Here is a 144,179-nt window from a genome sequence, read left to right as displayed (position 1 = left end):
CAACAAGGGTAACCCGAATTACGGGACGCGCCAAGCTAGAGAGGAGGAGGAAGAGACGCAGCCCAAGCGCAAGCGTCATGCACTTTCATTGGCCCCTGCAAGGCTGGAAAAGGACAACGTGGCATTAACCTGGTCCCGTGAGGGGCATCTGAAAGACCTATGTGTTTTGGGTAAGAAGAAGACTTCAGGAAGGCCACGGTGTAGCCGAGACAAGACAAAGAAGGAGGAGGCCAAGAACTCTGAATTGACAACAACCACCACTGCCAGCCCTTCTTTGGAGAAGGGTAAAGGTAAAATTTAACATGTTCAGGTTGACAAGTCTGATCCTACTCATCCTAGAATCCATGGGAGGCTATTTGGTGGAATTGGTAAGCAATCGTACAACAATTGCGTTTTTAGGTGAAAGCTTGGTAATTCTTCGGATAGTGGTCTAGGGTCTTACCTTGTTAGCCTTTTATAATGTTAAATAAGTGAGCAAGTATTCTAAGAATTGATGTTATTTGCTAGGGATCTGCTTCTGGTTAGGCCGAAAAGGCAAAAGCAGCATCATGCTTCAGGAGCTTTTGCTCTGGTATATGTAATATCCTGGCACTGACCCATTAAAAAAAAAAAAAAAAGCCTTCTGTGTTCACTCCTCCAGTACTCGGAAGTTTTAGTATGGAATTGGCCAATACGACTTGAACCAAAAGAATAAGAAAGAACAAAATGTCCTTGAGAATTACTTAAGCTTGTCGCCTCTTAAAAATAAAAGCTTTGCACTGATTCAAATCAGAAATTGGAAGTGGTTGATAACAAAACCGTGCAGCAGCTCAGCTGTCTCACAGTTGTCCTCTAAAAATGATACTAGTCGTCTATCATTCCGAGTCTATTTGTTGAGCTCGTTGATCAATTTGGTCACAATGACAATCAGCCAAAGTCAATGCCTTAAAATAGGGCTCATGTACATTAGTATGCAGTATGCACTATATTGGACACTGAAAGAAGAATTGAGTATAGCTGACGGTAAAGGTTATGAAAATTTGGGATTTAGGATTCTGGGTTTATGACTGAGAAAGAACAAGTGGTTGTGGACTTTGAGTGGGTTTATTTCAAGTAAAGGATAGAGAAATAGTTGGATAGTAACAGCGAGTATTAAGGGGAATAATCAGTCCATTTTCCTAATTTAGTTGTGTAAGCTTAGACGGCATCAGAGTTTGAGTATTACGAGGAGTGCTATCACCGGGAGGAGTTTCTGAAATCTTGAATGATTTAAAAAGAATTACTGTCTGGCATGTAAAAGGCACATAAGCTCCCAAACAAAAGCCAACAAACACCAGATACATTTTTCTTCTTAAATAATGTTTAGCATCGTATATACTATAAAATCCGGCTGCTGCGGCATGATTAATTTGACCCAACTCCTCAAGTCTAAACAAAACCATATAGTTCATACTTCATAACGCCATCATCTTGCCCATGAAATCTAACCCCCCCCCCTCCTAGTTCTTTTCACCACCTTATCTTACATCAAAAGATTCACAACACATCACCATCAACTTAGCAAATCCCCAGCTTTGATCTCATCCATGATATTCACAACCCTTTGCAAGCAGTGGAAGTTACAGACTCCCCTCTGCAGATCCATATATGGAATGCCAAGCCCTTCAATCCCACGTTCTTCCTATCCCCAACTCTCCCACACTGGTATGCTCCCTCCAGCGGCTCGCTCTGTGTGTTCAGCTCCCATATCGAAAGCACTAACTTCTAAGCTCTCATGGGGGCAGAAGATACAAAGAGTTATCGGGAGGCTAGGAGTGATTCGGACTTGACACAAGAGAGTCTGAAGCACCACAACCGGATACAGGAGACTCTCGATCGTGAGCTTCAAAAGAGGGTAAAGGGAATTAGTCTTCATGAGGGCTTCAATTCCGAGATGGAGGCCAGATAGTCCATACTACATTCGAGGACTCACATATCCGACAGCTCTTGTAACTCCAAGTCCTGGACCAGGCGAAAGCCAACCATGGCTAAATGCATGGTTTGGAAGAACAAGAAAATACTAAGCATTGGCGATGCTTCCAATAGAATTCCACTAGCCTTGGCTTATCGCAATGGTTATTTGGATATGACTCGCTATCTATATAGTGTCATTCCAAGGGAAGATCTGATGCTGGAGACAGGCCCAAATGGCTCTATAATATTTCGCAATGTTTTAGTGATCAAAAATATGGTAAGTGTTTCAAATATAACAATTATAAGCAGGAATTTGAACTCTTTTTTTCCCATACAGGTCATAACTCTTCTTCTGTTTTTCACTCTGGTACAGATATTGCATGGGGCTTAATTCAGCGTTTCCCACGTTTGACCATTCCTAGAGACCACTATGGGGTAACACCTTTATATGCATTGTCTGGTGTGCCATCTGCATTCCCGAGCGGAATGCAGTTCAATTTCTGGCAACGATGGATCTATGAGTGTGAGTACCAGAGCTCTTCTCTCCATCTTGCTATCAAGTCGTAATTAATAGGGTAAATAGAGTCATGTCTTTTACTTTGAGCTTCTTGCATTGTTTCAATTATCAATGAATCGACACACAATTCTCTCATCAATCTCTCTCAATTTCATATCCTAAAACAACAATGTTTTATATATTTTCATTTGGGACTTTGAACCTCGATAAGCATTTTATTTATGAATGTTGGTAGGAAGAAATGAAGTGGCTAATGACTTTCTGGACACATGTCTCTTAATTTTGTATTTATGAAATGCAGGAGGTAGAAACTATTGTGCCACCCCAATATCTGGAAAGTACAAATCTGACAGATTACAAGAGACCACGCAATTTATTTTTCATGCACCATAGAAAGTTGGTGGCCAGAGGAGGGAGAAAAGTGGATGAAAGACACCGCAGGTTCTTATTCTGTTGTAGGTGCACTTATTGTAACCATAATTTTTGTTGCCGCTTTCACAGTTCCTGGAGGAAATAATGGAGTTACAGGCTTTCCCATATTCGTTGAAGACAAGTTATTTAGTCTATTTATAATGTCAGATGCTGTATCACTGTTTACTTCTACGACTTCATCGTTGTTGTTTTTGGAAATCCTTACATTATGGTATGCAGAAGAGGACTTCCTCGTATCCTTGCCAAGAAAGATTTTAATAGGCCTTATGGCACTGTTTCTGATCTCTATTGCAATTTGCAACCATGATGCTAGCATTTTGCGCTGCCCTTCTCGTTATGCTTCGAGGAAAACCGTGGACTGTGTTTCCAGTTATTTCTCTTGCTATTGTTCCAGTGAGCTTATTTGCTTACATGAAAGTTCCACTCTTTGTTGAGATTCTCAATAATACATATGGCTCAAGAGTATTCAATAGGAAAGTCCAACCCTGGTATGAAATTAAATGATGATGATGTGAGATGAACAGATGAACATGCATCACATCGCCTTTCGCTTCTAACATGTGTAGGATTTAAACCTTTTTTATCTGTCATTCTTATGTAAGGTCTTGTTATTATTCTTCTTATGACATGGATGGAGCAGCGTATATGCTGTCATTTTCTTCAACTTTTCCTTTAGGCACAGGATAGTTTCCTGCGCTTATATTAGCTGTGTGTTCCTATTGATTCTTGGTTTTCTTGATTGCCTTTGGTTTTTCCACTGCATTTTGGAGGCCACGTTGGACTCGGTATAATCTTTTAGTTTAGATTCTCGAGTTTATAAGCTATGCCTTGAGCTTGCCATGAGGCATCTCGACAGCCTAAGCTCATGATGCATCTTGAATTCTTGATAGCATATGATCTGGCCAGCCCCTCCCCATGAGCAAATCAACCCCTGAAGTTGATACCTGGCTCTGTTATATTTCAATTACAATGGTAGTATCAAGTGAATGCTTACTCTTGAACAGGAAGAACAGCAGATAACCTTGGCCCAGGAAATAACAACCCCAGCCGTTCCATATTAGCATCTTCATTTTACGCGGCATAGTATTGTAGAAAGTCCTAACAGGGCTGTTACAATAATTCAAAGAAAGATTAGTCCCAGCAGGGTTTTCATGAGAACCATGACAGTATTAATGTTTCTAACAGGAAGATTAAGAAAAACCAAAAAGAAAACAACTAGCTGGAATTGATGATAGTACACCTTAGATGGCACCAGGAGGAGTTTTTTGAAATCTTGAATGATTAAAAAAGCATTAGTATCTGGCGTGTACAAGGCACATAAGCTCCCAAACAAAAGCCAACAAACACCAGATAAAATTTTCTTCTTAAATAATGTTTAGCATCGTATATACTATAAAATCCGGCTGCTGCAGCATGATTAACTTGACACTCGACTCTTCAAGCAGTCTAACCAAAGCCTATAGTTCATAACGCCATCATCTTCTCCATGAAATCTAACGCCCCTCCTAGTTCTTTTCACCACCTTATCTTACATCAAAAGATGCACAACACATCACCATCAACTTACCGAATCCCCTTCCATGATATTCACGACCCTTTGCAAGCAGTAGAAGTTGCAGACTCCCCTCTGCAGATCCATATATGCAATGCCAAACCCTTCAATCCCACGTTCTTCTTCCAATCCCCTACTCTCCCACACTGATATGCTCCCTCCTGCGGCTCGCACTGTGTGTTCAGCTCCCATATCAAAAGCACTAACTTCGAAGCTCTCATGGGGGCAGAAGATACAGAGATTTATCGGGAGGAGGAGTGACTCGGACTTGACACAAGAGAGTCTGGAGCACCACAACCGGAGACAGGAGAGTTTTGATCGTGAGCTTCAGAAGAGGGTACAGGAAATTAGTCTTCATGAGGCCTTCAATGCCGAGCTTGAGACCAGATATAGTCCATACTACATTCGAGGACTCACATATCCGGCAGCTCTTGTACCTCCTAGTCCTGGACCAGGCGAAAGCGAACCATCTTCTGGTGCTACTTGGACCTCTATCTCAACTTTCTTGTTTAAAATGAGGGAGTGGAGCTCTTGCCGTGTCAGCTCTAAGAAAGGTCAGCTTTACAGCAAGAAGCTTAAGGCTCAAGCAACCTACACTGCAGTGAAATCTAGGCGTCCTCAACCAATAACACCTAATGAACTGTCAGTTAATTCAGAAACATCGAATATGGTTGTTACCGAAGACATCATCAGCACTGTTGAAAACAAAGAGAAGCCATTGAGGGAGAGAGTACTTGAAGCAGTAGCTACAGCTGCTACACCAACAAATACCGAAAGGGAGTACATATGGGCAGACAAGTACCAGCCCCAGTGCTTAGAAGATTTCATATGTAATAGAGACAAAGCAACTCAGCTACAGGTTTTGGTATGCATCAACACCCTTCTTGATCAATTGATCGATTCATCTTGTTTGTTTATTTATACTCCTAAAACTGGTCGGGATTCAGTCTAACAATATAGCATGCAGGTTACATATCATATGTTTTTTCTTGTTCTTTTTTGTCTGATTACATATGATATGGTAGATAAATACTTGATGATTGTACCACAGGCCAGAGGTGGAGGGTGTGGGCATTTCATATTCGAAGGACCTCCAGGCGTGGGGAAGAGAACTATGATCTGGGCTATGCTGAGAGAGGCTTTTGGACGTGACACTATACATGTATGTTATGACAGTTCTTTTGAAGATCAACTACATATATTCTGTTTGATAAATGAACAGTTTTTTGTTGATATCAGTTCTTCTGTTCCCTTTGAAATTATCAGGCTAGAGAGGAATCCAAGGCATTCGACTTGAAGGTAGTTCTCAAATTACTTTGGAATCATCTCATCCCATGCTCACTGACCACTTTTTTCCTCTTGTTAATTACAACAAATGAAATCAAACTTTTCAACATGTCATCAGTACTTGTACCCGAAAAAAAAAAACATATCAGTACTAAAGACAAATCATATGAACTGGTGTGTGTAGGCAGTAGGGCCCTTCTAGTGAGGAATTTCTTTTTTTGGTCTTTTCTAGGGCATTAGACCAACTTTTCGATCACATTTCGGCATCTCAACCGTTCAGTTTTTAGGTCCTAATGTGTGGATCACTTTTGAAAATTTTCAGCCAAATTGATTATCGTTAAGAATTCAAAATGATGATTTAAAATTATAAGTATGAAAGGTTCAAGTTTGACAGATGTGGTTCGTCCATTGATTTAATCTAGTTTGATACCTTAACGATCACTGAATTGGCTAAAAATTCTGATCTACACATTAGGACCTAAAAACTGAACGGTTGAAATACGGAAATGTGATCGAAAAGTTAGTCTAATACCATATCCCTAGAAAAGACCAAAAGAAGGGATCCTTTAGTGGAAGGGCCCTCTACACACACATAGATTCCACTAAGGGATCTCTTTTTTTGGCCATTTTAAGGGATACCTTGTGGACCCACTTTTCTATCATATTTCAGTATCTCGACCATTCAGTTTTTAGGTCATAATGTATAGAACACTTCTGCAAATTTTCATCCAAATTGGTGATCGTTAAGGTATCGAAGTATATTAAATCGATGGACAAACCAGATTTGTCTAATCTGAACTGTTCATGTTTATAATTGTAAATCATAGTTACAAATGTCTTACAATAATCAATTTGACTGAAAATTTATAAAAGTGATATACTTATATAGACCTAAGAATTGAACAGTCGAGATCCCAATATGTGATAGAAAAATAGGTCTTATAAGCGTTCCTTTAAAATAACCAAACAAAGAGATCTCTCAGTAGAACGGTCCTATATATCTATATACACACACACGCGCATAGAGAGAGATTAGGGGGGAAAAAAACACTACAAAAGCAGAAACAACTAGAGACACCGATTAATTATACATCATTTATCCTTGGCACAAAAAGTATACATGATTGTTCCTTAATCGGACTATGTCCAACAGACTAGGATAGGAACGTAGTAAGTAGGATACGAACATAACAACTGAGGAATATTTTGGATTCATATACTTGCTTGCGAATTACCGGATTCTCTTTTTCCTGCATGAAAAGGTGAAGAGAAGAATATCATTCTCTTTTTTCTTTTATTTTTTGGTCAAAGGAATATCATTCTCTTAGAACAAGTGAATCTATAAACCAAAATCAAAGTTAATTGCCGATTTACTTACTAAATTCTCTGAACCTCGTTTTCAATAGAACAGAACTCCAAATACAATATGACTTCACAAGCACTCAAAATCTTTCAAAACTTAATTTCAACTCTCAAAAATGTACCTTATAGCTAGTCTAGTGTGCCACAAAACTAGAGAGAAAATACCAAAAAGGGATCAAATTAATAATAACTAATTTGAACCAACTGTAGCTCACAACTATGACCAAGAATTGCGGTAGAAAGAATAGTGCTGGATCTTTGACATATGCAACCACATCACCATTCTTGCAAATTTCTGCGTGATTCCGTTTAAGTTAGACACATTAACAATTGCATGGAGGACTTACGAGCAATTCCACCATTAATAAGTCTATTTGAATACAAATTTACAATCTTCAAATCGTTCTTCTTAATAATGACAACTCTTCTTTCTTTTTTATATTCTTTTTTGAAATTGGCTAAAATCTCGTCTCCACACCAATTTGTATCCCCTAGTGATTATGATCTAGCATTCAACCCTCCATTTGAGCACCAGATTTACCTGAGCTAAGTGTACAACAAGCTGCAACCTCGTACTTTTTAGCCACAGTGTCATCATACATAACGTTCAATACACTGACCTTCTTTTCTGGAATAATTTTTATAGGGTGAAGTGGTAGGTAGTATTAATGTACAAGTGAAGCAATCCCCTCAACATGTTGAAGTAAATCTCTCTGAATTGAAAGGTTATGAGAAGCATGTGATTGTTGAACTCATGAAGGAAACACAGTACAACATACCTAACAAATCAGCTTTGCCGTGCAGCCTTGACAACTGCCGAGGTATATATTCGAATTAAATTTGGATCAATTGTACAAAGCACACAAATTAGTTTACCTATTAGGATGACAAAGTTTCATTTGTGTTTCTACAGCACTGATCTTATATGAGGCAGACAAGCTATCCACAGATGCCCTACTTTATATTAAGTGGCTATTAGAAAGGTATAAAGGGTGTAATAAGGTCTTCTTCTGCTGTTCTGATGTGGCAAAGCTTCAGGCCATCAAGACAATTTGTACTGTCGTTGAGCTTTTGCCGCCTTCAAAGAATGAGGTGGGGACTTGTACTAGTACTAATCCTAAGAATTGAAGTGTATACAAAATGGCAGAATCCAAGTTTCACTTTAAGTTCCTTTAAATAATAGTTTGATTCTATCATTCTAAGCATTTTCTCCACATGTTCAGATTGTTGAAGTTTTAAAATTTATAGCCAAACAAGAAGGCATAGATTTGCCACATCAACTGGCTGAAAGGTTCGCTGAAAATTCCAAAAACAGTCTCCGTCTGGCAATTCGTTCATTCGAGGCCACTTGGAAAAAGGGGTGAGAGAATTCTAATTATGTAAATTTTTACATACATATGCAACTTGATCTTTGAAGTTGTTTAGTTTTACTATATATCCCGTTATTACTCCTTATTTGTGATTTGATGTGCTCTTGAATGACGTATGTGCAGTTCTTATCCCTTTAAAGAAGATCAAGTAATTTTGACAGGATGGGAGGATGAAATTGCAGATATTGGAAAGAATATGATCGAAGAGCAAAGCCCAAAACAGTATGTTCATCTGAAATTTTGAAATTGTGTTTGTCTAATTTTAAGTGGAACTAAACCCTCTGACAAATTACTCCACAGACTAGGGAACTGGGGAAGTAGTAGTGGTGCAATGTGTGCCGATAAATTATATAGAACTTTCCTCTCATTAATATACATGTAGCTATCAGTTATGTGATGAATAGGGGATGAAGTTCTATAAAATTGCCACACATTAAAATTCTTCGTGTTGGATTCGGTCAAATAAACTATTTTAATTTCAAACAGGGATTCAATTTGTTAACAAGAAAACTGAAATGAAATCGATCCATGTCCCTTGACAGGCTATACATTATCCGTGGAAAGCTTCAAAATCTGATATTGCATGGTGTATCTCCTGAATTCATTTTCAAAGTAAGCTTTTATTTGGCTCTTCTGAGTAGCAGACTATAATGGAAGCAATAAATACCAATTTTTTCTTACCCAAAAAACACTGGTGACTACATTGTGCAGTCCCTAGTAGCAGAGCTGAAGAAGTATTTGGACGAGAACATGCAGGTTCAAGTTGAGAGCATGTATGATGAATACAGTGTATGAAAACCAAATTACTCCAAACTTTGTTTTGGTAAATTGTAATTTTTCCTTCTAAATGAATTATGCATGTCATGCTGATGATGTTATCAAATTCTGTTCTATACATCCAGAGGAATGACGAAACTATGTTTGAGAGTGACAAAGCACTGACACTTACTCGACATCAAGAAATGGGTAAAAGGCTCAATGATCCATCCAGGAAGAATATACAACGGTTCTTGAGGATTGAAGGTAAAACACCTGCACATGAGTCTGAGAAAATTAACATATATTCTGAAACTTCAAACACTGATGTGCTTTGGTCCATGTCAAATTCGTCATCGAGATATGAGTTGAGATGTGATACAGTCCTAACCCACATCTTGACTTGCATATCAATCTTATCTAAGTCAGAATCTTTTCTGCACGAATCGTCTTTGATGTTTCTGATCTTCTGGTTTAACACAAGTTTATTCTCATTTTCTGCAGAGTTTATAGCCAAATTTATGAGCTGCTACAAGGGTTGTACGAATACCAAGACTTATCATCATGATACTCCACCATAGGGAGAGACTTCTTGTTGGCCAGCTAGCCAACGACAACTCCCCATTGAACTATTATGTCTTAATACTTCCGTGGGGAGAATGCTCTCTTCTTTTTGTATACTATTTCTGCTGCTGAGAACTATCGGTTGTTTTGTTGCAAACTTGTGTGCTAATGGCTTGAACTACGTACATGAGTACTACTATGGAACTTAATAAGGTGAGGTACCATGAGTAAAATGTTTATCAGAACATTTCGACTGTAAAAATGGTGTCCTACTTTGCCCATGATGTAAAAAGAACGACAGGCAAACTTAATATTAAGCGATGTAAATTACCAAATACTGGACCTCTATATATTATTATGCATTTCTTGTTTTCAGAGGAAAGTCTGACACAACCGTGGAACTTGCAGCTCAAGGTAAACCATGAAGTCTAAATTTTCTTAACCAAGATATATCACTGGCAAAATTGGCCACTGAATGTGTGTTTGATACGATTCTTGTGTATATAAACACTAAATGGGACAGGTTTAACAGATATTCCGAGGTATCATAGTTTTTTTAGTAAGCCATTAGCAACAACAATTATGGGATCACCTCAATTTGAATGTATGAATAATAATTAATATTGAGAGGCAATATATCTCGACACAAGAAGGTCCATTTTCACAAACCTGAAAGCATTTTTTTGACGCTCTAGCTGCATCAGAAGCTTTAAATGTCTTTGTAGTTTGGAGGCCTTTGTATCAGTGTCCTCCTGCTCTTTCTGTTCTCTATCTTCTCTTTCTTGTTTTGCATGAAGCAAAATGCTATAGTCACAGCAAGTCAAAAAAAATATTATTCAAATACAAATTGCCAGCAGACTTGAGGCCATGAGAAATTATGAGATTTGAGAGATTTGGAGTGAGTAATAGAGACAGATGAGATAGTTGGGTGACTTGGGTGGGTAATTGAATCAAGTGAGGCACCGGATTGATCAATTTTTAGGGTTTGAGATTTTGGGTTTCGGACTGGGAAGGAAGTAGGGTTTGAAGGATTTCTTTTTCTTTTTTTTTTTGGTGGAAACAGAACTGACAATAGTTTTACTGATGAGAGTTAGAAGGGTACAAAGATCACTTATAATAATGGGTTGGGATCACTCCTGCTAGAAGTCTCTTAACGTTCCAATTTGATCAGTTCATGTGATTTTATTTCCAAAATAGAGCATAACAAACTTTCGTATACTATAGAGCCCAAACAAAATCAAAATTTGAATTGAATTCATATGCGATAACTGTACAGGGAATTGAGACAAATGATACAAAACTGCTGCATAACCTCTTGTACATTATTGAACTGCTAATCTCTGGAGATGGTCCAAGAAGACTTCAAAACTAACATCGTCTGTAAAGATAACATCCCCTCCCGGAAGGGGACCTTCATTGTTATAAGTAGCTGAAGGGTTCAACTTTGCCAAGAGAAAACGGGCCTGCGCAAGGACAAAACGGAAGTACGTGAGTTATAACAAACTCTACTTTCAAATGCATGTATGAGCTATAGTTATAATTATCACTTCAACAGCCCAGCATGGCAGCATCAAACTAGAAACCTATTACTATTAATCATCAAGTGATCACAAGTATTGCAAAATGAATAGATAGGTCTCTTATTGTCAATCCAAAAATCGAATTAATGTCAATTTATCAAGAATTACTGAAATCCCGCAAGATACATGGTCGAAAAAGATGATGCAATGCAATATAGTGGGACACTCGTTTATTACAAACGAGTGGCTATGCAGCAATGGCAAGTCTGCAAGTGAGATCTAACTTCCAGCATTAACTGACACCCAACCTAAGCATCGATTGTACAACAGAAGTATAGCTGTTCGTAGGCATCAAACAGACTGAGATAAGAGACAGCATCACGTTTACCTGTGAACCATGCTGATCACAAACCACTAGGCGAGGTACTGGAAATCTCTCCTTGATTATTGTATCTGAATCATCACGAGGAGCTTGTAACAACTGAGCAAATGCCTGCAAGCACAAATTTGTTTTAGCGGGGCTGGTATGTTTTTCAAGAATGAGGTTAACTAGTATCAACATTCTACTATAGCCAGAACTAAAACCAGCAAATTCTCGTCAATGGTCCTGACATAACTGATTTAAAAATAAATAAACAAAATAAAAAACTGAATTTTGCTCACATGCAAACCATCATGCCATAATTTAAGACAAGACCAGCAAAATATACTACCCTGCAAAATGAGACCTTATTTACAGGAGTATAGAAAGAAAGGATCACCAGGAATAGGATGCTAAAACAAAAATCCTAGAGCGAAAAGAAAACTTCAGTCTAAGAATGGGTATAGTCCAGTGCACATATACGTTGCTAATGAAAAACAAGTGACAGTAGGTCACATTTCACACATTTTGGTAGGCAGTGATGGGGTTTTGGTTTCTTTCACCCAGGTAAAACTAGAAGAGTGACAGATACTAGGATGCTGAAACAAAACTTAAAACTCTGGAGCGAAAAGAAAAATCAATTTAGTCCTGTGCACATGAAAGTTACTGATGAAAACATGTAACAAGTAGGCCACATTTATAAATTTTAATAGACAGTGATGGGGTTTTGTTTCTTTCACTCCAGAAAGCACCAAAGTATCGTTTTAGAATTTAAATGGTTATATGTCAAAGTTAAACATTGTTACAGAAACAAGTACAGGAATTTTCTTTTGGCAGGAAAATAATAAACCTGTCTATATACAGTTTTGTCTAGTATCTAAAGGCAGGGCCATGTCTAAAATCAGAGTAGATTCAGTACCAGCTGTAAACACATACTCTGTCAATTTTCTATCCAGCATATTTCTAATTCTTTGTATAAAAATAAGCGAACAAATGGTTCTGACGTGAAATAGAAAAGAAAATAAAGCATTTTTTTTAATTCTTCCGATAAAATTATTATAAAAAGATGGTTACGAAAGTTTCAAGACAAAAGAAAACAAAGCAAACGAGTCTTTCAGCTGCTGAATACATAGCATTCCACACATTGCAATAATTGTAAAGTCTATCCATCATTTAGACTTGCAACATATATCCAAGATAAAGAAATGCATTTGCTGTTCAGATCAAATTTACTTCAATGGGTTCACTGGAAAAAGATTACCTGATGTTCAGGCAAATCCTGATATCCTGCTTTTCGCCACTGAGCAATAGTTGAACCATGAAAAATGACAACAGTAAAGTAAGCGTCTAAAAGAAGAATCCTGTCAGCAGCAATGGCGGCAACATCAAGAAGTGCAGGTTCAGGGCCCGAATGAAATGAGTATGAAATCAATGAAGGCTGAATCATCACAACTGAATTGGTAACATTTTCCCTGTTCAAAATCATTCTGAAGTATGCTGTTTCGTCTGGGCTGTTGTTGAAAACCTATAAGAAATTTTATCCAACTTAAACCACAAGATCTATATACAAAAGGACAATAATAATAATAAGACATTTAGAAGACACCAAGACTCATGAAAGAGCTATATATATACCTGAACAAATTGAGAACGCCGTAAATGAAACATAAATTGAGGGAAAATTGAAAACCGCGGAGATAAGCTGAAAGAAGACGGGCTGTCCTTCTGGTAATCTCCAAACCGAGAACACATATGTATCAATGATTTATCCAACCATCTTATAGGATCAAATTCTGCCTGTATCACCAAGAACAACATTTCATGAAATGGCACAAGATCTGAACGTCATATTTGAGAAACTAAAATGTAAAATCTAAACTGCTGTAAATTCACTTTTTCATGGCAGCAACACAAATATTTTGACACATAAACAGATCTTTTGGTAATTTTAGCGGTATCACACACTAAATATGTACATGTTAATAATGTACTTCAGCACTATGCTTTTTTTTTTTGGCACTATTGCCTGTCTCTGTTCAGTTCCTTCGCCAGTCAACTTGTGTCTCATATGAGTTTGGAGAACTACTTCAAACAAGAGCTGTAATTTCTAGCATTAAAAATAGCTCGTTTCTCTGGTTGAAAAAATAAACAAAATAAAATCCTTTTGGCATGTTAACTTTGGCTTGAACAGTTCTAACCCTTGTTTCTGTCTCTGTGAGTAAGGGAATAGTACGGTAAGAAAATCAGTATCATCACCATCTCAAATCGAAATGTTTGGAACAAATACGGCTTGTATTCCAGAAATTTGTGTTCAAAGACCTGAGACTCTGGGTGTACAGAACCATGTAAAATATAGATTACCTCAGTTTCCATTTTGAAAGAAACTAGGCGTGCCATGACTACAGCAGCGGCTTCTTGATCAAATCCGGCAATCAAGTCCTGTAGTACAATACAGTAGCTTCAGATTTCCATTAAAAATCATAGAACCAATACTTGATAAAAGTAAAACTGAATCCACAAAGCAGGAATAGCTACAATGTAAACCCAGAATTCAATAAACTATAAACTAAAAAGCAAGAAACTATGACATCCAAATCAGATGTTTATCCAATGATTTAAACGAATGAGAGAGAGGGGCATGCTGTTTGAAGTATGACAGGGAGCAGAATGCCCATGCTCTACGGAATATGATTTTAGTTAAAAAGGAAAAGAAATATATATATATATATATATATATATTTATGTCATAATATATATACTGAAAACTATATCAGATATTTACCTTGCACTAATGTTATGGTTACAGATCCTTAACGCAAGCCCCTTTTTTTTTTTTCTTTTTAATAATACAGAAGCCCACTTCATAGGTAATAGTTTGTGTAATCAAATAAACAATGCATTACATATGGAGGACAGCAAGACTTGCCTGTATGCTTCCAGTTCCAGCAATCCATCTTCTTGAAAGGGTTGTAACACGAAGTCTCATCTGACCACTATTATGCTGATAACTGAAGCAAAATATTTTACAATAAGTAAAAATATTTCCTTCCTATCCTAGGCACAACAGGCTAATAATTAATTGAGAATTTGTGAGCTGGGAGTTCATACTATGTTAGAAACTGGAAGTAGAATTGATTGCTAGCTGGTTGAACAGTAGCATCTGGGATTTCCTTCTTAACAATTTCAAATATTAGACATAAAGATGTAGCTTTGTCAAGGCCACACATCTTCCACGCACTTGTACTACCCTGGCCAACGACTGTATCGGAGACTAAAGGACCTTTCTGCACATGGTGACAAATATGAAGGGAAAAAACTAGCGTTAACGAGAGATAACTGAAACGCTGTAGAGTATACCTTTTCAAGGGATGCACAAGGACCAATTATGCCCTGAACCTTAACGTCCTTTGAGCAGTTTATCTCAAATATGCCACTGCATAGAAGATCAAAAAGAAAAATGCTGGTCAAGATTTAGCACAAGTTTAACAAACAGAAACAAGAAAAATTAAGTTCCACAAAAGCAATCTATCCACAAGTCCAGTGGGAGTCCGGTGCAACACAAGACCTTTCAAGGAGCATCATATGGAAACTTACTAGTTTTCACCTCAAGGAGTATGTTATTACTAAAAGTACAGAATTGCTTTAAGACAGATAAAAGCAATAAATTCTGCTGTAAACAAAGGACGAAAGAAACTGAAATGTAAAGCAATTCGTATGATCCTACATTCATTAGTCTTACACTACGTCAACAACAGAGTCAACAGGGGACTCGAAGGTATCAAACATAATAGTATCTGTATCATCAGTCACTAACACATTAAAGACGATGCAAGTTATTAATGCCAAAGCATAATGCTAACTGAAGGGAAAATGTACATATGAAGGCCTATAACAAGCAGATAGCACCATATACAAATTTTAAGAAATGGTAAAACCACATTACTTGCAGTGCATAGGTAATTACATTTTTGTATTCATCTATAATTTCTTTTAAAGGCAAAGTAGGTTTTTTAAGAATATGCAGGTTTCAAGCATTTTCTCATGTGGAGCTCTTTTGTTTTAGCAGAACAGCCTTTACTGTAATTGTGTAGGAGTCTCCTTTTCTAACCTCCTCTGAGCGATGTGATCTTGTTGTATGAGTCGCCCTTTTTATTTTTTCTGAATAAAACTGACTCATCAAATAAGTTTCCAGAGAGAAGACTCAGTTCTTGATCATTGTAAAAAAGCAACAGGATGAACAGAGACAAATTCATAAGCCCAAAACAATTAAGTAAGGCTATTGGAATCCATGACAAAACTTGATAGAAAACAGAAGGAATTTTTTTTTACAAGATTGACACAGGAAAGCATACTTTGATGATAAACCAAGCTCATGATCACCCGCCTGGAAAACACGTATAAGTGAGTCTTTAAACACTGAATGCCCAAAACTCTCCGCAAGCACAACCAATCCTCCAGTTCTTTCAACTGCAATTTTAAGTTCAGCAATCCCCACCTGAAAGATAGGGAAAAAAAAAACAGCATGGAAAACAAACATAAGATAACTTTAACCCAACATAAAAAAATCATCAGTAGAATCCAAGCCACAAGATCAAGAAGCTACATAATATATTTACTCGCAGAATCACTACACTCCAATTCACAGCATCCTCCCCCACTATCCCAATCAACACAATACAATCCCCCCCCCACAGGAAAAAAAAAATTAGGTGGAACTAGTTTCCCTACTAAAATTACATATAATCAGTTACCAATTCTCATATTTCAAACAAATTTATTATCTACAAAATTAGATGTTCACACATTCCAAGTAGACTATAGGTCGGAGAAGTTGAAAGAGATCATTAGGTAAGGTAAAAAATTGTAATCTTGTTCACGAAAGTGGGGTAGTTTGAGATTGACAACGTGGATACAAAATAAATGGGTTGTGCAGAATCCGAGTTGGTGTGAGTAAGGGTCGAGTCAATGTCCTAGGAAAGATAATACACTGGGACCCATTTATGATCAGTACATGTTGTTAACCAGATAGAAGGTGTCAAAAATTGAGTCTATGGGTAGTTTTTAGTGTAACTATTCTTTTACTATGCAGTTAATAGGTCTAGGTTTCTCTCTCCCCATTCTCAACCCTTATCATGTGATTTAGAAAGCTTAAGTACCAACACCGCATAATGCACAGGTATGAACTATTGCACAGATATAGGAAAAATATGTGCGAAATTAGAGCCCTAATGATAGTCTGTCAAAAAATGATGTATTATGAACAAAAAGGGAGGCTCAAAGTATGGACCATCATTTCTCTACTGCTCTGTTTCTAAAAAAACTTTGGAACAATATTTTCATGCATATAGACAGCAACCCCCAAACGTGAACTTTATCCCCAAAACATTCCACTTCCTTCCCCTATAACTTAACAAAAAATAAAAAATAAAAATTCCTCTTAGGTGATACCATCCATATTAATGCATACAGACATCTGGATACAATTCAACAAAAAATTTTGACTTTCCAATCCAAAAGCTTAATTCTTCTAAATAGGCAAGAAGACCACAATTACAACTCCCAAAAAAGTGAGCAAGACAGGAAAAAAAAAAGTTTTAAACACCTTGGTCAAGCACAAAAGTAAGAAGAGTCAAGTACATGTCCTTGATGTAAAGAAGGGGACAGTTGACATTTTGTTACATAAGAAACAGAATTTTACTGATTAGAAGGATAATTTTCAAAGAAGTGGACAAGACATCCACTCAGAAGTACTCCAAGATACAGCAGCAAAAATACCAACAAAGAAGTAAGAATAACCAAGCACAAGAACAACATAATTAACAGATTGCATTCCAATATAAAAGAATAGCAATACAAGGAGCTATGCCATAAACTGAAAATGTTGAAGTTATAAACAGATGCCCAGAAGCATACACTATCCCAAAAGAAGTAAAACACTATCCCAAAATGCACCTTTCACACAACAAAGTCACTTAATTGGCTGGAATGTCCCAGCTCAAATTACATTGACTAAACACCCTTTTCCAAAAAAGCTAAAGCACTGGACAGTGCAAAAACAGATAACTCACACTCAGATTCTTTTTTGCACTGTATATACCATTGAGGGGAGAGACAAGCATAATTCACAAGTATTTACATTCACATGTGCAATAATCTAAACTAAACACCTGAACATTAGGAGGGGACTTAAGTCTTGCAAATTCTATATTAGGGAACTAACCATCAACTGTTTAGAGTAAGATTCGGAAGAAAATTCGCCCAAACCCTCCAACATCCACCTTCTCTACCTTGTCTATATGAGACCAGCACAATGTCCTTAATCTGAGAAGAGGCCAAAAGCTCCCTAACTTCCAGATCATTCAGATAACCCAAAATACTCAAATGAAGAATAGACCGCTAGTACACATCCGCAATGATAAATATTTATGAGACAACTATAATTTATATATACAAGAATATAAACCAAACAGCTATGTTCCCCACCCATCTTTCTACCCAGAACCTTTATTTTCTCAATTTTCCACCACAAATGGCAAGAGGCAGAAAATGAATTAATTCGTTGTAGGATAGCTCCACAGGCTTCGTTTAAACCCTGGATCAGAATGTTATCCATTGGCTTTAGCCCATATCTACTTCTAATGACAGCACACCAAAGGGACTCCTTTGTTTTTATTTCCTGCCCTGATAATCACTTCCTAAGAAGTCATTTCTCTTCTTCAAATTCCCCACTCCCTAACCAACTTCTCCTTTGTATGAGAAACCACCTCCCAATTTACTAAGTGATACTTTCTTCCTTCTTCTACGCCTCCCAAGTCCCAACAAAAAACTTGTGACTAATCTGTCTGACCTACTAGCTCCTCCACTTGGGAGTCGGAGAAGAGAGAGAGTAGGTATGCAAACTACTCAGAAAGACTATACTTGATATTGCTTTTATCAACATTGAAAGGAATCTCTTTACTATAGTATATAATACAAAAATGTATGCATACATACTCATATCGAAGGGAAGGGAACAGTACTTATGACAATCCAGAGTTCCTAAGCTATAAAAACCCCAGAATTGCACATCCATTACCACTATCTAATAATCAGCGTATCTCATAGTTTATAAACAATAAAAACAGTACAGACAAAGAAAAAGTTGTGCATTACCTGGTCAAGTGCGCAAGCAAAAAGATCAAGTACATGTCCTTGATGTACAAGCTGCTTTGAAAGTCCCTCGTAGAACTTCACGGCTTTATGAAAATAAAGGGCTGAATCTTTATCCAGGTCCTTATGAGAACGAATTGGTTCAGATAGGCTTTTTGACACAATCTACAAAAGACACACAATGACCAACTCAGTACCACTTCAATAACTGATAAAAGAGTAAACATTCAGGACAAAAGTTCAATAAAAACGGTTCTAATCTAATCATTAAAGAATGATATCATAAGAGAACCACCAACTGCAGAGAGTGGAGGGAGGGAAGGATGAATTGGGAAGAGTAGTTTGATAAGGTGAACTCACAGAGGGGCCTGAAAGCAAAAAAGAGCATGGAGCACTACATTTATTTTCCAATGTATGTGAGGCCTAAAGTTGTACCAAACACTTATTACCATAAATTCATTCATCAACTGTCTATTTTCCACCATTTCTAAGCAATTCATAACATCCCTTTTAATTTCCTTAATTACTTACCAAGACCAGTATAAGGAGTGCAATAACAAAACTATAAGGAAATCCTAACTCGACAAAAGAACTAATGCTTCTATATATAAATTCTCTTCCAATAACTCTAGTAATTTCATCTAGCAGGAAACACAGTAAACCATACATAACAACTAAAAGTCTCTACCTAATCTTATATGTACTATATTCGCGTTAAAGCAAGTATTGATTACTAACAGTGATATTGTTAGAAAAAAGCATTAGTATCAATCTATGTCTAAGTTTCTATAACAAGAAAAAAAGATAACAAGCAGTTAGGAATTCTTACAGCACCCTGGCCTTCGGTTGATGGTCCACCTATGAATGCCATAATTCTGGCTCCTGAACCAGGCACACAAGCTCCCAACAAGCTCGCCGCAACATTAAGCGCGGTGCTGGTGCACCTGGTGGCTCGCTGATCCGCCGGAACCTGCCAAGGATCTCTCTGCAACTCCTCCAACACCGAATTGAGCGCAAATTCACACTCAGATGCCGGCAATAGAAACCTGGCAATGCTCTCGGAGGACAACCCATCCCTGGGGCCGGCAATGACTCCGGTGGCCGGCTTCGGCTTTTTGAGAAAGAAACTCATCTGCTCAAGCAGCTGATCCTTGCTGACTTCCTTGGATCCTTTGAACACGTAGGTCTTGGGAATGGTGGAGAATCCTAATTCGTGGACGTGGACGAAGCTCCCGAAGGTGATGAGCCCTACGAGGGAGTGATCGGGCAACAAGCCCAGCGCCTGGGACAGAGCCGACTTGAGAAACGAGAGCTCCTCCTCGATCATGCAGGTGTCGACGACGAAGATGAAGACGGGCGGAGTCGTCGGCTTCTCGAGCGACGAGTCGTATTCGATGGTGGTGTATTGGGGGAAGAGCTCGGCGGGGAGGTTCTCGTCGGAAATGGAGGCGTAGTGGGGAGGGAAGTGGTTGCGGTTGAAGCAGAAAGGGCAGATCCAGATCTTGGCGGCGTAATCGACGGTGGAGAAGGGGTTGAGGACGGAGCGGCAGACGCGGCAGCGGAGAGGGGAGTAAGGGAGGACTGGCATGTTGGGGAAGGGCTTGATCGGAGTGTAGACGGCGGAGACGGGGACGACGCTGTTGGTGGACTCCTGCTTCGTGCCGGGGATTACGTTCCACGGCATCCGAACGCCGTCCTGGGATTCTAGGTCCACGAATTCACTCATCGTGAGCGAGAGAGAGAGAGAGGGAGGGCTCAGGGGAGGAGAAGACGAGAGTGGTGTCGCTTTTTGATTCTCCAATTCGGGTTTGTTCGAGTACACTTGCCAAACCGTTGGCCAAGGGTAAAACGGTCAAATGACTAGCAGGACTTGAATGAAACAAAACCAAGGACCGAAACATAACCTTAATGTGATCGATCATTCTGTCCACCTATAGTAAAAGTTCACTAGCAGCTTAACCACCATCAAAACGGGTCATCTGTCCATGCGTCAGCTCCGACCATGGAACATGGTCCCGTCTAGCCGCTGCTCGAGCTCCACCGCCCTTCATAATTGTATGTGACGGCGTATCAAATAGGATGATCAAAAACGGGTTGCAACCGAGATCTTCCTCCTCTGGCCACTGCGAGCTTCGCCACGACTTGGGTTATGTTCCTTTCTTCTTCTTTGCGGTTCTAACGTCACTAACCATGCAAGTGGCTTACTGGTTCTTGCCAAGTTGGGTGTGCTCCCCAACTTAGGTTCGGGAAGCTGTCAAAGCGGACCACAGCCATGCATATCGAATCGATCCCACAACGACGTATCGAAGAGGAGAAACCGAAACGAGTTGCAACCGGATTTTTCTTCTCCGGCCACCTCGAGTTCTACCACCACTTGAGTTGTGTTTCTCTCTTCCTTATGGTTCCAACATCACCAACCAGGCACAACAAACAGATCTATGGACGGAGAAAGCATAATTGAAACATTTTGGCCAAAAGCATATTTAGACTACATCCAATTATGAAAGTTATACACAAGGTAAAGACGAAGCCAAGATCACTGGAATCACCCATTTTGGTGGTGGTTAACCTGTTAGTAAATGTAATTCCGGGTTCATCAATATAAATTTCTCATTTCTCGTTCATAATTTCGATAATCTATATCAATTTAAATGGAGTTTTTCTATTGGAACCTCCAAATAGATTATCGAAATTATGAACGAGAAATGAGAAATTTATAAATTGGAAAATGAAAATAGATAAGGAAAATAATAAGAAATACAATCTAATATTATTGAATTAGAAAGTCTACATAAAATAAATATAATATTTTTTAGTATAATTATTGTCCTTAATAGTCATTTTATAGTAGGTTATATATGTCATTTAATAATTCATAATAGAGTGAGGTCAAGTGAGCAAATTTGGAGGTCCCAATAGAAACTCTCATTTAAATGATTGGAATGTAATTCCGCGCATTAACTAGAGTTCATAACACAAAAAAACTAGAGTTCACCAATAAAAAAAAAAAAACTGACTTCAACAAACACAAATCATTGCCTTTTTTAGATTTTTTAATAAGTAATTCTATAAAGTACTTAGCCATGTTGGTAATTGTTTGGTCATTTAAAATAATAAAACATTATAAACAAACACAGAGTGTTCGACAAAACTCACCACTAAGTAAATAGATAGTTAAGTTTTTTCGATCATATGATCTAAAATTTTCCAAGAACCATATATTAAATTGATTCTCAAACTCTATATTTTAAGTGAGAGTGTCAGCAAATTTTTAGATGGTTAATAACTTTATCTAAAACTAATTGTTGTGTGTGTGTCTTATACATTAAGCAAACAATTTATAGCATGATAGAAAGTGGCTACCAGTTGAGAATTGAGACCTGCTAAGATCGGCAGATCGCCGATAGTTTATCATTCTAGTGTCACACAGTCACGTACGTACACTCCCTTACATTTACTTATGCTGGTCGGTGCATATGATTGACTTTTTTCTTCTTCTTTTTTTCAAATAATCAAGACGATGAGGGAGTTCTCTTGGTAATTTGGGAATTGACTTCCTCCCAACAAGAATATTGTCCGTAATATTAGGTTCAGAACAGAAGGACTATGAGTTTCTAAAATTACTAGAGGCAACAAACGTTTGAACCTGGTATCAATTGTCCATTGAAACCTCTTTGTAGATCACATTGCACAATGTATGAATCTGAACTGATGACATACTTCAACTTCTTAACCTTCGAAATAACAGTTGGTAAACGATGGTTCAGGGTCTCCACTTATCTTCTATAATTCAAAATTTCCAAATAATAACCATCCACACCACCGTTACTTAATTATCAATACTGCTGCTAGAAGACTGTTGGTATATATAAGGCCTAGTCAACCATGAGCTCATCTCTGCCGATACCTTGGTTTGCAAGTTTTCCATAACAAGATGCATATCTTAACACACACACAGATATCCAACTCCATCCACTCCGCCCAGTCTTTGTAAGTAAATGAGAAAAATTTCACAAAAAGAAACAAAATGTCCTGATACGCCAAACCTCATTCCTTTATTTACTAATTTATTTTTGACATCTAATTAATCTTAGCTATTCTGTGAAAGAACCGATCAGTATTCTTCTCACCCTCTTCTAAACACTGCCTCCGCCTACCCTCCTCTTGCTCGGGTAATTTTTTCCAGCTCCCTTGACCACTTGCAGCCTGTTCTTTTACTTCAAAATTGGGTGAATCAAGTTCAAAGCTACTAACTTCATCTTTCAGAATTTGAATCTCTTTCTTAACTCAATTAAAACTTTGACCTCCTTAGTAAAAAATTGGCGCCTTCCTCAAAAAAAAAAAAAAAAAAAAATAAACAAATAAAATGCATCAAAGGCATCACACAGGAAAAAGAAGAACAAAACAAGTTATAACAAATGAAGAACTAGTCTTAGCTTTTACATTGATCACTTGCATTGTAAACTCTTGACAGTCTTCTCGATCGGACACATCAATTTGTATGGTGCAACTCATACTAGCAGACTTCTTCTTCTTCATGATCAACATCGACTCCACCTTTCCGCTCAATTTTGCTTCGCTGGTTAGCGTCAACGTCCCACCGTACTCAATTCACTGCCAAGAGTAGAGCTGCTCGGCAATGCGTTCGTGTTGAAACTCACATTGACGTTGAGCTTCTTTGTGGCAAGCATTCCGGCTTTGCTCTTGGGTACATTTACTGTCCCAACAATTGTGTGCCTTGGTTCAAGAAGGTTACGGTGCCTGCATCGAATTTGTAAGGACCCCAGTTGGTGTTCTTGACCCTGATTTGGGTATTAAAGTTTGTGTCGAAGAAGGCGTTGCAGCAGCATAGGTGAAGTCTGTGAGGGTGCTTTCACCGCGTCTCACCTTCGGGGTCAAGAAGTTGAGGCTAGTATGCTTTCTTAGACCAACCGCAGAGATACATAATTTGAACCACGAATTTGGGTTTCTCCTTAGCTCACAAATTGAACTCCAGGTAATTTCTGTCAAATTCAACACAACATTGATTTTTTATCTTTCAACTTTGTTCCCTGAATCACGCAATTGATGTTTGCAATCTAGTTGTTAGAATTATTCAGCTTTCACCTTCCCTCGAAAGTTGAAAGCAACAAGTAAGAACTGCCTGACCCGGAAAGAAAAAGAAACGGTGATCAGGAAGAGGTTCCTTTTCTGTGCCCCTTTCACCATTTTGTCTCCATTTTCTTTACATGCTTTGAATAAAGATAATTGCTTTAGACCAGATTGGGTTTTCTGTTGAGGAACTAATGATTTGTGTTTGCATATGTGGTCCTGATTAACCAAATTAGAGTTAAGGCAACAATTTTATGATATTTGTGTGATTGTGTTACTCTAAAGATTCAGTCTCAGGCTAGAAATGCTCAACGGTAGATTACAGCGGCTATGGCTGGCTGCTTCAAATTACATTTTGGCTTAAGGCCTAAAGCATTTTTAGTGGAGAAATAAGTGAATGGTGCACATCTTATGAATTACATATTAGCTCTATCTGTTTCTATATCTATCTCAAATTTTTTTAGTAAGAAATTTGTGAATTCGGAACAACTCACTCTGTCTGACTATTGGGTTAAAACATGTTGGATATGAGACTCCTTGATGCTATATGTTTTATGCATAACGTATTTGAATCATCTATATATGGGATGATGAATCTGATTGTCTATTGGGTCTCTTTAAATTATTCATTGTCTAATGGCACACATAACAAGTCTGCAGCAACATTACTGTTCAGCTTTCGAGTTCCTTGCTCAGCATACATCTTCTATACCTGCAAGCAGTGCTTCAAGGACTCATTGATATTTTGTTGCAATGAATTCTAATGGTTTCGATGTTCTAAGTTTTTCCTTTTAGCTCAGAATGGGAGTTTAGCCAAAATAAGTTTGATGGTTATCATGAATGATGAACCATGCTCGCAATACTTACTACTATCCAGGAAGATTCCTTCTGTGCCTCTATATATGGCTCCTTATCCAGATCCAAACTAATTTTTCAGACCTAGCCTGGTTGTCCTAAGTAGCTAATATGAGCAAATGTTCTCCGTGATTGAGCTCAAAGGACTAGACCAATTGATGTGGAATTGGCAAGACTTTTAGTACTTTTGAGGCGATTTTCTTTTTTGAATTGTTCCCCACAATGTCTTAACCACCAGCGTAAGCCCTCACTTAGTTACCATAATACTTAATTCAGTACTATGAGCAGTAATGATTAACTACTTCACCAAGTATACGAAATCATGCGTCATGTTAGTAATAGTTGTTACCCAGCCTTCTTCACTTTCGCATTTGTTATTGTCTCTTATACTTTGCCTTTTGGAGTTTTGCCCTTTTGGAAGTAAATAAGCTGAAGTCTATACCTCTTAAGAGTCAAAAGAAAACTACTGCCCATATAGATAAGAAAAAATTCCGCCCACAGACAATTCTTAATGACACACGATTTCTTTGTGCGCGATGCCTTATTTGATTATTATCAAGTAGCTATGCATTTTTTTAAATTGGTTTTGTTTTATTTGTAGTAGTAGACCCAGAATTGAAGGCAAGAAATACCACCACATTGTTTGGTGAATAATTTCTGTGACTAGAAAATGACAAAAATGTTACTTCACGGCGTCTAGAATTCTCAATGTTTGGTGTCATTTTGGTGCAGAATAGCACTTAATTGCTATGTTCAATGATGCTGAAAAGAAAAGGCTTGATAACTCCTGGAGTGGTTAGCTAAAAGCCTTCTGGAAGAGTCTGCAATGAACCAAACGTTTTGTAGACCAAAGGGGCCCCACTGACGTGGCCAATTATGATCCACAAAGAGTGCTGATTTTTTGTTGACTGGTAAGTCTCTGTTAATTGTAAGTTTTGTGCCGTGATGGTAAAATGAGGAGGGGTTTCTAGTATTTTCCCTGCGGAAATATCTCCGAACCCAGGTTCGTATTGAAGTCATTTGCCTCGCTAATCTGTCATTCGAGTTATCTCTTCCCCTTAACGGAAGCTGATTAAAAGCAGAGAGAGAGAGAGAGAGAGCAAACCAATCCCGGCACCAATCAGCCTAATTACCTCCGACTCTGGGTCTCTCATTCTTGTTATCCGGATGGTTTTGATTATTGTCATTCAGTTTGATTTTGGATGGTTTGGCAGCTGTGTTGGTAAGTCGATGACGGCAATTTGTAGGCGGCAATGGACACTTGGACCCCGAAAACCTCACCTCACCTCACCACCAGAGCACAATTTCGTCTATACAGGTTCGTTCCCATATTCTCTAAATTCCTTTCCTTTTTGGATGATTGTATTGAATCTGGAATTTGTAGCAGTAACTCAATATGTTGTCATCTTTATACTATCTCATTTGCTAGGATGGTCCGGAATCTCCAAAATCTCCAATAGCAAAATCTCCATCCCAGAACTCTCTTCGTAATGCTAGTCTCGTTGCCAAAAGGAAAATGTTTGCTGAGTCCCAGGTTGGAAGTTCCAGTTTCCATAAGCTTTTGGAGCCAAAGCCCACTCAGAGATCTGCAATTACTCCTTATAGAATTGTTCTTGGTAATATAAAAAGACAAGGTATGTTTATTTGCTTTGAATATGTCAAGCAAGTTGTTGTTAGCGGATACATAGCTAAGCTTGATTGGTTTATATTTTTGTGATGCTGGTTTGGGGTGGTACCACCCTTTTTCTGGAACAGCTTGTTTATTCTGACAATGTTTGCTTGTTTAGAAGATTGATTGAAAGGGAATGATTATACAGTCATTTGTTTTTGTTATGTTACTTATGCATGTGTTGTCACACCCCAAACCCGGGGGTGTGACTTAAGGGGTTCTCAAGTAAGAGAAATTTAGAAAAAGACCAAATTTGACACAATTGAAGTGTAACCTTAAGGCAGCAACAGTTCAGCCTAGGGGATTTTGAAAATGAACCGTTTGAACTCTTTCGTAACTATGATCTTGTGCTTTACACATTGATTGAGATTACTTGATATTCTCATCGAAGTATTGGTTTTGGGTTTTCAAATTCCGATACATACTTTTATTACTATAAGCTGACAAAGAGTTCTGGGTAATCATGTCTACTGCATTGGAACTAATAAGTTTGACAAAGAGTATAGTCCAGTAAAGACTTGACTTTAAAGTTTTAGAGTTCTGTGAAGCATCCCTGATGGTTATTCACTTTTATTTTCTTTGCTCCTCAGATATGTTTCCAAATGACACCAAACTTAATTAGTGAGAATGCTTGTCCGGTTGTCCTCTTTAAATTGAGATGGTTCTTGGAGACTCCTCCCTGTTCATTGCTTACATCAGATTTGTATCATCACTTTTCCATCCAAGAAAATTGGTATCAGAGCTCAAGTAGTAGATTTAATTAGGTAGTGTCTAAATGTGTTATATAGTCTAGTGACCATTGCAGCTTTTGTGCTTGGGTAATGAATTTAACTTTGTTGAGGGTCAGTTGCTAGATTCATGATTTCAGTTTGATTGAGTTAATTTATATGATTGTGTATCATCTGTTCAGATAGTGAAAGTGTTGCATAAAGACACCATTTGGCTTTTGAAATCTCTAGTTATATCTCAGCATAATTTTTGGTTATTATTTTGATTCATCCTTCAATATTGATTTCAGCTGAGCTGTGTTTTCTTTAAAATTGGACATTCCAACACTTTCTCCAAACAAGTTTCGTCCAAAACAAAATAAATTTGAACCCGTAGCTCCTTCCAAAAGAAAAGTCAGTCAGCTGGAATTTTGCAAAAACTGCCCTGCAGCATAACCCTCTTCGGTATTTCTGTTTCTCAACTTATTGGCCTCCAAATATTCTGAAATTTTGACATATTTCTTTTCTGTTGGTTAACAAAGGATCTGGAAAGTTTCGTCTTATTTCGATGTGTAGTGAATTTTCAGTGATTTTTCCAAATTTGGTCTGCATTTGGAAAAGTTCCAGCACTCTAAATGTCTCCTTTGATTTTCTGTTGAGATTTGAACTTCCACTTGAATTATTTAACCTCTGGTTTTTATGTATATTGAACCATATTTCCCAATGCTCGTTTCAAAACTGATTTCTTGTCATTTGGACTTACAATGAATTTTTTTGGTGGCCTTTGCTGCTGCAATATTTTTCTAAAACCTGGCAGTTCAGTCTATCTGCATCCTTCCTTCTCGAACTCCGATTTGCTTGCAAATTTAGGATGTCTTTCTTTACCATGGTTACTTTTAGTCTGGAAAGTTTCAAGTTCATTGCTGCAGAAATGAAGTTTTAGTAAATCTTCAAAGTTAAGTTGTTCATGCCTTAACTCTCCAGCCCACTTATGTCTCCCTTTCATTATAACTCTATTGAATCAGCTTTCAGTTCTTCATCTACAGTTTTCAAGTTCAGATAATGTATTTGTTGCTTGATTAACATATAGTTTCATTTGGTTTAATGTTACTTACATTTCTTTCTTCAAATCAAAGTCCATCCCGACGTACTTCATACTTTTAGGCTAAGATTGTATCGATCTTGGTCTTATTCACATTTGCTCTTACTTGAGAACCCCTTAACTCATACCCCAAGTTTGGGGTTGTGACATGTGTATGTTCTGTGGGTACAGCTTATGAAGACACGAAGACAATTGGAGCTTCTTCTAGAGGATCTTCCTTGCGATTTTAATCTATCGGAGTATTATGACACATCAGATGAACTTATAGTCTCTCTCTCTCTCTCTCTCTCTCTCTCTCTCTCTCTCTCTCTCTCTCTCTCTCTCTCTCTCTCTCTCTCTCTCTCTCTCTCTCTCTCTCTGTGCAGACACAAATGTGCCATATCTGCATGCATATAGACTTCTTATGTAATGTTGAATGACAAGTTGACAACCATCATTTTTTCGCAGCAATCATGTGGATCTGGGATCCTAGCTGATGGTCGGCTTGCTGATTTGATCCGAAGAGTTGCTACGTTTGGGATGGTATTAATGAAAGCTCGACTTGCGCCAGATGTGCTTTTATTTTATTATAGAAGAAGTTGCTACCCCAGGCTGAGCTTGGCTTCCTCAACATAGGAAGCCGCCCCTCAAGAAGAAAGAGCTCTGCTGGAATTGGACATCTTCGGGCAATTCCATGGGTGTTTGCATGGACTCAAACCAGATTTGTCTTCCAGCTTGGCTTGGAGTTAAACCCCTTGTTGATCTTTTTGAGAGCATCAAACACACCAGCCATAAAGATGTATGAGAAGGTGATATATCTTTAACTTACTTTTGATAGCTACTTCCAGATTTTCACTTATATAAGAAAGAAAACAAACGTGTGAAATCTGCTGCCATGCGTTCCCTTTTATGAACTGAATTTTAGCATATTTAGTTAGTACTTCCTAGATGGAATAGATGCTTAAACCAGGTTTTGACTTTTGCAGAGTCCCATATTGAATCTGTCATTCTTGCCAAGATTATAGGACCTATGCAGCCGTACTTCCTAATTCCAATCTCTACCTCATGTTTTACGTTCTTTTTTTACCAAGCTTTGTCGTTGTGACTAGGGAAATGTTTTGTTGGCAGGCCATCCCTTGGATGAGAAATTATAATGGTGTATGGGTGCTATATTTTTACATTTAGACTCATGAAGATCTATCAGTGATTGTCATCCTTTCCAAAGGTTTCTTTTAGGGGATGTTTCTGTGGAATCTGACAAAAGAAGAGAATTGTTTTCAACACTCTCAAGTTCGACAATGTGATGCTTAGAAGCACAAAATTGGTTCATAGCTCAAGTGGTGACTTAGAATGATTTATTGGGAAATTCTTTACATTCCTATAAAAGGCTTTTATTTCGAGCAGTAAAACATTACAAATTGTCATGATGTAATTTGGTCGGAATTTGCTTTCTCAAAATTTGCTTTTGGATTGGAGTAGTTTATCATACATCAGATGCATCCCAACATGGCTATTAATTCCAATCTTCATGATACTACATTTTCCCCTTCTGAAGTTCTGATGTAGATCGAGGGCAATTTTCAACAAGAGCAACAAAAGCAAGAAGAAATTATTGTATCAATTCCAAAACATGAATGCTTCAACTAATAACTAAATCACAATTAAACATTTCATCTATATTATTAGTTTATTACAAAAAAATAAAAAGAACTTGGTGCACATAAACATCAATGGACAGATGAGTTCACAGACCATAAAAGGAAAGATAACCCAAGCTCTTGGAAGATATAATTTTGTAATACACCTCAAAAACAAAAACAAGTTACCACATTACTAGGTACATAAGGATTTTGTGCGATCTAAAAATTCGTAACTGGAAATCGGTAACTTTGAGATTACCCATCTATTTATAGCGTATTTATAGGTACTTTGTAACAAACCCGATCCGCGGTCATTTTGACATCAGACAAAGTGGTCAACTTTTTATATACTTATACTTCCCTAAGGAGAGCTATACCAAGAGGAGATAAACTTCTAGAAAATTTTAAATTAGTTTATATAGCCCATATCCACAAGAGTGTGAGAGCTGACATATCGAAAAAATAAATTGCGAAGGACAGGTTATGAGCATATTAGTTTTATATGGTATTTAGAGTTTAAAGTTGACCTAATAGATTAAGACCCAAAAACGACAAAATAGCTGAAATTTTGACCATAATCATATCTTCTTATCATAATAACATCCAACGGCCAATTTTGATAAATTATGCTCCTCCACCAAGTTGCCCTTGGAATGTATAATTTGTCAATACACCTAATAAACAAGTAATACCACATTATTAGGCATATAAGGATTTTGTGCAATCTAAAAATTCGTAACTGGAAATCGGTAAATTTGAAATTACCCATCTATTTATAGCATAGAGAATGTAAAAAAATTAACCAGATCCGCCGTCATTTCGACATTTGACAAAGTGGTCAACTCTCTATATACTTGTACTTCCCTAAGGGGAGCTATATCAGGAGGAAATAAACTTCTAGAAATTTTTATATTAGTTTATATAGCCCATACCCACGAGAGTGAGAAAGCTGACATATCAAAAAAATAAATTGCGAAGGACAGGTTATGAGCGTATTCGTTTTATGTGGTATTTAGGATTTAGAGTTGACCCAGTAGATCAAGACTCAAACGATGATGAAAACAATTGAAATTTTGACCATAACCATATCTTCTTATCATGATAACATCCAACGGTCAATTTTGGTAAATTATATTTCCTCCACCATGTTGCTGTTGGAAGGTATAATTTTGTGATACACCTAATAAACAAGTTAGACCCCATTACTAGTCATATGAGAATTTTGGGAGATCCAAAAATCCGTAACTAAAAATCGATAAATTTGAGATTACCCATCTATTTACAGCGTATTAATAGGTACATCAAACAAAGCGGTCAACTCTTTATATACTTATATTTCCCTAAGGAAAGCTATACGAGGAGGAGATAAACTTGCAGAAGTTTTTACATTAGTTTATATAGCCCATATCCACGAGAGTGTGAGAGCTGACAGATCAAAAAATAAATTGCGAAGGACCGGCTATAAGCATATTAGTTTTATGTGGTATTTGGGGTTCAGAATTGACCCAGTAGATCGAGACGCCAATGACGACGAAAATAGCTGAAATTTTGACCATAACCATATCTTCTTATCATGATAACATCCAATGGCCAATTTTGATAAATTATATTTTCTCCACCATGTTGCTCTTGGAAGGTATAATTTTGTAATACATCTAAGAAACAAGTTGGACCACATTACTAGGCATATAAGGATTTTGTGCAATCTAAAAATTCATAACTAGAAATTGGTAAATTTGAAATTACCTATCTATTTATAATGTATTAATGGGTACTGTGTAAAAAAATTAACCCGATCCGCCGTCAATTCAACATCAAACAAAGAGGTCAACTCTTTATACACTTATACTTTCCTAAGGAGGGCTATACCAGGATGAGATAAACTTCTAGAAATTTTTACATTAGTTTATATCCCATACCCACGATAGTGTGAGAGCTGACAGATCGAAAAAATAAATTGTGAAGGACCGGTTATGAGCATATTAGTTTTATGTGGTATTTAAGGTTTAGAGTTGACCCAATAGATCGAGACCCAAACGACAATGAAAATAGCTGAAATTTTCACCATATCCATATCTTCTTATCATGATAACATCCAACGGCCAATTTTGATAAATTATATTTCCTCCACTATGTTGCTCTTGAAAGGTATAATTTTGGTAATACACCTAAGAAACAAGTTAGACCCCATTACTAGGCATATAAGAACTTTGTGCAATCTAAAAATTTGTAACTGAAAATTGGTAAATTTGAGATTACCCGTCTATTTATAGTGTATTAATAGGTACTGTGTAAAAAATTTAACCCGATCTGCCGTCATTTCGACATCAAACAAAACGGTAAACTCTTTTTACACTTATACTTCCCTAAGGGCAGCTATATCAGGAGGAGGTAAACTTTCAGAAATATTTACATTAGTTTATATAGCCCATACCCATGAGAGTGTCAGAGCTGACAGATCAAAAAAATAAATTGCGAAGGACTGGTTATGAGCATATTAGTTTTATGTGGTATTTAAGGTTTAGAGTTGACCCAATAGATCGAGATCCAAACGACAATGAAAATAGCTGAAATTTTCACCATATCCATATCTTCTTATCATGATAACATCCAACGGCCAATTTTGATAAATTATATTTCCTCCACTATGTTGCTCTTGAAAGGTATAATTTTGTAATACACCTAAGAAACAAGTTAGACCTCATTACTAGGCATATAAGAACTTTGTGCAATCTAAAAATTTGTAACTGAAAATTGGTAAATTTGAGATTACCCGTCTATTTATAGTGTATTAATAGGTACTGTGTAAAAAATTTAACCCGATCTGCCGTCATTTCGACATCAAACAAAACGGTAAACTCTTTTTACACTTATACTTCCCTAAGGGCAGCTATATCAGGAGGAGGTAAACTTTCAGAAATGTTTACATTAGTTTATATAGCCCATACCCATGAGAGTGTCAGAGCTGACAGATCAAAAAAATAAATTGCGAAGGACTGGTTATGAGCATATTAGTTTTATGTGGTATTTAAGGTTTAGAGTTGACCCAATAGATCGAGATCCAAACGACAATGAAAATAGCTGAAATTTTCACCATATCCATATCTTCTTATCATGATAACATCCAACGGCCAATTTTGATAAATTATATTTCCTCCACCATGTTGCTCTTGGAAGGCATCATTTTGTAACACACCTAAAAAACAAGTTAAGACCACATTACTAGGCATATAAGGATTTTGTGCAATCTAAAAATTCGTAACTAGAAATTGGTAAATTTGAGATTACACGTCTATTTATATTGTATTAATAGGTACTATGTAAAAGAACTAACCCGATCCGCCGTCAATTCGACATCAAACAAATATGTCAACTCTTTATATACTTATACTTCCCTAAAGAGAGCTATACCAGGACGAGAAAAATTTCTAGAAATTTTTACACTAGTTTATATATCCCATACCCACGACAGTGTGAGAGCTAACAGATCGAAAAAATAAATTGCAAATGACCAATTATGAGCATATTAGTTTTATGTGGTATTTAGGATTTAGAGTTGACCCAGTAGATCGAGACTTAAAGGATGACGAAAATAGCTAAAATTTTGACCATAACCATATCTTCTTATCATGATAACATCCAACGGTCGATTTTGATAAATTCTATTTCCTCCACCTTGTTGCTCATGGAATGTATACTTTTTGATATAACTAAAAAATATTTATATATTAGATTGCTTAAAAGGTTCGAGATTTATTATGTAATCTCGGTAATTATATTAGATGTTTGATTTTTTTTCTTCCAAATTAACCTTTCATCGTGTTGTCGCTTTTGAAAGTCCACATATTATAATGAACAAGTTATACAACACTAATAGGCAAATTGATTTTACTTTCTAAAAACCAAATCAAAATTGATAAATTTCTTTTTCGACCTTATAGATGTATACACTGAGTAGTTACACACGTCATGTGAAATTATTGGCATGGTTGTTGGTGATACGACATCTGTCAACCTAATAGTCATAAAACTAACTTTGGTTTGACGAAATGGATCGAAGTCAAAACATTGATGAAATTGGCTGATTTTCCTACAGAAAGCATAGTATATTGCTAGGGGTCATCATGGGCCGGGCTAGGGCCGGCCCTACCCTAAATTTTAGGGCTTAGGGTCGGGCCGGGCCTGGCCTAGTCAAAGTCAACAAAATTTAGGGCCGGGTAGGGTCGGGCCGGGGCTTAAATATGTTAACCTTTACCCGCCCGAAAAGCCCGATCCGTTAGGGCCGAAAGGGCCGGGTCGGGCCGACCCTCAAATAGGGCCAAATAGGGCCGAAATGGGCCAAAAAGGGCCTTATTTGTTTAACAAAAAAAAAACATTATTTTTTTTCTTCTCAAAATATGGCTTAATGGTATATATTCGTGATAAAAGACTCATTGTTTTTTATTGAACATATTTTATATTCATATAATACTTGTAACTTATAACATTTATTAATATTACTTAAGGTGGTTATATTCAATTAACTATCTATATAAATCTCCCAGTATTAATTGTTGTGTAACAAAGAAAATAGAAATTAAAGAAAACAAAACTTATGAAATCAATTACAAAGAAAGAGATAAATTGCATATTATAGAAAAAAGAGAAATGTAATTAAAAAATAGAAAAAATAAAAAAAAATTATGGCTTATTCGAGTGTGCCAAAAATTTCGAAATGGAAATTGATCAATCTGACAATGCTCATGGAGGGTAGCAAGCCTAATAAACTAGTTATACTACATTACAAGGCATATAAGGATTATGTGCGATCCAAAAATTTTGAAATGAAAATCGACTAATCTGAAAATTCTCATATGTTTATACAACATTGATAGGTATTGTGTAAAGAAATTAGGCCGACCTGCCGTGAATAAGGCGTCCAACATAGCGGTCAACGCTTTGCACAAGCAAACTTCCCTAAGGGGAGCGGCACCATGCGCGGACAAACGTTGCGGAATTTTGACATCCGTAAGTAGACCCCATACCCATGAGAGTGTGGGAGCTGAAAGATCGAAAAAAGTGAATTGCCAAGGACCAGTTAAGAGCATATTTGTTTTATGTTCTATTTAGGGTATTGAATTGACCAGGTAGATCGAGGTCCAACCGAAGGCGGAAATTGCTGAAATTTCTACCACTAACATATATTCATATGAAAACAACATCCAGCGGTTCATTTTAAAAAATTCCATTTCGTCCCCCATTTTGCTCATGGAGGGTAACAAGCCTAATAAACTAGTTATACTACATTACAAGGCATATAAGGATTATGTGCGATCCAAAAATTTTGAAATGAAAATCGACTAATCTGAAAATTCTCATATGTTTATACAACATTGATAGGTATTGTGTAAAGAAATTAGGCCGATCTGCCGTGAATAAGGCGTCCAACGTAGCGGTTAACGCTTTGCACAAGCAAACTTCCCTAAGGGGAGCGGCACCATGCGTGGACAAACGTTGCGGAATTTTGACATCCGTAAGTAGACCCCATACCTATGAGAGTGTGGGAGCTGAAAGATCGAAAAAAGTGAATTGCCAAGGACCAGTTAAGAGCATATTTGTTTTATGTTCTATTTAGGGTATTGAGTTGACCAGGTAGATCGAGGTCCAACCGAAGGCGGAAATTGCTGAAATTTCTACCACTAAAATATATTCATATGAAAACAACATCCAGCGGTTCATTTTAAAAAATTCCATTTCGTCCCCCATTTTGCTCATGGAGGGTAACAAGCCTAATAAACTTGTTATACTACATTACAAGGCATATAAGGATTATGTGCGATCCAAAAATTTTGAAATGAAAATCGACCAATCTGAAAATTCTCATATGTTTATACAACATTGATAGGTATTGTGTAAAGAAATTAGGCCGATCTGCTGTGAATAAGGCGTCCAACGTAGCGGTCAACGCTTTGCACAAGCAAACTTCCCTAAGGGGAGCGGCACCATGCGCGGACAAACGTTGCGGAATTTTGACATCCGTAAGTAGACCCCCTACCCATGAGAGTGTGGGAGCTGAAAGATAGAAAAAAGTGAATTGCCAAGGACCGGTTAAGAGCATATTTGTTTTATGTTCTATTTAGGGTATTAAGTTGACCGGGTAGATCGAGGTCCAACCGAAGGCGGAAATTGCTGAAATTTCTACCACTAACATATATTCATATGAAAACAACATCCAGGGGTTTATTTTAAAAAATTCCATTTCGTCCCCCATTTTGCTCATGGAGGGTAACCTCAATCATTTAAATGCAATGTATAAGTTATACAACTTTAGGAGGCAAATTGGTATAGACCAACATATTTGTAATTAAATTTGAAATTTTTATCTTATATCTACGCACATCCATTGATGAAATATTTAAAAATGTGATGTAAAAAAATTAGCACATTTTGCGGTTGTCACGCCATCTGTCAACCAAGAAAACATACAAGTGAATATGGTTGACCAATCCGATCGGGTTCGAAACTATGGTGAAATTGACTAAATTTTTAATCACATGCATAATTTATTGTAATAATCACATCCAACGGTTGATTTTCTCATTTTCTTTGAATTGATAGAGGTTGCTCTTTGGAGTGTATGATTTATAAATATAGATTTATAAAAAAAATTAGTGTCCATTCTCTTTGGAGTGTATGATATAAAAATTAGATTTACATAAATTAATTGGGTTCAAATGTTCAATCTAATACACATTCTCCAAAATAACATATTTCTTATTTCTTTTTATGTAAATATGTAATATAGAAAAATAATAAAAATAAAATATAAATTTTAGGGCCGGGCCGGGCTAGGCTTGGCCCTTTCGGGCTCAATCGGGCCGGGCAGTAGGGTAGGGCCGGGTTTCATTTGCATGACCCTTACCCTACCCTATTTGAGAAAGGGTCGGGCCGGCCCGCCCTAATGGAAGGGCCGGGCCGGGCGTGCTTGGAGCCCAAGGGCCATATGATGAGGCCTATATATTGCACTCATCTCTTCTAGTGGTCGGTTTCTTCGTATCCATATGTCTTGATAGGGTTTCCCTTTGAGAAACCTAATATATATAGAATATAGGTATTGTTTTATAAATTTAATTACAGCTGACCAAGTGGATTGAAGTCGAAGCTATGATTAAATTGGCTGAATTTGTTACCACATCCATAAAACAATGTGATCCACTCATCCAACGGTCGGTTTTTCCAAATTAAGTTTTCATCCCGTTGTCACTTTTGAGAGTCCACATATTCTTATATGTAATGAACACGTTATACAATACTAGTAGGTAAGTAGGCACATTGATATTACTTTTTAGTAACCAAATTGATAAATTTCATTTTTGACATTTTAGATGTATCAACCGAGTAATTACACATGTCGTTTGAAACTATTGGCATGGTTGTTGGCGAATATGACATCAGTTAACGTAATAGTTACAAAATTTAATAATAAGTCTCGGTTATCCTTATAGGAATCTAATGTATAATTATAGTACTATTAAATTATGATAGAGGCATAGAGCGAATTGATGGAAGTCGATATGAAAACAAAATTAACTGAATTTTTTACAGTAGACATAAAATATTACAATTATTTCATCCAATGATCCGTGATTGGTAATTAACTAATTACGTTAATTGCCGACCCAAAACCAATGTATAATCAAAATCACATACAGTGACAAACTGACAAGCATATAACTCTTAAAGTCTTGATGCTAGTGTTAAAAAAAAAAAAAATTACTTGCTTAGAGCAAGTCCACCAGAGGTCATAGTCATAGTCATAGTCAAGAAAAATCTGATGTGGTGACCTTGCTCTCAATTTCCCTACTTGCACCGTTGGTTTTTTAACCGGGCAAAACCCACCCCTTCTTGACTACAGCCAAGAAAATAGTCATACCCATGACATTTTCCTTGCCCAGCCAAGGCTTGTGCTAGCTCGACCCACACCCAAACGTGGGTGACAGGAGGAGGAGAGAGAAGAGGTCAGGCGACCTCGGGGGCAGCAGCAGCAGACACTGAAGCAGCAACAGCAAGCATACCCGCCTGGGGTTGCTTCGATCTCCACCTGGGGGCAACGTCTGGGCGGGCTGAGGCGACGAAGCGGCCGGATGAGGTGAGGCGACCTCGGGGGGGGGCCGGGTCCTTGGCCGGAGGACGGAGAAAAATCCGGGTCGGGTCGGACCTTCGTCTGGTGCAGCTGCGAGAGAGAGAACTGGAGGGGGGGAAATGAAAAGCTGAAAATTTAAGATCCTTTTAAACAAAATAGAATTTTTTTTTTTTGCTATTTATGGAAAATTTTCAGATTTCAAAAATTCATAATAAATTCATACGAACTCCGAATATTGCGTTCCACGTATGCACGAGATTGTATCAACGATCTCTATAACTTTCATGAAGGAAGTTTTCCCAAATTATGTATGTGTAAAAAGTCGATTTTCGAGACCCCCTAAAATTATATAATAATGAACAGTGTTGACCGGGCAAGAAAAACAACGGGTGTAAACCCATGTCCAGTGGCAGTGAATAGTAACTTGACTGGTCAAATTCTTGACTTTTCGACTTTGCCTTTTCTTGACTACGGGTGCACTTGCTCTAACGAATTGGAAAAGGCATTCAAATTTAACATTTCAACATCCCGCGTTCAGCAGCTTGTGCAATTTCACTTCCCTCTTAATTTTGGACCTCCCTCCAAGTCCCCCATTTTAGCTTAGCTATCAGTTTCATTTCTTTTCTCTTCCCATCACCACAGTCCTCCACTTACTTGCCGATCTCCATCAGCCATGGCATATCGCTTTTATAATTTGGTCTGGGTTATCATTTCATCGCACTCCAATACTCTCCGCCCACTGCCTTTGCTGCAGTGCTGCACCACCACATCTTCCAAAACCAGTGCACAATCGCCACCCTCTTCAAAACCACCCACAGTCTAAGCAAAGCAAATTCGCTCAGCACGAATGGGTAATCATTCTCTCCATTTCAATTTGTAGGTAATGGGTAAAACCCAAATTGGGATCTCTTTCTGAGTTTGATTTTGGGGTTTCTTTTAGATCTGAGGATGAACACGCACCAACTTTTCAAGACGCGAGCTTTAATTTTTAAGCAAATCTAGTTGATGCTGATTTGCCTTTTGAGAATTGCTTAGCTTGGAATGTGGTTTGAGGTTATTGGTTCAGCTAGACCTTGGGGTATGATTTTGATGTGCTATGGTTTGACCGAAAGTGTTGTTGATTGTTAGTTTTGTGTCTAGAATTATAGAGGTTGTATGTGTTTGGAATTTTGAGAATTGCATATCATTGACTGTCTTGAAATGTTCTCTTCTGCCTGCAGTGATTACGGGGTGAAAGCTTTGATCGATTTTGAGTCCTTGATCTTACTCTGAAGAAGAAGAAGAATCGCCCAGACACTGAGAAGGTTTTGAGGTTAGTCACAGTCCAAGTCTGAGGCATATATATATTTTTTTTCCTTTGCTGCCTTTTGTGGATGCATTCTTCTAAAGCAAGCATCAGTTCGTTGTGAATTGGATCCTTCTGCTGTAAATTCAAGATCTTTAAATACCTAATTCGGATTTGGAAAGTGCTTGAGAATGCAAGACTGGACCTATCTATGTTTTCTTACGAGTTACGACTATATTCTAGGTGACTGGTTTGAGGAAGAAGCTATCTTCACTGTTGTGACTGCAGGTGCTAAATAAGACAACTGGTACTTTCAGCAAATCTCCCTCCTGTTTCTTCAATACTGCTTCTAAGGTTGCTTTGGAGTGTTAATCTTTCTTGGTGTTTTGATCGGTATTCCTTTTTGCCCAAATTTGCTTATTATGTCTGAAAATGGTTGTGGCTATTGATGTTAAGGTTTGTAATTTCTTGCAGAAAGTTACAAACCCATGTTTAGTTTTTGACTTTGGAATTAGTTTGTATAGTATTTCCACTTTGAATATTGTTTTGACTGTGAATATTAACCGATAGCGCATTGTGATCATGGTCTAATTGCTTTAGTTGTAAAAAACTTTGTCTTTGACAAGTGACAACTGATTTATGCAAAATAATTGAAATAAAACTGAATTGATTGATATATGCGCATTTTCTTGTTATCGTTGATATAGATGGACACATTCTCATTATCAACATGCTCTTTTCATACAGGTATCATCCTCATTAATATACGAACGGAACCACTTGTGATCTTACAAAACAGCTTCGAGATACTGAAATATGAAGCTATGAACTTTATTTAGTTTTCATTTTTCTGTTCCCATCCCTCTTCTCCTTACTCTATATGCATTTTGCAGGTGAGATTTGTATGCTCAGAGCTGAGAGCTATGATTAGTTCAATTACATAGATATCCACCTGCAAGTATGCAGTTGCAATTAAATGCCCCACACTTTGCAAGCATCCGTAAGCCTCTATCTCTTTTCCCTCTGTCTCCCTATTTAGTGAATCTAATGGCTACTTTCAACCAACAGATTATTCCAGTCAGAGAGACCGGTATGGCAGACCATTAATTGTAATGTACTTCCCAAGGATTACAAGGAAACCCAAGTTGAGGATGAAGAATCTAAAATTAAGCAGATAGTTATGGTCATAGACAGTGAATCTCATTCCAATGATGAATCTGAGAAATAACATTTTATAAATTCAGAAAATTTTGTGAATGCTAATGATAGGCAACCTCATGTAATCTTGTATTCTTTTGCACCTTTCACAAGTCATTGACTGTCCTCTAACATTGTTGCCCTTATATTTCGAGATGGATATCACATCCTGAATTGATACTAGTAAATCAGAATGTTTATACCATGTTTATACCGCATTTACTTAAAAGCAGCAAATATGCTTTTTTATAATTCCAGAAATGGTGAAAGGCGGGTTAGATAAACTACATGGCACCAATATTAGTCTTGGAACGGTCGGGAAAATGCCGGATCAAAGACATTGATCATCTGGAACACCATCACCATAACTAGATCCTTGACCTATTGTTATTATACATGTACATGCATGGTTGTTAAAGTCGCAATTCTTATTGGCAGAGTGATATTCACTTTGTTCCCGCTGAATTCAGTAGAGCTAAGTACTCACTTATGACTTCACCTTGTCTAGTAACTTCAATATCATAGTCAGTGAAAGCATCTCCTTGTGCTAGTTCTTCAGCAAGTTGGCTTTCCATTTCTGAATCACGCTCTGATGCATTACTAGACGTTGAAGGACCTCCAACTTGACCATTTTGATTATCAAGCATTGACGCAAGAGAATTTGCAATGTCAATTGCAACATCAGATTGACTATTGTTGTTAGCATTGACTGCAGGAATTGCCTCAGATTGGTTAGCTGCATCTGTGGTGTTTGGTGCCTGTCCCGAGAGCAGTGGACAGATTGCTTGGTCCATTGTCCCTCCACCCTGCAAAGCTAAGACTGCTGAACACAAAGTTGTAAACATCAGAGTGAGCACGATTTGGCCTCACAAACATAAACCAAGTATAATAACATCTGTTTTATGTACCTAATGATCTGTCAAAGGCCATGCGTACAAAAGCTTCAACTGAAGCATCTACTGCTTGGCACTGTAGTTTACTTTTCCTCGATTCAAGGTGTTGCTGCAAGTAAATAAATTTGATAGTGTTCATTCTCTAAATAAACTTCAAATAGTGTTCAAACAAAAATGTTCAAGTCACCTGTATGGAAGAATTGGTCTGTGGATTTGTCAAATCGAATGCCTTCTCCACTGTCATTTCCTCATAGTGCTTCAGCAGCAAGCTCCAAACCTGCAAAGTCAAGAAACTCTTAGGATGACTAACGACTATACAGGGCTGATGGAAACATCTTGATTGCTCATCCTCGGTGCCCTTTTTGTATCTCGTTCTCTGAAGCCCATAATCATCACAAGAGAAAGAGATTCATCCAGCACCTGAAGCTGGAATCCACAACCAAAAATACATGCTAATTGGATTTTGTTGAAACTAATGGTTTCACTCAGAAAAGTGGGAGACATAGAATACCAGCAAAATGTGCTTGATAAATTCTGTGGAAACTTGAAAAAGGAAATCCATCTTTTTTTTTTAAACAAAATTTGTGCACTTTGCATTTGTACGAAGAGAAGACTTGACTGTAAATTGAAGTACATTTTATAAGTTTGGACCTCCATAATCCTATCTACGAGAGGCAAACATTCAGTGCATGACATGGCCCTTCTCCTTTCCAATTACCTGGGTGAACAACTCTTGTACAGAAGTCAACACCTTCATTGACTTATCAACCTGACCACGGTGATACGCCGCCACCCCTTCCAGCAGCTCCAGTATCAAATATCTATAATGAGAATCAACAAAGTAAGTAGACCTGCGTAGTGTAGACAAACATTCAGATATGTAGTAGAAGTAGTCACAGTGCACGCTCTGGATAACGACCTGCCTGAAGGAGTCTAACACGAGAAGAGTCCTTTCCATGAGCTCGTTCAAGACCTTCTCTGGCTTTCTCAAGGCGAATTCTTGCCACTGAGAGCCAGTTGATGTCTCTAAGCATGAAATAACACCAAACCATATCGATTTGCAGTATAGAAGGATTATCGACCAGCTAAAAGCAAACAAAACATGGCGAATGTTATACACTCATATTGAAACCAATCTAACAAAGTGAAAGGCAGATTGATATAGTTTAACTGTCAAAGTTACACAGCCACATGTACTTCATAGTAACACAATGTCTACAATAAAGTAACTCACTCACCTTAATAACCGATGGATCGCAGAGAGAAAGCCTCCTACAAGAATGAAAAAAAGGAAGAAAATACAAACCACAGAGTTTAGGAGACATAAGCTACTGTAACAAGCATGGACAAGCCAAGTAACTTGCAAATTTCATATGAACGAAACTATCGTTGCAAAAAGGCACCAGTAACAAACCTCCTCCATGCTGAGCACTTCCATTGCATCTTTGTAATTTTGTGCTTTAATCAGTTGCTTTGCATTGGTATGTAACATCAGGCTCATCATGATTGCCCTGTCAAACAACATTTCAAATCTTACTTCAAACTCAAAATGGAATTGCATCCCCTTAATTTCTCATAGAAGGATCTAACTTGAGAACAGAAATTACTGAACCCTGATTAAATCATACCGCTGATCAGTCTCCGATCCCATTTGTACTTTCTTCCCACTCTGATTTTCAAGTACTATGTTGAAATCTTCAATTGGCAATGAACCATCAGCATGTCTCTTCGACAGCGCAGTTGGAGCAGCCCTATAAATTTAATAGATACACAGCCTGGTCATAACCAACACACAGACATATACTAAAATGAAACATACTAAACAAAACACACAGGTATGAAAGATAACTTTTCTTCTGAAACTTTTTTAAAGCTCATAGATAACTATAAGTTGTAGATAAAACTCACACTTTTCTGACTACCAAAAACACTATTAAACCCAGAATAGAGTGTTCATCAGATAAACAGCCACCAGAATCATACAAAAACACACTCATATGCAATGAAACTGATTCTACCACCAAGCCAACTAACATAACCAAAGTTTTCATAAAGCTAAATTCTTTCATCAAAATCAAACAAACGCATGAATAACACAACCAAATTTGAACAACTTAATCAAATCCATGGCATAAACTATTATATTCGATATGAAAATTGTAGAATCTAACACGACACGGCGTTATATCAAAATAACCCAGAATCTCAATTCAAGGAACTTGTAATGTAACACTTAACATCGAGACTAACCCAGAATCTCATCATTAAGCATAATGTCTATACTATTTTCATAATTAATCGAATGCAGATTCCCATATCAGAAATCAAACCACTCCATGCTCAATCCCAAAATCGGCAGATGCAATTTCTTATTCCCTTCAATTTCACATTTCCTCCATATACTAAACGACTAACAACAACCAAAAAAAAAAAAAAAAGACTAACAACAACAAATCGGAGCAGAGATAGTCACAAAACCTGAGTCTACTCCTTCCTTCCGGCAGCCAATACTTACAAGGATTTGCCTTATTTCGCCCTATTTCGATAATCTGAAACTCGGTTTTCAAAATACAGTGGGCTTTCTTTGCAGGTCGCAATCTTCTCGGTAAAATGAGGTATCCTTTGCAGATTGGCATTTTGTAGAGATGAAGGACGACGGCTCTTGGAATCTTATCTCCTCCTCGATGCAGCTGCCTCTCCCCTTCTCCCCTAAAAGCCCCTGCGGTAACTTCATACTTTACAGTTTCATCAAACTTGTCCTATGTGAGTTGACTTGGTCAGTCTAACAGAAAAGCAGACGGCATCTGTTGGTCTACAAATGTGTTGGTTCATTGCAGCCTACTCCTATAACTCTTTAATCAGATAATTTTGTCTTTATTTTATACATTACAGCTTCAGATTTGTGTAACTACTATGTCAAATTCATTTACAGACAACTCTGATAAAAGCCAACATCAAGAAACATGGGAATCAGTATGGCTTTTATGGCTGCATTGAAAAGGTACGAGATGATTTTGACCATGCCGCCTTTGGAGCTGAGTTGGTTCTCACTGGCCCTACAAAAGGGGAGCAGGAACTGTTAAGAAGCCTTTATGACTTTTTGAATCCTCTCCAAATGCCCTTATGCTCCAACAATTCTCAAATCATGCCAATACTCAGTTACCAGATTATACAAATTTGCTTGTGGTGCTTTCTTTGTTTAATTATTAGAAGCTGCTTGAATGCCACCCTACATGACAGTGATGAATCCTACCAAAAGTGTGAAAGTAAAATTGATGGTTTTGATTTTTGAATATATTTTTCTTTTTGATTCATTTATGAGACATAAACATAAGGACACAGATGTTCTATATTTTTCAAAGATGGAAGAGTTTCTTTTGTAAACTAAGAAAGAGTTTTGATATACCTTCTAGACCCCATTTGCCCAATTAATGTATTCTTGGGTTATGATTCATTTAGGATTATTGGGATAATTGACTTGAATGAAAATTCTCATTTGACTTATTGAATATTTCCTATCTGTTGTCTGTTTTAAACAAATTAAACTCTGAGATTCCTTAAACTCCATGTGGTAATGTTAGAGATGGAAGATGTGAATTTGTCAAATGTCATTTACTGAAGCAAAGAGGAAAGTGGTTCAAAATGTTTGCAAATCCTAATGAAACTGCATATGACAATTACAATCACAGTGAAACCTGCTAGGCATTTATATGCAGATAAGAAACCCGCCAAGAAGATCAACATCGAGGTGAGTTTAAATACTGATGCATTGCCAAGCAGTTCAACTCTTAGAATTGAATTAAGCGGTGGGGTGTTGACGCTGACAAGCAAAGCAAAATTGAAAGGTGGAGTTGATGTTGATCATGAAGAAGAAGAAGAAGTCCGCTAGTATGAGTTGCACCATACAAATTGATGTGTCTGGGAAGAATGTCAAGAGTTTAAAATGCAAGTGATAGATGTATCAGACCAGCTAGTTGTTGATTTGTTATTTTTGATTTTTTTCGTTCTTTATTTTTCTTTGTGAAGCTTGGATTTGTTGTAGAGCTTTATCTATGATGCTAAATATTCATATCTATTTGTTAGTTTGATCCTCTCCTTGCATTTGAGCTCCTATCATATCAAGCAAAAGATAAGAAAATTAAGAAAGAGCAAAACCAACATAAGAGGCAGCTGAGAAATGAAATAGTTGGATATAGGACTTAGGAAGAGAGCTAGAACTTGTAATCTCATAGTTTTGAATGTTCCATCTTGCTCTTACTATTCAAAAATCCAACAGTAACGTTAAGAGAAGAATCAATGAACGGAAATACATATACAGAGGAAAATCATTGGTACATATTACTATGGAAATACCTCCATAAGTTTCTAGAAGTACAGCTGAGGATGCAACCAAGGTTGGCGGTTGAGATCATATGACATGAGGAAGCCTGCAATCCATAAATGTGAAAGGGGAAACGAGGGAGATAATGTTCAAGAATCAATAACATATGAGCATAAGAATGTGGTATTCCAAATTTTCCACAGCACATGAATAAGCACATATACCATTTACTCTCAACAGAATGCATGTTTAGGCAATTGCAGATTTTGCCATGTGATCTCTATAGCTATGTCATTTAGATTCTCATATAAAATGATATTAATTGGTCAAAGCATGGTTAGCTAGTCCCAATATTAAGTGATAACAGATTTCCTATGTTTGGTTCAGGACACTAGTTATAAATAAGTGGCAATCTGCATATATTAACAAGGGTGCTTCTATTCAAACCCTATACTGTTCTCACTTATCCTAAAAATGATTTAGTTTTGGTTGAGATCTCCTTCCTATTGTAGTATAATCACTATACTGTATGATGACAGCACTAAATAATAGATTGACATTAATTGTCACTTTATGTGACAGGCAATTCTTAATAGACTCGTTGTCTCCAACATATTACTAAGCATAACCTTCAATCATGTCAAAAGAGAAGCCAATTTCTTGGCAGATGCAATTGCATATTCAGGGCATAACTCAAGTGCTCAAAGCTGGATGTATATTCTCTTCCTATATCTGCTTTTAGGCTGTGGTTGTATTAGAGGAACAAAGTTGTAATTTATATTACTTAATAAAAAAAACACATTATTTAGCATCTGTTTAATTTATATATTTGAAAAGAGTATCAATATCTTTCTCTGTTAATTAATGATCAGTTTTATCAAAATCTTGACCTAATTATTGGAAAGATGATCAACTAAATTATGTTGTAGCCATACTGTTCTTTATTTAAGGCTGGAATTCTTTCTGTTAGAGAAATCAAGCATATGTTTCCATGTTAATTAAAGAAAAGAAAGTAAACAAACATGATGCAGAATAAATTGATCAAAAAATACTCATAAGGTCACACAGACAAAAGAGCAATAAATCAAGGGACGATCTCTCATATCATTACACTGTAAGGTGATGTTTGTTTTGTGGGATTGGATAGGATTGGATTGTCTTATATAATAAAACAAGACTTGACCCATGTTTGGCAACAACATGGACTCTTTTAAATGAGATTATGGAGTCCCAAAATCTCCAAAACACCTTCTACCACAATCCCACCAAAAACCATGGGATTGTGGAAGCCTCTCTCACTTGTTCAACTCTTCCCTTCAGTTTGTCATTCTCTCAACATTCTCACCAAAACTTGCAATTCAACCCCACCCCCTGGGTGTGTCGTCTCCCAAGTTCCCATATTTCCAAGACTGAAGCGAGGTTAGCGTCTGGGTTTTTGATTCGCCATGGGAGTTTTCACCTTCGTCGTCAAGAACTCAGGAGGAGAATGGAGCGATAAGCAATACGAGGGCGACCTTGAGGCCTGTGCTCCTTCTTCCTACGCGCTCCAGAGGATGCTCGTCCAGGCCGCCCTCTCTGCTAACAGCTCTGGTGGCTTCCAGAGCTCCTACTCTCCCGTCACTCCTTCCTCTGCAGTCTTCCAGGTGAATTCATTTCGTATTACCTTCTCTCTCACATAATGATAATCAACTTCAACATGCTTCATGCGACCATGAAAGATTGGATTAGATGCAACAGCAATAGAACTGAGGTTATCACACCAAATACGTGGCAGGGTAAGAAGCATAGTCCATTAATCTCTCCAAGACTCCTGAACAACGTAGAGATATTGGAGTCTCCTAGATAGAATGTGTATCTTGTGATATATATGAGTTTATCTCTATTGATTGTTGATAACTCTTTTAGATTCACTCTGTAATTATCTAGTTTGTTAGACAAGAGTCCTCTCTCGTGTATATGTTTATCTTCTGCTGTACAGATCTCTATATATAGAGCCATGTGACTTCATTATCAAATATACTGAAATCATTCTGGCTCCATTGTCTTTTATGGTATCTGAGCCCTAAAGTCTAATCGACAAACATATATATATATATATATATATATATATATATATATATTTTTTTTTTTTTTTTTCTCTGATCCTGTTCGAGTTCGATGGGTCTCACAACTGGTGCTTCGTCCTCTTCATCATCCACTGCTGCTCAGAATGTCTCCAGCATGCTGTCTATCAAGCTGGACCGTTCAAACTATCCTTTGTGGATTGCTCAGATGGTCCCAACACTGAAGAGTCGCAACCTTATGGGGTTTGTGGATGGCTCTTGCTCCTGCCCTTCGTCTTTCTTGAAGGACAAGGAAGACAAGCTCACCGATACTGTCAATCCTGAATATGACGCTTGGATCCAACAAGACCAACTCATCCTCAGTTGGATTAATATTTCGCTGACTCCGGCCGTACTGTCAACGGTTGCTCACTCAACGTCAGCTCGTGCTACATGGGTGGCCTTAGAGAAGCGCTATGCTTCTTCCTCGCAAAACCGCATTCTTCAATTGCGTGGTGAATTGCTGAAAACACTGTGGGGAGATCTCTCAATTTCTGATTACCTTGATAAGTTGAATTCTATTGCTGATAGTCTTGCCTTAGCTGGTAGTCCAATTGATGATAATGATCTTGTCTCTATTGTAATGAATAATGTTGGCCCTGCCTTTGAGATGACTGTCAGCTCTGCTCAGGCACGTGATACTCCCATTTCGTATGAAGCCTTGGAGGCTTTATTATTGAGTGCTGAACGTCGCATGGCAACTCAATCTCTTTCTGCTGCTGTTGATACCGGTACCACTGCCTTCCTTGCTTCTCGACCTCGTGGATCTTTCCGGGGTCGTGGATTTCCTAGCAATGGTCGTGGCAGCCGTGGTTGGTCTCCTGCTAATGGACGTGGACGTTCATCATTTTCCCCTCGTGGAGGCTCTTCTAGTGGTTCTTCCTCAGTGCAACCAAGTCATGCCTCCTCTACTGAGTCCTTCTTCAATACTGGTAACCGAGTACACTGTCAAATCTGTGAGCGTGCTGGTCATACTGCTCTTGACTGCTTTAACCGAATGAACTTGTCTTATGAGGGAAGGGTTCCCACCAAGCGCCTTACTGCAATGGCTGCATCATCTTCTACTCGTTCTGGTGATACTACATGGCTGATGGACACTGGAGCCAATGCTCATGTCACCTCTGATGCTCACAACCTCACCAACCCTCGTGAGTATAATGGCGCTGACAACGTCAATGGAATTGGCCATGGTTCAGGTTTGGATATTTTTCATATTGGGTCTACTGCACTAACTCATAAACACTCATCCTTCACTTTACCTAATGTTCTTCATTGTCCCTCTACCTCTACCAATCTTATCTCTGTGTATCAATTTGCCAAAGACAATAATTGTTTCTTTGTGTTTTTCCCTAATTTCTTTCTTATCCAGGATCTCAGGACACGGAAGATCCTTTTCCGCGGCAGGAGTGAAAATGGCTTGTACCCGCTTCACTTAATTCCATCTCATGCATCATCTAAGGGTCTTTTTGCATTTTTTGGCGCTCGTACGTGTGCTCAAGTCTGGCACTTTCGGCTTGGCCATCCAGCAGCTCCTGTTTTGTCTCGTCTAGTGTCAAATAAATCCTTGCGTTTGCAAGGCCATTTAGAAAACTCATTTTGTCATTCATGTCCTCTAGGAAAAAGTTCTCGGCTTCCTTTTAAATTATCAGAGTCTGTCTCTAATGTACCTTTGGCACTTGTGCATTCGGATGTATGGTGTTCTCCCAATTCTTCTGTACAAGGGTTCAAATATTATATAATATTTATCGATGATTTCTCCCGTTATTCATGGCTATTCCCTATGAAATTCAAGCATGAGGCTTTTTCTATGTTTGTTAAATTCCAGAAACATGTTGAGAATTTGTTTTCGACCAAAATCAAAGTCTTGCAATGTGATGAAGGTGGTGAGTATAAAAGTCATGCTTTTCGTGATTATTTGGAAACTAATGGTATCTTCCAACGTTTTTCTTGTCCCAAAACACCACAACAAAATGGTTTGGCAGAGAGGAAACATCGTCATATCTCTGAAACTGGTTTAACTATGCTAGCTCATGCACATATGCCTCTGTCTCACTGGGTTGATGCATTTAATACTGCTATTTTTCTCATTAATCGTCTGCCTTCACGTACTTTGGGTCATGCATCTCCATATGAAAAGTTGTTTCAACGTATTCCTGATTATGACTATCTCCGTGTGTTTGGTTGCACCTGCTTCCCTTTCTTGCGTCCTTTTAACCAAAACAAAATGCAATTTAAGTCCAAAAGTTGTGTGTTTCTAGGATATTCTCTTGATCATCAAGGGTATCGTTGTTTAGATCTTCCTTCTGGTCGTGTTTATGTGTCAAGACATGTGGTTTTCGATGAACATACTTTTCCATTCCAACAGGCCATGCTCACTTCTCCTGCACCTGGATCGTCCTCCCCTACAGATCATCCCACTGTCCTCTCATCTCCATCACCTATATCACCACCTTTGCAGCCTTTATCTCCACCACCTATATCACCATCCCCGTTGCCCTCATCCTCTCCACCACTTACATCTCCTACCTTGTCCTCTCTTCCCTCTGTGCAGTCCTCCAATGTGGAGGTATCTCTTCCTCCATCTGGTCAAGGTACGTTACCATCTACTGAGGATATTCGTATCATTACTCATTCACAACATGGGATTTTCAAACCTAATCCAAAATATGCTATGCATAGCAGTTCACAGACTCACACTCTTGAACCTAGTTCCTATAAACAGGCTGCACAACATCCAGAGTGGCAAGCAGCGATGGCATCTGAATTTCATGCCTTGATTTCTTCTGGTACATGGGTGCTCGTTCCTCCTTCTCCAGCAATGAACATATTGCCCAACAAGTGGGTTTTTCGTGTGAAGCGTCGTGCAGATGGTAGTATTGAGCGCTTCAAAGCTCGTCTAGTTGCAAATGGCTTCCATCAACAAGAAGGTTTTGATTATTCTGAAACCTTTAGTCCCGTCATAAAACACACGACTATCCGAGTTGTTCTTGCTTTAGCTGTCCATCATCAATGGACAATTCGTCAACTCGATGTGCAGAATGCTTTTTTGCATGGTTATTTATCTGAGGATGTCTACATGAAGCAGCCAACAGGTTTTATTGATCCTACACTTCCTAATCATGTTTGCAAATTACAACGTTCTTTGTATGGTCTTAAACAAGCACCCCGTGCTTGGTTTAAACGTTTTTCGGATTACTTGGAGGAGCTTGGTTTTGCTGAGTCACACGTTGATTATTCTCTCTTCATTCTTGATCGAGATGGTGTGTTTTTGGTGTTACTAATATATGTGGATGATATCCTAGTTACTGGAAATAGCTCTACTCACATCATGCAGCTTATTAAAACATTGGGACAATTGTTTTCCATGAAGGACCTTGGCTCCCTTAACTTCTTCTTGGGCATTGAAGCTGCAACTAGTGACGTTGGTCTTCACTTGACACAAAAGAAATACACCATTGATCTGTTGGCCAAACTACAAATGGAAAATGTTAGGCCTGTTGCTTCTCCTATGGCAAGTGGTAAGCGAATAAGCTTACATGATGGTGTCCCATTATCTGATCCTTCAACATATCGCAGTGTGGTTGGAGCCTTGCAATACTTAACCATCACTCGTCCTGACATCTCCTTTGCTGTCAATCAAGTGTGTCAGTTCATGCATCGACCTACTACTGTCCATTGGATAGCTGTCAAGCGAATTTTACGCTACTTGAAGTATAGCTTTGATCATGGTCTTGTCTATCGTCGTGGGTCATTGCGCTAAGTAGCTTACTCTGATGCGGATTATGCCGGCGATCCGGACAATCGTTATTCAACTGGTGGTTATGGCATTTTTCTCTGTCCCAATTTGATTTCATGGAGTTCCAAGAAGCAAAAGACTATCTCTCGCTCTAGCACTGAAGCCGAGTACAGGCAGCTTGCTTATACAGCTGCTGAACTCTCATGGTTGAGGTCTTTGTTTCGTGATCTTAAAGTTTTTCTTACCCTGCCACGTATTTGGTGTGATAACCTCAGTTCTATTGCTGTTGCATCTAATCCAATCTTTCATGGTCGCATGAAGCATGTTGAAGTTGATTATCATTATGTGAGAGAGAAGGTAATACGAAATGAATTAGATATTCGTTATGTATGCACAGATGATCAGCTTGCTGATATCTTTACAAAAGGCCTGCCCATGCCGCGCTTTGCTACCTTGACGTCCAAGCTGACAGTTCGCAGATGCCCTCTCAGCTTGAGGGGGGATGATAAGCATAGTCCATTAATCTCTCCAAGACTCCTGAACAACGTAGAGATATTGGAGTCTCCTAGATAGAATGTGTATCTTGTGATATATATGAGTTTATCTCTGTTGATTGTTGATAACTCTTTTAGATTCACTCTGTAATTATCTAGTTTGTTAGACAAGAGTCCTCTCTCATGTATATGTTTATCTTCTGCTGTACAGATCTCTATATATAGAGCCATGTAACTTCATTATCAAATATACTGAAATCATTCTGGCTCCATTGTCTTTTAATTATTGGTGGTGGAGGAGGTCTGGCAACCGGTGGGAAGTCCGGCGGCGTCTGGCAAAGGCACCATAAGAAGGAGGTGCAAGGATGATGGATTTCGATTGCATGCTTTAGTCCAGGCAACACCAAACATGGGTCAGATTTTAGAGCAGCATATCCCAGGTTATAAGAGTCCAGGACAGTTATAGAAATTAAGAAGGGGCATCACAGTCCTGGGAAACAAACATCCCGTAAGTTTTTAACTATCTTGTGGACAAATCAAATTCTATGGTGCAGTCCATGTTGGCAGACTTCTTCTTCTTCATTATGAGCATCAATTCAACCTTTCCGGTCAGTTTAGCTTGGCTGGTCAGAGTAAGGATCCCATTGTTTAATTCAGTCTCAATCATTGGAATTGTTTGGCGATCCACTGGAATTCAAACTCAGCACGACATTTATCCTTTTGGGTAGAACGCATTCCTATTTTGCTCTTAGGAACAAGTACTTGCCCCACAGCCACACCTTGGTTACAGGAATGTTACAATTCCTGCATCAAATTTGTATGGACCCCAATATGTGTTCTTCACCTTGATTTGGGTTCTGAAACTTATATCAAATAAATGAAGGTGCTGCAGGGACAGAGTTAAAGCTTTGGATCTTGATTTCCCCCAATCTCACCTTGGGGGCCTTGACTTTCATCACAGTAGGACCAAAAACGGTCATGACTATGATTTGAAAAACAATGAAGATACCAATGTTCATAAACAATTTGATTCTCTTTTGGCATTTAAGCTCATCTTTGGATACCAGAGATTCTCTATCACTTCTTGTGTAACCATTTGTTGGGGCCAAAGGATAAGCCTGACATGGTGACACTCTAAGTGCAAACCAAAATATACTCAACTCGACTCGATCTTATTGGTTTTAAATCAAAATACAGTCTCAAGGGGAGACCAATGATAATTTGATTGATGCATTAGGTTTCCTATTTGAATCACATCATTTTCACGCTTCAACATAAGCAACTAAGTAAACAAAACAAAAAAAAGGCAATCGAACCTGGATACTGTGACGCCCCGAATCAGGTGAAGGTAAGATTTTGTAGCTAACGCCCAATCCGAGGGGTCAATGATAGAAAAGTAGAACAATAGCCAATACATTTTCAGAAAATCGTCAAAAAAAAAAATTTGAAATAACATAAAAACTTTACAAAGAGAAATAACGCTCTCCGATCTATATCTATCTACTCTGCTGGCACTGCTGCATTCAACTTTCGTAAACGTAAGAAATGTCGTCTCGCTGAGTCCTCTTCAAAAACGTGTTGAACTTTGTGAACAAATTAAAATTATGTAGGGCCGAACTTGTTCATTCGATACTCATGTCCAAAAGTAATTATTTTCTCCTTGTCGATTACTCTGGACATCCAATACTGAATACTCTCCGGACAACTCAGATTAACTCTCCGATCATCCAACCTTCTCCTTGTTCAATATTTCCAATTTCATTCGATCATAATCAAATAACCAATTCAATTTGTTCTTTGGACCATTTCAAACCGCGAACTCAAACCCCAAAACTCCAAACTTAATCAACAATTGATTTCAGACATATCAAGAATCTAAAGTCATGCTCCAAATCCAAAATTGAGGCCAGAACTGGGCAAGAACAACTCAGCACCGCCGCTGTAAAACACCGACCACGGCGGTTCAGTAATCTCAAATTACCAATTTCTTCAATCTTTACCAAAAATGAAAATCAAGGACACAATCATGTACAGCTCGATGAAGGGATGTTTCTGATACCTTTCCCGCCGCCGCCGCCGGCTTGAATCGCCGGGAAACACCGCCGGAGCCCCAAAACAACCAAATCTTAAAACATGAACCGAATATGAAAATCAATTGCACTGACATTTAGAGCTCACTGAGTAGATAAATTTCGATACCTCACTTACCATCAACGTGACCGAAGTGGCCGGAAAATGCTCCGAAACCGGCGAACCTTCTCTTCTTCGATTCTATGTCGCCGAACGTCATTTAACAAAACCACAAGTACAGGGAGGACGGCGACCTCGAGAGGAAGCTCTGTCCACCGGTGCGGACGACGGAAAAAAGGCGGGGTCTCAGACGTGGTATGCGGGTCGGCGAAGGCTCGATCTCGGCTTCGATCTGATGCGGTGCATCTATATATAGACTCATCTTCAACGGTTCAGATCTCCTGCCATTTGAAATCGACGCTCCAGATCACGCCGACTCAAAAATATATTATTTAAATTCTTGGATAATACCGACTTCCAAAAATCATTAAAAATAGTTCGGGTGTATCGAAAAATACTCCGAAAATTCCTACGAACTCGTAACGACGTCTAGTTTAATCTACAGGCTCAAAAGATAATTTTTGACAAACCAAAAGTTGGAATAATTTTCAAAATCTATAAATAGTTTTAAACTAATAGAAATTCAACTAAAAATAGCTCGAAAATTAATTTCCTTTCAAAAATAGGAAACTGAAATTCTGAGATCTCACAAATACTGCTAGGGCTAAGTATTAAGGCACTTCCCACTACGCCAATATAATCCAATACACAATTATCAAATAGATAAACTAGACTGCCAAAATCGACAAGAGATCGGTTGCCAGAGACGGCCGCCTCAGGTTGGACTCCTTAGGACTTGGTTTCCAACTTAATTGTAATAGGGCGTAGATTTGGTGGTAGCCAACATAATATACTAAACCTAGATTAGGTTGTCACTAAGGACCAAAATTACGCATTATGTAACTCAATTTACACGAATTAATGATTTTTATCTCTTCTTATATATACTTGATACTTAAAGTTCGAGACCCTTATATGTACTTTGATTTATTAAGGTTATGTGCTTGAAAAACAGAGGACATCTGCCTGTTATGAATTGCCGATTTCAACAGGGATGAAAGCACCAAACAGCTTATAAGATCAAAAATGATATATGCAAGTTGGCAATCCAGCTAGCTAACTAGGAAGTATAAATTATATTAGAGCAACTCCAACAGCTTCCCTATAATTTCTGTATAATAGGGAAGCAAAAGTTAAAGCTTTAAGGCATCTCCAACAGGCTAGTTAAATTCAAATTTTAGTTATATATAATTATTTTTAAAGCAAAATTCAACTCCAACAGACTAGCTATAACTAAGTTAAATTTAATTTTAGCTAAATTGGCTAGCTATATTTAGCTAGAGAATCATACATAACTAAAGCAAAATTTATATTTCTCTCTCCTCTTTTGTCCACATGTCAGTTTATGATTTGATAAAATATAGTATATTATTTATAAATAGCTACTACTAATGGAGCAACATTGTTAAATCAATACCTATATCTCATAATTTTAGCTAAATTTAACTAAAAAATAATTTCTACTATTGGAGATGCTCTTAGCATATTTTTCTTCTCCAACTCCAACTGATTCCCTATTTTACAGCAATCTCTAAAATCTCCATATTCTTTCTTAAAATTTTAGAGATTGCTGTAAATATAGGGAATTTGGTTTTCTCTTTCCTCACTTTCCCTAAAATAGGGAAAGTTATAGGGAAACTGTTGTAGCAAAATATGCTCTTTTTCCCCTAAAGTGGAGAAAAATCAAAATATGGGGAAGCTATTGGAGTTGCTCTTATAGAGTATATAATGTATTTGTTCTGTCTACAAAAGAGCTTTGTTATATAATAAAACTATTTAGAAGACATTAGGGGAGAGAAAAAAAAAAAGGTCTTCCCATAACATCGTCAAGCCATCCATTAACAAGACCAAGGCTTTCAGTTGTAATATATATTGCACATGTGTTAGGACAAGCCCACCTAAGATCCCATAATCCTTTTGTAATAGCCCATTAGGCCCAGCAGCTTAGCTTAGCAATACAAGCTGGGAATGACGTCTTGGTGGTCCTATACCAAACGTCCCTTTCTTCTTTTGTCCTGATGGGAATGCCATCTATATCTGTATTCAAACTGCCACGAGCTGGCGAGGAATTAATGATGATGAATCTTTAAAACTTCATTTTACCTTTCTTCATCTCTCTGCACCTAACATCTGGTATCAGAGCATGGCTCCGATGAGGGCCTTGCAAACTTCCACCCCCTCCTCCATCCCCACCTCCTCTGCCCATGTCCCACCTCCACCCCCATCTCCACGCCCAACCCATCTACCATCTTCTTCAGGCCAAACTAATTAACCTACTCCACTAGACAGGGAGGAGTTCCACCAATCCTTGGATCTTCTTCAAGATGAACTACATCTTTCCATTGATTCCATCAACCAAAACCACGCTAACTTTCAAAATCACATCACCGCCCAACTCGCTGCCTTCCAGAGCACGGTGATCCACGCTCTCACTCAACAACGACAACCAATCTGCTCAACTCCACCCACATCCTCGCAACCACCAGTGCCTCCGCTTTCCCAACTCTCCCCTATTACCTTTGGCTCCATATCCTCCCCGGCTCCTACCACAATGAGCATAGGCTTGCCCATCCCAACCACACCATTCACAACACACATAACCTCCCTTTCCGGCTCATCACCTCACACTCCACCACCATACTCCTCTACCCCTCCCCAATATTCGACCCTTACTTCCCTTCTTACACATACACTTTCCCCTTTCACATCAGTTCCACCTTCCTCCCGGACATTGCCGGACTTCACCATTCCACACTTCGTTACTACTTCCTTTCCCCGCCAACACCACCACCAATATGATACCCCGTTTTTTCGCCCACCCAAAGTCGACCTACCTCGGTTCAATGGAGATGATGCCCTCGGCTGGTTCATAATGGCTGAGCGCTATCTTCGTGCCCAGAACATTCCTCCGACAGCCCACATCGCCACGGTAGCCTCTCACTTCTGACCAGATGCGTGTATGTGGATGAACGTGTTTGAACAGAGGAATCCTACCACCACTTGGGACCGCTTTGCCTTAGCCTTCCTTGAGTATTTTGGTGCCGGCAATGACGTGGATTTCCAAACCGCCCTTTCCCACTTGCAACAGACCTCGACGGTGGACCACTTCATCATCAATTTCACAAAATTGCCTTGCCGAACACCCTGTTGGTCGGATTCCCAGCTTCTTCGGATCTTTCTAGGCGGTCTCAAACCCGAGATTCAGCATGACATCATCGCAATAGAACCTCGAACTCTGCCCTCGGCCCAAAGATTGGTACGTCATTATGAACTGAAGCTGAACCACATCAGAGCTTCTCGGGCAACCCGCCCCTCTTCTTGGCAGTACTCTGCCAAACCTTCTCCCTACTACCACATACCTTCTGTAGCCACTACCAGCCAAACCAATACAGCCACAGCTCCACTCCAACACACTCCCTCAAACAACCCAAGGCCTAGAGCAGAAGGTCCCTCAAGGAAGTGGGCTCCGAGTGATTACAGAGAGCATAGAGCCCAAGGTCTATGCTTCAGCTGTGATGAACCATGGTCAAAAGCACATGTCTGTAAGAAATCTGTGATGGCCATTCTAGAAGCATACAATTCCTCGGACAATGACTTGATACACATTTACGCAAGCCTACGTATCATTGTCAAGATAGGGAAATATTATGCCTAAAGTTTATCGTACCACGGGGATTAGTGGCTAACTCACAATCTTTAGGTAATCGGAAATAAAGACACTTAGCAAACAAAGAAAAGAAAAAGAAAAAAAAATGCTAATCTAACGCGCCAAGCCTTAGCAATGCTCGGCTTTGATTTTCACCAAAGCCTAATCAAAACTAAGAGCCTAGTGGTGGATATGCACAAATGAGTGGAAGAGTTTAATGTTTGGGGGTTGATTCTAACTTAACAAATAATAATGAAATGTAAAGCAATAAAAATAAAAATGAAATGTAAACAATACAAATGAGAATGCTGGGTGTTAAGGAGGTTCCTTCACCCAAATCTCATGTGTCGGAAGCTAATCTAATATAGATGCAAATTTCCTACTTTGGCAGTAGTCGTATCCAAGGTGGTTCAAGGCTCAAGGACCAAAATTTCCTTTCATAGTATTCCTACTCAGGTTCAAGGGTCGTAGGAACTCACTTGGTATAAATTAGAGCCGGTTCAAGGGTCACTAACTCACATCAAGAGGCATAGAGATCGAGGAATTAGACTACTAAACGACCCGCCCGCGCAATCATGCAACGGGTGTAAATCACCATGCTTATAACCCCTCGAATACGAAATTGAAGGTTTCTAACTTAGGAATTAGAGGGGGTCAAGCCTCTAACTCCGTCCTAGACATGCTCAAAATACACACCCTAGAGTTGACTAGGCTCCTAGACATGCATTTTAACCCAACAAAAATAAATATAACTCATAAGCATCCATCATATGAAAATTGCATTATTACATTAAATTAAACATCTTTTACACAAGATTTGAGTTAGGGCACACAACCCTAACCCCCAACAAAAAAATTACTCACAACCCATAATCATAGACATCAAAATTACAAAATTCAAATACAAAAGAGAAGAGAAGTGTAGGAGAAAACAAGGATAGTCACAAATAGCTAAAAAGCTAGCATGACTAGCCTTGAATTACAACTCCCACAAAATACCTAAATATTGAATCTTGTAGAGGTTGAGCCCCTTGATGGATCCTTAAAGTTTTGTGTGAGTAGTCCTTCAAATTCTCAAAATAAAATAGAAAGAAAAGAGGAAAAATGAAAAATGGTGGAGAAGGATGGGGGAAGAGGATGAGAGAGCAGCCCAAAGGGCTGCCCTGTTTCTTGGTGCGGCGCTGCTGTAGGTTATCTCTGATATGGATGAACAGTGGTCTATATATATATATCTACATATGGGGTAGAATGGGTGGCCGTCCTTGATAGAGAAGAGAATGTGTGAATTTAATGGTTGAGATTCACTCTCGGTGTGTGGCTGCCAGCAAAAGAAGAAGAGAAAATGGAGGCTCCCTCGTGCCGCGTGCTTGAGAAAAGGAAAGGTGCAGCAATGCTTAATTAATAGAGCAACACGTTGCAGCTTTCATTCTTCTTCTTTTAATTTTTTATTTTCTTTTCTATTTCCTCATTCTTTCTCTCTCTATATATAATATATATATATAAGTCATATATATATATATATATATATATATATATAAGTCTTCTCCGCGATTTCAAAATATTTTCACACCCACCATCAAGGGAGTAGTCAGATTTCACTTCACTCACTGACATTGACCTTGGTTGATTGGAGCCACTATTTCGTTTTTTTTCTCGGAAACTCCAATTTGCTCCAATGTTGGATCATTTTCTCCTGATTTCCGCAACTCCGCTTATTTCCTACACAATAAATAAAAATTGGATTAATTACATTATAATTGACTCAAGGATTAGCTTATTTCTAGTGTTTTAGATACAATAAATGCATGTAATCAGACGACCAACCTATTAAGGCACCACAGACCGAGGACCAGCTTTCCGATAGCGACCAACCACTTCCCCTACACGCCATCACAAAAACCTCCGTCAGTGAGATGATGCGTTTCAAAGGATCAATCAATGGTCACATCATCGACGTCTTTGTCGATTGAGGTTCTGCGAGAAACTTCTTGAATCCAACAGTAGCGACGAACTTGGGCCTCACCACAAGCCTCTCCCCATCACTTCGATTCACTGCCGCAACCGGAGAGGTGGTCGCAACCTCCACACAAGCAATCGATGTGACCATAACCATCCAGGGGTACCAATTTCAATCTTCGCCGCTGCTTCTTCAGGTTTTGAGTTGTGATCTTCTCCTGGGCGCAGAGTGGTTAAACACCTTGGGTTTTGTCGGGTGGCACTTTCTTGAGAAGGTGATGGTGTTTATGGCTAATGGTTGGTGCCAAGTTTTGCAGGGAATTATTCCAAGGCAGCACAACCCGACCCCAATGCGTTGCTCGCTCTGATTGCTCCAGAACAAAGGGATTCCGGTTCCTATATGGCTGGCCCAAAAGTCATCCAGACAGAGGCCTACCCTCCGGAGATCCAGGGCCTGTTGACCGAGTTTACCAGTCTGTTTGAACCACCCACGGGCCTGCCACCATGTCGGCCCATTGATCATAAAAATTCCACTACTTCCATCATCAGGCCCAGTTAATGTTCGCCCGTATCGGTACCCACACTCCCAGAAAACCGAATTAGAGGCCCAAGTCAACTAAATGCTTACAAATGGGCTCATCCACCCTAGCCAAAGCCTGTTCTCATCCCTGGTGCTTTTGGTTCGAAAAAAAGAAGGCTCTTGGCAGTTTTGTGTGGACTATCGTAACCTCAATGTCGTCACTATTCTTTTATGGTGCGCCATCAATGTTTGGTTCTGTTATCGCGTCCTTCAATGCTGTCGTCATCCTTAATGGTTTTTGTTCCCCCGGTCTCCTCTTAACAAAAAGAAGGAATTGAAGTGTCAAACCAGATGAAAGGAGTCCAGATAAACTGGATGAAGGTGAAATCCTAAAAAGGACGGAAGAGACAGGCACCTGAAGGTATAAAGTCATTTGTTGCATCGCCCTGTCTGATAGTGAGAAAACCCCCACTTCAAAAAAAGCTCCGAAGAGCTTATGAACCAAACAAAACAGAACAGAGGGAGATAAAGATGATGGAAACCGTTGAATCGGAGAAGATTGAAATTGAAAACAGAGAGACTGAAACAAGGTTGGAACAGAGACGAACTCCAAACAAAACCATCGAAATAGGTAGACATGGAGAAACAGAAAGAAAGAAAACCGAAAGGGAAAATAGAAACAACAAAAAAATCGAAAGAAAATCTAGATCTATGAGCCTCCCAACCAGAGGCGGATGCTTATAGAGGCGGGTGTGGCCCATGCCCCCCCACCCCCTTCCCCCAATTTTTTTTTTATTAAACCATAAATTTTTAAACCTTTCAGCTAGGATTCAAATTTGCTCACCACATTTATTTTGTGGTGATATCACCACCCTATTAAAACTTGCCACATCATATAAAATTAATTTAATACTTAAAATATAATATTTTAATAAACATCACGATTAACTATAATTATGTTTAATAACACATGACAGTTTTATATTGGGTGGTACCAAAGTATTGGTGATGAGCAAATTTGAATCTCTGTCCCATGCAACCTTTATACTTCATTGCTTTTCATAATTTATTATTATTTTTTCATATTTTATTATTATAAGTAATTAAATAGTCATTAGAAAGCAAAAGGGAGTCACCCTATTTAAATAATTTTTGCACTTCTAAAATTGAGAGAGAAATTGCTAAGAGCTTCAATTCTGATTCTATACTTGATGACTTTAGTTCTATGAAAGAGTGTAGAGTACTATTTAAATAATTTTTGCACTTCTAAAATTGGTTGTATTGTGATTTTATGGAGGGCGGGGGTGTTTCTTTTCGAGAGGCAAGAGATATATGAAGAAATCTAAAAACTTCATCCCAACTGTCATTATACTATCATTTCTTAAACCAAACAAAACAAAACCATTTCTGCTCTGCACCATAGTCCATAGTAGATGATCGACCATGGTTGTTACATGGTTATGGAGCTCATACATGGCACTAATTAAGAACCAAAAGTCAAGAGTTATTTTGAACTATAGAATGCATGTTGCCCTGAGAAAAAAAGGGATTTTTTTTACATTATTACTTTGGGTCATTTTTGGTCAATATGGAGAAAAAACAGGAGTGTTTCTCGGTTTTCAGAATATAAATAGACATTGTTATATAAGACGTGGAAGACCGCTGTAACGACCATTTCAAGAAAGGTCCCTACGACTTTAGAACACCGACGACGGTTGTGGCTTCCTTGTGAAGCAATTGGTGGGTGGGCCTCTCTTGGTTTCATCACAGCACAGGAACCAGGTTAATTTCTAGAATTTTGTTGGATTCAGAAATGATTTCATGTTTCTGTTTCTCTTGTGTATAATCCATATATAAATCATATATAGATATATGCATGTAGTTTTTGATTTGTATTGACAATCTAAAGATGTAGAGAAATTAAGAGAACTATGGTTCAATTGCCCCGGGAAATAATGAAGCATGCTAATAAAAAGAGAACAAATTAATGTGAACAGACAGACTTTTCTCCATGATTTGTAATCTTTTTGATTCGGAAGAAGATGTAGGTTCTGTTTCTGAATAGCCTAGCTGTGTGTCTATTATACATGTACATAAGGGTTCTTAAAATATTGGGGATAGAATGAATGATAATATTGACAGGGAAAAAAGGAAGAATGAATAACAATGAGATTAAATTCCCCGAACCTCATCAATCTAATTCCTGGTAGCTGGAATTTCATTCTATTTTATTTTTTATTATTTGTAGATTAATTTTTCATTTTGTTTGTGTTTGTGTTATGCAGTTATGAATCGAATAGTTTCACTTCTTCTCTACCCATTTTAGACAATAAACATGAGACAATGATTGACAGAAAATTGGACATATGAGAGCTACTACTGCCCACGTTTTATAAAACTTAAAACTATAGAGCTAATCGATACCTTTGTCTTTTCGGTACTAACTATAAAATATGAAGTTAAGAATACTAATTAGTAAACTGCTTATTAGTAAAAATAATTTAAATAAATGATATTTGATGTCCCATACAAAGTATACAAATCTATTTGATTGATAAAATAAAAAAAATAAAAAAATATTTACAAATCTAAACATGACATGGAGACGTGACTTCACCAGTACCATGTTTGACTTGGAGCTCAAGCCATAGAGGCTTATTGCCCTAAAAAAAATAAAAATAAAAATAAAATACAAACAAACAAACATCTCATTTCCCACGTCCAAAAGTGTTCTATGCATGTAAAACCGAAACAGATAATGCAAAGAAAGATGTCAACTTTATGAGAAAAATTCCTTCTTTTATGCATTTTCCTATTTAAGGTCCAAACACCGCACCCACACTTTTATTTTGGAGGAGACAAACCATGAAATCACACATGGTATGATGGTAGATAACACATTGTTGGGTAGCGATCGATTGGAATAAGATAGACAAAGCTCTGATTTGCGTCTGCTATATATATAAACTTTTCTCCACTGATTTGTGAAACAGGGGAGGAGATTCACAGTAGAAGAAGAGAATGGCTGGTGGAGGCGAAGGTGTGACGCTAGAGTTCACTCCAACATGGGTGGTCGCACTAGTATGCTTCATCATAGTCAGCATCTCTCTTTTGGCAGAGAGAGGCCTTCACTCTGCTGGGAAGTACTTCAAGAAGAAGAACCAGAATCCGCTGTATGAGGCATTGCTGAAAGTGAAGGAGGAGCTCATGTTGTTGGGCTTTATCTCTCTGCTACTGACTGTGTCCCAGAAAACCATCACCAAAATGTGCGTCAAAGAGTCATTATATAAGTCGTGGCAGCCATGCAGACCAGATCCGGGTCCCCATAATAGGCCCAAAAACAGTACCCATTTTGAGCTAGAAAGTATTTCTGGGAATTTAAGGAGGCTTCTGGCTGCTGGGGGTGAGGCTCAAGAGGGGTACTGTGCCCAAAAGGTAATGCCACATAGCCTATTTGCCATTTTGTTTTTTTTTTTTACCAAATATTTCCCAAAAATCTTCTGATGTTGATGTGCTGAGGTTTTTGTTATAAACAATGTCAATGGGTGTCAAGGAAAAATTTCATTTTACCTCCCTGATTTCTTAGACCCTAAATTATTTGTGCCCCTACATTTTTAATTTCATCACTTGTGCCCCTGTACTTACCAATTTCAATCAATCTTGTCTAACTCTTGACTTTCTTGCCACCTATTGTGTGATGCATTTCGAAATTGTAGTCACTACAATATAATTTTACACGCCACATTAGTGAATCATCATTATATATGAGAGCCCGTTAGATCCACATTTTTAATTTACAATATACTCGACAAAATAGCTAATGATTGGACACAATTGATTAAATTGGAGAGCACATGGGTATATATGATGAAATTAAAAATGCATGACCACAACTGATTTAACGTATAAAAATTAGGGAGATAAAATGAAATTAGCTCTAATGTCAATTGACCCGTTCTGCGTTTTGTGTTTATCACTAATTTTCAATTGAGAAATATGAATTTGATGTTGATGCGCGCTGCGGGTTATGCTCAAAGACCTTATCGTTTTGGGTTTTGCGTTTATGATGATGAAAGATAATTAAATGGAAGCCTAAAATTAATGCCTTTGTTTTGGAGAATCAAGATTCTTGATGTTGTCCATGACTATAGATGTGGTCAAGAATTAGATTTTAGAAGTCATTGGATCCTTTTTCTTGTTCGAGAATCTCTTCCCTTCTTCCACTCCCTTCCGAAGAATCCCCAGGACCAATTCAGTCACGTTTAATGGGCCATGATCGACTAGCCAAATTGAGAAACAGAATTCTCATACTTAACTTTCCAGAATCAATAGTAGACACTAGACAGAACATGATTATCTAATGAATCATTTATTTGGTGTTTAGGAATAGAATTCGTTGCTAATGTTTCACTTTAATGCTAGCTTAAGTGATATATTAAGATAGTAACGTGCTCTGCTTCTTCTTCTTTTCCCTCCACAGGGTAAGGTACCATTGTTATCAGTTCAAGCTTTCCATCATCTGCATATCTTTATATTTGTCCTAGCCATCGCTCATGTGACCTTCTCTGCTATGACTATTTGTTTCGGTGGGCTAAAGGTGAGCATTAGACTATTAGAGCATCTAATATTCTTTTTTAGTGTGATTTTTGTTGTTTGTCAATGTTAGTTTAATGCCTTCTTTATCAAAATTTAGATACGCCAATGGAAACAGTGGGAGGAGTTGGTTGCAAAAGAGATTGATGATACAGAATCTGGTATGGATTCTTGTAGTATCTTTTTTTATTATTAAGCATGGATTCCACAGCGTGCATAAGCAATTTCATGAGAATTGTGTTGGTGCAGCTAAACCAAAGGTCACCCATGTTCAAGACCATGATTTTGTCAAAGATCATTATTTGGGTATTGGTAAAAATTATCGAATCAAGGGTTGGATAGTAAGTTACTCTACTATTTCTTAAAATCTATCTGTATTGTTAACTAAAGAAGCTTGCCATAATATAATTTCTTCTGAAATTACTGCATCTCATTTTCATTAACGAGGTCTTGTTTTGAGATTACCTATGTATGGATGGATATTTTATGATAATTTAGAAGCAAGAAAAAACCCAGAGGACTTTACTAATGAAGTTAACCAAATTCTTTAGATTTTTTTTTTTTTTTTTTCAAGTTCAATGAACCATTGTACTAATTCTTTTGTTTTCTTTCTGCATATGCTCAGCATTCTTTTAAAAACCAATTTTATGGATCTGTGACCAAATCAGATTATTTGACTTTGCGTCTAGGCTTCATCTCGGTAAGATTTCTAAAAAGAAGATGCCTCCTTTGCATTTGGTTATTACTCAATTGTCTCTTAAAAAGATTTTCTATTTGTTGACATAAAATTCCTACTCAGACTCATTGCAAGGAAAATCCCAAGTTTGATTTTCACGATTACATGGTGCGTGCGCTTGAAAATGATTTCAAAAAAGTTGTCGGTATCAGGCAAGTCATGCATCTCTGATTTGCAAAGAAGTTTCCTCCGGCTTCAATATACTCATTAGGCTGATTCTCATAAACTTCAATGCTCTTACTAATCTGTTTTAATAATGTTAATGATTCTTTTCCTTCACCACATGATTACGTTGGCTGCAGTTGGTATCTATGGTTATTCGTAGTCATCTTTCTGCTGATCAATGTTGATGGTATGATTCTTGTTTATATAAAAATTGATCTCAAATGATACTTTTCTTTATTTTCTTTTGGCAATTTAAGGTTAGAGTGTTTCTATCGAGACTTCTAAATCTGCTCACTTTATCTCACTCTATTATGAATTATTAAATATCATATATAACCTACTATAAAATGACTATGAAGGACAATAATTATATAAAAAAGATTATTATTTTTATTTTCTCTAGACTTTCCAATTCAATAAGATCAGATTGCATTCTTTATTATTCTCTTTCTCTATTTTCATTTTCTAATTTCACTACTTATTAAAGCACGCGCGCGCGCGCGCACACACACACAAATATATATATATATATATATATATATATATATATATATAATAAGCATTAAAACTATGATTAAGATCTTGTGACATAAAAATACATGATATACATGTTAACGCATATTGGTGAGGGACAACAGAATAAATCCTATTATGACCTAAACCTAAGTTTATTCATTATATTTGAAAAAAAAAACTAAAAACTTAAAAAAAAAAAAAAAAGTAAAAAAATATTTAAATAAATAACCATGAGGTGCAGAAAATAGAGAAAAAATTGATTAATCTCCATTTCTTTTTTCTTTACACAACTAAAAAAGAGAAAAAAATATATATTTTTTAAAACCACATAATAGTTCATATTATTTTCTTGTTGATTTTTTTTTCATTGGATAAGAAATTTATGTTGTCTGATTAAAGAATTGACATATAATTAAGATTCATAGAGTAATTAAATTATTAAAATTACTAAGTTTTTTTATTTTAGAGATAATAGTTTGTTTGCAAATTATATGAGTGAAGTTATTTAAGGAACTTTAGTGATGTTTAGTGAGCAAATTTAGTATTTGAAGCTAGTGGGAAATTTATTTTTTCATGCTCATGAAAAAGGCCAAAGAACCAATTTCGTTTCCTCAAACCAAACGGGCCTAAGAGATTATAATTTAAACTTTTGAGATGTATAATTAGAAGAGAGTTTCTATTAGGACCTCCAAATCTACTCAATTGACCTCATTTTATTATGAATTATTAAATGACATATATAACCTACTATAAAATGACTATTAAGGACAATAATTATACCAAAAAAATATTACATTTATTTTATGTAGACTTTCCAATTCAATAATATTAGATTGTATTCCTTATTATTTTCCTTATCTATTTTCATTTTCCAATTTCATACATACTCATTAAAGCATTCATATATATTTAATAAGAATTAAAAATATGATTAAGATCATGTGACATAAAAATGTATGATATATATGTTGAACGCATATTGGTGAGGGAAAACAAAATAAATCCTCTTATGATTTATGACATAATCTAAGTCAATCCATTATATTTGTAAAAAAAAAAAAAAAAATTAATTAATCATGTGGTACAAAAAATACAGAAAAAAATAGACATTAAAAAAACAAATTTTTTTTTTTTTTAGAATAAAAACAAATGATTTCTTCATTTTTTTTTTTTTGCATAGCTAAAGTAGGAAAAAAAAAACATAATAGTTCGTGGCATTTTCTTATTGATTAGACATTAATTTTTGAAACTCATGTTTGATTAAGAAATGTATATTTAGTTAAGATTTATAGAGTGATTAAATCATTGAAATGACTAAATTTTTTATTTTAAAGATAATAATTTGTTTGCAAATTATATGAGTGAGATTATTTGAGGAAGTTTAGTGAGGTTTAGTGAGTAAATTTAGTATTTGAAAATTTGATAAGAGGTGTAAAAAGCATAGAGGTCAAGTGAGTAAATTTGGAGGTTCCAATAGAAAAACTCTAATTAGAAACCAACAAAAAAGTAACTTAAACTGAAAACACAACGTGTACAGTTCTAATCTCACGATTGTGATTACATCAAATAATGGTCCCAGTGTCTTATTGAAGAAAACAATGATTTCATTAGTCTAGAATTCTATATTATTGATTTTTCCATAAGAATTTTCACTTTTTTTGTCATCTCAAGTTAAATGTTGAGGATATAAATCTTACATGGAAAAATGAAAACATTGCTTATGAGTTTTTAAATATTTGAGTTACTTCATCCATGTCAATTGGTTTTTGATGTGAATACTAGATTACTTTAATGATATCAGAGCGAGTAATCTCACGTGTGAGTGTCTCGCAGCCATACGAGCTTCATATCACCCAACATAAGTTGTCCATGTATATGACTTGAAAATTTGCTACATGTGTAGAGGCTTGTTGAGAATATGAATCCCACTTGGGAAAATGATGATCTTTCCTGTAACTTTATAAGGATTTGAGCCGCTCCAATCATTGCCAATTAATTCTGAATGTGAAGTTCAGATTACTTTATCATTAAAGATTGTATCTTTACCAAAAAAAAATAAAGTCAAAGGGTTAATTTTAATATCTTAAACAATGAAATCTGCTTGAGATCAATATTCTTAGATATGAGATGAGAAACTTTAAAATGACATTCAGAATCATGCTATATCTTCCTTATAAAGTAGTGGATCTATATAGAATATATTTATAATCTCTTTTCATATGCATGCCTAGATCAATATAATACTCCTTATCATATTATTGCAGAAATTTTTGTCATATAATTAGAGTTCTCTTTTACATTTTCGCCCAGTTTTACTGTTAAGGGATAAATTGTTTCGCTCACAATTATAATGATCATTATCCAATAATGAAGTTGTTTCTATCCTGTGCAGGTTTGCATGCATACTTCTGGCTAGCGTTCATCCCTTTCTTTGTGAGTACTCTAGCTCTTAGTTGGCATGATCCATTTTGTTCATATATGCATTTTATTGCATTTAATATGTAACTCTTTATCTCTTATGCTTGCAATCGGCTTTTCATTTCACAGTCAACATCATACTTAATTAAGTGATGAGTCGTTTTAGAATTTGAGCTAATATCTCTGATCGAATTTCATTTAAACGTGTAACCATCATATTTGACAATATGGTACGTAAATGATAAGTCCTCTTTACATTGAGCAAACTATCATAACTGATGTGGTAAATTGTTGCTTAGAACTTAAAATACGGACTCTAGAGCATAAGGTATGCAAAATATCTTATTCGATCAGTCTTAATTTTATTATATATTGAATACCGAGAGCTTAACCTGATTTTACATATGCAAAATTGTATAAGAGTTAAGCAAGTTTCCATGATCGAATCTTCGAGGAAAGAACGAGTTGTTCGAGGTCTTTGGGGCTTGCCCCTTGCATTCTCACTAGTCAACAGAGTCTCACATATTACACAACCTCATTTTTTCTTCATTATCTTGACAACGGGTTTACCAGCTTCCTTGTTAAATGCAATTGATATCAATCATTGTTAAATGAAAATATGAAAGGAAAGCCTCGATCTATTACCTTCAACTATGTATATAGAAGTCTTTTATCTTTATGGACAAAGAAATTAAAATGATGCTTCGAAATTGAACTTCATTGGTTTTCTGGATAGTTCGTCAATTTGCCAGTCTCTTCCATTTGCTTTGTTAGCCAAATAGCAGATGGCCTATTTTAAACGTAATGCAGGAAATTATAAATTTTAATCATTGCATGTTCTCTAGTCTAGTTCTGATGATGTTTAGAAGATTCGGTTAATTTTAGTGGAAGCAGGAAGAGTGAATGAGTACTAGATGGAACATTTATCTGTATCTTGGTCAGAATGTTAAAAGCTGGTAATCAGGCTTCATCATCTTGAAGTAATTAAGAGTCTAAGTTCAAGTACTCATTTTACAAGAATTAAGCCATATTAAAGTATACAAAAGCTGGTAATTAATCAGGCTTCATCATTTTGAACTAAGAGTCTAATAAGTTCAAGTACTCATCTTACAATCAAGGATTATGCCATCTTAATGTATATATAAATTTACTATTCTGCTTAATTATTTATATCTTATTAACCCATTTTGTGTTTTGTCTACGTACGATCATTTGCTTCTACAGCTTCTACTTGCTGTAGGAGCTAAGCTACAACATATAATCACCCAGTTGGCTCAAGAAGTTGCTGAGAAACATATAGCAGTAGAAGGGGATCTAATAGTTCAACCATCAGACGAACATTTTTGGTTTAGTCGACCCAGACTTGTTATCTCCTTGCTCCATTTCATTCTTTTCCAAAATGCTTTCGAGATGGCATTTTTCATTTGGATATGGGTATGCTGTCATTTCACCCACTACACAATTGCTTTCCAAAATGGTTGCTTAGATGACTTTTTTTTTAATCTGCTTATTTTCTTTTGCAGCTTACATATGGTTTTGACTCTTGCATAATGGGGAGAATCCGATACATTGTCCCCAGGATTGTTATAGGGTAAGAGAAAATGACTTTTTTCTTGTTCATTCCAAGTTTTATGTCTAATTCCTCTCCATTTCATGTTCTTTTGCATTAGGTTGTTCATTCAGATCCTCTGTAGTTACAGCACTTTACCACTGTATGCCATTGTCACACAGGTGTGTTGAGTTTAAGACTACAAATTTACCCTCGATCTTTTTCCTTTCTAGGTTGTTAGCAAGAATTTCCATGATTGAGCAACTTGAATAGTAATTATAATAATAAAACAAATATCCTTCAGAGCCTATAACATTAAAGATAATCTTTTACAAAATCTTCAAATTCAGTCAAAATTTAATGGTAATGGAAAATACACCTCTTTACTCGAAGGGTTTTCAATCACCAAATCTGCCATTTCCCTTTTTCAAAGAATGCTTAATACGGTTCTCCTTTTTCTTTTTTTTAAATTTGCTGATTTTAGCTCTTTCTGTGTAATGCAATGACTTAATGAAGATGGGATCCAATTTCAAGCAAGCAATATTCAATAACTCAAACAGCGGAGTGAAGGAACGCAAGTCTTAACGACAATTGGGAAGATCAACTGGGAAAAAGTTGAATTTTGTTCACAGTGCTAGGGATGTCTTCTTCTGAAATACATATGTATTTAGTAGAGTGAAATATAGCAGTAGTTGTCACCTTGAAAATTCTACATGGAGTTGGCACGAAGAACAGGTCGGTCATTTTCACGTCTTTCGGGCCCAAAATGTAGAATTATATATATATATATATATATATATATATATATGTGTGTGTGTGTTCAAGGATCAAGTATTTGCTATGCTCTATAATGCAAGTGTAATTCCCTTATATGTAGATTAATTGAGAGTTCAATCCTTCAGTGCATGAATGCTTACACAACACACTCCCATGTAATTTTCATTCGTTCGGGTTATCAGGTATATTAATTATCTGGGAAAGACGCTGCCAAATTTTTCCATAAATAACAATAAGGCCTGAGAAGTGGGGTGATTGCCTTTTTCCATATTATTATAGTTGTTGTATATACCTCTCCTAGCATGGCTAAATTGCTACATCACCAAGCATAAATGATATATTCTTAGTGGGCTCACGAGTCATATTGAGATTCGACCACGACATGCATCCCGTAGCTCGACAACTGAGCTACCTCATGTGTTTTTCCGCCTTTTTCATGAATGATCATACTTATGCTATATGTTTCCATAGCAAATAAGGATATACAATATGACATTGAATATATGTGTTTCCATAGCAGATAAGGATCCAATGTCATGTATATCCTTATCTGCTATGATCACATATAGCACGTGTATGATCACTCACCTCGTGCCACCTCGAATCCCTCTTCATACGTTGATGTGTCATAGGCTTAGTTTGGGATTGCTATGCTGTGAGAGAAAGCACTTCCGAACTTGCTGTGAGAGGAAGCACTTTCGAACTTGATGTGAGAGGAAGCAGCTGAGGTGTTTGGTAAACTGTTTTTAAAAGTGCTGTGAGAACGAAAAGCAATTTGTAGGTGTTTGGTAAGTTGCAAGGCAAAAGTGCTTTGGCCAGGTATAATTACCAAAATGGGCATACATGCTAAAATATGCTACTAAAATACATAATTTTGTTTTTTGATTATGTAACTATATCAAATAAAAAAATTTCTCATGTATTATTCTTGTACCCTTGGTTGGACCGAATAAAAGATTTACTTTAAACTCTTCAATATGCATATTATGTTTTACTATTACACAAAATAAAAGATTATAAGTTATTATTTGTGTAATTCTGGGAAGAAAAAAAATTAGGGGGGTGTATTCAATCTAAATTTTAAATGATTATGTCTGACTTCTTATAATCCGTGGATTCTCATGAATTCTACAGAATCCACGGATTATTTTAACACCATATGGATTTATACAGATTCTAATCTATTGTGTTAGTAAGATTTGTTTGGATTTTGATAAGTTCATACACTGAATATTTTCTTTTATGCCTTGAATCAAAATCAACTTTCGCACCACATTGGTGATTGGATATATCGTGCCTCTCTTAGAATTTGCTTTCCTACCTAGCCTTGAAGATCCAATTATTTTTTTTTACATTCCTAATTTCCCTTTCATAAAGCAAAGGACTTTACTTTCAGTTCAATCGATAAATTAAGCAGTCAATTTCTTCACCCACTTACCATGTGAACAACTATTGTAGGTTCCACAAGTAACTATATGAAATTTTACTACAACAACATACATACATTGATATATTACTTTGATATAAGAAATCAAATCCTTGTACTAATATTGGCAGCACACAAAAGTAAAGTTCCATATGAAGAAAAAGAAAAACACAGCCGAAGCATACATCAGTTGGAACACAATGATCATATAGCATTAGCTGATGCTTAAAGGGAGCTCAAATGATACTCGACGATAATAGGTTAATTTGAATGATACTAATAGCCATGGTAATTGTCACAATGCCAGTTTACAGGTCCTATTCAATTTCATTGTCTAGTATACAATGAAATGTAACAGCTAAGACAACTTCATCAACACCATATATTACTAGTTCAATAATACATCCCGCTTCCTCATTAATCAAAAGGTCTGTTTCACTTAAATGCTTCTCGAACTTGCAATCTATGGGAATCCTTAGCTGTCATAAACTCTTAGTGGACTTCTGAAACTACGACTGTTAGTCAGCGTCACCTAAAGAGTTTTTAAATGGTTTTGAATGCTGATGCAGAACTCCATCTTGATGGTGAAAAATAACTCGAACCTTGATGATCGTACATTAACATAAACACCTCAGCATCATATCCATCAGAGAGCAGGCAGAGAATCCAGTCCTGGATATCTTTGCTTATTTCAAAAGGGAAAAAAATAATAAAAATACAAACCAAGTAGAATATGATGATCAAAAGTCAGAAAATGCTGTAAATCTTCAAGGTAGAATTGTCGATCATATTTATTGTATCTGGGAAACTTCCCAGAACTCAATATAATCATACCATGTCAAGCTTCCTAGATGTAAAATGATTAGATTAAGAAATAAGAGTGCATGATTGAATTAAGAGTAAACGCACAAAGGTGGCAAAAGTGGATAACTTTAGCTTTTCAAGGATAGTGACCAGGTTTTTAGTTCATAGATATATGCAGTATGATGTATGACCACAGCTCGTGAAGAGGAAATGCTTGAATATTCTTGCATATGTACTAACTAGTTCCATAACCTCAGGTTCACCTTTAAAAATTTCTTTATGCAGGCTCACCTTTCTCTCAAAAGCCAAGACCAACTGATAACAACACACAACCAAGCACTCACTCAGTATATGTAACTATTCTACATGAAAAGACAAAGTTCTATAGGCCAGTCTTGTCTCTTGAGGGGTCAATGATCCCAATAGGCAATGGGCATTATCATCAATTCAATAGGCACCATACTCTCTTCCCATACATATAAATTATAACCAATAAATGAACAATGACTCCCTATATGCTTCTTGGAGCAACCAACAAGATTGAAAGGGAAAAAGAAAAAAAGAACAGATACAGATAACTTGAATCACAAATATGATACCATTATGCAAATAAGCAATTAAAATAGAAAGTCTCACACGCCTGGTAACATAAATTGAATACAGAAGTAAAACTGTTCTGAAATAGGGGTAAAAAAACATGATACAAGGAACTGAGATAGAAAGTTGCACTTGGTAGACATCTCCATAGGGGCCAAACATATTGTTCTTTATTTTTCATATAGGTGGGTAAAAAATCCCAGCCCCACAAATATATTGTTTCTTCCTAACATAGAAATCATATATGTATACTAGCACAAATCGGTCAGTAGCAAATTGAAACTGATGAACACCCACTATTTCAGTCACCCCCTCCCATATAAACCTAAACTTCATCACTCAAAATATTTAACAGACTAGTCGAAGAAACAGACCTTATTCTAATCAAATTACCATCCCACTAAAACCAGTTATCATTTACCAAGAGAAAAATACAGTTCTATAGACCAGTCTTGTATCTCGAGGGGTGAATGATCCCAAATTGGCAATACGCAATGCCGGAAGTTGCCATTTGTCACCTTACTCTTTTCCTTTGTGTATAAACCATAACCAATACAAACAATAGTAGACTCACTAATCACTAGCATAAAAATAAAAAATCAAAATGGTGAAATCCTATTCAAACTGTCACGAATAGAAAGCATCTTGAAAACCACCAAAACGTTATAGAAGTTGTATACCTCCTCGTCTACTCATATTTGGAGCTAAGTAATAGATTCAAGGTATGTATAATCACCTCCTCGACTCCTCAAAGAACTTTTTCCATCCCTCAACTAAGTCAAACCAAAATCTACCTACCACTGGATTCCTTTTTTAATTGAAACTTTCAAACCACAATTCCAAACATGAGAATACAGCAGCCTCAAAAACAATTGAAAAAGGGCAAATGACGAATACAAACAAATGGCATGGCTTCATTCCAAGCATGAACACATCGTCCCGCTTCAACACCTAGCTGTCATTTAATTATGAGGTTCACATACTTCTAGTTAACATATGAACTGAGTTTCTAAAGCTGAAACCATGTGAACTGAGTTTCTAAGACAGGTACACAAATAATGGGGATGGCTGCAGACTTGCATTATTTAACGTAGGAAGATTTTCAATCAGAACGTTAACTAATGTGATATCATGACATACACACATGGCAAACAAGAAATAGAAAAGTATCTTCCCCACCGTTTTTTAAGAAACCCAGAAAGCTTCAACTGTCAAAGCTTCACATCCCAATAGCCATTATTCATAGTTAAGTAAACCAAATCAAACCCACCTGATAATTCAGGTAGAATCAACAATAAGAATAACAGAGTTCATCCACCAAAATTAAATTTCTCCTCATTCCAATCTCTATCTTAAGCAGGACAATTATACTTCACAAAAATTAAAACTTTCAGCTTTGTATCCCAAATTAAGCAAGACACGAGCTTCAATCTATCTTAAAAGCACAAACCAAACTCACAGAAGAATACTAATTACATGGGTACGAATAAAAAAAAGACTGAATTTGAAAGAGTAAGGTAAAGAGAGCAAGATTGAACCTTTTAGTGACAGCAGAGAGAGAAGGAGGAGAAGTTTGATGATCGAGGATCGAATTATCCAATGTTAAGATGTACAAGAATTCTCCTACATAACAATTCAATGAAATCTGATCAATTTCTCGAAATAAAAAGTAAAGAGAAGCAGTCAAGCAAACTTTAGGTTCTGGAAATCTGACTGAGTGAAGCTCACATACCTTACTCCTTTTTGTGCAGCTATGGAGGAATCAGAGGAATTGGGTTCCGTTTGATAGATTATCTTCAGAGAAGAAGCATAACCCAGAAGACCCAAATTGTAGCGAGAATCCACGAATTGAAGAAGAGGAAGGAGGAGATGTGGAATAATAATGATAATGACGGCAAAGAGATGGAACCCACGAATTGAAGGAGGAGAGGCCGGCGAGAATCCACGAATTGAAGAAGAGGAAGGAGGAGATGTGGAATGATAATGATAATGACGGCAAAGAGATGGAGAAAAGATAGGGTTCTGTTGTTTCGATGTAATTATCAGAAAAGGAGTAGGACAGAATTGGCAGGAAGTCTAAATTTCATTAAACTCTGCACTGTTGCTCCTCCGTGTTTTCCCAAAGCAGCTTCTCAAAGCTACAAATTGTGGCTTCCCAAATTCGGCTTTACAGAGAAGCCATTTCAACCAAAAGCAGCTTTCAGATATTTTACCAAACACCATGCTCTTGGTCCAAAAGTAGAAGCAGCCCCAGAAGCACCCTAGGAAGCAATGCCAAACTAAGCCCAAATCATACATATATAATTAACTACATACTCACAAAAAAATATGACATTAGCTTACAACTTGCTTACATTTGCTAAATCACCAAAATTGATTCTTTAAAGTTTCATGACTATACCATGTCTTTTTTTTTTTTGAATCCCCACCCCACTCCCACCCTTGATGGGCCTTGAACTCCTGACCTCTCAGATGAGAAACTAAAGCCTTACCATCCCACCAAACACACACACCCTGACTATACCATGTCTATATTTACTGGCCACATGCGCCATCATACTTGGTTAATTGGCACACAAGCATGCAATTATTTGAACTTCTGTTGTCAAAATTGTCACATAATTTTGAGGTGCCATTGAAACCTCATCCTTATTACCATGCATTTTTGGGTGTGTGTATATATATATATATATGTATGTATGTATGTATGTATATATATAGATTTTATCTAGAGCGGAGCTCCGTTTTGAAATTAACGTGTGAAGTTCGAGTTTTGTGTCACTTTTCTGTAGCATATCCACATCTCAACCATTCAGTTTTTAGGTACTATTGTATATATCATCTCTGTAAATTTTCAGCCAAAATGATGATCGTTAAGGCTTTGATAACTACCTTAAAGGTAGTACGGTTCAGGTTGACAGATTCAGTCCGTCCATTAGTTTAAGCGAGTTAGATACCTTAATGATCATCAATTTGACTGAAAATTTGTAGAGATGATCTATACACTAGTACCTAAAAACTGAACGGTCGAGATGTGGATATGGGACCGAAAAGTGACCCAAAACTCGAACTTCACACCTTAATTTCAAAGCGGAGCTCCGCTTTGGATAAAATATATATATATATATATATATATATATATATATATACAAAAATGTTCTGAAGAGGACGTCCGCACTTTAGCAACAGTACGGACGTCGCCGCTGCAGCTCGGCTCAGGGTTCGACGGAGCGGCGGGGCTTGGCCGACTGACAGCAAGGACCAGACGGAGCGATCTGCAGTTAGTGGAGTCGCCGACGACGGGGTTGCAGCTCGCTGCAGAAAACCTGCAGTTGCAAGTCGGGTTGCTGCCCAGAACCTGCAACCCCGACCTCCTCCGACCTCGAACGCTACCTAGAACCGTCTGGGATGCCTCCGGCCTCCCTCCTGCAAGCCCCGCGCCACCGTCGCCGCCTGGAACGCCTCAGCTGAAGTGCGGACGTCCTCTTCAGAACCGGACTCTATATATATATATATTTTTTTTTCTTTTTTCTTTTTGAATAAAGGGTTGGTGCAGCTGTCCTCAATCCTTGATTAATGAAACTGCGGAATACAAGGGGTGGACATTGAGCCTAAATCCCTTATTACAATAAGCAACTAGAGTATGTCCCGAGATAATATTAGGAATCTCTACAAAATACATGTATTGTAACAAGCACCAACTAGCAAAGAGTGCTCTACTGGCTACTCTATTTGCTTTAACATGGCAGTGACATAACTGAAAGATATCTCGATCGAAGGGTGTGGCTGACTGGTGGATGTGGGTTGGGATAGGAGAGGGGAGGGGAGGGGATTTTGCAGGTTCAAAGCGGCGTCAGATGGTTATCAGCTATCGGGGGCAGGATCCAAAGATGTTATAAAACCATCAAAATATATCTTGGATACATGAATACGTCATCATCAATCACTTCGCGCGTTTGCAAACAACAACATGGTTCATTCTTTTAGTGATATATATACCAATATCTTTGATGTGAAAAAGAAGAAAAGTAATTAGTAATTACCATATAGATATGTCTCCGAATTAATTAGCAATTAATTCCACAATAAATCAAAAAATTATAGTAAAAGAATGTATTAAATAAAAAGTTATGCTACATAGCTGACCTGATTTTTTTTTTTTTGAAAAGTTTTTCTTGTTTATTTATTTAATGAAGAGGGACATAGATGGAAGTTTGATAAAAAAATGAGACAAAAAAATATAAAATATGTGCATTGTGTAATTGAGGGGATGTATTTAAAATTTCTCTAGGATATTTCATGATTAAAGAAATTTTAAATACTTTGAGTTGTGTATTTACTAAAATATAAAAATGAGAAATTGAATAGGTGGTATATTGAGTAGAGTGTATTTAAAACTTCTCACCTTCCACCCATTATTCTTTATGATAGTAAGATTTGAACATATCACCTCTACGTTCTTAGTTAGGCTAACTGACTATGCACCATAGCTCATCGGGGCAGTCCGTATCAAACTTGAAACCTCTATTGATATGTGGATAGAAAAAAAAAAAAAAAATAGGGAATACCAAAACCAAATGCTACTAAATTTCGAATGGATGCTTTGTCATTTTGGGTCGAACAAAAAAATTTGGGTCATGGGTTTGCCCGATCAAACCAATTCATAATTCTCTAACATGCTCAGATGCTCTCATCTATTCCGGGTCATCGGGTCAACCCATGACCCGCCCACACCAAACAACAACCTTTTTCTTCTAGTCTCACACCATTCCTGAGTTCAGAGTCAGTCGGAAAACCCCATTAAACCCTAGTCCTACAATGACGCTCCACTCCATAGTAATCCAGAAGCTTCTGAGCACCAACGCTCATTTGGGCCGCCGCGTCGCGGCCCACCACTTCAAGCAGTTCACCTTCGGCCACCGCAACGGCATGGCCGTCATCGACTCCGACCGGACCCTCATCTGCCTCCGCAACGCCGCCCAATTCATCGCCGCCATGGCCGAGAACAAGGCCCGCTTCATGTTCGTCAACACCAACTCCCTCTGGGACGAAATCGTCGAACAAATGACCAAGAAGATCGGCTGCTACTCTCCCTCCATGAACACTCTCTGGCGCACCGGCGGCTTCCTCACCAATAGTCACAGCCCTAAGAAGTTCAGGTCTCGCCGGAAGAAGATCGTCTTCGGACCGACTCAGCCGCCGGACTGCCTCGTGGTTTTCGACTCCGAGAGGAAGTCGTCGGTGATTCTAGAGGCGCATAGGTTGCAGATTCCGATTGTCTCGCTTGTGGACTCGGACATGCCTATTGAGTACTACAACAAGATCACGTATCCGATTCCGTGTAATTCGTCGGTGCAATTTGTGTACCTGTTCTGCAATTTGATCACCAAGACGTTCTTGCTTCAGCAGAAGAAGAGCGGCGCCGTTTCGGCCGAAATTGAGACTAGGTGTGTAGGTGTTTTTGGTGCGCACCAGGTGTTTGATGTTTTGATTGAGTGAGATTGATGTGTGTGTTTGTTGCAGTGAGCGAGTGGGGGTTATAGAGGAGGCTAAGAGCGCAAAGAAGGATGAGTTGCTTGTGGTTCCTTACGAATTCTTGCACATTTCTACTGGTAATAGTAATTTAGTAATGTTTTTGTTGTTGCCTTAATTCAATCAATGTAGAAGTAATCACATTTTGAAGGAAACTTGTTTTGGTGGTTTTGTGTGAGAGTTCAGATGTTGAGAAAATTGAGGAGATGCTGGACAAGCTTGTTGTGATCAAGTTCAATGGAGGTTTGGGTACAAGTATGGGATTCGGTGGCCCCAAGTATGAACTTGATACTCAATTACCAGCTGTTATTACATAGTGCATTCATGGCTTAGATTGATTCATTTTGTGTAGTACAAGTAGTTTCTTGTGTTTTGATTCCTTTGCTTTGGTTTGCATCATATTTACTGTATTTCTATGTATGTATAATGCAGGTCAGCAATGGAAATTTTTGATGGGTTGACATCTCTTGACTTAATTGTTAATCAAATTGAGGTTAGTGCTTACTTTTTACCTCCCTCTCTGTATTGTTTTTTGTAGTTTGTATCATTCTATGTGAGATTCTAATTTACTATTACTATTTCTTGCAGTCTCTCAATTCTAAGTATCACTGCAGTGTTCCTTTGGTCCTTGTGAACACAGATAGTACACATGAAGATACGCTGAAGGTGAATTGATTCCCATTTTTCTATCAAGTACGTACGTTTGAATATTATCCTTTTCCACTCATAGCTACTTGCATATTCTAGGTTTTGGAGAAATATTCCAATTCGGACATTGATATTCAGTCTATTAAACAGGTTTGCAATCCGTGCACAGGTTTGCTTATGTTTTGTTATTGAAAGCTTGGATTAGGACTTACTTGTGAATATATGTTCTCATTTTTATAGACCCAACATCCACAGCTCAAGTCACAGGGAGGACAGAGTGGTGAGGATGAACTGTATGTCATCATTCCTATCGGTATTTCTTGCATTAGTGAACTTTTAACTTATGAACGGGGAACCTTTGTGATATTGAAAGCAGACATGAAACATATTACAATTTGTCAAGTACTGTTACTAGTCTCTAGTGCTTTGCAGTGTCTAGTCCTGGTATGAGGATATAATATTTTTCTTTCCTTCTGCTTTCTTGCCATCTTCGTCCTGACTGCTATATAAACATCCAGCAAGATGGTCAACCATTTTTTCTTTTTGTTTTATATGGAGTTTGAAAATTGTAAAATAGCTACCAGAACCTAGTTTTAAAGTTTAAAGTCTAACTTCGTAGTAGTTCTGGTCCTTCAAGAGGGGTTAGGATCTATTCATTGAAAGATTCATGACCTTTGCGTGCTTTAGGCTGCTCTTAATTAGGGTTTAGTGGGAATTTTGGGTTCCGAGGAACCTAAATGACCTGGAAGTTGAGGAGCCCTCGGCATTGTTATCTTAATTGAGTGTAGTGTTGGTCTCATCAGATAAAAGAAGGTAGTTTTTAAGTCTACGGGAATTTTTCTAGTAAATCGTGTTCAAATTTGATGGACAACCCCTCTTACACAGTTTTTTCCCTATTCTGTAAACTGAACGCCAAACTACCTCCTAAGGTGTGGATGTTAGCACGGGAATATTAATACCCTTGGTATTGTGCAGACGAAAAGCCCTTTCCTTTGCCTTTCTCCTGACTGTCTGATGTGCAAAACTGGACCTCATAGTGGGAATCACCCAATTTGACATTGTCCAATTGCTTTAGCGCTTTTGGCATATGTTGTTTCAGAGGCCTTTTTCGAGTCGAGTATTTTGAGCAAAAAAACACAAATTTTTTGGTGAGAAAGTTTTGGGAAGATGATCTACAATGGCTATCTTTTGGGTTATTGAATGGAAAGAAACAGAAAGATTGTTGAAAATGTCAGGGAGGAGGAGCTCAATATTTTGTGGGACAGAGTTCGATGCTGGGTGTCCTTATCAGCATCAGTTTATTTGGATTCCAGGGACTGGTCTTTTTCTACCATTGTCTCAAATTGGAGCGTTGTAGTTTAGTGTATTTATTTTGGTTTGATCGTTGTTGGCTTTTCTCTGCTGTTCTCTTGGTTCAGTGGAATTCTTATCCACTGTTGTGTACATCCTCTTGCTTATTTATAAATTTCAGTTTCCTCTAAATTTAGAAATACTTAGCTTTCTCTATGTTTGAGCTAAAATGCTGCATCCTACACTGGGTTTTCCAAGGCTGAAATTTTAAAGGGAGTAAATTTGATTTCTATTGATTGGAAGATAATTGAAATGTTTTCCAGAAATGCTACATGTAAACACCATTCAGAGCATCTCGCTTGTTGGTTCTGCACAATCACAGATGCACTTCCTTTTTTAATTATTTAACTCTCTTCATCAGTTAACACAAGTTTTATGCATATGTGAAGGTATCCCTCTGGCCACGGAGCAGTATTGCTTTCGCTTGTGAAAAATGGAACCCTTGATGCCCTATTATCAAAGGTATATATCTTAATGCACCTCTGAGCATTGCATATTTGTTTCTTGTTTTTTGTTTGTTTGTTTGTTTTTTTTTTTTTTAATCGTTGTAAACTTGACTGAACTTCATTAGCTATCCTTTTCAGGGGAAGGAGTATGTCCTTGTGGTTGACTCAGATAATGTGGCTGCTAAAATTGACCCAAGTATCCTTGCCATAGTTTTCTTTGATTTTCTCTGATGATCAGTTCAATTATTGCTTTGATGTTTGATAGCGCCCAGTTCCTCTATCTTTGTGCACCTTAAGTGGATGTTCAGAAATTTTAGACCATCTGGTTGAAAATAAGATAGACTACTGTATGGAGGTAAACAAGATGATCTTTATATCATACCTCTCTCTCTCTCTCTCTCTAAATATATATATATATATATATATATCATCATTTGTTTTCTAGTCTGTAAATATTGTAAGTATTTCTTTTTCCCTCCTTCAGGTCACACCTACCTCCTCATATGATTCAGATTTGATTGGTTCACGCCTACAGAAGTTTGAGGTATGAAGTATTATTATATATGGCTCTGTATTACCGTAGATCTCCTTTCTGCCCAGTCCTTTCGATAGGTGGCTGGATTGTCAACAGTAGTATTCTTGTAACCAGCTAAGTCTTTTGGTTTATTTTCATATAGATTTAGCTTAGATGATACTGTTTGCAAATGTTATAGACTGAACATGGCATTATTCAAATATCCGTATTTTCACTGGTCCTATTAAATTCTGAGACTGTGAGTAGGTTGGAAGAGATCGGATCAACTTTATTTGTAAGCTTTGAAATGAAGTGTTATGCTTCTCTTTTATCTATCCCATGTTTGGAAGTTGTGCCATATTAGTCAACTTGGGTTCAAGATTAAGCAATGACAACCATTATAATGCAACTGCATATTATATGCAAAGGATTGAGCCTATGACAAAGCCTTTAGACTGACTGATGAGATTGAAGCAAAGTAACTGCTTAACTGTTTGAGTTGAAAATAACTGTTAGGAATCTTCCATTTGTGTATGATTATCCTCTGTCCGGTAGAGCTTGGAAATAATTTTGCAACATAATGTGGCCAACAAGAGCTTCAACTATGTATAGGTGCTGAACAAAATGTGTCTAGACCAAACAATTGTTGTCAATAATCTAAATACGTTCAGAACTGAAATGCTCTATTTAGTCATTAGTAATTACGTAATATCATATTACATAGTCATATATGTACATTTTCCTGTTCTCTATGAGTTAAAACAATAGTTGATTAACATTATTTGCCATACTATGATGCAGCTTGCAGAAATAGCCCAGAATTCCGTCAAAGATGTAAGTTACAGTTTGTTTCTTTCATTTGCTTCCACTTGTTTTGGTTCATTTTTGTTCATATCTCGCCTTTGTTATACACCATACTGATAATTATCCATGGTATATTTTAATGATTCACTTGAATGTGCTTTTATATTTCTCATTAACTGATTCCTCTCTTTCCTTGATGTCATGTTTGCTGATACATTCAAGTAGACGGGGAAATTCAAACTTGTCGATATTGGCAGCTTGTAAGTGAAAGATTGACTGTTGTACAAAGCTTCTCAATCACAATAGTATGTATAACTTAACCTTTGTGCTACACTAAACAGGTGGTTGAATGTTAGAGCCATTAAAAGGCTTTTGGATACAGATGAACTAAAGATTGAAGATTTCTCTGTTTCGAAGGTACCAGACTATATCAACTTTACAGAACTGCTTATGAATGACAGGTAATTAATGAAAGTACTGTTTTCTTTACAGGAAACAGAGTCTGATCAAGTTCTTCTGCAAGAAACAGCAGTTGGTTCAGCAATACGGGTATTTTATCACATCATAATAAATACTTCTCATGCCTTTGTCACTAACTATTGTTGCAAGGTTTTCATATTATATTTCTCCATGGCTGTACCAGTTCTTCAATAATGCTGTTGGTGTCAACGTTCCTAATTCTCAATTTCTTTCAATGAAAAAAACATCAGATCTACTTCTGCTAAAGGTATTTATCTACCCTTTAATTTTTGTTTTGACTTTGAAAAATTGATGCCCTTGAACCTTGATTTGATTGCTACTGTTTGATCTCATTAATGTATTTCCACAGTCAAATCTCTATATGTATGATGAAGGGGTTGTAGTTCGGAATATAGCTAGAACCAACCCGGCAAATCCTGTGATCGAATTAGGGCCGGAATTTGAAAAGGTAGAGATTTCTTTGATTACATTTGCCATCATTTTATATGTTGGAATTTGTATTCTTTATACTTTTGTTTGTTTTATCTACTTCCAGGTAAGTGGCCTTCTAAGTCGCTTTAAGTCCATGCCCGACATTATTGACCTGGACAGCTTGAAGGTCACTGGTGATGTTTGGTTTGGAGCTGGTATAACTCTCAAGGTATTGTTAATCTCTCCCAATTGACTCATTGTGTTCCCAACTTATGCTTCAACCTTTTTTTTCTTTTTTCTTTGTCCGCACTGTCATATTCCGGATGTTATTTCTGAGCATTGCTGAGTTTAATTTTTTGCCCCTTTGATCTTATGATATGTCACCAAAGTTCCCTTAATTGGCAAACATATTGCTTCTTCTGGTTCATGATTTTGAACCAAAGAAGGAATTGAGGAATAACACGTGGGGCATGCTTCTTTTTTTGTTTTTGTTTTTGTTTTGAGTGTTCATGCGCTCACTTTAAATATGTTCATGATAACCACATTATTAGTGCAGAGTGCAGTGTAAACACATGCATGCATCCATGTATTTCAGTCATTCATTGGTTGCTACATACAATATGATATGCTGGAGCAAGACATTGCCATCAACTTTCCTTTTGGTTTTCTTTTCGTTTCTTCAACATTTATTTATTTATTTTCATTTGATTGATTTTCTTCTTTAGGGGAGAGTAACAATTCATGCAGAACCTGGGATGAAATTGGAAATTCCCGATGGAGTAGTAATAGAGAATGAGGTAAGAGCCACCCATACTGATTTGCTTTCTTTGTTTATATGGATGATTGTACTTATCAGCCTAAATGTTCTGTGCGCTTTGTTTCCCAGGATATTAAGGATCCTTCAGATTTTTGACCATGATATTAAGTAGCTTGGAGAAAGTTACACAAAATCACTGGAGAACTAACCAGTGTAGCATCTTCCTCTAGAGCCATTGTAGTAGCTATAGGGCTTTGACACAGCTACAGCTGCCATTAACAGTTTTCCATTTACGGTGCATTTTTTGCGTTGCGAGAGAGGGAGGGAGAGATGGAGAGGAGCTGCTTGGAGACCCTATTTTTATACAGAGGATCAGTGGCTCAAGACCAAATAAGCATGTTGTGTTTTGTTCTTTGACGATCAATCTAAGTACCAATTGATTCTTTGGTTGTAATTTAATTTTGATCATGATGTGCCACAAAGAGCATGGCCTCAGTTATGAAAACACTATGGGGAATTCACTTGCTTTGCTGGGTCGATATATGAATTTTTCCTTTAGCCACCACACCAAAATTGTAATCCATATTTTTGGCAGTTGAATGAAGAGCAGCCTTCACTTCAAGATTTTCAGAATTATTTCAAATGTTTTTTTCTGTTTTGTTTTTTCAATAATAATAAAATGGTTCACGGCAACAATAGGCTTTGATTGCTAGGAGCTCGGTATCATAAACACTGATTTGGAGGAGGTGGTCTTGATCAACATTCAGGTATGTGAACAGAAAATTGGTTCTCTTTCGTTTGGTCTAAAATAATTTGAGTTGATGGAAATAGTACCCACAACTATTTCCATGTTGCATCAAGTCAAATCCGAGTGCTAGCTAGCTGATTAAATAATCTGAGTCGGTCTTTACAATGTCCGGAAAGAGCGTCATGTATTTGAATATGTGAATTTTGGAAGAACATAGGTGGAATATTAGAAGCTGGAATCAAATTGTTCCGGAAGAACTATTATCAGTTTCTTTCTTAGCACTGAAATGATGGACCATACATTGTATCCCGTTGTTCATGGCGTAGGCACGCACACAGTAGCTTAATGAGATTTGAGTTTATGGAAATAGTTGCAATTAAACTTGTTTTGCTACTTCTCTTTTACATATTAACAGAGATTGCCTGCAAAAGTGGTGCTCAGCTGATAGGTTGCCTAGAAATGGAAAGAGAAGTTCTTATTGACTTCAAGAATGGTCTCAAAGATCCTGAAAACCGGCTGTCTTCATTGGAAGGAAGCAACTGCTGCCGATGGTGGGGGATAAGTTGTGATAATACAACTGGAGCTGTTATCGCAGCTGATCTCCATAACCCACACCCACTTCATCCATTTGAAGATTCTGCTTCCTCTGGCAGGTACGGATTTTGGAACTTACTGGTGAAATTAGACCTTCACTGGAACTGCTCAAGACTTGAGCTTCAATACATTCAATGGCATTTCAATTCCCGATTAATTTGGATCCTTGAAGAATTTTCACTATCTGAATCTATCGAATGCTGAATTCAGTGGTACAATTCCACAAAGTCTAGGAATATGTCAATATGAATGGAGTTGACCCTTCAACAGTAGATTCAAACTGGATTGAGAGGCTCAATAAACTATCATCCTTCAATGAATTGCATCTATCTGACAGTCAGTTATCTGGTTTTATTCCATCTTTCACTATGGTCAATTTTACTACTTGCTGTAATAGAGCTTGATTGTAACAGCTTCCATTCAGAAATACATAATTGGCTTGTCAACACCAGCAATGTTGTTACAGTCAGTATTAGCCAGTGGGGTTTGTATAAAAGAATTTTACTTGGTTTTGGAGAACTACCAGGTTTGAAGTTCTTAAATCTTTCTCAGAATGATAGCCTCACAGGAAGTTGCTCTCAACTTTTCGGACAGAGATGGCCAAAGTTAGAAGTCGACATTGATCTAGCTTGAAATAAACTACATGGTAATTAAACTTCCTGTTTCCAGTGGGAACGTCAAAACTCTCACTTATTTTGATCTGTTTGCCAATAATGTTGAGGGTGGGATTCCAGGTTCCATACTTTGCAATCTGAATTGAACTGGTTTCGCCTATCCGGTACCTTACAGGAACTTTACCGGAAGTTCCGCTGACAGAGAATTGCACTTCTACGAGTCCACTGAGCGCCTAAACTGCAGTCCTTGCAGTTCGCAAATCGCAACCAATCAGTTGGTTGGCAAATTGCGACAATGGTTAAGTCAGCTTGACAATCTTGGTAAACTAAATCTGTCCGGTAACTCGTTTATCGTCCCATCCCCACCTCATCAGGATCATTATCAAATATATACGAGCTGAGTCTTGGATATAAGAAACTAAATAGGATTTTCCCAGGTAGTTTAGGGAAACTCTCTGAGTTAGATAATAAAGCCTCCGTGACTTTTTGTTCTCGTACTGGTCTGATTACGGTGTCTAATGAGAGGTTCCATACATAAAGTTGAGATATAAGGAGACAAACAAAAACCTCTATTGAGAGAAAAATAACCTTTAGAAAAACCATCAACAATAATAAAAAAAAGTAGTAGACATAATGCATTCCATAACTCAATCCACCCAAAGTTGGGAGAAGTAGGATATTGATTGTTTGACCAAGTAAATAAATTTCCTGTGAAATGAAATCAAACGCGTTTAGGGTGCGTTTGGATGAGAAAATTATAAAATCTGTAGGAATTTATAAATGATGGAATCTTTAACTCCATCAATCAAAATTCTATCAATTACAATTTCTATTGTTTGGTTTTATCTATTTAGGATTTGAAATGTATAATAAATTAAGAAAGTTTAAAACAAATAAAAAAATAAATAGAAAAAAGTCTTGTTTTGGAAATAAAAATTGAATACTGCAAATGAATTCGTAAATGACACCTATTTTGGTGGAACAATCCCGTTCACCTGGTCAGCTACTAACCAGGGATGATTTGCTCACTTACCGTCCGATTGAAATCGGACGGTTGATAGATCTCATCCCCCCAAATTCAGATACTTGTCAACGGTAAGTGAGCAAATCATCCTTGATCAGTAGCTGACCAGGTGAACTGGTGTATTTGGCGGACAATCCCGTTCACCTGGTCAGCTACTGACCAGGGATGATTTGCTCTCTTACGGTCCGATTGAAAGACGGTTGACAGATCTCATCCCCCAAATAATGAATTCTTTCTTCTTTTTTTTCCATAGAGAAATTTAAAATTTTCAATCTAATAATGCCAAACGAGAGAATTGGTTATTAGGAATTATGAAATCCTCACTTTCAATTAAATTCCATCATTTTTTGTCTCATCCAAACACACTCTTAGTTCAGATAATAAGTTCAATCAGAACTAAAACAAAGGAACCAAAACAATTGGAATACCAATCATGAAATTATGGTGAGCAAGAAAGAAAGGAGGCTCAATTGTTGTAAAAAGAAACACTCATTAGCAAGTTGATCAGGATTATATTTATACTATTATGAATCAACATAAATATAGAATCAATAGTCCTTGACTTATTCGTTCAGCAGCCCCACCAATAGAGATAGAATCTTACCTGAGAGCAAAGAACCTGAATATGAGACACAAAATTGAAATACAACGCCAGTATCTTCATTCGATTCATTGTCAGATTCTGATACCAAATAGAATTGTTAAAATATTTAACCATAGTAAACACTCTGATAAAATGAGATCCTTGAATTCCTAAAATTCAAATTTATGAAACACTCTAGTCTGAAAGTAAGCTAGATGGTGGGGAAAGTCTATTTCTTATAACATCATCCTTCATTATCAAGGAGATAGTCCGCAACTGCTTCTACTGAACCAACATCTTTAGAGGCATCGGCTATATGAGCTGCTATTGCAGCTTTGTATAGTGCCATATTGAATTTCTGCAATAAGATCAGAGCCCTTTCTCTTTTCTTGGCAGCTACTGTCACACATCTTTCAGCCGTTTCTTTCACCTTAATTATTTCTACGTACATATATAAACAAATCGTTCAATTATTTCTACATATTCACAACTCTAAGAAGTAACCAGATTGCAATACCAACTTTGTTAATAATTGGAAACATAATTCATACAAGTATTGACTCCGAGTCACGGGGTTACTACAAACACGGAGGCCCAAAACAAACCAAGCTTCCGAATGTTTTAGAGGGAATTTCTAATCAAATAATTTTGTATTTATGTAAATCTAAAGATGTGCACAAAGGATGATGGAAAGGGCATTCTCAACATCGGTGCAGGTCACGTTCTCACTGTTTCATGCACTCCTCATGTTAGGTTAGATTAATCAAGTATTACTAATCTTGAAATATGATCACATTTCCAATAGAGAATAGGTTTGAATATATACTGTCAACATAAAATCTTATCATCAGGCCTGAAAATTTTTGACAGGTACTCCTCCGCCATCATGTACTGGCCACTGGTAACATAATCCTCAAACAATATCAGGTTGAAGAAGATTGGAGAATCTTTATCCGACGTTGAAAGACATGCATAAACTAAAATTATTAAACAGCCTCCTTACAAAATTCTAATTATGATCAACGAAAAATGAAAGAAACCAAGAAAATAATACTCACTTATTGAGGAATTTGAACTCTTCATCTCATTGGCTCAACAACCTAACGAACAGACCAATCAATACTTTAGAGGCATTGGCTATATGAGCTGCTATTGTAGCTTTGTACAGTGCCATATTGAATTTTTGCAATAAGATCAGAGCCCTTTCTCTTTTCTTGGCAGCCACTGTCACACATCTTTCTGCCATTTCTTTCCCTTAATTATTTCTACGTAAATATATAAACAAATCATTCCATTATTTCTACATATTCACAACTCTAAGAAGAAACCAGATTGCAATACTAACTTTGTTAATAATTGGGAACACGAATTCATACAAGTACTGACTTCGAGTCATAGGGTTACTACAAACATAGAGGCCCTTCCGAATGTTTTAGAGGTCATTTCTTATCAAAGAATTTTGTATTTACGTAAATCTAAAGATGACTTTATAAATGTTGCTAAACAAGAAAAAGAAAACGGTGTGTTGCCTACAAGAGATTCAAGGGAAGGCAAGTTAATAGAGTTTATTGAACATCACATGAGTCCACAAAGCTAAGCCTTCCCAAACTTAAAGCAAAAACGAGAGGAGACAATGAACAACAAAGCTTCAGGTGAGCATATTAGCATAATTTTAACTTTCAGCATATATGATTAATAGATGCTAAATTATTTTGAAGGCGAAAAGGAATTTAAAGCATGCACCATACAGACAATGTCATGCAACAACTGACGGATATTTACCACATCATTGCACCCCTGAGATTGAGATTTTATTGCATCAACCAAGGAGAGTAAGGGAATGTGTACGTTGAATGCTGGAAAGCTGCAATTCACCAAGTATCCGGTCCCTTTGATCGTCAATTGCACCAAGGATGATGGAAAGGGCATTCTCAACATCGGTGTAGGTCATGTTCGCACTGTTTCATACACTCCTCATGTTAGCTTAGATTAATCAAGTACTGCTAATCTTGAAATATCATCACATTTCAAGCAGAGAGTAGGTTTGAACATATACTGTGAGGAGAAAATCTTATCACTAGGCCTGAAATTTTTTGACTGGTACTCCTTTGCCATCATCCACTGGCCACTGGTAACATAATCCTCAAATAATATCAGGTTGAAGAAGATGGGAGAATCTTTATCCATCCTTGAATTGAAACACATGCATAAACCAAAATTATCAAACACCTACTCACAAAATTCTAATTATGATCAAAGAGAAAGGAAAGAATCCAAGAAAATAATACTTATTCAGAAATGTGACTTGTCGTTTCCTTGGCCCAACAAGCTAACCAAGTGATGAATCAACACTTTAGAGGCATCAGCTATATGAACTGCTATTGTCGCTTTGTACAGTGCCATATATTGGATTTCTACAATAAGATATGAGCCCTTTCTCTTTTTTTTGCAGCTGCTGGAGAAAAAAAAAAAGGATTGAACTTAAAATCTTTTTTGGAGATATCCATTTCCCTGGAGAGATGGATAAGGTGGCGTTCGGTAACGTTTTCAAGTCATCTTTGAAAATGGCTTGAAAATGCGTTCGTTGGTCTGTTTTCAAAAATACAGAAAATAATTTTTGAAAATAATTTTTTATTTTACTCGTCAAAACAAGAAAACGACAAATAGACGTTTTCACCTTTTCATTCTCATATTTTAGAAAACACAGAGATATATTTTTCAAAACAAAGAAAAAAAAGAACGTGCTCTTTTCTTCCATATTCTCAGGTCTCTCTCTCATCTCTAGTCGCCATCTTCTCTCGTTTCTGAAAATTGTTTTCGGAATAAGCTATCAGACACATTTTCGGATCTCAAAAATCCAATCTTGTTTTCTCTTTTTTATTTTCAAAATTGGTTTTTGAAAAATCATTTTTAAAAACGTTACCAGACAAGCCCTAAGATATTCCGACACAATGGTGTCTTGCTTTGTTCAATATAAGCATAAACGGATGTTTGAAAGAATAAAAATCTTTCTATTTATAACTTCTAACTCTTTAAATTTTTTTTTTTTAAGTCCGACCATGAGGTCTACTATATCTTTTGTTTCATTTCTTCTGGAACAATCACAAACACTTTTTTTTATTATGGATCTACTACCAAAAATTCAATGCCTAATCTTAGCATTCAATGTTTATTCCTAAATAATCTCATTTTTCAATTATTCAATCATTTCATTTTGCTAGTTCAATGTTAGTTAGATTAGTCAACATTTATATGCTTCGATGCAACAACAAGATGTTATTTGTAATAAGTAGTTTTATTGGTTGGTTAATTGGTCACATTTTATTCATAAAATGGGTTGGATTGGTATTAGGCTTCACACATCTCTCAGCCTTTTCTTTTGCCTCAATTATTTCTACGTACATGGGGTAGTATTGCTATCAAGCTTGACATCAGCAAGGCTTTTGACACATTAGATTGGGGTTTTTTGTGACGTCCCGAACCCGAATTCACCGGTTTACTAGTCATTTGGACGGTAAACAACTTTTACTTTCACTTTTACTGTCGTTTCAATGCTTTTAGGGGGCCCTAAAAGTTGACTTTTTGTTCGGGTCAAAATTTGAGAAAATTTCCTTCATGAAAATTGTAGAGGACGTTAAACCGAGCGCGTGTATATGTGGTACGTAAAAATCGGAGTTCGTATGCAAAAGTTATAAGCGAAATGGTAAAGTTACTGTTTATGGTAAGTTTCTATAAATAGGACGAGTTACTGTGGTAAGTTTCCATTTTCGGAAACTTACCGAGCCCTCTCCTTTCTCTCTCCCCGACTCTCTCTTCCTCTCCGACCTCGTCACCTTCTTCCGGCCATAACTCCTCCATCCGGCGACGGATTTTGACGTGTAAGATGTCGTTGGAAAGCTCTCTTCCTTCTCTTGATTTCTGAGTTCGTTTCGTAGCTTAATATGAACTGTGGAAGGTGCAGTAACGAGAAGAAGATGACGGTCACTGTAGCATTTTTGAGGCAGCGTCGATATTTTCCGATTCCGGCAGTCTCCGGCCACCAAATTGGCGTCGAAGGTTCGGTTTTCGACATAGATCATTTCCCCTAAGGTCTTTCATTTCAATTTGCAGTGTAGAGGTCGAATTAACAATTTCAATTTCTAGGGTTCTTGGAGTTTTCGGGAAAAATTTCACGTGCCTAATTGGAGCTCTTCCAGGTAAAATTGGAACTTGTTGTAGTTGAGAAAGAGGTTGGGTTTGTTGAGTAGATGGTGCTGCCAAATTTTGGTGGCCATCTGAGGTGGTTGCCGCCGGCGCGTGGGGCCCACGCGCTGCCACTGTTGGTGGCGCGTGGAGGCGTGTTGGGCTGTGTTTTAATTCCAGTTTTTAGCCCATTAAATCCTATAAATATTGTAGAGCTTGTATATGAAATTTGGTGAATTTTGGAGAAGCTTGGATTTAATTATGAATTTTTGAAGTTTAGGGTTTCGATTATCGAATTACGAGAATCCGGCCGTCGGATATCTCTCGGTTCTGCCTTGGAACCTTTAAATTAACGAAATGGTATTAGTGGTATAATTTGGGTTGCATCCGAGGAGAAGTGGAGATGTAATTATGAGGATTTGATTTTGAGAATCGTATTTAATTGTTGAATAGTTATTCACGGAAAATAATTGTATACAGGGTGACGTACCGAGCTATTGCTCGACGAAGGAACTCGTATGCATGGTCGCCTAAACAGTATTGTGAGTGGACATTTGTTTTTAAATTAATTCCGCATGCAGTATTATTATTATTTTCTTCCAATTGAGATTTAATTATGTTTTGAATATTTGAGATTTAGTTTATCGAGATTTATTTATGGATTACGAGATTAGTATTGAAATTCCTTCCCGAGGGCTTTTAGTAGATTTTTGAGATAGTCATTCATGAGTTATTGAGTTAGGAAATGATTTTCGGGAAGTGACTGATTCGGAAAAATATTATGAGAATTATTGTTTTCGAATATCAGTTTTTATGAAGATATACGAGTGCGAGGGATTTAGCAAATATTTGAGCATGATTGATTTATCGAGATTTATTGGGTTTTGAATTCCGCACTTATCAGACTTGGGTTAGATGGAACTTTCTTTCCGAAAGCAATTATTGAATTATAGAGTATGTGATTATGCTTTCGAGGATTTATTGAGATATCGAGGATTGAGTTAGTGAGTTATTACTGAGTTATGCTTTCGGTGAATTATTATTGATTTATTGAGGTAATATCGAGTTTCTTTCCGAAAGCAAGTGATTGAAAGAGGTTATGTTCAGTTCTTGAGGAGGCTATTCAGTTTATTAAGGAGGCCAGTTTTGGCGCATGCGTATCTTACCTAGTTGGCAGTCCCTTCTAGGTAATAGTCTGGTTGGCAGTCCCTTCCAGACTACAGCTCGGTTGGCAGTCCCATCCAATGCGTCACCTGGTTGGCAGTCCCTTCCAGATGACATGAGGTAGCTAGTCGGCAGTCCCGTCTACTACCTGTGGTTAGTCGGCAGTCCCGTCTACTACATGTGGCTAGTTGGCAGTCCCATCTATCCACCGCCTCCTATCCCGGTTGGCAGTCCCTTCCGATGCGTCATCTGGGTGGCAGTCCCTCCTAGATGGCATGAGATGACTAGACAGCAGTCCTTTCTAGTCATCAAACGAGCCTCATGAAAATGATGTTTTTATAAGGATTGAGGATGAGATTTTAAGAGGTTTCAAGATGTTCTTGTTACGTGATTGAGATTTCAGTAAAGAGGATGATTAAGAGTGTTTTCAAGATTGTTACTGCATGCGAGGTTTTAGAGAATAACTTGGGAAAGCATTAAGTTTTACTTATTCATTTGAAATTACTTATTTTTCGTCCACTCACTCTAACGGATTTTAAATGTTTTCCCCTGGGCCCTTCGGTTTTAAATGCCCAGTTTGTAGGCCAGTTTAGCTTGAGGTCGAGCGTACTTGGGGTTGAGGCATAGCTGTCATAGTTTCTGCATTATAAAAGCATCGGTCATTTATCTTGCTTTCTATTCTCTTGTTCGCCTGTATATTAGATTGCTCTGATAACCTATGAGATTAATATTCTTAAGTTTCAGAATTGTTTGGTGATATGAGAGATGTTGTGATATAGGGAGCAGGGTGGCTCCAGGAGAATAAGGATGGATGATTTAGAAGTGTAATTGTTTTTCTACAGGTTTTGGGTTGTCCATTTTTAGGGGAAGTTCTGTCAAATTTTTGGTAGAATTTCTTCTAAGGTGGGCCCCGCAGGGCCTCTTCGAATTTCAGGGTGAAATCCGGGGCGGGTCCTGTCATTTTTTTACTGCGAGTTCTTCAAGCTTTTGGTTTTGCTCCGATCTTTATTACATGGATTCATAATATTCTTCAGTCTGCTTGGTTGTCAGTTCTAATAAATGGTACCTCATGTGGTTTCTTCCAATGCTCAAGGGGAGTTAGACAAGGGGATCCACTTTCACCGCTTCTATTTTGTCTAGCAGAGGAGGTTTTAAGTCGAGGTTTATCTACGTTGGTCTCAAAGGGTAAAATTTCCCCCATTGCTGCTCCAAGAAAGGTAAATCCTCCTTCTCATGTTCTTTTTGCTGATGATGTAATGGTATTTATGCAAACAACCCCCGTGGTCTTCGTGCTATTATGAAATTCTTGGATGAATATGCAATTAATTCTGGTCAGGTGGTGAACAAGAATAAATCATCAGTATTTTTGGGCAAATATGCCCAGCGGCAGAAAGTTTTCATCCAACATGTTTTGGGTATTAGGGAAGGTTCATTTCCCTTCACTTATCTCGGTGTCCCTATCTTTAAAGGGTGTCCGAAACCTTCCTACTTTAGAACCATTGCAGACAAAGTAAGATGTAAGCTCTCCACTTGGAAGGGTAAGCAACTCTCACAGGTTGCCAGACTTCAATTAATCTTTTCTGTTATTCACAGTCAGCTCTTACATAGCTTCCAAGTATATGCTTGGCCTCGGTCTCCTCTTTTGAAGGTGCAGCAATGGACACGAAATTTTTTTTGGGCTGGTGATCCTCTAAAGAAAGGCTTAGCACTTATTGCTTGGGATACAGTCTATCTTCCGCTTGAGCAAGGAGTTTTGGGTTTAAAGAATTTATTTCATTTCAACCGTGCGTTGCTTCTAAAGATTTGTTGGAGCACAGTCAATAGCTCTTCACCTTCAGCAGCCTTCCTGAGAGAGCGTTTCTTTTCTCATGACTTGCTCTCTATACAGTATTATCAAAGATCCTCAGTGTGGCCTGGTCTTAAAAAATTATGGGGCTCATTCTATGCTAATCTGCAGTGGTTGGTGGGAGATGGTAGCAAAATCTCTTTTTGTTCAGATAATTGGTTGGGTGCTCCAATTTCTTCCATTCATCAGATCACTCCAGTGGTGCAGTCCCTTATGCCAGCCAGGGTTAGGGATTTTATTAAGAATAAGCAATGGGCAATTCCTCCTACTTTTTCTTTCTTCTTTCCAGATATTGCTTCACAAATTTCTAAGGTGGTGTTGCCTCTGGAAAGCGTAGGGGACCAAGTCATTTGGCCATCAAACGCAGCTGGAGTTTTTACAATAAAGGATGCTTTCATGTTTCTCTCGCCTCCTAGGCCATCAGTAAACTGGTGCAACTTGATTTGGAATAAGGCTTTGCAGCCCCGCAAAAGCTTGGTGACTTGGAAGGTCTTAAACAAGAGGATTTTAACTGATGATTTATTAGTAAGAAGGGGAATCTCTCTTTGTTCTCAGTGCTCTATTTGCCGAAGACAAGGTGAGTCTCTAAATCACCTTTTCTTTGAGTGCTATTGTAATACCCCGAAAAATCCAAATTAAATTCCGTGGATTTTTATAATTGATTTCTCGGTATTAGGAGCGAGTACGAAGCTTGGAGAAGTTGTGGAAATAGTTCGAACGATTTTATTTTCGAAAACGAACGTTATTTAGGGGGGTCTCAAAAAGTGACTTTTTTTGCGTACCGAATTTGAGAAAATTTCCTTCATGAAAGTTGTAGAGCTCGTCGATACGATCGCGTGCATATGTGGAACGCAATATTCGGAGTTCGTATGAATAAGTTATGAATATTTGAAAATTGGAATTTTTCTATAAATAGGTGGAAAATCAGATTTTTTCGGAAGGACGAAAGTTTCTCAAAATTGCATTTTGGTCCCCCAAACTCTCCGTTCTCTCTCCTCTCCCACGCGGCCGAACCGCTCGACCCGACCCGGCCGAACGACGGCCCTCCGGCCTCCTCCGGCCCCGGACTCGGCCTTCCCCGAGTTCGCCGTCGCACGCCTGGCCTCCCTCAGGTGTCATCGTGCCCCGCCGCTGCTCCCAGACGTGGATCGAAGCCACCACAGCCGTGCGAAACCCGACCCGGACGGAAAACGACTTTTCCGGCGATGCACGGGCCGATCGTTCCCATTTTCGTGATCTCCTCCTCATGCTGATCATCCCCATGTAAGTCTTTCATCACGATTTTGTGTATAGAACGCTAGATCAAGGTTTGACTTTTTCGACGTCCCTGATTTAATCTAGGATCTGATCAGACGCACCAGATTGATCCAAACTTCAAAGCTTGATCTAGGACGATCTAGGCCGAACCAGACTTAGCTCCAGGTATGAAAGTTCATCAGCCCTTCATTTTGAAGAAGTTTATAGTTGACAACTTTTGCATCGGAGGTGGTTGACCTCCGTGTTGACCGCCGCGTTGACCGCCGTCTGACCTCCGCTTGTGGCGGCGAGTCGGACCTTTTTTTTGAGTTTTCATTATCTGGACGATGATCTACGCATCCATACGAGCGTTTTGATATATTACAAGGTTATTTTTGAAAAAGTTGATAAATAGTGGATTTACGTTTTGACGGTACTATTTAACGTTTTTACGTTTTATCTTCGGTTTACGATCTGTGAAGATCAGACCATCGGTTTTACTTCAAATTTTAATATGTTGATCGTATGACTGTCCCGGTGACTTTGTGAGGTCACGGGCGAAGATCCGACCGTTGGATCTTCTTATAATTGTGAAATAGTGATTCGGAAGGCGATTCGTGAGAATCCGACCGTCGGATTTTCATGAAATTTTGTGGAGATGTTTATAAGGACGATTCAGGAAGATCCGACCGTTGGATCTTCGTGATAATTTTGGAGGATGATCCTAAGGGCGATCCGTGAGGATCCGACCGTTGGATCATCATATAATTTCGATCCGACCGTTGGATCACCTTTATTTTTGAATCCGACCGTTGGATCGTCTTTATTTTAGAATCCGACCGTTGGATTGTCGTTTAAGGTTATTTCGTGTTTCGTTTACTAAGCAAAGACCATACTTGATTAGGTACTTGACGGTTTGAGTTGACGAGCGTTCGGAATATTGATATATTCGACTTTTTAGAAGACGCAGCTGGATTAGAGGTGAGTAAACCTCACATGGTTCATATTACGAACCGAATAAATTTAATTACCTTATTTTTTTGTGGTAATTGTGTGAAAATATTTATGGAATAAATATTTGTTTTAAATCATACGGACTTGATCAACTACGGTCCATAGGTAAGTAAAATGATTTTATTATACAAATGAATTTCACGGTTTTTATACTTGAACTATAGTTGGTATTAGTAGTCATTCCTGAGCGGATGATTACGTATATATATATTTACTTGAAATATATATGTTGATTGGCGTGTGATTAGCATGATGAAATGATTGAGAATTGATTGGATATTATTCAAGCTATTAATCTCCCATTTAATTGTTGAATAATGAAATGTTGATCATGTGATGTGAAAGCTATTTTATATGGCCAATTGTGAATATGTGGAAATTATTTTAAGAAGTAAAGATTTGTCTTGAAATAATATGTCTCTTATGTGGGTGTACATATGCATAATTACAATCTAAAATTTATAAAGATTGTATGATGTGAATTTGATTATGTCTAAAAAATATAATTATGAAGCCGGGTGATTACAACAACCCCGTGCTTAAGTGAATTACTGGTAAATGTGCTTCGTGGTTATGCTTCGTGGTTGTGCTTCGTGGTTATGCTTCGTGGGGGTGCTGCGTGGTTGTTAAGCTTCGTGGTTGTACTTCGTGGTTGTGCTTCGTGGTTATGCTTCGTGGGGGTGCTGCGTGGTTGTTAAGCTGTGGGCTTTAGTCCCTTCAGATAGTGCACTATTATACTCTTAGGAAGTGTGCTTACTTTGAGTATACATACCTTAGTTGTGTCTTTGGTATGCTGCGGCTTACCCGTACTTTGGGAATAGTACGTCGGTCCCTAGTACGTGGATTTATGATTTGATACCAGTCAACCTGGTTTTCCCGTGTTTTGGTATTATGGACCCTAACACGTGGATTTATGATCTGATACCAGTTAATCTGAAAATTCACTAAAAAGACTTATGTTATGTTGATCAAATATCTATCCATGATATATTTGAAATATGTGAAGGTGTTATGTGAAATTGATCAAATATCTATCCATGATATATTTGAAATATGTGAAGGTGTTATGTGAAATTGATCAAATATCTATCCATGATATATTTGAAATATGTGAAATTGATCAAATATCTATCCATGATATATTTTGAATATGTGAGGGTGTTGGTAAAAAGAAAATCAAGCATGCATTGCTTTAATGTTATTTCACATATTAATGATGCAATATTTGCTGATTGAGTTTTAAAAGAGAGTATCGAAAAATACCTACTTTTATGTTTATATGATTTTTGGAGTTATCTTGTGAGTGTGTTGATTGTTTACTTGAGTTATAATAATTGTAATTAAATAAATCAACAGTTCTTTCTTGTTTACTCACGAGCTTTGCAAAAAGCTTACCGGGTTTGGTGTTGTTGCAATCCCGGTACACTATTCAAATTGTGTAGCGGGTAATCTCACAGGTCAGGAGAATCAGGGCAGTGATCGTGCGGTTTAGAGTATTAGTGTTAGATTTACAGCATTTGTTTTGTGAGGAGAATTATACTCATTTGAGCTTACAATTTGATTTGATGAGAGTGTGCTGTAATAAGTAGCTTGAGGATTTGGTTTATGTAATATTAAGAGGTGTAAGGTGTGGTTGTTTCTGAGAAAAAAATTCAGAACGTTATTTGTATTGTTATTAGTCATGTTCCGGATTTGAATCCTTATTTCAAAATTCGGGGTGTGACAGCTATTTAATCCAGGATTTCTGGAGTTGGCTTGCTTCTTTCTTCAGTGAGAGGATTCTGCCAGGTACTTCCCTTGTTGATCTTCTCTCTCTAGACTTTCTAAATGGGATGGCTAGCTCTTCAAAAATTCTATGGAGTTTTGCTTTCTGTAATGCTGTCTGGTGCATATGGACAGAAAGAAACAAAATCAGGTTTCATGAGACTACTTTTAATTTAGCAAGGTTCCAGCATTGGTTTCTAATTTCTTTGCGAGAGTCTGCCTCCATTCACTTTCTGCCATGCTCTAATTCTTTGAGAATGCAAGGTTTATTTGCTGTTCTAGGGCTTTCTTCTTTGACTGTAAAGGCTCCAAAATATATTCCAGTACAATGGACTCCCCCCCCAGCTCATTGGTTGAAGGTTAATACAGATGGTTCTTTTCGTGACAATAGAACCGCTGGATCTGGGGGATATTTCGAGATAATGAGGGTCAGTTTCGAGGTGCTTTTGCTAAAAATGTGGAGGCTCTTAGTGCAATTGATGCGGAAGTGTTAGCAGTTATTGAGGCTTTGAGGATAGCTTGGGTTAAGCGTTGGACCCACGTCTGGCTTGAAACAGACTCTATGCTTGTGGTTCAGTATTTCAAGAATCCAAAGTTGGTTCCATGGAGACTTCGGATTGCGTGGTCTAACTGTTTGTTTTTCACCCATACGATTCATTTTAGAGTTTCTCACACTTTTCGAGAGGGGAACGCTGTAGCTGATGCTCTTGCTAATCATGGGGCGCTCAATGCTGGTTATAGATGGTGGGATGATCTTCCTTCTTTTATTGTTGGTCATTATGGGCGCGATCAGTCTTCTATGTTTTATTATAGGTTTTGTTGATGGTTTCTTTTGTATTTGTACTTTTGTTTTTTCATTTGTTTTTTCTTCCTTTGCCTGTTTATGGCAAGAGGGTTTGCCTCTTCCTTGTTTATTTCAGTTTGGGTTTTGGTTTGGTCCCCCCAACTGTTTTTGTATTTGCTTCTTTTCATCTAATAAAAATAGGGGGATGGGGGGTGGGTTCCCAGAGTGTGGCAGACCCTTCTCCTTAGGGATTGAGGGTGGGACTTGTTCCCTACATTGTCTGCCTCCGAGAAACTAATACTTATTTGGAAAAAAAAAAAATTATTTCTACGTACACATATAAATAAATTATTCAATTATTTCTTCATATTCACAGCTCTAAGTAGAAACCAGATTGCAATACCAACTTTGTTAGTAATTGGGAGCACAAATTCATACAAGTACTGACTTCGAGTCACAGAGTTACTACAAACACATAGGCTCAAAACAAATCAAGCTTCCGAATGTTTTAGAGGTAATTTCTTAACAAAGAATTTTGTATTTATGTAAATCTAAAGATGACTTTATAAATGTTGCAAAACAAGAAAAAGAACATGGTGTGTTGCCTACAAGAGATTCAAGGGAAGGCAAGTTAATAGAGTTTATTGAACATCACATGAGTCCACAAAGCTAAGCCTTTCCCAACCTACAACAAAAACGAGAGGAAACAATGAACAACAAGGCTGCAGGCAAGCATATAAGCATAATTTTAAAGTTTAGCATATATGATCAATCGGTGCTGAATTAATTTGAAGCCGAAAAGGAATTTAAAGCATGTACCCTCAATGGCGGAGCTAGGATTTTAGATTGGGGTGGGCTAAATTTTTTTTTAAAAAAGTTCACTAATCTTTTTTTTTTTAAGTTTTACAAGTAACTTGTTAAACTACATCATAAATTGAACACATATCAAATAATCATATAGCTAATTGATAAGATAAAAATTCGACAACAAAAGTCTAAGACAAAAGAACATATACTCAAATTGTACACTGCGCTCTTGACTAGAAGCGAAATCTTTAATTATTGAATTTGTATCATAATTCTCGGCCAACTCTTTTTCAATGTGGACAATCATGTTACCTGCCAAAAAGTCATTCTCCATCTTATTGCACAATGTTATTTTGATATGTTTCATAATTGAAAATGCTCTCTCTATAGTTGTTGTAGAAACCAGCAAAGTCAAAACACAATTGATCAACTGATCAATCATTTCATATCTCTGTGATTTTTTTGTTTCAAAAAATTCTCAACATAACTCAGAAAGAGTAGTATTTGCACATCATGATGAGGTACATCAGACTCATAAATAATCAACTTGCTTCTCAAAAGAAAAAGCATATATTTGTCCAAAAAAAATAAAAAATAAACCACATATGGGCTAAGTTTAAAAAATTTGGGTTGGGCTGATTTTTAATATTTAATTTGTTAAACTAAAATTAAGCTACAAATTAATATTTTGTTTCAAAATTTGGGGTAGGCTGTAGCCCACCGGAGCCTGTATGTAGCTACGCCTTTATGTACCCTACAAAGAATGTCATGCAAAAACTAACAAAGCTTTACCACATCATTCACCCATGAGATTGAGATTTTACTGAATCAATTACTAAGGAGAGTAAGGTAATGGGTACGTGGAATGCTGAACAACTACAATCCCCAAGTATCCGGTCCCTTTTAATGTCAATTCCATAAAAGATGATGGAAAGGGCATTCTCAATATCAGTGTAGGTCATGTTCTCGCTGTTTCATGCACTCCTCATGTTAGGTCAGATTAATCAAGCATTATTAATCTTGAAATATAATCACATTTCAAACAGAGAATATGTTTGAACATATACCGACAAGTACGCAGACAAGAAAAAATCTTATCACCAGCCTTGAAATTTTTTGGCAGGTACTCCTACGCTATCATCCACTGGCCACTGGTAACATAATCCTAAAAAATATCAGGTTGAAGAAGGCGGGCAAATCTCACTACAAGAAATTTGATCTCTTGCAACGGGTTTACATGCAAAGAGCCAAAATTCCTTGTATTTGGTGTGAGTATGCAAAGAATATTACAGTTCCTTGTATTTGTTTGAGATAATATACAAGGAATAGCGAACTTCTTTGCATTTGGGCTCCAGATATTTTAGAACCAAAATATTCCTTGCAAATATTTCAAAATCATTGCATTGATCTGGGCGGGAGAGTCTGGCGCTAAAATGAAAAAACTTAATACAAGGAATTGTATAATTCCTTGTTTTGTGTACATTAATACTGCTAGGATTTGATATTATTCCTTGTATGTAATAAAAAAAAAGGAACCAAGTCCTTACTTCCTTTGCCGATATCAAATAGAAAAATAAACATATGGAAGCTTCTCTCACATATCCCAAAGACCAATTCTGAAAGCTCTCGATAATCTCTCAAATTTTGTCGACGAACTCTTACGAGTACCGCCGTTGCTCCTTGTTCCTATCGATTTTTCTATTCGTGTTTGGCTTTAGAAGAAGACATTTCTTCATCTTTCTCGTCCTTGATGTCATTCACATGATGATAGCTGCATTCAGGTTCTTGTTCTCTCTCTACTTGAAGATTTAATATTTGATAATTATGTTCTTGCGAATTGATGTATGGGCTTTCTATTTTTTTGCTTTGGGTTCTCTCTTAACAAGTCAATTTGGGATTTTTATGATTCTCTGTTGATTGGTGGTGATGAGAATGTTTTCAATTTGTTTTGTATAAAGAGTTTAGGAAAGGTTTTTAGTTTGGCTAAACATTAGCCTGACTATGTCAATTTAGCTTTCAATTGCAAATATAAAAAATTGATCATTTGATAGTGTAAAGAATGCAAATTGCTAAAGACCTTGATATAGTCCATACCTTTTTGCAGACTCAGAGCTCTATTACAAAGAACTTTGTGAAAACCAAGTGAGAAAATGAGGGAAAGTAAGAAAAATTAGATAAGCTTTGTTTGGTTGGAGAGGAGGATTAAGGTAGAGTGTTGGGCTTTCATGGTCTGATGACTTTACCAGAAGAGGGAGTTGCAAAACGAAAATGGCTTAATTTATAAGAAGTGTTCATGGGGATTCTGAGATTGATGAAGTTTTCAAGATTAGGTGAAAGATTCCCAACCAAATATGTGATTCTTTTCCTTTTTTTTTCCCCCTTTTTTGGAAGACATGCAGCGGGATGTCTAATCTATGCTATCATTCTTACACTGTTGGCTTTTTATGAAGAATCTAGGTACTCCAAATGAGGATATGTGGCCTGGAATGAGTAATATGCCTAATTTTAAATCTTCCTTTCCTAAGCAGCCTTCTAAGGACTTGGCAACTCTAGTTCCAAATCTTGAATCAGTTGGTGTTGATCTTCCTTTTAAAGATATGCATGCAGTGGTGACATTTTCTAAGTGTTTGTAATTGGCAATACATGTCCTATGAGAAACAATTTTTCCTCGAGGAATGTAAAAAAAAGAAAAAAGGAAGTATATTATATCGATAGAGGAAGGGGATATACACTAAATGGATTGTCTTTTTCCTAATGGTTTGGGTACAAATTAGGGGTGTGCAAAACATGGTATAAACTGGTCAAACCGGCTAAAACCGACCGATAAATATGGTTTGGTTAAGGTTTTTGTAACTTTAAAAATTGAAAATCGGTTCAATATCGAACCAAACCATTTATTAATTGGGTTGGTTTGGTTTCTCTTTAACTTAAACCACGAAACCCGAACCGACCGGTATGTTTGAAACATAAGAGAAAAGTTTTATATATATATATATATATATACCCATAATAAATATATATTCATTTGTCCGGTTTGTTCTAAGTAAGTTCTAAATCTCCAGTTATAACTTTATTCTCAAATGATATACTATCATATTGAATTCAAGGCTCAAAGGCCTAAAACTTTAGTATATAAATGCTACAATTTTTTTTATCCTTTCATATCACATCTCTGATATCTCAATCTCTCATTTTTTGACCTTTAATACTATCATATTAAGCTAGTATTGATGGCTAAGTCGTTAAATAAGTGAATCACTTTGAATCTAATTTATGTTTTAGTTTTGGACTATATGTTTTGGATTTTAATTATTGAACTTTAAATTTAGATAATTTAACACAATTTCAATTCTTGAGATTGAATTTTTACTATGAATTTTTTATAAATAGCATGTTAATATTATATAGGTAAAAACCCCCTAACTGACCAAACCAAACCATCTTTAATTGGATTAGATTGGGTCGGATTGAGCTTTTTTTTTTTGATGGCTTGTTTTTCAAAATGCCTAAACCGCTTACTTTGACATAGAGATGGTTTAGAGTCAAAACCGATCCAACTCAATCCGTGTGCAGCCCTAGTACAAATGTTGTATGGATTTTTTTTTAACTGATATGGTTATGGTTTTGTCTGAGTTTCACATATTGATTTCTCTCTGAAGGTGGTTGTGTTGTTGATCTATATGTAGGTTGATACTTGTGTTGCTGGTGGGGGAAAAGTGCTAATTCCTTCATTTGCTTTGGGTAGAGCTCAGGTATTTCAATCAAGATAATTTTGATTACTTTAACTTCAGTTATCTGTATCTCAGCCAATTTCATCATGTCTTAGTTAAAGAAGTGTAAAGAAGTATGCAGTACCTATGATCTATGTTTGTGTTTCCTCAGGTTCCTTTTGACTGCTTCTACTACTTCGAATTGGACAGCAAGGTTCTAGCAACCTCATTATTGACCAGCAACCTCATTATTGATCCTGATTTGCTTTGCTATAAAAGGTATTTCCTTCTTTAAAGAAAAAAAAAATTGTCTATCATCAGTACTTAAATTTCATCTTTATAATAAGCATTATTGTCTCACTACTAGGAAAGACGAAAGGATTATTACTCTGTTTTAATAGTGTCACTTATACTTATTGTGTCAAAATTTAACTATTTGGTCTTACAAATATTATTGCAGTACAAGGAACCCATTAAGGTCATTACAATGCTCCTCAAACGATTTGTGTGAAGTAGTTAAGTTGAGCTTGTGCAGTCTTCAAAGAAACTAAGGAAAAGGTTTGATTTCACTACCTACGTTTTTCAAGCATCGATTTCAATATTTCATGATATGAATTATTTATCTATCAACATTTATACATGTTCAAAAGTGTCGGCATATCTTTAGTTCATTATGATCTTGATATATATTTTTAAGTACTTTGTTTGCTTTCCTCGATTACTTTTGAAGAGTAGTGGCCCATTATATACATATATGCATATGCATGATATATGTGTATATTTAAGTACTTGTTTACTTGAATTCTTTATGGAAGAGTTGTAAAGTTAGGATATAATATAATAATGATTGTAAACCAAGTAATACTGAATTAACAATTCTTAGTATGAATGAAAAATAGAGGTAATTGAAATATTGCAGATGGCTCAAGGGAGAGGGAAGCGGATAAGGAAGGTTCAAAAAATGCCTCCACCTCAACAGCCAGCTACAACAACTATGGTAGATAATGTGTTAGCTACACCTACTGTGCGTGAAAATGTGCCAGCAACACCAACTATGACAGAAAACGTGTTAGCTACCCCTACTGTGCGTGAAACTGTGCCAGCAACAACTATTGTTCATGCTCATGTGCGAGCAAGAGCTAGCATGCCACCACTAGCTAATGTGGCTCAATCAATTGATCAACTGCCTACCCAACAAGGTAAATCATATTTGTCTTCTTTTTTTTTTTCCTTTTTTTTTTCCAAAGCAAATTGGGTTAGACATATAGGATAGGTAAATATATATAATTGGTTTTTGTTTACAGAAATCCCTTTTGTGGGCATTGGCATGAAAAGGAAGTGTGGTAAATCATGTGGTAAAGCTCTTCAGGAGCTTATAAAGGCTTATGGTGGACCTCTGCGTGTTGACTTTCATCCGACCATCCATGTCCCTTCTGATGACACAATTTCTAAAATGTTTACTTCTGAGATAGGAATTACTGTACGGGGTGGGGCACCAGTATGCAAATATGGTTGGTCTGATATTGATGAAGATGATAAGAGGCTGCTAAGAGAGGATCTGCGGGTGAGTTTATCCTAAATGAGGTGGATTTATTTGTGTTAAATAAATAATTATTTTCTAATAACTCTAATAAGTATACGTACCTAAGGTAAATGTAAATGTCATGTACCTGAATTGTAGTTTCTTAATCAGGTGTTCTTTACGGTGGACTTAACTGATCCAGCTGTTGTTGCTTATGTGGATTCCAAAATGTCTACTGCCTACTGCCAATTCAAGACTCAACTGAAGAAGGAATGGAAAGCATGTGGCTCAGCTGAGCTAGGAAGAGCAAACTTGCCTAATGCAGATTTATGGCATGAGAGACCTGTCTCACATTGGCACTAGCTTTGTGACAACATATACACCAACCAGTCTTGCATTGTATGAATTCATTAATTTCTTTATTATTCAATTATTCTAACTGAAACTTTTATAGATTTGATTGATATTTATTTGCATAATGAAGGAGATTGCGGAAAAGAATTATGCTAATAGGTATATGCAACAACATACTCACAGGGCTGGTGCACGGCCATATGTGCAACATGCTTTGGTGGCCTCTAAGATAAACATGAATTAGTTTCAAGATCAAAAACCACTCTTAAATGGGCAGTTGATTGATTATTAATATATATATATATATATATATTTTTTTTTTAAGGAAGCGGAAATAGGACTAACTCCACGTCCTACCTCGAAATTTTATTAAGAAAAATAATAAGGTTACAAATGAGCTGGCGGACCAAACCAAACCAAGCTCAAGAGAAAGAGAACAAAAGCAAAAGGAGGCGGGGGACTAGGCCAAGACCGCATCCGATACAAACAAAGTAATAAGTAAGACAAAAATTAATAGGCAATACAAATTGGGGCTCAAACCAAGAGCCCAAACAAAGTAACTAAGAAAACCGATAACTAGTACGCAAAGAGTAATCATGACCAAACTCAGAAGTAATAATGGACGGGAGGGCAATCCACCATACCGCTCCGTCATGCAAAGCACCATATATGTGTATTTGTTTAATGGAGGGTGGGAAGGAGTTGTCGCTCATACATAATTGGGGAGAGAAACACAAGAATAATAATCATGAATGGATCAATGAGGCTGCCAAGAACAAATATGTAAGTCACTTAACTAAATTTAGGTGTGTATACTGCATTAAGATTGTGTTGATTATGATTTCAGCCCTCCATTCCTTTTGGCCCTTAAATTAAGTTCGTTAATCTCTTGCTAGATCGTTGTATTTAATCATGGATAGTGAATGTAAATCATCTGGCCAATCTCTCTATCATCTATCATGATATCTTTCATTCTTTTTTATCTTATTAATTAGTTGCAAACTAATAATCTGGGCATCTTTCTTAAATATAGACATACTCAACATGGAACTTGACATTTTTATCCAGATCACTTGGTTATGTTATTTGCTTTTATTTATCTATTAATTACTATTGTTTTTGTAGGAGAAGATGGAGGCTGAGAGGAATGCCCTTATAGAGAAGTTGTACCAAGAGGCACCCGAGGGTACTGTACATGATTCAATAAACTGACTTTGGAAGCTAAGTTCCCAATAATGGCTAAGGAGCTTGGGAGGAAGGGTAGGAAGATCCATGGCATTGGTAATGTCCCTCACATACATTCTAACATACGCAGAGTATCTGCATGTGGTGGCACCAATTTTGAGGTAGCTGAATTGCGTGATCTTATCGACCAACTTACCTTTAATATGCTCAGTATGAAGGAACAAAATGGACTATTGAAGGCTCAAGTGGAATGTTTATTGAGGCGATCTCCTGGGCAGATGAGTGAGGATGACTTCCTCCATCCTAGCACCAACTTTTAAGACTTTGCTTGAGTAGTTTGGGTGAGCATTTGCTAGACTTTTGGTTTGATGTCCCTTTTTGTGCAGTTATAGCTTTTTACCTGGATTATGGTACTGTCTAGCAATACTCAAGCAAATCCAATGTGTCCCTTTTGAGTAATGCAAGCTGACACATAACAAGTATATTAGAATGTACTTTGGTGGATTTTCTTGAGTTTTGACCTTCTACCTCACTCAAAGTCTCAATAGATAGGACATCTAATTAGATTAGTGCAGCTAGTGTAGGCTGCGTAGCATCTAACTTTTGATGTACAAATGAACAAGTTGATTTATGAAGCAGTTATTCAATGTGAAATATGAAGAATTTCTTTTATATTCAGTTTATTTTTTTATTTGCTGGTAAAATCAATTTATATTTAATAAAAAAAAATATTCAAGGAATGCAAGTTCTCAAATTCCTTGCAATAGCTTACGCAAAAGCAAATACAAAGACCAATATGCAAAGAAATTTCCTTGTATTTGATATTTGCATGCTCAATACTTTTACGAAAATATAAGGAAATTTCCTTGTATATTAGTCCGTGCATTTGGAAAAATAGTGAAAATTCCTTGCATATAGTTTAATGCAAAGACTGATATGCAAGGAATTATCCTTACATATGGTCACTAATGTGGACCCTAAATTGTAAAATGCAAGGACAAATTCCTTGCAAATGATTGTCTAAATGCAAGGAATTTTTAGGTAGTTGTATTTGCTCTTTTACAAGGGCCTCTTTGCAAGGACCCAAATGCAAGGGATATTCCTTGCATTTGGGTTAATGCAATGAATTTTCAGTTTTTTACAAGGAAAAAATTCCATGCAAAACGCCATTTTTCTTGTAGTGTCTTTATCTGCCCTGGGAACACATGCATGCACCAAAATTTTAAATAGCTTCTTACAAAGTTCTAATTACGATCAAAGAAAAAGGAAAGAAACCAAGAAAATAATACCCATTTGTGACATATTGGAATTTTGGTTTTCTATTTTTGAAAGGAAAAATAAGTTTGAGCTATTTTTAAGTTGAATTTCGATTATTTTTAAACTATTTATAGTTTTTTAAAATTATTTAAATTTATCTTTTGTCAAAATTTATCTTTCAAGCCTGTAAAATTAAACTAGATGTCGTTACAAGTTTGTAGAAATTTTCAGACACCCGAGCTATTTTTAATGATTTTTGGAAGTTGGTATTAAATTATTTAAAAATATAGTTTTAGAGGTGGTTTAATCTGGAACGTGTATTTCAAACACCGTTAGATCTGAACCGTTGACTTTAAGTATATATAGGTCGGATCGCATCAGATTGAGACCCAGACCAACGCTGCCTTCGACCCGTTTGGGCAGCGGCGGAGATCCGATCGCATCTCCTTTTACCGGCCTCTCCTGGACGTCAGACCGGTGCCGTTCGACTTCTCTCGGCGGTTAGAAGAGGAGCCTGGTCGTCTATGCTCCGGAAATCCATCGACGGCTGCAGGAGGAAGCCCGAAATATTTCTGGATTTCCTATCGGGTTTTCTGATTCTGACCAATTCGTGGCGTCTGACCAGTATGGATGGCTTCATCTCGTTGTCCTCTTCATGAATGTGGTCTCAGTTTCTTCAGAGAAGCTTCCTAGAGAGAGAAACGAATGAAAGAAGGTCTTAAGTTTTCCGGCCATATTCTGTGTTTTCCGGCTACCTTCGATTCCAACTCAGGTATCAAACTTGTTTCCCTTGTCGAGTTCTACCTCGCTATATGCTTGAATTTGAATTTGAATTTGGTTGAGTTTAGAAGAAATTGAGTTTTGGGCAGAGGTTTGGCCACCGTCTGTTTACTGTTCATGGCGGCGATTTTGGTCTTTCTTTGGCCAATTCCGACCATGACGCCAAACCTTGAGTATGAATTGATCATTTGATATTCTGTTATGCTTGAATTCTTGAAAATGAAGAGTTGGGTGGAATTGCAGATTAAGGCCATTGAATTTTCGAGATTGTGAAGTTCATATTGATTGCTAAAGTTACCGGAGTTCATTGTATTAGCTACTGTGATTATGTTTGAATTCAAGAGATTGGAGTGATGGATGAAAACCCAGAATTGGTTATCAAGTGTTGGGGTTGGCAGGTACTGTGATTTATGAAGCATATGTTGATGAGAAATTGAATTCGCCTCAAGAATTGGGTCGAGAGTGCAATCAGTGCATAGAGGATTTGAGTAACGAAGTTTTGGGTGTCCAGAATAATTGGATGAAAGGACCGGGGGACAATTTGAGGACTTGCATCGAATGAGGAAAATTACATCGATGGTTATTTGGAGTTATTTGGGTGTCCTTAGTAAATTTGAGAACTAGCTCGATTTCTATTTCTGAATAACTGATTGAGTTAAATTGGTACTTCGCCGACCGTCATTGATTAAGAGTGGATACGAGGATTGGATGATTATCGACAATCCCATAAGCAAAAAGATACTGATTTCAGAATGTGAGTCGCGGTGTTACTAGTTTTCAGCAATGTTGGATTTGAAGCTTGGATTTCCAGGTAGGGTCTTTCAGGAAATATTTTCTTAAATTGATAAATAAAATTATTATTGAAATCGGTGATTGCTTGTCATTGATTGACATTACTTGATTTAAGTCTCGAATGTTATTGCTTTTGATAAAAGCATGTGTAGTTGATGAGTTACTTATTAAAATGTTATCGATTTCTTTAAAAGCATGTGCTCGATATCATATTATGAGTTTTAATTAGCATAAATAATGCATATAGAGGCATTGAGAGTATGCATTTGAAGTGGTGTATGTAGAATGATGTGAGTGATCGATGTTGAGACTGAGACAAGAAGTGAATATTTTTGTGTAGTTAAGTTTGGTGTCATGAGGCGTTCAGGATCGATGATTAGCCCCAAGTGCACATTGAGGGAAAGTATGCCCTTTCAACAAAAGAGTGTTGATAAAACAATCTTATTGGGTTTCGGGTCTGAAGATCATGAGCAAATAAGATGACTAACAAAAGGGATATGTGGATTGAAACCTTCTGGGTTGTGATGAGTTGTTAGATCATATATTTGAAACATCTAGGGCTGGGTTTTGCAGCAGTTATTCTGGTGCCATTCTTAATTTTAGCAATGAAAAAGTCCTAGAGTTATGCTTATTGCTGTTTCATAGATGAAGTTTTAGAGAGGATATCATGCCTGAAAAATTGAAGAGCAGTACATCGTAGGACTTGCCATTGTTGCCTGCACTGTATTTCGATCTTTGTCATTTCTGTACGTGTGTGTGAATTTTCTGATTTTGCTACTATCTGTAGATTTCATATGTCAACATTGTTACCATGTTTGATCTAGTAAATAAAAAGTGATGAGCAAGAGTTGGTTGCCTATCACTATATTTCTATTGCTTTGCTTCATTTCCTTAGACAGTATAAAAAAGTTCAAATGTCTGCTAGTAGACTAAAAGCAAAGTTCCAAATGTCTGCTAGTAGACTAAAAAGCGAAAGATACTCTTATTTGCAAGTCATTAGTAGACTATCAAGGATCAACTCTCTTCAGGTTTCCATCTTTCAACTAGATCTAGATTAGAGATGATTTCTATTCTGTTGTACGTGTCTATCAGTGTTTTAGGCATATTTCAGGTCCTGATCATATTTACGTTGCTTATGTTGAGGCGTGGAAATGATTTGATTCAAATAGGAAGCCTAATTCATCATCAAATACCACAAGCATAATAGCAACCATTGAGGAACACCTAAAGATGTATTATATTTCATGTCTTAATTAAATACGCAACAATATAGGGAGAAAAGATGAATTATACAACAGTATGCACTATATAGTAGCTAGATTTTTTTTTTCCCCTAAACAGATAGAACATCGAAGTAGGGGGAAATTAAATTGATAACAGTATACATGCCGGTGACTAGCTAGCTTGTAGTTTGATTGTTTTATCAAGCAAACATACCAACAGATCGAGTATCGATCTTTTCACTCCACTTAGACGTACGAACTGTTGTCATGAGGGCTTATGGGAGGCTGATGTGGATTTGCATTGTTGTTGACAGTCACCTCCTTTTTGGGAAAGATTATGCGCCACAGGCCCACAACAGCTTTACGAGCCAAATGAGAAGTCGAATAACGTTATATAAAGCAACCAGTCCAAGTAGCGGAACCCAAAACAATGTGACAGAACTCACAATCCTGATAGCGGTAGTATATTCAGAATCAACACTTTTGGGTACTACCATCTTTGCACCTTCACTGAAGGTCAGCGCCAAGAATGCGAGAGTGAGACACATGACTATTGACAAGAGCCAGACAAGTACTCGTTTACGGAGAGGAAATCCGCTTATAAGCAAAAGAGTGATGCTCAAAGAAAAAAGGAAGCATATGGCATTGTAAGTCTGGAAGTTGTTGAAGTAATCTGTATGTATGTAGCTTGAGACTGCAGTTCCGGCAACACAAGGGTTTGTTACATTGCAAATAATTGCTCCATCAAAAGTCGAATTGGTGTTCATTTCTTGCCAGAACCCACCTGGTGGGCTAATTGTAGCTTGGAATGTCATTGTTGAGATCATAGTAGCCACAACCATCAGCATGCCGCGTTTCTCTTCCACCCAAGTCCCACTGTTACAGCAAATTTTCACTTTTCCTTCCCTTTTTTCCATCTTTCTTTGCTTCTGCTCGTACTACAGGTAGCGAGCGCAAGTATTTTATTGTCTGCACAGACATGGACTTCCATGTTCAACTTTGTCTATGGTAGAATCAGTTTCAAAGAAACTCAAAACGACATAAATAAAAAAAATAAAAAGAAAATAATAATAATAATAATAATAATAAAAATAATAATAATAATAATAATAAAAAAGAAAAGAAAAGGCAATTGCTAAATTCGATAGTGCCTAAAGGGTTCAACAGTTGTTATAGTGGCAACGAGAGATTGTGATATTTATCCAACTTCTATGTGCATATATGATTAAAAGTACATCTAACATTTACATTCATGAACATGATTAACAATAATGATTAATCTCCCTTACACATCTATATATGCATATATGATTCAAGAAGATGACCTCCTTAAACTTGAAAAGTGAGGTTTTTAGCATGTAGTATAATAATTAGAGCTATTCATTCTCTAGTTACATACACACATGAATCATACAAAAAATTAGCCAAATCGAAAAACGTTTAACTATTTGATTAACATAATGTTCAATTTATTTTTATCTAAAGGACTACATTTGTTTACACAATTTTGAATGACCAAATGATTATAGATTTAGTTGATTTTTTTGTAGACACAATTCTTGCAAAAGAATCTAAAGGATCAATGGTTGAAATCATAGAATTAAATCATATATTAGTGTAAAATAATAAAAATTCTTAAATTCTTAAAGTAAGGATGTCCTCTCTTGATGCTCCATATATATATATATATATATATGCTTCTTCCACTAAGGGATTTTTTTATATGCCATTTTAAGAGAACCTTTCTGGGACCCACTTTTTAATAGTATTTTCGACATTACGACGGTTCAGTTTTTAGGTCTTAAATGTATAAATCATTTATGCAAATTTTCAATTAAATTGATGATCGTTAAGGTATCAAACTAGATTAAATCAATGGACGAACCGAATCTGTTTAACTTGAACCGTTTGTGTTTGTAATTGTAAATCACAGTTATGGATACCCTAATGATTATCAATTTAGCTGAAAATTTATAAAGATGATACCTAAAAACTGAACTGTTAAGATGTAAACATGTGATCGAAAAATAAGTCTAATGATCAATTCATTAAAAGGGCCAAAAAAGGAGATCCCTCACTAGATATGTGTGCGTGTGCGTGTTAATTATATAAAACATATATACCTCAGTTTGCCTTAGCATCACAGCTAATTCGAGGATGGTCATACCACCCTCGCATCCAGCTCTAGCATTGATGAGGTCTCTATTGTCCCCTACCTCTTTCACCAATAGCTTCAAGCATTCTAATTGGTTATAAGTAACACATAAGTGGAAAACCGTGTCTCCTCTATCAAGAACCCTTAACATGACTGATTTGGGCATTGTGTGTGTTGGAAAGTGTATCTTGGCATTCAATTAGATTGATAGTGTATCTTGGTATGATTAGGATTGATCTGTTAGAATGTGCGGTATCAATTAGCATTCAATTGCAATTGTATTAGTTATCATTTATAGTTTTCCGGCCATATTCTGTGTTTTCCGGCTACCTTCGATTCCAACTCAGGTATCAAACTTGTTTCCCTTGTCGAGTTCTACCTTGCTATATTCTTGAATTTGAATTTGGTTGAGTTTAGAAGAAATTGAGTTTTGGGTAGAGGTTTGGCCATCGTCTGTTTACTGTTCATGGCGGCGATTTTGGTCTTTCTTTGCCAATTCCGACCATGACGCCAAACCTTGAGTATGAATTGATCATTTGATATTCTGTTATGCTTGAATTCTTGAAAATGAAGAGTTGGGTGGAATTGCAGATTAAGGCCCATTGAATTTTTGAGATTGTGAAGTTCATATTGATTGCTAAAGTTACCGGAGTTCATTGTTTTAGCTACTGTGTTAAATTCAAGAGATTGGAGTGATGGATGAAATCCCAGAATGGTTATGAAGTGTTGGGGTTGGCAGGTACTGTGATTTATGAAGCATATGTTGATGAGAAATTTGAGGCGAATTCAGAATTGGGTCGAGAGTGCAATAGTGCATAGAGGATTTAAGTAACGAAGTTTTGGGTGTCCAGAATAATTGGATGAATGGACCGGGTGTCCTTAGTAATTTGAGGACTTGCATCGAATGAGGAAAGCTACATCGATTTATTTGGGTGTCCTTAGTAAATTTGAGAACTAGCTTGATTTCTATTTCTAAATAATTAATTGAGTTAATTTGACTTCGTCGACTGTCATTGATTGAGAGTCGATACAAGGATTGAATGATTATCGACAATCCCATAAGCAAAAGGATACTAATTTTAGAATGTGAGTCGTAGTGTTGCTACTTTTCAACAGTGTTGGATTTGAAGCTCAGATTTCCAGGTAGGGTCTTTCAGGGAATATTTTCTTAAATTGATAAATAAAATTATTATTGAAATCGGTGATTGCTGGTCATTGATTGACATTACTTGATTTAAATCTCGAATGTTATCGCTTTTAATAAAATTAAGCATGTGTAGCCAATGAGTTACTTATTAAAATGTTATTGATTTCTTTAAAAGCATGTGCTCGATATCATATTATGAGTTTTAATTGGCATACATAATGCATAGAGAGGCATTGAGAGTATGCATTTGAAGTGGTGTATGTAGAATGATGTGAGTGATCGATGTTAAGACTGAGAAAAGAAGTGAATACTTTTGTGTAGTTGAGTTTGGCGTCATGAGGCGTTTAGGATCGATGATCAACTACAAGTGCACGTTGAGGGAAAGTATGCCCTTTCAACAAAAGAGTGTTGATAAAACGATCTTATTGGGTTTCGGGTCTGAAGGTCATGAGCAAATAAGATGACTAACAAAAGGGATATGTGGATTGAAACCTTGTAGGTTGTGATGAGTTGTTAGATCATATATTCGAAACATCTAGGGCCACTCCCCGTTGGTAAAATACAGGGTATGAGACGTATAAGCTCTCTTGTTTTTGATATATGGACAAGCGGATAATTAAGTGAAGTTACATTTGGCATACATGCATCAATCATTATCATTTATAAAGTATAGGTTGATAAGTTACTTATTTTACATAGTTAAGAATAACCTAAAGAGGTTTGGCCCTACTGAGCAAAAGGTCACCCCTATAGATTCTTGTTCAGGTGCGTTACGAGGTACGACAAGTTTCTCGAGAGGACTAAGTGAGATGTTACTTCTGTTTATGAGACTCGAAAAGGATTACAGAAGATGAGAGCGAGTTAGATTATAGAACGAGTTGTAATTTCTCTTTATTTGAGTTTTGTTATTTAAAATGTTTTATTTTCGACGACTTTGGAAAATGTATTTGGTGTTGTTTTTAATTTCGATTTGCATTGTATCACTGACACCTGGGATTCGGCATTAGGAACCAAATTTCACCTCCACGTGGTTCGGGGCATCACATCACTCATTCAAAAATTTGAACTCATGATCTCCTTGGCTCAACAACCTAACGAAGAGACCAATCAACACTTTAGAGGCATCAGTTACATTAATTGCTATTGCAGCTTTATACAGTGCCATATTGGATTTCTGCAATAAGATTTGAGCCTTTTCTTTTTTCTTGGCAGCTACTTTCACACATCTCTCAGCCTTTTCTTTTGCCTCAATTATTTCTACGTACATATATAAACAAATCGTTCAATTATTTCTACAAAGTCGCAGCTCTAAGAAGAAACCAGATTACAATATCAACTTTGTTAATGATTGGGAACACGAATTCATACAAGTACTGACTCCGAGTCACAGGGTTACTGCTAGATCCCAAATTCTAAAGTTGGTCAAATTTATTTTTGAGGTTGGAAGTGGAAAGTAGAGGTCGCCATGAGTTCATACCATTTTTTGGTGAATTTTTTGCGTTCTCGAGCAATTTTTAAGGAATTTTTGAAGTTTGAATGCAAAGTGAATTATTTGGTGACGTGGCACTTTCCCATTTGTCAAAGGGTTTACTTATTGACCAAGAGTAGCAGCTCAACGTGTCAGTTACAATCCCACGAGTCATTTGGACATTTGTCAAGTGGAAGGAAGAAAAGTGATGGAGGCTTGACAAGTGTCACAAGCTTCTTCTTGGTGGTTCATTTAGAGTTTGACACATGGTCCATTTCTATTGGTTCTCTTTTCCTATAAATAGGAAACCAACCTACACATTACTGCGGTACCAATTTACGGAGAGATTTTTCTCTCTAAAATTTTGGCGGATCATAACTTTTGATCAGTAACTTCAATTCAGGATCCGTGAAAAGCTACGGATTCATCTTGATGCCCTCTTTCTATCCATGGAGATTTAAGTTAGATTGATCGGTGATTTCTAAAAGGCTTGTTTTAGGAGGCTCGATTTAGGATCGATACTGGGAGGATTCAAAATGTGAGTCACAGTGTTTGTTACTGTCACACCCCGAATTTTGAAATAAGGATTCAAATCCGGAACATGACTAATAACAATACAAATAACGTTCTGAATTTTTCTCTCAGAAACAACCACACCTTACACCTCTTAATATTACATAAACCAAATCCTCAAGCTACTTATTACAGCACACTCTCATCAAATCAAATTGTAAGCTCAAATGAGTATAATTCTCCTCACAAAACAAATGCTGTAAATCTAACACTAATACTCTAAACCGCACGATCACTGCCCTGATTCTCCTGACCTGTGAGATTACCAGCTACACAATTTGAATAATGTACCGGGATTGCAACAACACCAAACCCGGTAAGCTTTTTGCAAAGCTCGTGAGTAAACAAGAAAGAACTGTTGATTTATTTAATTACAATTATTATAACTCAAGTAAACAATCAACACACTCACAAGATAACTCCAAAAATCATATAAACATAAAAATAGGTATTTTTCGATACTCTCTTTTAAAACTCAATCAGCAAATATTGCATCATTAATATGTGAAATAACATTAAAGCAATGCATGCTTGATTTTCTTTTTACCAACACCCTCACATATTCAAAATATATCATGGATAGATATTTGATCAATTTCACATATTTCAAATATATCATGGATAGATATTTGATCAATTTCACATAACACCTTCACATATTTCAAATATATCATGGATAGATATTTGATCAATTTCACATATTTCAAATATATCATGGATAGATATTTGATCAACATAACATAAGTCTTTTTAGTGAATTTTCAGATTAACTGGTATCAGATCATAAATCCACGTGTTAGGGTCCATAATACCAAAACACGGGAAAACCAGGTTGACTGGTATCAAATCATAAATCCACGTACTAGGGACCGACGTACTATTCCCAAAGTACGGGTAAGCCGCAGCATACCAAAGACACAACTAAGGTATGTATACTCAAAGTAAGCACACTTCCTAAGAGTATAATAGTGCACTATCTGAAGGGACTAAAGCCCACAGCTTAACAACCACGCAGCACCCCCACGAAGCATAACCACGAAGCACAACCACGAAGCACAACCACGAAGCTTAACAACCACGCAGCACCCCCACGAAGCACAACCACGAAGCATAACCACGAAGCACATTTACCAGTAATTCACTTAAGCACGGGGTTGTTGTAATCACCCGGCTTCATAATTATATTTTTTAGACATAATCAAATTCACATCATACAATCTTTATAAATTTTAGATTGTAATTATGCATATGTACACCCACATAAGAGACATATTATTTCAAGACAAATCTTTACTTCTTAAAATAATTTCCACATATTCACAATTGGCCATATAAAATAGCTTTCACATCACATGATCAACATTTCATTATTCAACAATTAAATGGGAGATTAATAGCTTGAATAATATCCAATCAATTCTCAATCATTTCATCATGCTAATCACACGCCAATCAACATATATATTTCACGTAAATATATATATACGTAATCATCCGCTCAGGAATGACTACTAATACCAACTATAGTTCAAGTATAAAAACCGTGAAATTCATTTGTATAATAAAATCATTTTACTTACCTATGGACCGTAGTTGATCAAGTCCGTATGATTTAAAACAAATATTTATTCCATAAATATTTTCACACAATTACCACAAAAAAAAAGGTAATTAAATTTATTCGGTTCGTAATATGAACCATGTGATGTTTACTCACCTCTAATCCAGCTGCGTCTTCTAAAAAGTCGAATATATCAATATTCCGAACGCTCGTCAACTCAAACCGTCAAGTACCTAATCAAGTATGGTCTTTGCTTAGTAAATGAAACACGAAATAACCTTAAACGACGATCCAACGGTCGGATTCTAAAATAAAGACGATCCAACGGTCGGATTCGAAAATAAAGACGATCCAACGGTCGGATCGAAATTATCACGAAGATCCAACGGTCGGATCTTCCTGAATCGTCCTTATAAACATCTCCACAAAATTTCATGAAAATCCGACGGTCGGATTCTCACGAATCGCCTTCCGAATCACTATTTCACAATTATACGAAGATCCAACGGTCGGATCTTCGCCCGTGACCACACAAAGTCATCGGGACAGTCATACGATCAACATATTAAAATTTGAAGTAAAACCGATGGTCTGATCTTCACAGATCGCAAACCGAAGATGAAACGTAAAAACGTTAAATAGTAACGTCAAAACGTAAATCCACTATTTATCAATTTTTTCTAAAATAATCATATAATATATCAAAACGCTCGTATGGATGCATAGATGAATAAACTGAAAACAAAACACAAAAATACGGCCGGACGCGCCGCCACGCTCCGCCACAAGCGGCGGTCAAACCGGCGGTCAACGCCGGGCCAACCACCTCCGATGCAAAAGTCGTCAACTACAAACTTCTTCAAAATGAAAGGGTGATCAACTTTCATACCTGGAGCTAAGCGAGATTCGGTCTAGATCGCCCTAGATCAAGCTTTGAAGTTTGGATTAATCTGGAGCGTCTGATCCAAACCCAGATTCAATCAGAACCGTCGAAAAAGTCAAACCATGATCTAGCGTTCTATACACAAAATCGTGATGAAAGACTTACATGGGGATGATCAGGGGGAGGAGGAGATCACGAAAATGGGAAGGATCGGCCGAGGGGACGCGGGAAAAGTGGAGGTCCGGTCGGGTCACCGATCGGAGGCTGGGTGGCTTCGATCGGGGGATAGGGACAGCGGCGGAGTAAATGGACACCACAGGGAGGCTCGTCGTAGAGCGCCGATCACGGGGATGGCCGGGTCGTGGCCGGACGACGCCGGGAAGTGGCCTTTCCGGCCGGGTCGGGTCGAGCGAAATCCTCCGGGTCTGAAGGTCGAGAGAGAGAGTTCGGAGGGACTGTTCCGCAAAAACTCAAGTTTTTCGTCCTTAATGAAAAATCAGAAATTTTCCTCTATTTATAGAAAATTCCCAAATTTCAAATATTCATAACTTATTCATACGAACTCCGAATATTGCGTTCCACATATGCACGCGATCGTATCGACGAGCTCTACAACTTTCATGAAGGAAATTTTCCCAAATTCGGTACGTATAAAAAGTCACTTTTTGATGCCCCCCCCTAAATAACGTTCGATTTCGAAATAAAATCGTTCGAACTATTTCCACAACTTCTCCAAGCTTCGTACTCGCTCCTAATACCTAGAAATCAATTATAAAAATCCACAGAATTTAATTTGGATTTTTCGGGGTATTACAGTCTACCCTCCTTAAAGAAATTTCGTCCCGAAATTTAAACGCAACCATCTCATCAATCCTGCACAAAAATACCCAAAACTGTTGCAGAAATCCGGTCCACAATTCCACCCAAAACTATTTCAGAGATTCAGCCCAACGGGCCTCCAACCACAACTACAGTAAGGGCATAGATACAGGACAAGCCCATGTACAGCCCACCTGCACGGCTTATCCTTTCCGTGATTTACGGCAGTCAAATTTACTTTCGGCTAAAGCTGTCTGCCACAGTGCCTCGAGATTCGCTCGGTCCCCTTACGCGCTCTCCACGCGCCAACAGCTTTTCCGTGTTTTCGGGCAACTTTTAATCCAACGCGTAGAATAAATCACAGAGATCGTCTATCCAACGGTGGAGATCTGCTCACCTCGTTCTATAAATAGGTGCGTTCCGGGGAAGCGACTGTTCACACCAAAGAAAAGAAATTTCTTCAGAGCTTTCGCCATTTTCTCTCAACCTTCAGCCTTTCTTTCAAAACTCAAATCCTTTCTTCATCACTTTAATCCTTCTCCTCCATCATGGTTCGAACCAAGGTTACCGCTCGCATGGGCGTCAATCAACATCGTGTTCTCTCTTTAGAAGAAGAGGGTCGTCAAGCGGTCGCTCGCGCTGGCCTCACGAGTCCTGGGGACCATCGTCCTATACGTGAGCGTAGCCGCAGTCCTCCTCCTCTGCCTCGTCGTTCTCCCAGACTGCATCCCAGCGAATCCTCTTCCTCCCGAGCTGCTAGTGCTCCTCGGCCTGTGGCCACCTTGGAAAGCTTGTCAGACTCAATTGATGCACTGCGTTCCTCTCTCCGTGATGGTATTATGGTGACGGATTGGCGAGTCACATGTATGATCGACCACATCTCTGATATGAACAACTCTTTGATCCGCTGTCACACCGAAATAAACAAGCTTGCTCAGAAGGTCAATAACATGCAGTGTCACCCTCCTGGGTTCCCTTGCAAAGAAGTTGCTGCGTCACTCCACAAGGACCCTGCTCCTGAGGCTGAAACCAGCAAAAGGGCTGCCACTCGCCCGCGCACCGCTCCTCATGTTCCTTGGGAAGATCTTGACTCAACCAGTTCTGACTCACAGGATAGTGAAGAGGTCTCTGATCAGAACACCAAACTCAGGGAGGAGATCGCTGAGCCTTCCCATTCGAAGGGGAAGAAGTAAAAATAATTAATCTTCTAGTTATTGTATTTCTTTTTCCGCATTTTAACTTTCGTTGGACAATTACTATATTTCGCTTCTGACTTGTAATAAGACTGAATGAATGTGGTAGTCTTTCATTAAAAACAAACCAACAACGACACCAAGGGTCGAACCTTGGCCACCCATTACTCTTTCAAAACCTTAGCCAACTCTGCTGCACGCCTCTTTCATAATGATGTATCACAAACAATCATTCAAAACCTAACAATCAATTAAGTCACACAGAAGTCTAGCTAGCATCATGCAACATACCACATAGAACAACATTTTACAAAAAGAAGTCACACGCAAAAGCCTATTATAGACATCAAGCACAGTCTGTCACAACACACCAAGGGATTAGGTCCTCTAGTATCACACTTCGCCTTAGTCAGAAAAGTCTTAAGGCTGATAAGGCACCTCTATTCCTTACACCTTGCTAAAGTTAGCATCCATTCGTCTCCTAAACCAATAGTCTAGATAATTCTATCTCATAATCTCTCACACTCCTATCATCTTGAGTTGTGAGATCAATTCTCTTTCCAACTACTCCTAAATCCTCAACATTTTTCACCATTTCAACCTAAGAATAGAATTAATCACATCAACCACTAGTGGAACAGGCAGCTCAACCTCAAATGTCTACACCTCATCCTCAACTATCTCCATAGAAAGATCATGTTCCTACATAAGACTATACCTCAACCTAAGGGTTTACCTCAATTCTTAATTATGCTTCCCAATCTGTCCATTACTTTAGAAGCAAAGCAATACGTGGTTAAACTTGTACAACACTCAAACATAGCATAAGTCAATACAAGTACCTAATCACCAAAATACTAACACACCGAGATATTTCATAACTCCTAATACGACCTAACGTCCTAGATGACTTCTACACTCTTACATACCAATGACTTGATCAATACCGAAGAGCACACGATGGGGATCCGCTGCAGACGGGCCATCACTCGGAAAGTATTGACAAATCATTGAATATGCACCTTACGCTCTGATACCAAACTGTCACACCCCGAATTTTGAAATAAGGATTCAAATCCGGAACATGACTAATAACAATACAAATAACGTTCTGAATTTTTCTCTCAGAAACAACCACACCTTACACCTCTTAATATTACATAAACCAAATCCTCAAGCTACTTATTACAGCACACTCTCATCAAATCAAATTGTAAGCTCAAATGAGTATAATTCTCCTCACAAAACAAATGCTGTAAATCTAACACTAATACTCTAAACCGCACGATCACTGCCCTGATTCTCCTGACCTGTGAGATTACCCGCTACACAATTTGAATAATGTACCGGGATTGCAACAACACCAAACCCGGTAAGCTTTTTGCAAAGCTCGTGAGTAAACAAGAAAGAACTGTTGATTTATTTAATTACAATTATTATAACTCAAGTAAACAATCAACACACTCACAAGATAACTCCAAAAATCATATAAACATAAAAATAGGTATTTTTCGATACTCTCTTTTAAAACTCAATCAGCAAATATTGCATCATTAATATGTGAAATAACATTAAAGCAATGCATGCTTGATTTTCTTTTTACCAACACCCTCACATATTCAAAATATATCATGGATAGATATTTGATCAATTTCACATATTTCAAATATATCATGGATAGATATTTGATCAATTTCACATAACACCTTCACATATTTCAAATATATCATGGATAGATATTTGATCAATTTCACATATTTCAAATATATCATGGATAGATATTTGATCAACATAACATAAGTCTTTTTAGTGAATTTTCAGATTAACTGGTATCAGATCATAAATCCACGTGTTAGGGTCCATAATACCAAAACACGGGAAAACTAGGTTGACTGGTATCAAATCATAAATCCACGTACTAGGGACCGACGTACTATTCCCAAAGTACGGGTAAGCCGCAGCATACCAAAGACACAACTAAGGTATGTATACTCAAAGTAAGCACACTTCCTAAGAGTATAATAGTGCACTATCTGAAGGGACTAAAGCCCACAGCTTAACAACCACGCAGCACCCCCACGAAGCATAACCACGAAGCACAACCACGAAGCACAACCACGAAGCTTAACAACCACGCAGCACCCCCACGAAGCACAACCACGAAGCATAACCACGAAGCACATTTACCAGTAATTCACTTAAGCACGGGGTTGTTGTAATCACCCGGCTTCATAATTATATTTTTTAGACATAATCAAATTCACATCATACAATCTTTATAAATTTTAGATTGTAATTATGCATATGTACACCCACATAAGAGACATATTATTTCAAGACAAATCTTTACTTCTTAAAATAATTTCCACATATTCACAATTGGCCATAAAAAATAGCTTTCACATCACATGATCAACATTTCATTATTCAACAATTAAATGGGAGATTAATAGCTTGAATAATATCCAATCAATTCTCAATCATTTCATCATGCTAATCACACGCCAATCAACATATATATTTCACGTAAATATATATATACGTAATCATCCGCTCAGGAATGACTACTAATACCAACTATAGTTCAAGTATAAAAACCGTGAAATTCATTTGTATAATAAAATCATTTTACTTACCTATGGACCGTAGTTGATCAAGTCCGTATGATTTAAAACAAATATTTATTCCATAAATATTTTCACACAATTACCACAAAAAAAAAGGTAATTAAATTTATTCGGTTCGTAATATGAACCATGTGAGGTTTACTCACCTCTAATCCAGCTGCGTCTTCTAAAAAGTCGAATATATCAATATTCCGAACGCTCGTCAACTCAAACCGTCAAGTACCTAATCAAGTATGGTCTTTGCTTAGTAAACGAAACACGAAATAACCTTAAACGACGATCCAACGGTCGGATTCTAAAATAAAGACGATCCAACGGTCGGATTCGAAAATAAAGACGATCCAACGGTCGGATCGAAATTATATGATGATCCAACGGTCGGATCCTCACGGATCGCCCTTAGGATCATCCTCCAAAATTATCACGAAGATCCAACGGTCGGATCTTCCTGAATCGTCCTTATAAACATCTCCACAAAATTTCATGAAAATCCGACGGTCGGATTCTCACGAATCGCCTTCCGAATCACTATTTCACAATTATACGAAGATCCAACGGTCAGATCTTCGCCCGTGACCACACAAAGTCATCGGGACAGTCATACGATCAACATATTAAAATTTGAAGTAAAACCGATGGTCTGATCTTCACAGATCGCAAACCGAAGATAAAACGTAAAAACTTTAAATAGTAACGTCAAAACGTAAATCCACTATTTATCAATTTTTTCTAAAATAATCATATAATATATCAAAACGCTCGTATGGATGCATAGATGAATAAACTGAAAACAGAACACAAAAATACGGCCGGACGCGCCGCCACGCGCCGCCACAAGCGGCGGTCAAACCGGCGGTCAACGCCGGCGGTCAACGCCGGGCCAACCACCTCCGATGCAAAAGTCGTCAACTACAAACTTCTTCAAAATAAAAGGGTGATCAACTTTCATACCTGGAGCTAAGCGAGATTCGGTCTAGATCGCCCTAGATCAAGCTTTGAAGTTTGGATTAATCTGGAGCGTCTGATCCAAACCCAGATTCAATCAGAACCGTCGAAAAAGTCAAACCATGATCTAGCGTTCTATACACAAAATCGTGATGAAAGACTTACATGGGGATGATCAGGGGGAGGAGGAGATCACGAAAATGGGAAGGATCGGCCGAGGGGACGCGGGAAAAGTGGAGGTCCGGTCGGGTCACCGATCGGAGGCTGGGTGGCTTCGATCCGGGGATAGGGACAGCGGCGGAGTAAATCGACACCACAGGGAGGCTCGTCGTAGAGCGGCGATCACGGGGATGGCCGGGTCGTGGCCGGACGACGCCGGGAAGTGGCCTTTCCGGCCGGGTCGGGTCGAGCGAAATCCGCCGGGTCTAAAGGTCGAGAGAGAGAGTTCGGAGGGACTGTTCCGCAAAAACTCAAGTTTTTCGTCCTTAATGAAAAATCAGAAATTTTCCTCTATTTATAGAAAATTCCCAAATTTCAAATATTCATAACTTATTCATACGAACTCCGAATATTGCGTTCCACATATGCACGCGATCGTATCGACGAGCTCTACAACTTTCATGAAGGAAATTTTCCCAAATTCGGTACGTATAAAAAGTCACTTTTTGATGCCCCCCCTAAATAACGTTCGATTTCGAAATAAAACCGTTCGAACTATTTCCACAACTTCTTCAAGCTTCGTACTCGCTCCTAATACCGAGAAATCAATTATAAAAATCCACAGAATTTAATTTGGATTTTTCGGGGTATTACAGTTACTACCTTCGAACAGTGTTAAATTTGAAGCTCGGATTTTAGGTAGGGTCTCTCTCGATCAGGGAACCTTTTCTATTAAATTGATAAATAGAATAATTAATTGAAATCGATATTTGCTTGTTTGACATTGGTTGATTGAATCTTGGATGTTATCGCTTTATATAAAAACATGTGTTATAATGATGTCATTCATGATACATATGCATCGGGAAATGTGAATTTATATTTGTAAGGAAGTTTGGAAGGATACGTGGAATATTGATTTGGATTGCGGGAAATGAATGCTTTTGTGTAGTTGAGCTGGACTTGTCTGGCCGAATTTCAGGTGGGCTAATAGAGAGAGCTGTACGATTTTGGTAATCGAGGTTAAATGAGATGACTAGCAAAAAAAAGAAATGTGGATTGAATTGTTACTAGGTGTTGGATCATATATTCGAAACATGTAGTCACCCTCGGTTGGTAAAATACACGATATGAGACGTGTAAGCTCTCTTGTTTTTGATATGTGGACTGACGGGTAATTAAGTGGAGCTCATTGCATCAATTCTATTATTCTTTTTTTGTAAGAATTGTTTAATAACTTGATTGTGACATCTAGATAACAATGACTTAAAAAGGCTTGGCCTTACTGAGCATAAGCTGTCACGCCCCTGATTTTACACATGAAATCGATATATAATCCCATAATTATACATGCGCGATCATTCAACCATCAATACAAAGTACGTGGAGACATCTTCCCTTTTACAGCAAGTACATATTGATGCCCTGAACCCACAATTTCAAATATTGACCCGCTCCACAGAGTCATATATTACAAAACTTACGAATTAAATTGTCATCACAAAATAAAACGTAATTGCTCCTCAGAGCTTACTACATAGCGGAAGTCATAACAATGGCAAAGCCAACAAAATTTGCTTCCTACCCGTTCAGCTGCCAGCAAGCTACCTCAGTTTCAGCCACGATTACCCTGACTTGCAGGATTAACCCCTACACCAAAAGAATGGTGCACCGGGTTTCCACACAACAAAACTTGGTAAGCTTATGAAAGCTCGTATGAGTAACTCATGAACATCAATTAACAACTCACACACATCAGCTAAAAGAAACCATGCTACCATGATTCCTTCTAACACTCTATAACCTTTCCATCTAAAGGACAACATAAATCACCGCTGTGAAAATGTTCTATTTGCTAATTTAACCATCAAGAACAATTCAAGTCTCATCTAGACAATAAAAGAAGAATACTCAAGGAATTCTCCTTTAACTACATGCTTATGAGTCTCCAGCAACCTCGACCGTTACTCCCATAATCTATAATGGCAGACAGACTATAGCTCTATTGAAATCGTAACTGATGCTGCTAAAATAGCCTCACAATTTAACCCTGCAAAATGTAGTTGTCAGTATAGGATAAGCAGGGATCATTCAGTCCGGGGATTGTAGGGTACACCTACACAAAAAGGTCAATTAACAAATAAAAGAATAAAATGGGGGGTTTTCAATTTTGGTTCCTATTCTACTTAAAATAAAAACAAAACAAATAAAACTATATACAATGATCGACTTCCCTAACCTAGACCACTGCCACTCGGAAATTACTAAGTGTAAAAACAGAAAATCCATTTCAACATGCTACAAAAATGTGCCCATCTTAAATGCCTAGATAAGAGCTCAAATGAAAAGCCTCAGCGGATCAATCCACTTATCTGATTCATTATAATGTAGGCTTGGATCGGAAAAGTCCTTACCAAGCCTAATACTACTAATTTTCGAAAACACTCAGCGTAGTTCTCTTAACTAGTAGTATTATCTAACCCTTGAATCAACTCACACGTGCAAATTAACCATTAGACATAGAATTTAACACGTAATTTCCAGAATCGTTTAACCATTGAACATAGTTTTTACCACTCGTTAGAACTAATTGCTACTTGTTTAACTCAGCGCCTTAACAAATAACAATTACTCTTGGCAAATTAAGAAAACACACAAAAACTCTCACCGTTATTCTAGCATGCAAACTTATGAACCTAACTCTGAAAATTACCTAAACACGTAAAAGGGCACAAGATTGTAAGATGCATCATAAAAGAATTCTTGAAATTAACTCAATAATAAACTGAAAATCTCAAAAATATGAATAAAAATATTCTGAAAATTTCATGTCTCCAATTACACAACTCACAAATGCAAACCCACAAAACCGAAACAAAAATTATAAGTAGAGTCATAGTTACACTTTGAAGCTTTCCTCAGCGGCTTAGCAACACGGTGATGAACTCGTCTCTGCTATGGTGGTGGAGCGTCCTTGACTCAGCGCCTAAGAGCTTCGTAGATTGATGGATGGATGGTGGTCACGGTCTTGTAGGAGATGGAGGTTTAAGGAGTGAATTGGGCAGTCTTGGAATGGTTTTTGGCCAGGAAGTGATCTTGGCTGGGAAGTGATGCTAATTCTGTTCTGGACGTTGCCTATTTATAGGGGAGCATTGGTTGGCTTTTGTCGATCATACCCTTCATCATTGGACGGATGGGATTGCATGGTAATTCCTTTAATTTTCCAACTGAAACATCTCCTTTAAGGCCTTAACTCCTCTCATAATGGGGCAATTCCTTTAATTTCCAAGCTGAAACATCTTTTTCTTATTTATTTTCTAGTTGAAACATCTTTCTCTTTTATTCCTCAACTGAAAACGTCTTTCTCATTTATTCCCCAACTGAAAACATTTTTCTCCTTTAATTCCCTTCTTCATTGCTTGGTCAAATATCTTAATGCTTTATTTTATGACTCAATCATTGCTGTTTCCAAGAGTTTAACTAGGCAAGGTTTCCTACAATAAGCAGGAGAATATCAGAATTTTCTAGAGAAAATAAAATGTAAAGACCGCAAAAACAGTCGAATTTTCTAGAGAAAATAAAATGTAAAGACCGCAAAAACAGTCGACAGTGAGGAATCCTGATCCAGCTAGGATTTTTCATGAATTGTACTTTTTCCGCCTATTTCACTCCAAACACTCAACAAGACTCTGAAAACGACTCAATGACTCAAAACACTAAACTTAAGGGAGAAACAAGGCTAAAATGGGGCACATATTCAATAATATCGTCACACTTTTTACTCCTATCAGTAACCACTCGTCCGACTACGGACGTGATTACCTATTTCCTGCCTTGGTCACCATCTGCGACCTGTCACCATTTGTGACATGTGGTTTTCAGACCCCGTCTGGTCTCAAAATCAACAACATTAAGGTCACCTTCTGTGCTCTGTCACCATCTGTGACACCTGATCTTCAGACCCCGTCTGGTCATGAAATCAAACATCAAGGTCACCGTCTGCAACCTGTCACCATCTGTGATATGTAATCTTCTTAGACCCTATCTGGTCTTAAAGTCAAACGTTAAGTAAGTCACACCCGACCTAAAAACGTTACAAACATCTAGCTTCGACTTTCCTAATCCCTGCTCACCATCTGTGACTCTTGGTACAAAGACCAATACATCTAAAATGAGTCATGCTTGACTCAAAAATGTAACATCAAGCTCAATACTTTTCAAACAATAGAAAACATCTTTTTCCACAATATTGTTTCCTGAAAAGTCTCATTCAACAATAATACGAACACCATCATGCATATTATTATTCATCACAATCATCCACAAGGATATATATATTTCACGTAAATATATATATACGTAGTCATTCGCTCAGGAATGCCTACTAATACCAACTATAGTTTGCAGTTAATTAATTAACACCAAAACGATAATGGTAATTCCGTTCATATTGAACCTTGTGAGATTACTCACCTCGAAATCCCTCTGTGTCTTCAATAAAGCACCAAGCTGCCAATCCACAAAATAACCGTCCAGAATACTTCGTCAAGTACCTAATCACATACGGTTCCAACTTAGTGACGATTCACATTTGATTTAAGTCCGAAACCCCTGTTTTGAACTAAAATCCCCCAAAGTGGCGCCAATCGAGGCAAAACCACATCCGAGACCTCCCAAAGTCTCCGGAATACATTCACGATCGATGTGACCAAACCACAAGTCGATCGGACGCTCGAATCCTCACGGATCGAATAAATCAATCGGTATGAAACTGTAAAAATCATAACAATTTCATACGAACTCCAAAATTTGCATATTATATATCGAAACGCTCGTATCAATGACTAGAACATATATAATACCAAAAACAATTCTCCACATGGCCAGAAAGCCACCGGAAAGCCTCCACAGACTGTGGTGCACCGCCGCCGGCCAAAACTCAATATTTCACAAAACTCCCAACATCAAAGTTCTTCATCTAAGCATGCTTGTGAATTCTCATAACTACCTCAAAATCAGAAAACAAGCATAAAGGGTCGAAAACTACCTCACAAGCTTTGGATTTATGCTCAATTCGAGTTGAACCGATTTCCACGTAAATCGATCCAAACAAACACCATAGATCGACTTAGACGACCCCCACGAAGCCAAGGAAGGAAACTTGAAGCCGTACCGTCACCGGAGCTGCGTTTTCCGGTCGGGTCAAAAAACCTCAATCTGCACCGCCTTGCTGCGCCGTACACGGTGGATATCGCCGCTACAGGACACCACAGGGACGACCAGACGGAGGAGACGATCCTATCTGGAAAGTTTCGTCGCCGGAGACTGCCGCAATTCGCCGAAAAAGTCAGGTCGGGTCAATCGTGGGCGAGGAGAGAGAACGGAGCGTTTTCTGATTTTTCCGGAATGGTAAATGTGAAATGTAAATAGTAAGTTTCCGAAAATGGAAACTCCTATTTATAGAACTTTCCCAAAATTTCAAATGCTCATAACTTTCACATACGAACTTCGATTGACGCATTTCGCATGTCCACGAACTCGTATTGACGCGCTCTACAACTTTCGTGAAGGAAGTTTTCCGAGAATCCCAACGTATAAAAAGTCAAACTTCACACGACCCCCTAAACTGTGAAATCCAAATAATTATACGCACGAAAATCATTCCATCTCACATACAACTTAAAAGTAAAGCACAATACCAAATATCCGTACAACTGGTCCATTATTAATTACCAAAATTACATAATGAAAATCCAGGTCATCACATAAGCTAACCCTTATAGATTTTTGTTCAGGTGTGACACGAGTTTCGAGAAGAACTAAGTGATATGAGCCTAGAATGCGGAGCCTAGAAAGATGAGTTTATTTACATTCTGCTTTGTAACACTCACACCTCAGATTCGGCGTTAGGTGCTTAAAATCAACCGACACCGAGTCTGGGTTATGACAAAATGGTATAAGAGATAACCAGCGATGAGAACCCCAGGATCTGTGGTAGATCAGGGTTGTAGTGACATAGCGTAGAGCCATAAGTGTTTTGGGTATTTGGGGTCAAGTGAATTTTGGGACAATTTTTTTTAAAGAGGTTAGATTGTGAGATCCCAAATTTTAAAGTTGCTCATATTTTATTTTTGTGGTTGGAAGTAGAAAGTAGAGGTCGCCATAAGTTCGCAGCATTTTTAAGGTTCCCAAGCAATTTTTAAGAAATTTTTGAAGCTCGAATGCAAAGTGAATTATTTGGCAGCCTGGTGCCTTCCCATTTGTCAAAGGGTTTACTTACTGACCAAGAGTAGCAGCCCAACGTGTCAGTTACAATCCCACGAGTCATTTGGACATTTGTCAAGTGGAACGAAGAAAAGTTATGGAGGCTTGACAAGTGTCATAAGCTTCTTGGTGGTTTATTTAGAGTTAGACATGTGGCCCATTTCTATTGGTTCTCTTTTCCTGTAAATAGGAAACCAGCCTACACATTAATGCTGTACCAATTTACGGAGAGATTTCTTCCTCTACTTTCTCTCTCTAAAACTTTGATGGATCATAAATTATTATCCATAACTCCGATTTAGGATCCACGAAAAGCTACGGATTCGTCTTGATGTCATCTTTCTATGGGTTAAATACTAACTACTACCTTGTAGTTTGGGTCTAAAATTAATTCAGTCCCTAAACTTCTAATTTCATCAAGAACACCCCTGCACTTTCAATTTTGATCTAATAGGTCCAATTTGTTAGTCTTCCGATAATTGAGTCATTTAACTTATTGACGTGGCTCATATATGGCCTATGTTTTATGATGTGGTGTTGAGGTGGCCTGCATAGTCAATTTTGGAGTGAGTCGCACTATTAGAAATCTATCAAATAAATAGTTTTTCAACAAATAATCCAACTATAACTTGAACTCATAACAGAATATTAATGAATTGGACCTATTAGATCAAAATTGAAAGTGCAGGGGTGTTTTTGATGAAATTAGAAGTCTAAGGACTGAATTGATTTTGGACCTAAATCATAGGGTAGTAACTAGTATTTAGCCCTTTTTCTATCCATGGTGGTTTGAGTTAGATCTAACGGTGATTTCTAAAAGGCTCGTTTTAGGAGGCTCGATTTACGATTGATATTTTGGGAGGATTCAAAATGCAAGTCGCAGTGTTACTACCTTCGAACAGTGTTGGATTCGAAGCTTGGATTCTAGGTAGGATTTCTTGGGGAATCTTTTCTTTTAAATTGATAAATAGAATTATTAATTGAAATCGGTGATTTGTTTGTTTGACATTGGTTGATTAAATCTTGGATGTTATAGCTTTATATAAAAGCATGTGTTATAATGATGTCATTCATGATACATATGGATCGGGACATGTAAATATAGATTTGTAAAAGAAGTTTGGAAGAATACATGGAATATCAATTTGGATTACGGGAAATAAATGTTGTTGTGTAGTTGAGCTTGACTCGTTTGACCAAATTTCAGGTGGGGTAATAGAGCTATACGATTTTGGTAATTGAAGTTAAGCGAGATGACTAGCAAAAAAAAAAAAATAGAATGTGGATTAAATTATTACTGGGTGTTAAATTATGTATTCGAAACATCTAGAGTCACCATCGTTGGTAAAATACACGGTATGAGACGTATAGGCTCTCTTGTTTTCTATATGTGGATTGATGGATAATTAGGTGGAGCTCATTGGACATGCATCAATTCTTTTATTCTTTTTTGTAAAAATTGTTTAATAACTTGATTGTGACATCTAGATAACAATGACTTAAAAAGGCTTGGCCCTACTGAGCGTAAGCTCACCCCTATAGATTTTTGTTCAGGTGTGATATGAGTTTCGAGAAGAACTAACCGAGACAAGTCTAGAATGCAGAGCCTAGAAGGAAGAGTTTATTTACATTATGTTTTGTAACACTCACACCTCAGATTTGGCGTTAGGTGCTTAAAATCCATCGAACCGAGTCCGGAGTTTGACCTTTACTACAAACACAGAGGCCCAAAACAAACCAAGCTTCTGATTAATGTTTTAGAGGTCATTTCTTATCAAAGAATTTTGTATTTACGTAAATCTAATGATGACTTTATAAATGTCGCAAAGCAAAAAAAAGAACATGGTGTGTTGCCTACAAGAGATTCAAGGGCAGTCAAGTTAATAGTGTATATTGAACATCGCATGAGTCGACAAAGCTAATCCATTCCCGACTTACAACAAAAATGAGAAGAAACAATAAACAACAAGGTTGCAGGCGAGCATATAAGCATAATTTTAAAGTTTAGCATATATGATCAATAGGTGATAATTACTTTGAAGCCAAAAAGGATAGAGAATGTCATGCAACAACTAACAAAGCTTTACCACATCATTGCACCCCTGAAATTGGGATTTTACTGCATTTGTGATATCCACCAATTTACTTAGTTTGTTTTTGACCTTGTTGTTTACAGACCTTATTTGTTTTGGTGTTGTGAAATATTTTGTTGTTGGATCATATTATAGTTTTATGAGACTTCATTATTTTTTTTGGGGGAAATTACTGGTCCCCCCTTGTACTTTCAGGGCGTCGACAGTTCAGTCCATGGTATTCTAATTGTAACAAATTACTCCTCAGACATTCAAATCTCACACAATGTGGTCTAAAATGACCATTTTACCCCTCAATTCCTTTTTTTTTTTTTTTTCCTTTTCCCTCTCTCTCTCCCTCTCCCTCCCTCCAATCTCCTCATCCTCTCCTCGTATGCACTGACCCTGCAAAGACCAAACCCAAACACTAATCGAATTCAATTCCGGCCTAAAGCCTTCTGCCCCCATTTTGAAAAAAAAAAAAAGGAGACGAGGCCCGAATCGAATTCGACCCTGGCCGGTCACCGAAACAAATCTTCTGTCGCTGGATCCCGAGGCTAAAACGATGGCGGCTGGTGGTTCTGCAAAACGGGAGCCGGTGATGACGTCCTTGACGAAGTCGCTAGTAGTGACCTCTCTCCGGGAACGATGTCGAGAGTTGCCTCCAGGTACGTCGAGAATGGCAGTCGTTTTCCGGCCATGGAATTCTCAGAAACCATGGACTCCAACACAAGCTATTATCACCTACATCGACCCACATTTCTCAACTCTACACCCTCTTCTCTCTCAGAACCCTCTCTTCCTTCACTGACTTCAATGAACCATACTCCTCCGCCGCCGCCACAACCACCACCACCACCTCCGATTCCTAATCAGAATCACACTCTCTGGTCACCACAATCTGTTCAATGGTATACAAATTCTACTTCCCACAAACCCATTTCAAATCGTCACCTCCAAAGCTCAATCTTGATCTAAACCCCGATTCTTTGACCCACGAACACGCCATTTCCGTCTTGGCTTGGCTGGCCGACGAGGCAGGGTCCATGGTGGCCCTAAGCTTTTTCTACTGGGCAACTGGGTTTGCGAAATTTCGATACTTTATGCGGCTTTATATCTTCTGCGCCATGTTGATTTTCGGCAATGGTAATGTGGAGAGGACCCATGAAGTGGTTCAGTGTATGGTGAGGAGTTTCACTGAGATTGGAATTAGAGATGCAGTCGAGGTCAATGGCGACGACAAACCACAACTCTCCGAGCTCACAATTTCCAGCGGATGATCTGAATCTTCGATCTGGCGATGTCTTTCTGAGTCGAGAGAGAGAGAGAGAGAGAGAGAGAGAGAGAGAGAGAGAGAGAGAGAGGATCTGGCCAGATTGTGAGAGAGAGGGGAAAAAAAAAAAAGGAATTGAGGGGTAAAATGGTCATTTTGGACCATATTGTGTGAGATTTGAATGTCTGAGGAGTAATTTGTTACAATTAGGATATCATGGACTGAACTGTCGACGTCCTGAAAGTACAAGGGGGGACCAGTAATTTCCCCTTTTTTTTTTGTACATTTAGTTTTAAGGTTAATTAGTTATTTAGTAAAAAAGAAAATAGGAATTTTAAACTAGTTGTTACAAAGAGGTTGTGTTTACTTAGAATTCTGAAACTTATTAGATATTTTCTAATAAGTTAACTGAACCTATGAGTTTTGAGAGGGAAGAAAAGTGTTTTAGACGTGTTTAAGGTAGAAAAGGAAGAGAGAACAACGTTTGCACGCAAGGATAGAGAGAGGAGAAAACAGGTTAGGCTGCATGGCCACAAAGGCTTGAGACGAAGTATCAGGTCTGAGATTAGGTGTATTTGTTACAATTTTGACAGGTATTTTTTTATTTAAACGATTATGGTTCTTTCATTATTTGAAATTAGACTTATCAAGGGTTATTTTGGATTTGATTTCACAGAAAAATATTAAGAATCAAATTTGTGGTGTTTTTTCAAAGTTGACATAGAGGAAACAGGTTTTCTACTGACAGAAATTAGGAACGTGTTACAGTCATTGTTTGAAGAGCCAGATGCTTTGTTTTAGTCATCAAATTTTTCTGGAACGTTTCTCTTTGTGTCTACCTTCTGGAATAAAATTTTAATGAATTTATCTTTCATAGTTATTTTTATAAAATTCTTTAACCATCTGAACCTAGCTGTTTAGGTGGAGAGGCTTATTTTGGGTTATGTTTCGAAGACAGCTTTTCGGGTTCGGGAAAAACAGATTTTGCTCCCAAATTTTCATCATATGCTAAATATTGAGCCTTAAATAGACTTTCCAAGTTTCAACAAGTTTTAGTTCATATTGAATTCCGTGGGATTTTTGGAAGAGTCATTGTTGGTGAAGGTTTTGTTTCCTGACAGCAACAGATGTCGGTTTTGGAAATTACTTGGACAAGTTTTTAGTATTATTTTGGCTTAATATTTTTACTATAGATACTTGAGCATGTCTAGTTTAATCCTATAAATTTTCAAGGGTTTTGGTTAATGATTGTAGTAAGTGAGATTTTTCCTTTAGATGTAGGTTCTGTCAGATTGCTTTTACTGCAGGTTATAAGGTTCTAGTTCATGTCTCATTTTGAGTTTTGTTTGCTTCAGGCCAAGAAACTGCAACTTAGGATGTTATACCAGTTGTTTTTATAGCTTGGGTAGTTGAGGTAAGTAACTTTTGTTTGCTCTGGAACCATGATAAATATATTATTGATGATATGTTACTATATATATTATTATACACTTACGATTTTGAGTTGACCATTTTTGTTTCTGTTGTGATTGCTTTGTCTTATAGTACTAGTACACGTGCATCATGCAAAATTTGATAAGTTTTGAAAGAGATTTCTGCTAGGTACTCTCTTGGCATATCAATGCTAGTAGGCTGTCTGGGGAGAAATCTGTTCTGTAAGTGCAAATTATGCACCGTTTTGGCTTTGCAGGTTTTACATTGTCTGTTATATGGCCCACATAGTGATCGACGGATAACATCTGTCTCCCACCTCTGATAAATTTGGGTCTCACTGGTATAATGTGTCTAGAGGGACCTAGAAAGTTCGGTTTGATTTGTTTTGAGTGGACCCTATATACTCTGCATTTTACTATACTGTATATAAGTATGGAATGCCTTCCTATTTGTTATACGTGGTGTGTTATAGTTATTTACTGAGTTTATATCTCATTAGTAATTTGTTGTGGTTCCAGGTACTAAAGATGAATTAAATGCTTAGAAAACTTGGTAGCGTCCCCCAGAATAAAAGTTCAAGTTTCTTGTAAAAGATTGTTCTAAATTTTAGAATGGAGCTTCCGTTACTTTTTTTTATCTAAGTTTTGATTCTCAAATTAACTGAAGTGTACTTTGAAGCTTTTCTTTATATCATTCTTACTTAATAAAAGTAGAGTTTTCACCTCCAAATTTTGGGGTGTGACAGCATCAATAACCAAGGAGAGTAAGGGAATGTGTACGTGGAATGCTGGACAACTGCAATTGACCAAGTATCTGGTCCCTTTCAAAGTCAATTGCATAAAGGATAATGGAAAGGGCATCCTCAACATTGGTGTAGGCCATGTTCTCACTTTTTCATGCACTCCTCATGTTAGATTAGATTCATCAAGCATTATTAATCTTGAAATATAATCACATTTCAAACAGAGAATATCTTTGAACATAAACCAAAAAGTACGCAGACGAGAAAATCTTATTACCAGACCTGCAAATTTTTGAGAGGTACTCCTCCGCCATCATCCACTAGCCATTGGTAACATAATTCTCGAACAATATTAGGTTGAAGAAGACGGAAGAATCTTTATTCGGCCTTGAAACACATGCATAAACCAAAATTATTAAATACCTCCTTAACAAATTCTAATTATGATAAAAGAAAATGGAAAGAAACCAAGAAAATAATACTTACTCATTCAGAAATGTGAACTCGTTGTCTCCTTGGCTTAAGAACCTAACGAATAGACAAATAAACACTTTCTTCTCTAGTTCGTCGCTCAACAACTCAAGGTTCGAAAAATCGCTAGGTGCTAGTCAGGCGGTGGCCAAGGGACTAGCGCCCAAGCGGTTTTGTATTTTTAAAATTTTTATTTTATTTTTATAGCTTTTGTTTATATAATTAAAAATATATAAGGCTTAAAGAGTAATAAAATTGCATCTATAATATTCAAATTTCAAAAGAGTCCTCAAGAATCGAAATAGGGATAGAATGTTATGTAATAAGCATACAAATATACAAAAAATAATAATAATAATAATAAATGCCCAAGCACAGTGCCTACAGCCTAGCCACCTAGGAGCCCGCCTACCGCCTACCGCCTAGCCTCCTAATCTGCCTAGGCCGCCTGGGAGCCCACCTAGCACTTACCGCCTAGCAGCCTAATCCGCCTAGGCCACCTGGGAGCCCACCTTGCACTTACCGCCTAGCCGCCTAATCCGCCTAGGTCGCCTGGGAGCCCACCTAGCGCTTACCGCCTAGCCGCCTAATCCGCCTAAACCGCCTAGGCCGCCTGGGAGCCCACCTAGCGCTTACCGCCTAGCCGTCTAATCCGCTTGGGCGCCCGCCTACAATCCAGACGCCCAGAATCACCGATTCTTCATTAGTGGAAGCGGAGAGGCACCGCCCAGGGCCTAGGCGGCTTGGGAGGCCGAGTTTTAGAATAGAGCAACAACTGTAATGCGTGCCTAATCAGATCACTCCTCTCAGATGGCCAAGACTGACCATTTCCGCTTCTAAATAGATTTTGTAGAGCAGGAGTTGTTTCTTTTATTTTTAAATGGGTTTTGGGTTTGGGGCGCAGAAAATTTAGAGGATTTTGCTCGGGGGGTTTTATAGAGGACAATTGCTACCATTACTATTGGTTTTTTTTTTTTTAGACAATGAAAATTTCCATGAAATGGTACCTGTTACCATTAGTTCTCTCACTGTCCAATTTTTTTTTTGGTTGATACATAAAAGAAAATTACACAGAAAAAATAGGTAACAATCCTCTCCTAGTTGATCTCAATGGAACATTGGGGATAAAAAAAATAGCAGACAATTAACCATGGAGCAGTATTGCTTACAGTATGACCTAAACTAACTAGAACATCTACAATAAAGTTGGCTGTAATATAAACACGATCAAATCTGATGTCATGATCATGTGGTATATGATATGACTTAGAAAGATGATTCTTAACTGAAATAGAATTAGCCTCCAAATAACTTGTTTCAAAAATAGAAGCTTCATAAATGATTTCAGTTGACGATGGGACAAGTCGATGGAAATCTAACCTAATTCCCAACCAATTAAAAGAATATTGGGTTATATAGTTTCAAACCTTTCTCGCCTCCAATTTGTGGTGGATCCATGTTGTAGACTACTTGGGCTATCCAACCTAAATTCTTCTCATATGTTAGCAAAACTATAAGAGGTAATGACCATTAACTACAAATTGTTATATTTCTTTCCCGTGCGCAAATGCCAGAGATATGGTTTCCGTGTGGTCACTGTTCATTTATGTCAAGGACATAAAGGACAGTTAAACTTCTATGAAATTACAAAAATTAGCACTATATATATATATATATATATATATATATCTCTCTCTCTCTCTCTCTCAAATCCATTTCTCCCCAAAATCAAAACCTCTATTTTAGCGGCGAAGCGACAAAGCAAGGTTCCTGCGGCAAAGCAACAGATCAAGGATCCGACGACAGAGCAACAGATCGAGGCTCTGGCGGTGAAGCAACAGATCGAGGCTCGGCGGTGAAGCAACAGATCGAGGCTTCGGTTGCGAAGCAACAGATCGAGGCTTCGGTTGCGAAGCAACAGATCTAGACTCCAGCGGCGATGCAACAGATCAAGGATCCAGCAACGAAGCAACAGATCGAGGCTCCTGCAGTGAAGCAACATATCGAGGCTTTGGTGGCGAAGCAACAAATCGAGGCTGTGGCGGCACTAGGCCTTGAAGGTCAATAAGAAATTTCTAGTTGTTGAGGGTCAATAGATATATTCTTTAATTACTGATTGATTGTTTGGTTTGGTTTGGTTATTAAGAAATTCAAAGAAAGTGAATAACGAATTTATGCGGCTAGGTTACTAGATTTGAGATCTAATTAACTTTTTGATACAGCACAGTTAGGGTTAGGATGAGAAGATGCATGAAACTATTTAGAAATGGTGAAAACTTTCAATTGCAGCTAAGCATAGTGAAGAGTGAATAGCAGTAGCCCTGTTTGGTTTAAATAAAACCTAAGTTTTGGCTTGATTGAATAATTTTGAAGGTTAGTAGCATTAAAATTTCAATTGCAGGTAAAGCTAGTGAGAATTGAGTACCAGTAGCTTGTTTTGAGGGTAATTAGAGGAATACAAATACAGTGTTCTCAGTGCCTTGGTTCAATAGGAAGCGGTTGTACAGCAAAATTTGTTTTAAATATATTTGACAGACTAATTGCTTCTTTTTCTGACATATTTTCATGACAGAGGTCTTCAATATATAGATATGCATGTAGAGGCTCATGACGGAAAAAGAAAAAAGAATTCGCTTTGTGGTAAAACAGCTTTGTTCCAATGTTCCTTTCTGCAGAAAGCAACAAATGCAATCCCAGGTCAAAAACAAATCCCAATTTCAAGAATTCAAGTGAAGGGACACTTTAATCCTCACACTAATGCAAAACATAGATAAACAAACCCGCATAAGCACACTTACGAAAGTCATGAACAATCAATATATCCCTAAATACTCGACATTTCAGTAAAAAGACCTTTGTTCTAGGTTCCCTAAATACTGTGTTTTCTATGTGTTGAATATATACTTTGCATGTTCATTTACAGAAAAATAGAAGCATTATCGTGTACCACCCCGAAAACTATGTGTAGTCAAACTAAACTTTTTGAACAATAGGCAACCAGGTTCAGAGTTTCTTTCAGAAATTTAGGGTTTTGCAATTACTCTATCTACTTTGCATAAATAGTTCATAACCCAATTGCATATGAAGCACTACTTAAGTAAACTAGAGAACATCCCACAAAGAAACCATCTCAAACTTACAATACTTTCCATCATCCTCCATTAAGTTCTGCCATCTACTTAATAAGCAAGAATTCACTCCATGTAGATCAGCAGGTCATGCATCTTAACAACATTTGTTTGCCTGAATCATTTCTTTGTTGTAAATAATTATGGCTATTCATGCAATAAATATTGCGTGATATGTGCCAATCATGTCTTGCTTTAGGCAAGGAAATGGTCATTTGATGGTTAAAGCGCTCTTCCAGAGCGACCCAAAGAGTCTGTGGATCCTCTTCATCAGATACTCAACTTGGAGTGCTTTCTCCATATGTTTCTTTATGAAAATTATGGCACCCGCCTTAAAAGCCTCAGTGACGACATTGTCAGCATTGATTATTGATCTCATCTTCTTTGCAATCAGATGAATTTTCACATCTTGAGTCCACTTTAGATAGTTTCTTACGGAAACTTGCAAAGTCAAGCTTGTTGAGATTTAACATTCCTTACAGGAAAGGAACAAATAGTCTTAATTAGTGCTTTGGGTAATATCATGCATAAGCAACTAAGAAGAACTTCAGGTTCTATAATAAGGTATAAAAAACCGGATTAAACATGTATGGTGAATTTATGAAAGAAATTTCAAGTTTCTTATATGGCATTATCTCAATTACAGGTTCGATATACTTGAAATGTTATTAATCAATCCTTTCAGTAACTACAATTGAATACGACCAGGTAAAGCGATGAGGTTTAGGTGGAGCGAGGCACACTTAAGTACACAGCCTCATCTGAATCTTACCTAGACATCGTATCCTATTGGATGATCCTAGTTGGAAAGATTCATAACCTTTCAATGTTATCAAAACTACAGGTTCGATATTTGTGAACTTTTGGTTCAATATTTATGTATGAACTTTTGGTTCATTAAGTACCTGCATTTTCCACACATATATTCTAGTGCAAAAATTTAAACAAGTGGCAAAAACAATAATTACGAACAAAAAAAATTGGAATAATATCTCACAATTGCATAAATAAAATTCAAAATTAAATGTCACAAAATCTCACAATTGGAATAAATGCTTTTGGCACTATATATATATATATGAAATATGGTCAGAATATAGCAATGTGCCACAACAGCGCAGTGGGAAGGGTGCTTTGTTGCACAGAGCCTTTGCCTGGGTTTGAGTCCTAGAGATGGCGAAGTTAATTTTGCCTTTTATTTGGTGGCTCTTCTCGACCAAAGATGGGCTGGGCTTGACCACTCAGTTCTGTATATGCATAAGACCAAAGAGATAGTGGACCTGCTGGGCTCGAATTGGGCTACTGACGCATGGGTGATGACATGTGGCGAGCTAAGGGAGGCTTGGGCCTCTGTGCTTCTTGCTCGGCCCATATAACTGCTAGCATAGCCTGCAGCTTGGACCTGAGCTTCTGGCTGATAGTGGGGCTTCTAGGTAGCCTGATGCAGTTAACCCATTTTAGTTGGGACTTGAATTTAGTAGGGCACTGCAGGCAATCTGCTGGGTAGGCCTTGTGACTTTGGGCCCTCAGGTTAGCCACTTGGCCTGCAAAAAACCAAAAATGACTGCAATCCTACCAACCCTAATTTTTTTTCTCTTTTCTTTTCCAATCAAACAATTCGAGAGACATGAATGAATTTATACAAATATATATACCAAATAAATATATCATTTAGGATTAGGTTCATGCATCATGGTGATTTTTCTTGTTCAATCAAAGCCTTGATAAGCATGAATGTGAAATTCAAGATTTAAAAAAAACATGAAAAAACATATTGGGTTGTAGAGCTAGTAGGATGACATTGATTGAATGATGAACCGCCTCTTCTCCGCAACGCAAGAGTTATTCGCCTCTTCTCTTGGCAATCTGCAATTTGAATCCTAGAGCTATTTGTGCTGATAACGTGTTGTAAAATAAAAGTAAATTTTTTTCAGAAGAGAGGGTTTAGATGTAGAGAACATGGGGTGTGTTTTCTATTCATCTCACCATGAGGTTTATATAGGGTTACATTATGTATACAAAAGGTAATACATAATAGCTATACCAATCACTCATACAATCATAAGTCTGTCATTCGCTAATTACAAGTGCGACAATTACCAATCAATAGTGATCGGCACACATCACTTGATGGCAAGACATGATTGGCATAACAAAAATAGCCCATATGACCATCAACCAGGTGGCCAAAGTGCACGTAATCCAGCTCCACGTGGCCAAGACCCATGTGATGGAAACAGTGATGTCCTAACTCAGCAAGCCTGAGCTAAAAGGAACACTGGTCCAGCCTATTGGCACCAGTATCAGCATGATCTTTGCTATCAATGTGGAGGAATTGACCACTGGTCTCAAAGCACATGTTGTAAATGAGTATCACGCCAGTTGCGGAACTCGAGAGACTAACTTTATCAAAGGGTCAATCCCTATAAATACTACACTAGAGATCATGGACTTTCAGGCAACTACTGGACATACCGAGAGTTGAAACTCAAAGATATAGATATGATTTGCCCAGTATGCCATATTTACTTCATTTTTATGAATGATGTTTAATTTTTCGGATTATTTTTGGTGATTTATGTTTTCAATTATTTTGGATTATGGAAATGTGGTTATGTTCTAATATATTTAATTCAATAAATTTATTTATACATGTGATCCATTGAATTAAATAAATGAATAGGCATATTCTGTGGGAAAGTTTGTTGTCTGGCTAATAGTGCTATTATGCACACCATACTCCCAGATTGGATATATTTTTCATACTTATTGCCTATTCATACCTCTGTGACAACTGCATTAGGTCGATCCAACCTGATAGAGGGCTATGGAAAAACTCTCTTTATGTTGTCCACTGGTACTGAACTTACCATTAATGAGACCTTATATTCTCCACTTTCTAGAAGAACGTTATTGAGTATTAAGGATATTCGAACCAACGGTTATTACGTTGAAACCACTGAGAAAAATGAGTGGAATATCTTTGCATAATCTCCGAGTGTGCGGTCAGAAGCGTACATTGGATAATTTGAAATCTGTCAGCTAGAAGCTAACTGATTTGAGCAACTACTTGATATGGCATGACGGTTTGGAATAACCAGGTCAAAATATGATGCGCCATATCCTCAACTCATCACACGGCACCCCCTTCTGAATAAGAATCTTGTGTTTAGGACACATTATGTCAAGCTTGCTTGTTAAGAATGTTGAATACTAGCGAGACCATCATATGCAAAGACTAGTATATACACC

At 37.4% G+C, this 144,179-nt stretch overlaps 7 protein-coding genes and 4 long non-coding RNA genes across 29 annotated transcripts; 8 read left to right on the top strand and 3 right to left on the bottom strand.

Annotated features, from left to right (window-relative positions):
- The first annotated feature begins 4,527 nt into the window (after nt 1–4,527).
- On the top strand, nt 4,528–10,127 carry LOC112194216 (replication factor C subunit 3). Its single transcript, XM_024334464.2, has 11 exons — nt 4,528–5,298; nt 5,485–5,595; nt 5,700–5,732; nt 7,729–7,903; nt 7,996–8,174; nt 8,306–8,442; nt 8,576–8,674; nt 8,995–9,064; nt 9,164–9,241; nt 9,355–9,475; nt 9,713–10,127. Exons 1-11 carry the CDS (start codon nt 4,528–4,530, stop codon nt 9,787–9,789), a joined length of 1,851 nt encoding a protein of 616 aa, XP_024190232.1. The 3' UTR covers nt 9,790–10,127.
- A 795-nt stretch (nt 10,128–10,922) lies between these two features.
- On the bottom strand, nt 10,923–20,599 carry LOC112194208 (protein transport protein SEC23). The gene is made up of 11 exons (XM_024334455.2): nt 19,632–20,599; nt 18,806–18,967; nt 16,006–16,148; nt 15,011–15,086; nt 14,762–14,937; nt 14,580–14,661; nt 14,015–14,092; nt 13,289–13,450; nt 12,915–13,178; nt 11,681–11,785; nt 10,923–11,235 (listed from the first exon to the last, which is right to left on the bottom strand). The coding sequence occupies exons 1-11, from the start codon at nt 20,526–20,528 to the stop codon at nt 11,095–11,097; spliced, it is 2,286 nt and encodes a 761-aa protein (XP_024190223.1). The 5' UTR covers nt 20,529–20,599; the 3' UTR covers nt 10,923–11,094.
- A 5,029-nt stretch (nt 20,600–25,628) lies between these two features.
- Nucleotides 25,629–29,536, top strand: LOC112194171. Of its 3 annotated transcripts, XR_005804498.1 has the most exons (5): nt 25,629–26,066; nt 26,178–28,493; nt 28,674–29,014; nt 29,192–29,243; nt 29,334–29,536. It is a non-coding gene; the product is annotated as an uncharacterized LOC112194171 (long non-coding RNA). The 3 variants fall into 3 exon arrangements; XR_005804497.1 differs by having other exon boundaries at nt 25,630–26,066; nt 29,192–29,536; XR_005804499.1 differs by having other exon boundaries at nt 25,699–26,066; nt 26,178–26,382; nt 29,192–29,536.
- Nucleotides 29,537–38,472: 8,936 nt separating this feature from the next.
- Nucleotides 38,473–40,575, top strand: LOC112194188. 4 transcript variants are annotated; one of them, XR_005804501.1, is made up of 6 exons: nt 38,473–38,818; nt 38,908–39,045; nt 39,188–39,279; nt 39,496–39,999; nt 40,146–40,252; nt 40,321–40,575. It is a non-coding gene; the product is annotated as an uncharacterized LOC112194188 (long non-coding RNA). The 4 variants fall into 4 exon arrangements; XR_005804503.1 differs by lacking the exon at nt 38,908–39,045 and having other exon boundaries at nt 39,541–39,999; XR_005804502.1 differs by lacking the exon at nt 38,908–39,045 and having other exon boundaries at nt 39,496–39,708.
- A 132-nt stretch (nt 40,576–40,707) lies between these two features.
- On the bottom strand, nt 40,708–44,143 carry LOC112194135. Of its 12 annotated transcripts, none has more exons than XM_040512552.1 (9): nt 43,821–44,141; nt 42,971–43,093; nt 42,757–42,853; nt 42,581–42,614; nt 42,266–42,368; nt 42,061–42,163; nt 41,530–41,619; nt 41,358–41,451; nt 40,708–41,272 (listed from the first exon to the last, which is right to left on the bottom strand). In XM_040512552.1, the coding sequence occupies exons 5-9, from the start codon at nt 42,298–42,300 to the stop codon at nt 40,896–40,898; spliced, it is 699 nt and encodes a 232-aa protein (XP_040368486.1). In that variant the 5' UTR covers nt 42,301–42,368; nt 42,581–42,614; nt 42,757–42,853; nt 42,971–43,093; nt 43,821–44,141; the 3' UTR covers nt 40,708–40,895. The 12 variants fall into 12 exon arrangements, 11 of the variants coding, with proteins under 11 accessions (XP_040368486.1, XP_024190154.1, XP_024190170.1 ...); XM_024334386.2 differs by having other exon boundaries at nt 42,061–42,193; nt 42,266–42,427; nt 43,821–44,136; XM_024334402.2 differs by having other exon boundaries at nt 42,266–42,427; nt 43,821–44,134.
- Nucleotides 44,144–47,078: 2,935 nt separating this feature from the next.
- Nucleotides 47,079–47,342, top strand: LOC112194164 (60S acidic ribosomal protein P3-1). Its single transcript, XM_024334417.2, has one exon. The coding sequence runs from the start codon at nt 47,109–47,111 to the stop codon at nt 47,340–47,342; it is 234 nt and encodes a 77-aa protein (XP_024190185.1). The 5' UTR covers nt 47,079–47,108.
- Nucleotides 47,343–53,354: 6,012 nt separating this feature from the next.
- On the bottom strand, nt 53,355–59,015 carry LOC121050926. Its single transcript, XR_005804409.1, has 2 exons — nt 58,831–59,015; nt 53,355–54,466 (listed from the first exon to the last, which is right to left on the bottom strand). It is a non-coding gene; the product is annotated as an uncharacterized LOC121050926 (long non-coding RNA).
- A 2,951-nt stretch (nt 59,016–61,966) lies between these two features.
- LOC112183864 (MLO-like protein 1) lies at nt 61,967–71,185 on the top strand. Its single transcript, XM_024322182.2, has 13 exons — nt 61,967–62,089; nt 63,301–63,742; nt 64,788–64,904; nt 65,001–65,061; nt 65,150–65,241; nt 65,526–65,600; nt 65,700–65,788; nt 65,939–65,988; nt 68,710–68,750; nt 69,960–70,169; nt 70,259–70,326; nt 70,406–70,466; nt 70,801–71,185. Exons 2-13 carry the CDS (start codon nt 63,329–63,331, stop codon nt 70,867–70,869), a joined length of 1,347 nt encoding a protein of 448 aa, XP_024177950.1. The 5' UTR covers nt 61,967–62,089; nt 63,301–63,328; the 3' UTR covers nt 70,870–71,185.
- Nucleotides 71,186–78,546: 7,361 nt separating this feature from the next.
- On the top strand, nt 78,547–85,460 carry LOC112195268 (UTP--glucose-1-phosphate uridylyltransferase). 3 transcript variants are annotated; one of them, XM_024335645.2, is made up of 20 exons: nt 78,548–79,335; nt 79,412–79,500; nt 79,607–79,697; nt 79,853–79,913; nt 80,009–80,086; nt 80,168–80,218; nt 80,309–80,361; nt 81,808–81,880; nt 82,003–82,060; nt 82,173–82,219; nt 82,349–82,408; nt 83,180–83,212; nt 83,408–83,442; nt 83,524–83,599; nt 83,675–83,731; nt 83,826–83,909; nt 84,012–84,110; nt 84,198–84,302; nt 84,799–84,870; nt 84,960–85,460. In XM_024335645.2, exons 1-20 carry the CDS (start codon nt 78,707–78,709, stop codon nt 84,984–84,986), a joined length of 1,878 nt encoding a protein of 625 aa, XP_024191413.1. In that variant the 5' UTR covers nt 78,548–78,706; the 3' UTR covers nt 84,987–85,460. The 3 variants fall into 3 exon arrangements, 2 of the variants coding, with proteins under 2 accessions (XP_024191422.1, XP_024191413.1); XM_024335654.2 differs by lacking the exons at nt 83,675–83,731; nt 83,826–83,909; nt 84,012–84,110; ... (1 more) ...; nt 84,799–84,870; nt 84,960–85,460 and having other exon boundaries at nt 78,547–79,335; nt 83,405–83,442; nt 83,524–83,589; XR_002934441.2 differs by lacking the exons at nt 83,180–83,212; nt 83,408–83,442; nt 83,524–83,599; ... (4 more) ...; nt 84,799–84,870; nt 84,960–85,460 and having other exon boundaries at nt 78,547–79,335; nt 81,990–82,060.
- A 19,917-nt stretch (nt 85,461–105,377) lies between these two features.
- Nucleotides 105,378–107,020, top strand: LOC121049299. The gene is made up of 5 exons (XM_040506028.1): nt 105,378–105,458; nt 105,820–106,099; nt 106,205–106,464; nt 106,594–106,767; nt 106,907–107,020. The coding sequence occupies exons 2-5, from the start codon at nt 105,820–105,822 to the stop codon at nt 107,018–107,020; spliced, it is 828 nt and encodes a 275-aa protein (XP_040361962.1). The 5' UTR covers nt 105,378–105,458.
- Nucleotides 107,021–109,593: 2,573 nt separating this feature from the next.
- LOC112182147 lies at nt 109,594–111,663 on the top strand. The gene is made up of 2 exons (XR_005805472.1): nt 109,594–110,809; nt 111,131–111,663. It is a non-coding gene; the product is annotated as an uncharacterized LOC112182147 (long non-coding RNA).
- Nucleotides 111,664–144,179: the final 32,516 nt, after the last annotated feature.

The sequence above is a fragment of the Rosa chinensis genome, chromosome 1, assembly GCF_002994745.2.
Source record: "Rosa chinensis cultivar Old Blush chromosome 1, RchiOBHm-V2, whole genome shotgun sequence".
Lineage (NCBI taxonomy): Eukaryota > Viridiplantae > Streptophyta > Magnoliopsida > Rosales > Rosaceae > Rosa > Rosa chinensis.
Note: the sequence above shows the minus strand (reverse complement) of the source record. Positions and strands in the feature narration are given on the sequence as shown.

Bases quoted from the DNA above. Each gene is read 5' to 3' on its own strand.
- LOC112194216 (XM_024334464.2), top strand. From the start codon at position 4,528: ATGCCAAACCCTTCAATCCCACGTTCTTCTTCCAATCCCCTACTCTCC. The intron at 8,175-8,305 runs GTGGGGACTTGT...CCACATGTTCAG, and splicing joins TGCCGCCTTCAAAGAATGAG to ATTGTTGAAGTTTTAAAATT. The intron at 8,443-8,575 runs GTGAGAGAATTC...ACGTATGTGCAG, and splicing joins GAGGCCACTTGGAAAAAGGG to TTCTTATCCCTTTAAAGAAG.
- LOC112194208 (XM_024334455.2), bottom strand. From the start codon at position 20,528: ATGAGTGAATTCGTGGACCTAGAATCCCAGGACGGCGTTCGGATGCCG. The intron at 14,938-15,010 runs GTATACTCTACA...CACCATGTGCAG, and splicing joins CTTGTGCATCCCTTGAAAAG to AAAGGTCCTTTAGTCTCCGA. The intron at 14,093-14,579 runs GCAAGTCTTGCT...ATTGTACTACAG, and splicing joins CTGGAACTGGAAGCATACAG to GACTTGATTGCCGGATTTGA.
- LOC112194135 (XM_040512550.1), bottom strand. From the start codon at position 42,300: ATGGAAAGGACTCTTCTCGTGTTAGACTCCTTCAGGCAGGTCGTTATC. The intron at 41,620-42,060 runs GTAATTGGAAAG...TTGACTTTGCAG, and splicing joins TACAAGAGTTGTTCACCCAG to GTTTGGAGCTTGCTGCTGAA. The intron at 41,273-41,357 runs GTACATAAAACA...CTTTGTGTTCAG, and splicing joins GGCCTTTGACAGATCATTAG to CAGTCTTAGCTTTGCAGGGT.
- LOC112194164 (XM_024334417.2), top strand. From the start codon at position 47,109: ATGGGAGTTTTCACCTTCGTCGTCAAGAACTCAGGAGGAGAATGGAGC.
- LOC112183864 (XM_024322182.2), top strand. From the start codon at position 63,329: ATGGCTGGTGGAGGCGAAGGTGTGACGCTAGAGTTCACTCCAACATGG. The intron at 63,743-64,787 runs GTAATGCCACAT...TTCCCTCCACAG, and splicing joins AGGGGTACTGTGCCCAAAAG to GGTAAGGTACCATTGTTATC. The intron at 70,327-70,405 runs GTAAGAGAAAAT...CTTTTGCATTAG, and splicing joins GTCCCCAGGATTGTTATAGG to GTTGTTCATTCAGATCCTCT.
- LOC112195268 (XM_024335645.2), top strand. From the start codon at position 78,707: ATGACGCTCCACTCCATAGTAATCCAGAAGCTTCTGAGCACCAACGCT. The intron at 79,698-79,852 runs GTATGAACTTGA...TGTATAATGCAG, and splicing joins ATGGGATTCGGTGGCCCCAA to GTCAGCAATGGAAATTTTTG. The intron at 80,087-80,167 runs GTGAATTGATTC...TGCATATTCTAG, and splicing joins CACATGAAGATACGCTGAAG to GTTTTGGAGAAATATTCCAA.
- LOC121049299 (XM_040506028.1), top strand. From the start codon at position 105,820: ATGGCTCAAGGGAGAGGGAAGCGGATAAGGAAGGTTCAAAAAATGCCT. The intron at 106,100-106,204 runs GTAAATCATATT...TTTTGTTTACAG, and splicing joins TCAACTGCCTACCCAACAAG to AAATCCCTTTTGTGGGCATT. The intron at 106,465-106,593 runs GTGAGTTTATCC...TTTCTTAATCAG, and splicing joins TGCTAAGAGAGGATCTGCGG to GTGTTCTTTACGGTGGACTT.